Source organism: Rhyacophila brunnea, unplaced genomic scaffold, assembly GCF_057557595.1.
Source record: "Rhyacophila brunnea isolate RB1 unplaced genomic scaffold, BYU_Rbru_1.0 scaffold_177, whole genome shotgun sequence".
NCBI classification, from domain to species: domain Eukaryota; kingdom Metazoa; phylum Arthropoda; class Insecta; order Trichoptera; family Rhyacophilidae; genus Rhyacophila; species Rhyacophila brunnea.
The window spans coordinates 110,490-254,668 of record NW_028232834.1 but is presented as its reverse complement, the minus strand read 5'-3'; the positions used below and the strand labels follow the sequence as shown (position 1 = coordinate 254,668).

General features: G+C 25.0%; 1 non-coding gene and 2 pseudogenes across 1 annotated transcript; all 3 read right to left on the bottom strand.

Moving 5' to 3' along the window:
* Nucleotides 1-37,521: 37,521 nt before the first annotated feature.
* Nucleotides 37,522-87,564, bottom strand: LOC147073503 (uncharacterized; annotated as a pseudogene).
* A 6,752-nt stretch (nucleotides 87,565-94,316) lies between these two features.
* On the bottom strand, nucleotides 94,317-95,261 carry LOC147073502 (putative 26S proteasome regulatory subunit 10B pseudogene; annotated as a pseudogene).
* A 35,870-nt stretch (nucleotides 95,262-131,131) lies between these two features.
* On the bottom strand, nucleotides 131,132-131,202 carry TRNAQ-UUG (transfer RNA glutamine (anticodon UUG)). Its single transcript has one exon. It is a non-coding gene; the product is annotated as a tRNA-Gln (tRNA).
* Between the last annotated feature and the right edge of the window lie 12,977 nt (nucleotides 131,203-144,179).

The window sequence follows — 144,179 nt, the reverse complement described above, 5'->3', positions numbered from 1 at the left end:
ATTTTTTTTAAATATATACCAATTTATCAGCTACTTGTCTGATTCTTAAAAAATTTTGCACAGAATAAATATTTATTTTTGACCTTAAAAATAATGGGTCACAAAAACTATAAATTAATGTAGAAGAATTTTTGACTGTATATCTGTTGATAATAGTTGTAAAATATACAAAAGTTGACAAGATGAGCAAAAAAATTGTATGAATCAGAGATTAAATTTCACAAAATCCATAAAGCATTTACCTTTATTTCCGCAAAAAAAAATATACAAAAAATCATCATTTATCATTATTAAAATTTGATATATATAAAAAATGCTTGGAGATAAATAAATTTTGTTTCTTATATAATTTTAGTTTTAATATATATTGAATTTTTTTGCTTAGGAATACGATAAAATAAATTTTTTAAATGTAAAAAAAAATTATTCATGTCAAAAAAAAAGTGCGATATTTTATTGTGAATAATGCTAAATTTGTATGAATCATTTGCAGTATAAAATGCCTATATATACCAGAAAAATATATTTAATAGATAACGAAAAAAAAACAATTTTTTTTTCTAGAAAACATAAAAATAAACTACTTCTGTCTGTATCAATATTCATTATCAATTTCTTTAGACTTTTTATATTGCCATTAGAAATTTGTATAGTAGAAAGATCATATTCATACGATATAATGTATTATACTTTTAATCCTATTCAGCAGACGCATAAAATTTTTTTTTAGTAAAAGGGTAAATTAGAACAAAAGAAAAGTAAAAATATATTGCAGTTTGTGATAAATTTGCAAGATGTGTAGATCTAAATTTTCGTTCTAAAATCTCACGATTATGATGTCTTTATTTTTTTAATTAACGAATTTATCATAAAATAAAGCATATTTACCTAAAAAAAAGGTTCAAAAAATGTTCAAGTGTTGTAAAAGAAAAACATTTATACACGCAAACCAACATATGAATTTTTATTTCATACAATTGAAAATAATCATTTATTAAAAAACACAATATGCAAAAAATTGGGAAAATGCTGCCATAGAACGTACCTTAATAATTGCCTTACTTTTAGAAACAAACCAAAAAATGTAAAAATATTATTTTCTTATGATTCATGTAGAAATCTTCACCGTAAAAAAATAAGCCTTTGACTTTTTTAAAATATTCATGCGCTGGGAAATATACACAAAATATAGCGAATAGTTTAATTATTCAGAATTATTTTTTTTATATAATTTTGCATTTATATGTTCTTTTTTGTTTATGAGAAAACATAGGCTTTTTGTAAAAATCTGCTGCTACTTTTTTAGAATCTATAAAACTTAAGTTAGCTATATATGTACAGTTATCTACTGAATTTAGCTTTTTATAGCATTTATTTCTGGTATCTATTGGATTTAACACGTAAGCAGATTTTCAATTTGTTCTTAGACCACACATCTATAATCCGTATTTTGTTGATCATTTACCAAACCATGACTGAATAGAAAGTTATGCGTTTAATATTGTTATTTTCCATCTAAAGTAATTTACATAGTAAAAAAACAAAAATTCTAAAATTCAAAACTATGCAAGTATAAAATTTAATTTTAGCCGTATCCATCCGCAAAAATTTGCTTTTTCCCGAAAATTTCAGGTGAATCACATGATAACTGTAATTAATATATAGGATATAGATCAAAATTGCATAGATATAAAAGAAAAAATAAGATTCATTAATCGCAAACTAAACTTAAAGATCCAATTTAATTAAAAATAATAATAAAAGTCCCGTAATATGCTATTATATTAGAAGTATGTTTAATTGAATTACATTTACATAATAGAATATTAACCAAATATTTAAAACATGTAACGAACGATAATAAATAATTAAATTGGATATGTTTAATCGCTATTGGTGTATATTCCAAGCATAAAGTTTAAGGTGTAATTTCTAACAAAAAATTACAGGAAATTATATCTAATACATGCTTCAACTTCTTCAATATCTCGGTTTTTGTATAAATCCGTAATCACCCCAATCGTAAATAGCAAATATGATTTTTTTAGCCCTTTTAAAACGAGCGGGCAAAAGAAACCATATGTAAGAAAACGACAATTTTAATAAAAATCTTTTAATTATATATTATCTCTGCGTTTTATAATTCATATTATCAAAAATAGGACAATAATTTTCTTTGTGTTGTTTTGTATTAGTACCCCTTGCTTTATTCTGGCCAAGTTCCCTTCAAGTGTATATATATACCCTTTTTATGTAATCAACAAAGCAATTATATATATTTAGGTCGTGTATTCCGCAAAATTATTTTTAACCAAACTAAATCGCATCCAATGTGTAACAAATATCGGAATCTTCGTGCACATATTTCTTAAAAATCTTGATTAAAGTGCTTTATTTTTCAAATGACACATATAGCGGAATCATTATCCCGACACCGCTTATTAACCATTCAAAGAACTTAAAAACTAACTAAACGATGTTTTCTGTGATACTTGCGCTTTGAGAGCTTTGTCACATCCTCTTCTACAACAAATAATGATTCACCAATTCCCTAAAATATTTTAATGTCTATCTTTTATGCTAGTACATAGATAAAAACAGAACTTTATTACACTGATTGTTATCGATGTGGCTAGTATCGACAGTATAAGCATATTTTAGATTTTAGAAATTGAGAAATTTTGATCTGCTAGCATCACATCTGACGTCAATATACAACTGAAAGACTCGAATTATCTCATATGCTATAAATTAGGATGGTATAGTAACAGTGTATCATAAATATATCCGAAAGAACCAGAAGTCATGAACCAGATAGAGGAATAGAAAAAAACCTTGAGATTTCGAAAAACCAATGAATTCATACGCCTCGAAATGAGGATATGTATTTAAGAATTATTCGGAGAGGAAAAGATAGCCGAAAATATAAATACACTGTGCGAACGATAAATCAAGTAAGTTTTGCACGAATACTGAAACTTAAAAAATAACAGATAATATAGTCATTAAAAAATACTATACTACCACATGTATAATTAGGACGTTTGCCAATGGAGTTTTTGCAAATATCTTGAAGCATGCTACTAGAAGGGTTTCTTACAGATAAAACCAAAAGCGTATAATTTTGAGGAAGATCTTGCAAAATAAATTAAGTACGAAAAAGGTTGTATTCTCGACAGACTTTCACAGTGTCTGAATTGTGTTCATTTGCACTTTTTAATACCTTCCATGATTTGATCCGATAGAACAACTTTTTCACATAATTGAATCACCCGTTTCTTTTGTTCTTTATTTTTCAAATACATTTAATGATTCCACATCTATCGGCATCCTTCAGTCACGCATTTTCAAGGATTCAAAAAATACAAATGCACTAAATCGATTTTGGGGTGACTAGTGAATCAAAAGCGATTTAGATTTAATTTTAATTTCTTGATTATTTGTGTCTTTGACAAGAAATCGAAAAAATTACAATTTAACCTTTTTTTTGGTTATTATATCTGTGTAATTATAGATGCATTTAATATTCTTCTTAAATGATATATTTTTTGTATATGGCATAAAACCTTATAAATACTATTTTTTTATTAATCCTTAACAATCTAACCCTTTTTGCACGATGGAATTATAAGCATTTGTGCCACAGAATATTGATCTTACAGTTTTATTCTGTAATTATCATTATTTTATCTACGTATTTTTTATAAAAGTTTTTAATAAGTATTAAATTCAAAATATAAAATATCTTATAAGTACAAATTTGCTAATTTATTTTTAATTTTTCGTATAAAATATGTTCAATTCTATCATAGCATAGTACCCAATATAAATTACTACAGCCATTAAAAAAGAATTTTAGATATGAAAATAATAGCTAAATCATTCCAGTTAGTCTGGAAAAAAAATAAAAAAGCATAGTTTATGCAAAGAATAAAACTAAGTACGTATAAATTTATATTTACAGTCAATAAGTTCAAATTTATTTGTTTTTTTTATTTTATTAGTTCATTCACAGTAAAAGTAAACTGATGAGCCAAAGAAAAATCTATTTATATGTGCACCTTATCATAAGTCCGAATATTTAGTTATCCTCTACGCATTTATACATAAAATTAAAGATCAAGTATTAGCATTTCTTGCTAAAATATTCTTTGGGTGTATTTTAAATCATATATAAAATTTATATATTATAAGATTGATCATATGTTATGAAACTATCTATTTCACTTAAAATTTGAGCACAATAATATAATAAATGATAAACAATGGAATACAAATTCTTAAAGATCGAAATAAAATAAGGAATTTATTCATTCAATATCATTGAAAGAAAATAACTTTAATAACTGGGTGAACAAGGCATAATATTTTGAAATATTATAAAGCATCTTATAAATAAAAAAGTCAAGATAAGTCTAAAGCATTTAACTTATTACTAAAGAAACTAGAAAATCATTGAAAAATTTAATAGTATAAAACAAGCAAATTTGTTAATTAGAGAGTGAATTTTTTTAAAATACCCTTCTTAAATAGTGTATTAAAAAAGTAATAAATTGCTAAAATCATTTTAAATTTTTTTTATAAAATAAATCATCTTTTCTTCTGTAGCAATCGTGATCAAAATATTCAAATTTTGATAAAAAATGCTTGAATTTTATCCTTGAAAGCATACAATTTATAAAGTAAAGATTTTGTCGTGACCTAGAAGAGAAAGTATAACTTTAAATATAAAAACAACTATTCTCTGGCTTTAAAATCCAAACAAACTAAATTTGGTATTTGAAATCTAAGCCTCTTATTTAGCAATATGTTCTAAAAGTATATAAACATTATATATTGGGACTTTTATCTTCTAAATCATTACATCAAATCATTCTTTTTGATTTTTGTTAAGTATATCTAACTGTAATATCTCGTATTCTTGTTTTTACATCCATTTAATTAAAATTTTATTAACGTCACCTAACCATGAAACGAAAATTTGGCTTTTTTAGGTATAAATTTATAAAATAATAATAAAAAAATTGTAGAATTATGAAAATATTAGCTGGAAACTAATCAAACAAATTATGATTTATATAGATATCTATTTTATTTATTAGGAAAACATATATAATACGTCTGCGCTATTTAATATTCATTTATCATGTTTTAAGCTAATTTTTATATAATTGGCTATGTATTTTATATAAATAAAACAAAAATATATACGAATTCATAAATACGGTAATTATCGTATTATTAAGATCCTTCAGGAAGTATGATGTGTTTAATTTTTAGTATACTAAAGACAAGTGGATAATATTGATCTCTCACCATGTGGATTTCTAAGAATTATGAATTAGAAATTAATTAAAGGATCGAATGTTTTTATCTGTATATTTTTGTATACTTACTATATTTTATAATTCATATACTTTTTTGAATTATTAAACCAATGGACGATCTGATTTTTAAAAATAGTTTAAAGATGTGTGTTAGATAGGAAAATATGATCTATTATCAAATGAATAACCCCTTATTTAAAAATACATAACTCGAACGTATAATACGTCTTAAATGTGATTTGATAGTTAAAAAATACCATAAGTCGTATATTAAAGTTTAAGGAATAATAAATTAAGCATGAGCATAGCACATATTATAGGATAGAGGAATATACTTGAGCAAAAACGTCTTAAGAAAAGAAAGTGGATTTTAGACAATCGTAAAGATGATAAGTGGGAAGAAATAATGTCAAATATGTTCTATGGAGCAATCTAAGTTTTTCAGACAACTATAAAAAGCTAAAATTCAAATTATCCATAAATTAAAAAATATTTCAAAGACTTGTGACCTAAGTTTTAAGAGCAACGTACTCTGGATTTATTTGGTTTACTCAAAACGAGCTTTACCCGCAAGGGCGGGCTGTCGAAACTCGAATCTGAAGCCATAAAAAGTTTGTATTCCGAATATATAATTATGTTTGCTGCATAAGACGCCAAAAAGGTTTACAAACGTTGAATGGACCTGCTTCGTTAAGAAACAGTATGGGTAAATGTAGAGTGGTGATAGCATAATTAACCCGAGTGAAAAGTAGAATTAATCTCATCACCTGCTCATGTCAATTACCGCCTAGTAAAACACGCCTAATCTACGTAGTTAAAACTAGTAACAAGAAGCTTGAAAGATCACATGCAGGGGAGCATTAATTTCTAAAGTACATTGCTAATTCCCTAAAAAGAAGACTTATACGGGCAGCAAATAAATACAAAATATAATATAATATTCTGCTTTACAAAAAGCCGGTTTTATGATTCTATATGAGTAAATCATCATTGGTTCAAAGATGTGATTCAATCATTTAGTAATAATTAAAAATTGATTAGTCTTCCTCCGTAAAATGCCAATTAACGTTCTTTAATTTTTTATTTCTACTCAAGTGAATTTTGTTGGTTTAATGATTTTTCGTCTTGACTCATATTTGAAATAATTTTTTTCTGTTCTCTTATATTGATATTTTAAATCTTTTAATTGCATAAAATTCTTTAGGAATGATTTTTTTTGTATTCAAAATCCTTGTATATCTATGCATATTTGTATTATAAATTCTTTTTATTAGATAAAGATCGTAATTGGACCTTCTTGGTATCTAAACCAACATATTAGCATAATTGTGCACGATAAAGTCTAAGATCATAATAAATTGAATCAATTTTTTTTCGTTTTTCCGGAGTATATTTTATTACATAAGGAATTATTCGTTAATTTTAAACAGGATTATATGAATTTAAATGGTCTTTTGATAATTTTCTTGCTGAATCCAAAAAATCTTACCTATTTTCAATAAGTTGGCATATTTTAATTTTATAATAAGAATTATGACTAATTTCTAATTTTAAATTTTTGAATTTTGTGAATCGGCTTGTTCTTATTGGTGAAAATAATAAACACATACAAAACATATTAATTTTATAACAGATTAAAGAAATCATTTTTTTCATTGGATATATGTATACAGCAACAACTTAAACTTTAATGATATTGAGTTGGCTAATTTAGAAGGGATATTTAGTAAACAATAATATTTTATACGAGATAAGATATGAATAACTTTGATAGTGAAAAGTATAAAAAGTATTACAAGACATTTATTGTGTCTAAGTAGACATTTAACAACATCTTAGACGATTTATTGCCTTTATTAATATAATTTCAAATCCTATACAATAATTATGAACATGAAAAATAGAAAATAGAAAAATAGAAAAAATACAGTTCGATAGAATTAATCATTCTTCATTTAAATATTTTAAGTAAAGTTTGTAAAGTATGAATTATATTCTAGTAAAAATAAAACCAAGTATATTCATATATAAATTGTAATAGGAAAATAGTCTAAAAATCAAAAAAAAAATATCATTGAATTGTATGTTCATTAGATAAAAAAAGGATATCAAGGAGTTTTCTGACTTTGGTCAAGTATTTTAGTTTCTATAAATTGTGATCAAATTTAACCATTTATTTGATTTACTCTGGTATGCTAAACTATCAACAGATAAACGAATTAAAACTTATTATGAAAAAGACATTGACTCGATATTTTTAAAAACCGATAGGCTTTTTCAAAAAAAATAGCAAAAAAAGAAGTCTTTCAAATGTGATTATCAAATTTCCATCAATAATAATAAGCAAGAAGTGGTATATTTGGGCTATAAATTACGGCGCGTTAGAAAAAATCTTTACTAGGATTTAAAATTTACAATAATTAGTAGAGTAACAAGCCTATCTAGCAAATAAAGATTTTGTTATTTTACACAACCTTTATTTTGGATTTTATACATATATTGTTTCTATGGTTTGAATTTTTCGGTTGATGCAAATTTTAAACAACTATAATGTCATATAAATATACTAACTGATTTTTTTTAATTTTAGTTATATATTTTTAATCCAATACATATGGTTATTTAATTTAAAATACATATATCGTGTGTTAGTTAACTAAAATATACTCCATTTAATTTAAGTCTTTGAAAATTCGTTTAAATTGCATATCCAAAAAAAAAATAAACTTTATCTTGTGTAAATTCTAATAGAAAGGTTTTATAAGGTTAATTATATGATTTGGTAAAATATATTTGTAAAATTCGTAGTTTTATGCAGAAAGTTATTTTTTTTGAACAAAAAATATATAAAAAAAATAGATTCCATCTTCTTATTTTAAATTCGCGATAAAAATAACAATTAAGCAATAAGGCATTAATAAAATATAATTTTCGATTGAACGGCTTAAAAAGTCTTTTAAATAAAAAAATGAATTTCTTTGTGTTTATATCCTGTTTATCATATATAAATTTTAAATTTGGTTTACTGGCAAAAAGTAGCCCATTTGTGTTAATTTCTGGCTGATGTAAAAAGGTGTGTTCATAGTTTGTATTACAAGAGATATTTATGTTACTTTATTAAAAATCTAATAAAACCCTTTTTATATTTTGTATTTATTATAGTCTCTTAACCTTTCATTATCTTTTCAATGAGTTTAGAAATTCTATTACATTGCAAAAATTCCCATAAATTTTTATTTAATCTTACTAGTGCATATATAGCCTTTATTAGAGAAAGTAGATCATTTATGTGAATTTCATGATTATGTATATCAATTGATTCACAGTTTCTAAGCTTAGAAAATTCAAAGTTATTTACTTTTGATAACTTTTTTTCGAGCCTAATATTTGTTTTTATGCATAATACATCGATATTATTTGAAATGAACATGATATCGCTTATAATATAATTTAAAAAAAAAACTTTGAGAAATTTCGGCTCGGAAGCTGTTAAATCAGAGAGTTGATTTTTGATATTCTGCAATTCCTGAACTAAGAACTTTAATCGATTCAAAATCGGGTCTATTGAAGATCGAAAACATCTAGAACACAACAATATCTTCGTATCTGCCTTAGGATTTGCAAATCCACATGAGTTTATCAATTTTAAAAAACCGCATGTACACTTAAACATTGACTTATCGATTTTTACTTTTCTAATAGAAGCATGAATACCATATAAATTATTTGCAAAATTGATAAGAGCTTGTATTGGAATATTTTTGCATCTTAAATCATTCATTCCTTGCAAGTGTAGCAGAGAATTTACCAAAAAATTATTATCTGGCACCCTAGAATCAGATATTTGTACTTTTAAGCAGAAAGGATTTATAAATGTTGTTCCATAGACATGCATGGCTTGCGATATATATGATGTTAGCTTGGATAAATAATTAGATGCGTTTAGAAAAATCTTATAATTTTGTGATAAATTTTTGCTTAAAGTTTCCAATAAAAATCTCAAGCCAGTGAAATCTTTATTAGAAATTATTAACTTCAGTTCACTATGATGAAGTTTCTGTATTTCAATCAAATCATTTTCAATTAGCATAAAAGTTTCATTCATACTCCATATATCGTGTTGAGCTAGCTCGTCTGATCTGTCTCTAAAATAACCAAACATATAATTATCTCTAAAAAACATGGATTGCTCAATAAATTCGTTCTCTATTGATTTCCTTTCTCTTGGTGATGGTTTTAGGTATATTATTGAAAACAATTCTTTTTCTACCGTTCGATTTATCGGATACCCTTTCATCGCCTTTAAAACATAGTCACATATGTTATGATGCGCTTTTTGAACACAATAAAGCTCCACTTCGTGATTAAATTTATACCTTAAGTTGTTAATAATCATAAATATATGATTATTTTCGCTTCCATATAAATTTGAACTGGTTAAACCCTTTTCAATTGGCCACATATATGACCCAAAAAGATAAATTGGTATCAGATAAATAAATTTCATTTCAAAGGGGATTTAGATCAATTTTATAATTCTGAAAATTTGAATTTACTTGAATGATCAAATTGATTTTATTATAAGGTTAATGTGATCACAAGATGTAAAAGGAAATATTTTAAATAATTTTTATGCGATAATTTATATTTTCATCCATCAAAACTTGAAATGGGTGGTAATAAAATACCATAAGTCATATATTAAGGAGTTGGTAATGCCAAATGAAGTAGGAGCATGCGCACAAATGACAGGATTGAGGAAGACACTTGAATAAATAAGTCTTGAGAGAAGAAGATGCATCGAAGAAGATTGTAAAGACAATTAATTGAAAAATGCATCAGCCAAATATGTTTATCTAGCAAACTAGAGGTTTGCTTGAAGAACTATAAAAAGATAAAAATCAAATTAACCTCTATTATTTTATTAAGGGTTAATTTTTGATTTGACTTTTATTTTTTCACAAACAGATTGTGTGATACAATTCTTGGTGCAAACTTCATCGATACTTTTTACCATCTATTCCTCTGCCATATCCTCATCGATGTCCCTTCTTCTCACAAGACTTATCAGTTCAAGTCTCTTGATCAATCCTACGGTATAAAAATAACCCATATATGATAATATATTAAAAATAAGAAGCTAAGAAAATATGATATATTTAACAAAGTAATACATTTAATTTATAAGGCAGATTCCGAATAATTCCATAAGTCATAACGGGGGTAGTGTAGCCACAAATCTCCATGACTCTTATATTATAAAGTTAGAAATACCAGCTGAAACAGAGCTGATGCATAAAAAACAATTGTTTCTTTAAAACGATATTAATTGGTCACGAAAAAATAAAATACATCGAGGAAGATTCTTGAAATGATGAGACTGACACAGCTATTGAGTAAGCATTTTCAATTAGCAATCCAAAGTTGCTCAAAACAAATTTAAATATCTAAAATATTAATCTAATCTAATTCATAAATAAATATATGATAGTATTATGTCTAAAAAATATATTAAAATTTTTTAATAAAAAATAACCAAAAAAATATTATCAAAAATGATGAATGAAATATATATAAAATACTTTTTAGAATTTTTATATATATCTCTTTTTTCATGCTACTATTGTAAAAAAATATGTGTAAACTCGTAGAATTCTGTATTATAAATCTTCTACAGGGGTCTTTATTAGAAAGTTTTATAGATAGAAATTATCTTATTATATATTACATGACTATAATAAATCTTGAAATTATTTTATTCTTATATGCATGATAGTTCCAAAATCACAATTTTGTATTTATTTTTTTAACCAAAAGTTTTTTCTTCTTTAATTTTTATTAATAATCTTTATATTACAAACAACATTGTGGAATAATATATGATAATTTGTTGAATATATATATTTGTTGATTAGTTTATAAAACTAAGTAATTAAAGTAGAAAAAACTATAATCCTGAAAATTATGTGTAATCCTTATGAAGCCCGTTGGAGCTAAATTTTTTTCTGTGATGCTATAAATTGTGTGGAAATACAACAATCATCGCTATACACTTGAATAAAAATGAACTTTCGAAATATTTATTTATGCTGATTTACGTGTATTTTTATATCATTATAGATTTTAATCAGCAATTAAAACCAATTAAATATGGTTTGAATAATTATACGACGAGAAAATAACCCATTTGCATTGCAGAAGTGTATATCTATGGCCAATAACATAGACCACAGGTTTGATTATGTATGAAAATTTCAGTTTCAGTATTATTATTATATGCAGCAGTTGCGGTATAATGTTTGTTTTTTATTTAATTATTAGATAATAAATCTATTAGCGGTTGCAAAAACGATAAAAATCATGTATTTTTATAGATTTAGACCCTTAAATACACATATTCTTCATATTTTTTTATATGATGAATTAGTGACAAAGTATTATCTTAATAAACAAAGTTTTAGTTATAATCGTACACTAGGTACTCATTGCAGCGAAAAACTTAAGGAAAATATCAGGAATAAAAGAATATTATTCACAGGGGATCGAGTATCCATAGGATTAAAACTTTAAATAACTATGATTCAGCCTAGAGGTGAAAATCAAATAGATAAAATAATTTTAGATTATGTCTCTAATGTTTAGGATATCGCAAATAAAACGCGAAAAGTATATAGTAGTTAAATAATATGAAAAAATTAGAAAATGCATTTTAAAACAAGGAAGTAAAGACACAGAGCAATATTGACAGCCCGGAAAAGTATTCCCAAAGACTAAGAAAATATTTGTGTGTATATGAATCCTAATATTATATTTTTAAATAATATTAAAAAAAACAGTATAGTCGATAATAAAAAACATTAGGCTCGAAATATTGATACTCATAATAAAATTATTTGGATGACAAAATAAATTTTAAATGCTCTAATAAACTCTTTTTGATTCATCAATTATATGTTTTTTAAAAATCAAAAGGAGTAAATCTTTTTTTTGAAAAAGATTGAATTTAATCAATATTCTTTATTTTCTGAATGAATTTTATCCGTAAAAGAAATATAGTATCACATTTAAACTAAACATACTAGAAGCATATATATTTTACATAATAATACTACTGTATTTTCTACCGTGTACCACATATTAAAATTCCAAAGAATTACTTTGTATATAATGTATTGATAATCCGCAAAAAAGTATGGACACTTTTTATTATTGTTATGAAACATTATTTATGTATATTCATATGTTTTACCATTTACTTATTTCAAATTACAATCTCATGGTGGATTATACGTCATTATATCATTTTATCATGAAAAAAATATTTCCCAGTCCTCAGAGACATTGATAAGTTATAACAAATTTGCTTGTTTCAAATTTTTAAGATTATGCCTTACTTTTTTGATATAATGAAATTGTATGATTGCGCATCAATATAATATAATTGTATTTAGACGCTGTTACTTAATCCTTATACTATATTTTGATTTTTTACACCATATTCATAACACGAGTTTACGATTAGTTTAAATATACATAGATAGTAAATTTATATTAATATGCTATATATATCTGGCAACTAAATTTAAAAAAGCAAACTTAAATATATTATCTGATCTGAATGCTTCAAATACATCTATTATTATAAGTTATTTTAAATAAAACTTATTCTAACATTAAATTTTCTATTTTTGCATTTATTTCTGTATTTTAGTTATAAGAGAAGCTGAAAATTTTTCTTAAGTTTATTTGAATCTGTTTGAATGTTTTTTTTTTCGGGGTTAGTAAAAAGGAAACTAACATGAGAAGATAAGGCACTAATCAGATCAGCAAAATTACAACAAAAAAGTACGAATTATGCATATTAATTATTGTGGTAAATTGTCATTTTAGATTTTTAAATCAATTCCTGCATAGCTTTTAAGCTGGCATGCTATAAAGACCATATAAAGAGTGTATGTGAGTAAACCAATCAAATTCGGGGCATAGAGTAAAATAGTTATACTAAAAGCATATATCAGTATAAACTAACATAGTAATTTATTAACATTATTTAAAACATTGGATTATGCAGTACAGGTATATAAAAGAAATCTATTTATGTAATTTAAATCTCGTCTATATTTTAATTTTCGCTATATGACTGATTTAAAAAAAATAAAAACATATAAATATATTTTAGACAGTAAGAATGTAAATTATTTTAATCTTAAAGTTCGATTGTACAATATTTATCTATGTTTTTTTGTACGAACGTGTTTTTATTTTTTATCTAAAAAGACATGTTTACAATATATTTTTATAATTCTAAAACCATATAGTTTTATTTCTGGTGTGTAGATAAATTAAGTTACTGTTATCTGTAAAAAGATGCTGATCAACAATGCAATTTTCAAAGTTCAATTTTGGTGAATTTGTATACCCTAAATATCACAAAAACCGCAAAAAATAGAATGTAGATTTTATCATAAAAAACGGAAACTCGCGGAATGAAAATAAATAAAATTTTAAGTATAACACATAAAAAAACACTCTATTTTTTTACATACTTTTTTGTATAAAAACCATAGCTAGAAATTGCAAAACTATACAAATTATTAATTTTAAAATTTAATGTTTAACTTCTAGAATCGATAAACTAATAAAATAAGTTCTCGTATCAGATATTAAATATTTTAAAATTCGGCATACACAAACTATTTAGACTCTGATGGCCTAGCCAAATTACCAAAGTTTATTTTACAAAATAATTAGACAATTATAATATAATGTTCTAATTTTACATAAATCACTGCATTTATGCACAAAAATTACTATCCTATTTCATTTTTACTACAAAAAGAAATTATTTTGCTAAGCTTTCTGGTTTAAATATAATAATATAAAAGCTTATTTTTCAGAAAGGTGTTAATAAGCAATAAAAATACATACCAAATACTATATAACTATGGCTTAATTACACACCTAAAATCCATTTCTAATTTTTACTTAATTTTCGGAAGAAACTTAAATATTATGTTCCTTAAGTGCTACTATGACAGTATTAAAACAAAATCGCTAAATTTCTAAAAAATACCTTTGAGAATTAACCAATAAAGTCTTGATTTTTGATATGTATTGATCCTTATTTTGTGTTTTTTAAGTGACTAATAGGGGAACCAATACTTCGAAATAATTTATAATTGTTTGATTTTTTGGTGTTTTATCATAGTTTCTCTTCTTTAAAAAGTGTCTTTTTATATATAAAATCAAAAACAACGCTCGTACAACTAATCAACCGTTATATTTTATATCCAGTAGTTAAAATATATTGAAAGACTTGCTCCATTGTTGTGGATTTTTATTCTTACAAGATCTTCTCGTTTATAATTTGCAAAAGGATAATTCATCTAATATCCAGAATTAAAAATCAAGAATTATTGCGTGCATTTTCTATGAAATGCTATTGGAGTTCAATAAAAAATTTATTTATTTTTTACATTTGCGAAGATTATCAATGGCTAAAAAGCAAAATAGAAAAGCTAAAAACCCTTTTTATAATTTTAATCACAACATAGATAGAGTTTTGCTTTTTCGACGAAACTTTTAACGATTAAATATGAAAATTAAATATTTAGAAAAAAAATATGATGATAAATTACTGATTCAATCAAAGTTTATCTGTTTAAGATATGAGCGTGATATGATATACACGAAAACCATAATTTCCACCAAAAATAATTTAATAAAGATAAACAAAGTTCCTGAGCATTCAAAGAAATAAGGGCTATATAAAACAATTTCAATATGATAATTTGAAAGACAAAAGGCTTAGAAAGCAGATTAATTAGAAATTTGATGTAAGAATTCAAAATTACTTTTAATGAAATAGCGATCTATAAATTTCTACAAAAAATATTAAAAAATAGTGATATTTTTTACATTCTTATGAATAGCTAATATACAGGTTCTTTAAAGAAAAAGAGGTAATTCAATATATTCTAAACCATACCCATCATATTTTTTCATCCGTAAAAAAATGATTTAATTTAGATATTATGACAACTTACCAAATTTCAAAAAACTAGCCTTCGATCGATCAATAAAATGGTTTTATAACTACGTATTAACACAAAAATTTGAACTAACTTAACTTTTTCACAATATATTGATTTGATATAAAGGTGGGTATATTATAGAGATACACAAATAAACATGAATGAGAAGATTCAGCTGGCTATTATACGCTTATATTGGCCGAGAAAATGTATTAATATAAAATAAAATTTAAACTAGCATGAATTTATAGGATTGTATGTTCTGTTTGAACTTTTATGGCTTTTCTTATTAAAAATAGTTAAAAAATAAAAAAATCCTATTCATAAATAGAAGAGTATTTATGAAATTAATTTTTAAATCGTTTATAAATTACAATGAAATCCTATATAAGCGAAATTTGGATATATAAACATATTTTGATTCAGTAAAATTGTAAATAGATTTTTATATAAAAAAGTATGCTTTAAATAAATTATCTGGCGTATTTTTTTATGCTCTAAGGATATAAAAATTATATTGACGAGGTCGATTAAGAATCGAAAGGTGTAGATATAAGAGCTATATTATAAATATAATTTTAATATTAAAATTAATTATGAATCAAAATTTGCTTTAGTTTCAATATCTTCAAAATATTCTACAGCATTATCAATAGCATATAAAATATCATCAATAGCATCTTCTTTATTCCAATTCAACGCTAAGAATGAAACAAGGTTATTATCTTCAAGCAACTGAATTATCTTTTCATTAAAAAGTTTATACTTATTGTTATTATCTCTTAAAAAACTCGATAGTCTACTATCAGGAAACAAAAAGATACTATTCTTGGAAAACTCATCATCGGTTATCTGATCTTCTTCACTAAGTAAATCCAATTTCGTAATAACATTTACATGTGGAATATTGAATCGCATCATACTGAGCATGCCTGTTAAACACCCGGAAATATACTTTGCTGTGTCCATTATAAATTGAGCCTCTATCAGATAAATAATAGCACATTTGAAGTAACGCTGAAAATAGTTAATTATTTCTAACATTTCATCGCTATGTGTAAATAATTCTATTTGGCCAGGACAATCGATAATCAAATATGAATCTGTGTGTATTACATTTTGTAGCTCCTCAACCTCTTCTATATTATCAATAAATTCTCTCAAGGCATATACCAGACCTCCGTTCGGGCCGTAGTCAAGTTCTTCCATCACCTCTGCGACAGTTATGTATTCGGTGATATCGATCTCGTAATTTGTTTTTTGTGCTGGGTCCAAATTAACACGAGTAAAATTTCTGTTTGAAAGCTGTCCATGTTCGTGTAAATTTCGTGTAAATGTACTTTTTCCTGTTCCTGCTGGTCCGAATACAAAAAGTGCAGGAGCCATTAATTGAACGGCTTAGAAATACCAACTAAAACATAAATAACAATAATAATATGATTTAATAAAAAAATATTAAGTTTAAAGCCTATCCTTAAAGATATAAGTCTCTATTCTATAGTGATTCTACTAGAGTTGGATTTTAAAGTCAAATGTATTGAATGTAATAATAAATGACATTCTTTTAAATCGTTAATTTTAATTTCCTGGATTTTTTGTTTAAGTCTAAATGTAAAATTGTTTAATATTGAGTCATTTAACTTATTTCTATGCCGATTCTTTGCAGCGTACCAAATATTATAACATATAATTTAGTGTATGAAAAGCCTATTTGAAAGATGATAACGCGCAAAAACAGTTAATCCATGGAAGAACTGGTTATTATTATATCGCATTATCAATGATATACCATCGAACCATTCTATAATGCACTTTTGTGGAGATAAAAAGAAGTTAGACTACTTCTAATTAATATAGAATAAATCGATATATTCAAGATATCAATTTTGCCAATGCATTCTTTACTATCACCTTTTGAAACGGATCATTGTATGACGTTTCTTGGAATTTTACCATGTATATACAGATATATTATTAATGATAAACCAATTATCCAACAAATTCGGCAAATTATAAAAACATATGATATCTATTTATTTTTTTATTATAATAATAATACCAGTATTTGCAAAAAAAGTAAGAAAAAACTTTAAAAGGTGTATTAGCAAATTCCAGTTTATTTTATTCTTATACGAATCAATATAAGCAGATACAAACACTTAAGTATTTCTAATCTGGTTCTGTATGTGTATTGGATTTGAATACATGTTTTACTTGGGTAAAAAATACCTAAAAATATACTGGCTTTGAAAAAAAGAGTTGTTTATAAAATAGTGGTATAAACAGGCTTTTCTATGACCGATTCTTGCATAAATACACATAAAATATAATCTATACTTCTTGTAATAGCTAGAATACAGAATAAAACTATACCCTACAGATACTTTAATTCTCATAGACTTCAAAAGTTCAATAAAAAACATGTGTCCGTAAGCTTTTTATTTTAGATTCCTATAAAGTTTACTTGTTCTGTAATTACTCTAAGCAAAGAATATATAAAATATTCGAATATTTATCGTTCATCATGATAAAATACGAATTCTCTTCAAAGTTTAAAATTTTTTATAGAATAAAGGTTTTATTTTCTTTAGATCGGTACAGTAATTGTAATCTTAATCAAATTGTTTCTTTTATGCATTTTTCTTTTTTTTATTTTTAAAGCGTATTAAAGCTACAAGATGAATAAATAAATTTCATAGAATATCCACTGTTTTCTTTTCAGTGCAAAAATTATATTTTGCTAACACAACTCCTTTATGTATAGATATGCTTGCTTGCATCAAAGATCTACAAAACGTTATGATGAATTATAGAGTATTTTATCGCCAGAATTTTTGTGTTTCGGGAATTTATATATTCATCGTTTATATCGAATTCTATTTGATATTAATATACAAAATATATTAAACAGTATTTTTTCAGCAAAAAACATTAAAATAAAATTATCGAATCTTATATTAATGTAAATATTTTTTGATAAGAAATAAAAATATATATTAGAAGATCTTATTTAAAAAAAAAACACGATAGTCTGTATATTTTTTTAGTTCTAGAGTTTTTTAGGCTCATTCTCTAAAAATGACGCATATACCATTTCAATATTTCTATAAAAAAATATAGTATCGAATTCTTGATAAAACTACAAATATTTTACATTAATCAATCCTAGAAAATTATTTTTTTATCTAGGTAATTTTAGAATTGCTCTACACTTTTCTATAAATTAGGTCAAATTTTATAATGCCGATAAATACATCTTCATAAAAGAATAGACACAAATAAGTACAAAATGTTGTTGTTTTATATGTTAGAGCATTAATTTGGTAAATTCGAACAATTTACCTGTTTGGTAATAAAAATGATGACATTTATAATTCCATATTTATAATAAAATTTATTTGGAGATCTGCATTTTTTAATTCAAAGATTGCGGCTGCTTTATAATATTTTATAGAAAAACCACCAAAATTATAGTTTTCTTATGAAAAAAAGGCTTTTTGGTAGCCTAGTCTTTTCCTATCACAATTATTTTTTAAGACGCGCCAGTAGGAAATCAATTATATTATATATTATAAAATCATCACTTTCTATATTATATATGATAAAATCCTCACTTTCTATATTATATATGATCTAACCTTCATTTTCTATATTATATATGATAAAATCTTCATTTTCTATATTATAAAGGATTTAATGGAAATTTGACTTTCAAAATATTATGAAATTTTCTAAATGGTTATAAAAGCCCACTAAAATTCAAATCATTGTATTTTTATTACAAGAAATATATTAAAAACTAGGTTAAATTTTATTTTATAAAGCTAGTGTATTTACATTTTTTTTTATTAGAGTCTAAATTCACGGAATTTTATATCTTATTTTTGCATCACTGATTTTATATGTTCAATCTAAAGTTTCACTGTAAATTCCAAAAGACTAATTCGAATATTAAAGGAAAAAGTATGCATTTTTAGTTTTAAATTTAGACTAAATGTTATCTAAACTATTCAAATTCCATTAGTTTCATATTAAAAATATTTTATTATGCTGTTTTTTAGGATCAAATTTTTTTTGCGCATAATAGCGATAAAAAAGTTTCAACATTCTAGAAACTGCATATTACTACAAAATATAGTCGTTGTCTTTATAAGCGTATTTCAGAAATTTATATTTATAAAATAAAAAACATGATGTGTAATGTCGGGAAAATCTTATGTTTATTAAAGCTAATGATATAACGCATTTTGACAAATTAATTATTTTTAAGCCCAATATAAAAAAAAATCCGTACACACACAGAACAATAAATAATGGGAAATTTATTCGCGGAAATAACATAAGATACAAGAATAAAATCCCTGTAAAACTTACAAACGACGACCTTATATCATTATATATATAAAAAGAAGAACTTTATTATTCACATAGAAATTGATGTGACTAGTATTACTAACAGAACACAGTTGAATGCGAAAAATTCTGAAAGTATGATCTGCTAGCATGTGAGCTGTCATAAATATACAAGTCAAATACAAAATTATCTTATATGTTATAACTTGGGATGATGTGGTAACAAAATATAATGAAAAGGATTTAAAAAACTCTAAGTAACAAACCAGATTGAGGCATATATACGAACCTTGATATTGAGAAAACCCTTGAATTAATGTGTCTTTAACGCAGGAGAGATGCAGAAGAAGACTTTAGAGAGAATAAAATTGCCTAAAGTATTAATACGCTGAGTGCACGAAGATCAGGAAGGTTGTGCTTGAGAACAAAAACTAAAATTAACACGAGGTATTTAACCCTAAAATTAAAAATCCATAAATTATATGATCGGTCTGATAAAAAAAACGTCTTAACAGGGTATGATCAATATAAGGCCTAGTAACACTTTAATTTTTTCAATGTGTAATTTGCAGAACTATGCATTAAATAGAATAAGAAAATGCAATAACAAAATTGCAAACTAACTTAAAAAAGCATATAGCATTCACAAAGTCTTTATAAATAAAATTGTTGAATTGCCACGATGATAAGTAATATTTCACATAAATTTCAAAAGAAGATACAAAATTGTGTTTTATGGGAATCGAAACATGTTTTTTGAGAATTTTCACAGTCCGCATTGTCAAGAGGTATATAAAATGTATTTCAACTAGAAATATGATTTCTTTAAATATTTTGCAATGGATATACAAATACGCACTGAAAAGTAGTAAGATATGTATTTATGCTCTAAAGAAACTTCAACTTAATATGATAAAATAAAATTATAGGTCATGCTGTTCAATAAAGTTTTAAAAACGAATTAGTAGAGATAAAGGCGGATATTAAAATAAAAACATTTTTATATATTGCATGATCGATCATATTTTTTTTCTATAATAAAAAGAAAAACTTATGAACACACATGTAATTAGAAAAAACATGGAAGGTAAATCGCGTAACTTTATAAAAAAAGGCTAGGAAAGTGTATTTCACTGAGCAGTAACTCACCCAATTGATAAATGCAGAACATGAATCTAAAGTACTTATAAAATGTTACAAAATGATCACAGAATACAAAAACACATATACTTTCAATTCACAGATGAAGCATATGCAAAAATAGTAATATTGTGAAAAAATCTTAATTAATAAACCGTTGAAGTAAAGTTTGTAAAAATATAAAGTTTATGCATTTATGAGAAAATCTATTCATAGATCAATCAAAAGTTTTGCTTTAAAAATTTAATTCCAAAATAATAAACTGGTCCATAGATAAATATTTATTAAAAGTTTTTTTTCAGGATTTGCAAAAATTTGAAATTATTTTAACATTAAAATGATTTGATATGGTTACATCAATTATTTTTGGCTTTTTTAACACATATCATAAAATGTTACTATAAGAGCATCTGGTTTAACATCAAATGAGGCCAACATTAAAACTATAGAAAGGAAAAAAACACTTGAATTAACCGTCTATGTAGAAGAGGGGTATATAAGAGTTAGAATAGAAGAATAGAAGGTTAAAAATATCGATTGAATGTGCTTACGGTATTATCAGCAAGTCTTCTTGAAAAAGGAAAAATCTTATATTTAACACAAAAATATAGTCAATAAATTATATTTTACTTTTTAAAGTCTATTAAATGATATTTTTCTTCGCTCCCATCTTTTTTTATATCAAGGACAATAGTATCTACATATAAAATCATCGACTAAATAGAAAGAGTTTAATCATCGAAAGATATAAATGCTTCAAAGTATGCTCATTATGTTTTATATTATTCCAATATGATTTATATACAAAATATACTTGAATTCCGATTATGAGCATCAAATTTCGAAATATAATTTATAATAAATACTATTTTGTAATTTTGTATTCTTAAGTTCATTAACATGGCTAGTAGAAATATAAATTGCGTTTTTTCCATAAAAAGACAATATGATTCATGCACAATTAGATTTTTGACTAGAAAGCAATCTTATATTCTTATTCTATAATTTGAATTGATCCAATAAATTTTACCGAATGCGTTCTCCAATATGCATGGATTCCTATGCTTTAAAAATAAATTAATCACAATGATATATTTATTTAGCTGTCTTAAATTTATAACTATTTGAAATAATGCTTATACTGAAAAATTTATGACTAGAGTGTATATTTCTTTTTATGTTATTATATCTAACATGTATTTGTTATTTAAATTTTCAATAAACATTTTACCATTATCTTTGTTATTTACTTCAGCTGCGATAGTTTTTACCAAAATATTTGTTTTTTAAATATATTTTAACTTTTAATTTGTTTAAATAAGCTTAATTTACTGACAACAATTTGAACAAGAAATACCCTCTGTGTTATACTAAGAACAGAAAAGTTCCTGATTGATCTGTTATTCTGAATTTTTCTTAGTTTTGAATCGTTGAATGTAAAGTGGGCAGTGATATTCTAAAAAACTTCAGTCGTTTATTCATTACATGATAATATGAATTTTTAACCGTATATAAAATTTAGAACTATATATATAAAATATATATGATCTCAAAATCTTAGCTTGACCGGTTTTTTTACCGTGAAAAAAAATAATGATTCTTTAATGGTTAGATTTTGTTAAAAATAGCAAAGGAATGATTTCGCTTCTTTAGTATGATATGAAAATGTTAATTCATACAAAATTTGCTTTTAGTGAATTAGAAATATCTTTGAATACTAACAAATATAAAAAAACCACGTCCATTGTAGTTTAAACCTTTTATGGTCAGGAGAATCTCAAGTTTTGTAATGGTATTTATATAAAACATAATAAAAAAATAAAAAACCATATAATAACAGTCTATTATAGTGGAAATTTTTTATAGCCTAATGTATCTAGGGTTTTGCAATGAAGTATATATAAAATAGAACAAAGAAAGAAAAAGCAAATAAAAAACCTAAACTATTGATCACATCTTTAATATGAAAACAATTTAATTTTTCATGAATACATTGTATCTTAATTATTATAAACCACGAATTTTGTTATATTTGAGCAAATTTTTATCCGACCAATATCGTGGCTAAGATAAAATTTATCTTTTTTCAATTCAACTTTTTAATTTTTTTGGCTAAAAGTGGGTGATTTAATTTATTCAGATCTATAAATCAGAAAAAAAGAAAACCAATATATTGAAAATACTCTTACAGTGTCAATAAATTAATTTGAATTTAAGAATGTAATTTTATCGATTTAAGTACCTTCAAAGGTTTTTAATTAATTTATAAATCCTTGTTATATGTAAAAACTCCCATAAATTTTTGTTTTGATATAGTCGGCAATTTATGTATCTTATCAAGAATATTAGATTTTTGGTTGAACAGCTGTCTAAACTTCGGTCCATGTTTATAAGTTTCTCATATGTTGTAAATATTTCTTCGCGAACTTCCTCTAAATTCTTTTCAAACTGGTGCCAGGTTTTTTCGAAAGTAATCTCCATAAAATTTATCATAAATCCAATGTCACTTAGAATTGGAATAATAAAGAAAGAATTTATAAAATCAGACCCTTTTTGTTTAATTTCTATGAATTGTGCATGTAAATTATGCGATTGTTCTATAAGTAATTCTATCTTATCCAAAAAACGTTTTGTTTCATTTTCAAAACATCTTATGCAAAGTGAATCGGTAGAATAGGCAGTTTTATATATTTCCACACATATATTCGTTGATGAATCATAAGTAAATTGGCAATTGAACATTGTTTTATTTTGAATAGCTTTATCAAATGTCTCACTTATCTCATACAAAACATTTGCAAAGTTTTTAAGTAAATGAAATGGTATCTCACTATATCTAATATCGTTTATTCCTTCCAGATGTTCCAAAGCATTAGCCAAATAATTATTCTCCTTTGAATTATGCCTAATAGAACCAACTGATAGATCGAAGGGATCTATAAATGATGTATTATATTCTTGCATGGTTTCTGTTGCGAATAAAGTAAGATCGGATAAAAAACGCGAAGTATAAAGCAGTATTATATAGTTTTGAGATAATCGATTGCTTAAAGACTCAAAAAATGGCACTAAATCATTGAAAGTTCTATCAGAAATAATCTTGTCTAAGGATTCAATATTCACTAGATCCTCTTGTTTCAAATTTTCTTCAATATATATAAAAATTTCATCAATATTCTCGGAACTATTTTCAATTAGCACATCGCTTTTTATTTGGAAATGATCGAATAAGTATTTTTGTGTAAAATCCATTAATTTTTCAATAAAATCTGCTTTTATCCATTTTTTATCCCGTGGTTTAGCGACTTCATTTATTAAATCAAAAATGACTTCCTTTACTGTTAGATACCCAGGATCGGTTTTAATTTTTGTTAAAACATAAGTGCACATGTTATGGTGCGATTTTCGAGCAGAATAGAGAAGCATTTCATGTGAAAACTCACGTCTTATCTTGTAAATAGATACAAATGCATTTTCGTGGATTATTATATTATCATTTGGATCAAATGAGTTTTCCGATGGAAGCAATGTATTTGCCGTTATAATAAATAGTATGATCATTAATTCTTTCATATTCAAGACTCAATAAAATAAGTGTGGAAAGGTAAGTTAGTACCACAATAACATTTAACATATAAAGATAATTTAGATAATGTACCATTTCTGGTTTTTTGCCATTTTAATGTTCGAGTAATACCTAATTGGAAATTAAAACAAAGAATATATGGTTTTTATTTTAAAATATGTTTTCTGTGACAGTGTCTAAAACTTAGATACTAAATTACATATCTTAATTTTAAAAGATCATTAAAAATTAAATTGTTAGAAATATATTTTAGAAGCTAAAAAAAGGTATTTTGCGACAAAAGAGCTTTCAATTATTTTTATTAAATAAGTGTATTATTTTATGAATATTTTGAGCTTCGAAATTTATAATTCTACTTAAAAATAAAATCTTCAAAAATGGAAAAATATACTGATCAAAAAAGACATTTATAATATATAAATGCAGATATGGCTAATTAAATTATAATTTCGAGATTACCCCGAAAACAATTTTTTATTAATTCTAAAAATATAAATATAGGGAAATAAAGATGAATAGAATTTTATGTAAATATACCATTAATATTACTTCTATTTGTCGTTTGTTTTTTATTTTAAGGGAATATAGACGCGATGAAGCTTTAAAACAACTCGACGTAAAAAATTAGTTTTTATAGAATTAATGATCGAAAGTCGAATTTAAAAGAAAATTTTCATAATAAATTTATTATTTGAAAGCAAATGAAATAATAAAAATCTTCAGCCGATCTTATTAATCTGTAATTTAAAAGCTAAAAAAGCTTATTTATTAGTTTTGGGATGTATAATTGCTTCTGAATTGTGCATTAAGATATATTAATAATAACCAAATATTTTTACAACTTTTTTTAGTATGTAATTTATAATTATTTCTATTTTAGGACTATTTTGAGGATTCTATTTTCTATAAATGCATATAAAAGCTTAATTTTGTTTTTGAATAATAAATAATTCTATCATATTAACATTATGTTGTGATATTCTGAAATGGCAAAAAAACTGCAAATAAATTAGTATAAATACTCTTTTAAATTATTTAATCACTGAAAATACGATCAAGAGTCTAGTCGTTTGTTTAAATTTTATAATATAAATAAATCAAAACATATTTTTTAAAGAAAAAAATCATAAAAATCTAATTTCAAAATAAAAACTAAATCTGACAATAGATACAAAGCAAGGAAATTCAGATAGTGAAAAGATTTCAAGTTCAAAATGAATATTAAATACATGGGTTTAAACTATCCGATTTTGTAAAATATAAAAATATTTAAGGGGATCAAATATAATTTAAAAATTAATGAAGCAATTTATATAAAACAAATGAATTAAAAATCACAGAAATATTTGCTGCAAACTTATATAATAAGGTTAACAAAATTAATTTCAAAAACCAAAAACATGCTTATGATTGATATTATACCATCTATAAGCTAGAATAATTTCAGAACCTATCTATGATATTTTTTATGCATAAAAACAGAAATATGATAATTTTTAAAATATATTTTTAGTTTCTAATGCAGTTTAGCAGTCGATCAAATTTTTTATTCGCGTTATCATGTGCGTATTAAATAAGCCAAATTTTTTTAGGCGAAAACTTTTTATAAAAAAAAAATTTTACTTATGGTGTTTATTGTCATATACAGTCACTTAAAGATGCATCTTTTCAACTTTAAATAATTAAAAACACACTAAAGTATTGTAGATTCATTTTTGTCTAGGATTGCAGTTATTTCATGTATAAATTATTTATCGAGGTGCACTCGGGAAATTTATGATATTTATAACATTTATTTAGTAGAATAACGCTTTTATATTTCAATTTTGCTATTTACAAGTTTTTATCCCGAGATTCCTTATATTTATACACTTTAGGAATTCACATAAATACGTTCGATTTTATTGTTTCATTTCAGTATTCTGTCATCTATCACAAATTTTACATTCCATTAGCAACAAAAATATAGATATTACAAATTTAGAATAAGCGCAGCAATAAATACGGGTAATAAATTCTTAAAAAGATAAAATTATATTTTATATTAGACGAAAAAGGAATGATTTAGGTATCACTACTATCTATTATAAATAAGAATACTGATTTTTTCTAGGTTATAATTATATTATAAATATAGACAGATTTTTCTGCTGACTTTTAAATAGTTACAGATACATTAAATCATAATTTTTTTTTATAATTCATCGTTTTTTCTGTTTTTATATTTGTTTAAGTTTCTTCTTATTACAATTTCGATTTTTTTTGATGAAGACAGCCCATTAATAATATTTCATTCACCTTAATGCTTTTTTTTAAACTATATTCGGTTCCATCTCTTTCACTTGCTCTGCTTATTTCAAATATGTCAGTATAAGTTCCTTAAGGGATTATATTATTTATAATTTAAAATCAATTTGACTTTAAATTTCCGCTGTATGTTGTATATTTTTTTTAAGAAATAAATTCATTGAAAAATATTGAGAGAAAATTCTTCATGGTAATATTTTACAGTATCGGCATATTCTATATATTTTCATAAAACAGAACCCGCGTTCATCTTGCAGACACACTCTGTAAAAAAAAGGTTTTAGAAACAGTTAAATTATTCTAAAATCGTATTTTTTACAATTTTAAACTGTAATACAAAATTCATTATGCAAGAATAAGTATACATGGATCAATTCAAATTTTATTTATTCGAAGATAAGAATGTCCCTTTGGTCCATCTAACTAATAATCTAATATTTCGTGTTAATTATTGATCCGTAAATTTAGACTTCTTTACTTTTCATTATGATTATTACCGAATATTTTATAAATAAATGTAATATTTGAAGTTTTTGATTTAATATTCCATACTTTTTTGTGCTAAACATGCGAAATCAATTATTTCGTGTTCTTTTTTTTAAAAAAATATAAGCTGTTTTTAAATAATACGAATAAATTGCGCTTGAAATATTGAATCTAGCTTTTTAATTACTAAAATTATGCTGATTTTTGATTTAAATATAATTTAAACAGTTTTTATAATTTCTAAATTTTTTTCATTACGAAATCGGAGGTAGTTGTAAATATTTTTACGCATTTTAGTTTTTTATTAGTTTATCTTAAGCGAATAATATTTCTCTCACTAGAAGTTTTAGGGTAGCTAATAGCATGAAAATGCATGAATAGTACAATAAAGAAATAAATTAGACTAAAATTCGGTTGTTTTATATACATGAATGCATATCATAGTTTTATACCAAATCAAAACTGCACCAGTTTTACTATAATTTCTTGCATGTAACCATAAAAATTATCATGACTCTTAAAAATATTCTAAGCATCTATCATATGCTATTTTTTAATTTAAAGGTATTTACTATAACTTATTAATTCGGATATTCTGATTTTTGTGATATAGATCTTCTTTTTATAAAGTTTCTATGGTTTTTTTTTGCTAAATCATAATAATTTAAAGAATAAAATCACAAAACTTAATTATATCAATAAAATTTATTTTTAAGCTAAAAATACGCGTTTAGTTCATTAAACTTTTGATTTGTATATTCATTCATAGTCTATTAATATTTAATTAATTTTGCATCAAGAAACTGTCATGAAAAATTATGAAGAACGTGATCGAAGATAATCAAAGATGATTTGTAGCTTATTTAAGAAGCATAAAGGTAGAGATCAATTTTAATTCTAAGAATATTATGATTAAAATACTTATTGTAGAGATTTTTACATGAAGTTATATCTCCTAACATTCAGTCATTATATAACATAAAAAAATTATGACGTTGTGCATACTAAGACATTATTGGTTTTTATGTGAACAAATACCATTGTCTAAAAAAATTATATTGCATTAATAAAGCAAGAATCTGCCATTTATGGCTCATATTAACGATTTGTTGATTTAAAAGGCATTTTAATTTATGAAAATGTACTTATGGTTTTTATATTATTTTAGATCCGACATTTATTGGTTGTTTTTCTGTTATATATATATGAATAGATCATAATATTATGAAATGACTAAAAGACTTGCATTTTATTTATAAACCATGCCCCTTACACTGAAATAAATATATTTTCATAAAGATGTGCGTATAATTAAATTAGTTTAAGTAACAGTTTAAGATTATTTCATATGAAATTTTCAATATATACTAATAAATTGGGCATACATAGTTGTTTCATAATATAAGGATCAAAAACAAGACATAGAACAGCATAAAATATATTCAGGGTGCAAAATTTTGTATTTTAAATGTCCTTAAATCATATAAAAAAGCCAATAGGATAAAGTTTAACCAAAATAAGCATTTTAATTCTAAGTTGAAAATCCCATCATACCAATAATGGATTCAAATGTTTCCATGGATTCACGAATAGAGAAATTTTTTAGCATCACATTAATAAAAATGTTAAAAGTCCAGATTTTAATCAATACAGTTGGTCTATAAAACAGTTTCTGTTGCATTCATTGCAACTGAACTGCATTAATTACCCATTTTATTATATAATTCCAATAATTTACGCAATAAAATATGTCGGGTTGATGAAAGCTTCAAACAAATCTATCCTAATTTTATATTTCCAAAATATAATTTATCATGATTAATTGTATATTGTAAATGTTTTTTTGTATTATCTTGTTTAGATAACTTGAAAATCTCAAATTTATAATTTATTAGTGCTCATATATATCTTTTGGTTTGCTTATTTTTTTATCCATACATATACTAAAGTTTTTAATATTCATTATAAGAAATCAAGGCTATTTACGACCAAAAAAATAATAATTAAACTGTTTTAATTATGTATAAAACCGTAATTTAGTGATATAATCATTAATAAGTATTTAAGTATATTTTTTTTATGTGTATTTTTACTTTTTCGTTTTTTTGCACTCATCAGATCGTTAGTATAAATTATAAAAAACAGTCACTTAATATTATTCCCAAAATTTTTTGTTGCATCTTAATTTTTCTTTTATGTTTAAAATAAATCTTAGATGTTTTAAATGCTACGAAATAGTTACTTTCGAGATGAAAAATATACATTAGATTAGCAAATAGATAAGCATTAATCATTTTACTTATTAAAAACACATTAAAAAACATAAACGATCCAATTTACTTTTTGAGCTGGCTATATTTAATAAAAAATACATAATAAAAAAAAAATTTGATAAAAAATTAATCATGATAAATATTATTTATTTAAGTCTTTACATGCCATCATGATTAAAAGTAATCATAAATTTGATGAATGAATATTGAAAACAGATACGTCAAAAAAATAAATTATATTATGATGTATGAAGTTTAATTAAATAATAAAAATCCGTAGTAAATTTGTCATATTTCTAAGGTAAAAATTATGTAATATACCCTCAAAGAGTTAATTCCACAATTTTGATATCATAACATACAAGATGTTCAATTTTTAAAGCCAAACCCTGAGTTTACGCTCTATTATTTTATCTTTAATTTTTTCAATGAATATTATGACAGAAAACTACCTTGAATTCACATCTTTTTAAAATACTTATCAATTTTGAATGAGATGAGCATGTAAATCTCTTTTATTTGAGTAAAAATTTTTTAATCGCTTTAACGCACTATCTCTATGCTTTTTTTATTTTAGAAAATTCATTAAAATACCTGGAATATATAGAAAATTTATTAACTTAGAATTCGTTAGTCTATTTAAACGTTCAAAAATATGGGTTCTGTTCATTCGCCTACCGGAAAAGTAAGATCAATAAATTCTACTGTTCAAAAGGATAAGTTTAATTTTTTTTTAATATGAGTTTTCTATTTTCATCATATCGTAAATAAATAAAGAACCACCAAATATTTCTCTCATCACTCTTTAAATCAAGTATTTTTAGAAAGCTTTTATGATTCATTACAACTTTGTTATATTTTTATTTTAAGTTTCATCCATAAAAAAGTTGCTTGTGTCCACCCATTCCCGGTTTTTGTATAGAGAATATCTTATTATATCCATTTTAATGTCTTTTAATTGCACAAGTCTGTTTAATGATGCTAAAATAGCAAGTTTTTTTTATTTTTTTGTATTATATATTCGCCGTCATTTGATGTAGGCACGTTTGCCTGCTGCTGCATCACCTTGTCAAATTATTATAATACTTACGCCACCCACCATACAGCGGATCAAACTTCCCAAAGAAAAATCATATTTATGTAAGGAATATCTTTCGTGTGTATAAGTTTCTCTAATTAAAAATGCAAATCTATGAAATAATCATGATTGAAATATTGCCAAATTTTTTAGTTTTTTTCATATTTCAGGTAGCGGTACAATTTATATCTAAGAACTATATTTTTACTTATAATATATACCTTTTTGAGGCACCATATTTTCATATATCTTCATTAACGTTATTGCTGGTGTTTCCATCATGCATCCTTGTAAATTTAGTGTATTTGATCGGTGAAAACCCTGTTACGATTTTAAGTCTGATAAAACTCAAAATAACCCATAAATATAAGGTATAAAATGCGCTTTTAATGGAAATTTAACTTTTTTGTATAATTATTATTACTATGCAGTATGTACCATTACCAGAAGCTATGATATATGTGAGATTTTAAAAATATTTATACGATACGTTGGATTTGATCATTTAAAGTGCTTTCTAATAATATTTTAGATTATATATATTATTTCAATAATATAAATACCGATATTTGCAGAAAATAAGAAGGCAACTATATCCTATATATATTGATAACTGTAATAATAGTCCTACCGTATCCCCTCTGTGCTTGCAAGAAGGGTAGAGGAACATTTTGGATGTTAAAGAGTAAATTAAAAGGACTTTATGGCGTTAATTTTTATTAAACAAAATTCTTAGATAACTTTGACGAAAAATTATAAGATTTGCTATTAAATTAAATAAGATAAACATTAAAGAAAAGTAATTTCCTGTGTTTATCCGTTTATTCGAATTTTAAATGTAATTTTATACTATATAACACTTATTTCTCCATGATACAACTTTTTTAAGATACACCGTTGCTGTTCTTCTTAACTTATAGATATTTTATTTTAAATTGTTGTTTTGAAACATCAGCAATTTCTAAATTAAATTTATTAGAATAAGATTCTTATTAATTACATCACATCCTTATTTTTTATCTTTAATTCCTAAAATAAGAATAAAATAAAATCTATATGATATAGAATAAGTTTGATTATATGAGAATAGAAGAGAAAACGTTTATATTTGACAGTTAGATTACCTCTTAAAATATTTTAAAAATACACAGTACAATAATAAAGATTATATCAATGCCAAAAATACCCCACAGAATCATGGAATAATACAATCATTAATAAAAAATCCCATTCAACACCTCTTCGTAGATCATTTTCAGAGAATGGTATTAAAAATACAAAGAAAAAATTGTTAAAATCCTTATTTTCATTTCCCCTATATATGGATACATTGAAATTATCACGAGTGCAAACGCATCATAACCCGAATACTTCTTTTAAAATGGTGCATTTATATCGGTTTTATCATTTATTTCAGTTGAAAAGCTATCAAATTTGTTTTGTGTGAATGTGTCATTTTATCCACAAAATAACAAGGTTTTACTTGAAAATGTAAATAACCCAGTAGTTCTTGGTTCTCATATTTTTTGCTCCAAGTCAAGGATCAAATTATCGAAATTTTTAATGAATTTATTTTTTATTGACGTAATAGTATATTTTTTGCTATTTGATCTCATTACGTCATCATTTTTTTTTTCGCCACGCTTAATAGTACCATAATGTGTAACGTTAGACATTATAGTCATATACTTTTTAACAGCTCAAATTAGATGCTATCAGTAGGAAAGCGCTATTTGATGTAATGATAATTAAATATGATAACCTCCATAAATATATATTGCATTAGAATGAAAATATTTGATCTTTTCGAAAAAAAAGTTCCTTCTTGTAAATTTAATGTATCGTCTTTCTATTTAAGACCACCTTTTTCCCACTGACGCATTATTTTTATGGCTCACGATTTTTAATGCATGCATATTTTTAATTTTTCTATTGTGGATTTTCATTATTTCAAGCATTTGTACATTTTTAGAGTCTAGAATATTGTTTTATAATTTTTTTCACTTTACCAGCGATTTATTTTAAAACAGATATATCGACTGTTGAAGAAAGGTTGATTTTTAAACGTATTTTTTCAAAATTTCGCTAATTTTTTGCCGCAATAATATAAAAATAATGTACCGAATTTACATATTGACTATATTAAATCAAAATACCGGATGTTAAAATCATTTAGTGGGTTATATTTTTCGATTCATTTTGATTGACCCATAGATACTTTCCTGATTATATTAGATCAAATTTATACTTTTAAATAATAATTTTAGCTCTTCTTCGTGTTTTATTTTCTTTTTTATATATTTCATTTAAATTATTAATCTTAAAAAATGATATTTTCAATCTGTGTTTCAACACTTCGCAATTTTGGTGAAGCATATGTAATAAAGTTATTTCTATCAATGAATAATGATTTTTCAGCGTATTTCTTTACAATATAAACATACATGTCAAAGTAACATATAAAGGCTGTTATACTTCAATCCATCAAACTAATCCTATTTGTGTTTTATTTGGTGCCCTAGTATAGAATATTCAATGATGATATCACAATTTAAAAATTAAATATGCTAGTTTTTTTTGGTAACAAGATATTATATATAGAATATGTATGGTTAATAGATAATTTGTCTGTGTTTAGGATTAAAAATTGGTACTATTCTTGTACATAGTATTGTTACGCGTTATATTATGATAAATAAACATTTTTTATATTATTCATACAAGTTTTTCTATTACTAGGTCTCTTAGTCGCTGAACTGGAAAGAAAAACAGTTTGAGACACTGACATGATATATTAAAAAAATCCAATTATTAAGAAAAAAATTTCATAGATCTAGAATAATTAAAGTCACGATAAATTACGCAATAAAACCATAAATTTTTATTTATTTATGGGATAATTTAAATTATACTTATTTTTTTAAGGTTCAGGCAAAAATTCTGTGCGCTATTTTTAACGACTTATCTGATACTTTTATACCTCATAATATTTACAATATTTTTTCAATCATCATGGTCTTTTCCGATTCATTAGTTTAGGTGTCTTGCTCAATTTTATTGTTTTCGCGTATACTTCTGCTTCTGTTAGCATTCCTAACTCGTTATAAATGAAATATTGGTATTTCTTAGATAAGAGATGTTTCATTTGCTGATGTTAATTTTTTCTTAAGTTCCAATTTCCAGCATTAGCAGGACAATCGGTAATTGTTACCCTTATTTCTATGAATGCGATCAATTTATTTTTATCTTAGACAAAGTTATTTAGTCGATCATAGATTATTTTATATCCGTTTTTATTTTATTATACATTTTTAGCTTTACCGGTTCGTTTTCTTTTAATTCTTGACTTTATGATTTCTAATATTCTTTGCCTTTTAGAAATTAATTTTTTTCACGAGCATAAAGTGTATACATCTTGCCGCTTTGTTACGTCTCCTGTGTGACATGGTCAAGAATTATTTAAACATAGTTGCTAGATTATCTACTGTTTTTATGCTTAAATGCGATGTTGACGGTTTCATTTTTGCCTAACGAATTTATTTCCATGCCCCATGAAACAATATTTTGCTCTTACTTTTGAATTGTTATTTTCTGATTATAAACTTTTTTAAAGATCGCTGTGTCAACTATTGGGTTGTTGTGTACGCTGAAAGGTTTTTGATAAAGCTGTTTATCTTTTATCTTGCACATTAAACTTTCTTTTCATCTTTACTCAATGATTCTAGTCATATATTTTCTAGATGATATTTCGTTCTTAGATATTCGTCTTTTCTTATAAGCAGGAAAGGTTTTTCTCTTCCATTTAATATCTGCCTTTTCTTGTGAAACTCCTGTATCACAGATAAGAATCTTATTAAACCGGTAAAGCATTTTTTCTGATAAAAATAAAATATTGGACAGCTTTTCTCGTAGAAAATAGCCTCTCTTTATTTTCGGGTTTTAAATATGATGATTTATACACCATGTAAACTACATATTTGATGAGTATTTTAAAAAAGTCTTTCCGTTTCGTTTTTAGCACTAAATATAGAATTATATCTGAAATAACATGTAAAATATATATTTCAAATAAAATTTCTATATTTTTTTATGAAAATATTAGCCCCATCTGAAAAACCATAGACTAATACGATCATCAATTTTATATGCAAATATAAATATAATTTAATCTAATGATAAGTTATATAGATAAAAATTTCGTTCTTCCTGAAACATTGATCACATTTTAAATTAGCATATAAAATATACACGGAAAACAAATTTTACTAAATGGTTATGAGAAATTATACATGTTATGAAATACACTATTTTAATCATGCTATTCTATATATTATATGCATTATTGTTAAAAAGACAGAATATATATTACTGAACTAATTATTTTTTTGAAATGGGCTGTTTTATATCATTATACTAGCTTATATTGAAATTCAAATATTAAAAAAGTACAAATCTAAAATTTTATTTAAGTGACCTAATCTATTTTTTTAATTTTTTGTTGGCTCACAACGTTCTCTAAATTGCTTCTCAGTCAATTCAAGACTTTTGAGATATTTCAAAACATCTTTAAGGGGGACATTTTCTTCCCCAAAGTGACCAAATCGAATAACTTTTTTGTGGTAAATCATACGGACATACAGATTATCATGGATATTTTTATCATGTACATTAATTTCACCTTCACCAACCCCAAAATTACCTCTATCTTCATCTAAAACCTTTGGATTTTTTGTTTCCCATATTTCAAAAAATATTGCTGCTCCATATGAGGGGCGTTTGAATTCTTCTGCCCCAAGACCATTTAAAACCATTGAAACAGATAAGTCGTGTGCACTTATAAGGTATATGGTTGATTTATCTTTCAGAATTTCTTGCAGATCAGCAGCAAATCTACCAAATATTAGTTTTATAATGTCTGTATTCCTTACCGCAGCACGCATCTTTTCTTCCCAGGCAGAAAAAGACGTTTTGAGATATTCTTGAATGATATCGTCATTACAATTATATGCGTCACAGTATACATGTAGACCATTGCACATATTAGTTAAATAAATGTCAGCCATGTATTTGCCACCATAATGCGGTTCTTTCTTAAAATCTTCTTCATCCATTTTGGAAACGTCTTTATACTTAATTGCCAAGGGTTCACCCATGTTGTTAATGTAAAACGTACAATCGTTTGGAACAGCAAGGGAATCAATTTTTTCTTCAACAATTTTTACATTCTTAAATTTGTCGCCTTTTAATATGGAATGAAGAACACCATGTAAGCTTACTTTAGTGCGTAAGACTTCTGTTGAACGAGTTTTTAATCTTTCTTTATCTAGTTCATCGTATTGTTGTGCAATGTATGCACCAAGATCCACCATTTGTTTGTATCCTTTTAGGGTAAGATCGCCTTCGCTACATTTTTTGTCAGTGCATTGTGAAATTTCACCTTTATTCTCCTTGCATGTTTTACAAGTTTCGTTATTCCAATCTGTTTTGTCTATCTTGAAAGGGGTTCTGTCTCCATTTCTAAATATTACGATGGCTTTTTTTAGAATCATGTTGTCTTTTTGCGGTACTGATTCATATTCTTCATTACAATATTCAGATGCTTCTTTAAATTTAGGGTCTTCTTTAGGGATTATTTTTTTATCTGGATCCTTTTTTTCTGGCTCGGGTAGATTCCGATCTCTAAGATCATCTGGTGTTTTGTGCGGTGAGACCGGTGGTTTATTTTGTATAGATGGTATATTTTCAGATTCGATTTTTTCTTTTATATTTTCAAGAGAATCTGTGTCATCTAGCTGTTTTCGTTTTATACATATGCTTTCTTCTTCTTTTGGTTGATTATCATTGGCAACTTCAATAGGATCCTCAGGAATTGATATTGGTTTTTCATTTACGGTTACTTTTGGCTTGTTAATTACACTAGTGGGTAATTTATTATCATTAAAACTTGGAGGTCTTTCTTGAGCATGCTGATTTACAATCGGTGGTATATTGTTTTTATGTGTTTTCTCCGGGCCTCTATCTGCATTGTTTAATGATTCCTCGTTCTTTACATGTTCCTGTGGGCTCATATTAGTTTTCGGATAAGTCACTTGTTGTTCTGTCATTTCAACAGGCGCTTTTTTTGTTTCTTTAGCCTCTTTAGGGCGCTTTAAAACTGGATCTGTATCCACCTTAATTTTAACTGCGGGTTCACTGTGCTCGTTATCTCTACTATTAGGAGGAATATGATCGGTGTCTTGGTTATCATTGGAATATATTTTCTGTGTAAATTGTTCTTTTTCTATGATACGTTCTTCTTCTTCTTTATAATTGTTTACTGATGAATCCTTCAATTTGTCCTCCTTTGTCTCTTTTATAGGCTCTTCAGAATTTTCAGGCCTTATTATTTCTTTTTGATCATTTCGTCTAATATTTTCATCTGGTTGATATGTGGCCATTTCTTTTTCCGGCCCTGAGTTAACAGAAATATGAACATCATTATGGACGGGATCTTCTGTATAAATTCGATTATTTGGTAAACTAGTGGCCTCTGGTGGTTGGTCTGCATTCGAAATTATAGGCGGATCGTCCCAATGATCTACATCTTGTATATCAGAATCTCTTGGTCTACTTTTTTCGACAGGCGGATCTATCGGCTCTTCTTTACTATAAGGTCGAACTTGGTAATTACCATTTCCAGTTTCTTGATCTGATAGCTCAATATTTCTATCTTTGTTTGGTTTGGGTTCTAAATCTACTGGAGTCGAAGCATATATATTAGGTTCACCACTACTTTCCACATCCAATCGTTCTGTTGGCCTTCTTTCGCGCATATTTTCTGGTTCATTTACTGATGGATCTAATTTTTGTCCGTTGTTTTCTGTAAAATTATCATTATTTTTTCTTTTATATGTACGTGGTTTGTTCGGGTGATTATATCCCATGTTTTCAAATTCATCTATAAGGCGTTTGGTGTTTCCGTTTTCAACTGGAACACGACTGTGATAATGACCGGGGCCATGTATATCTATGGACACATCACCGCCAGATTTATCATTTTTATCATATAAATTATCAATTTTATTGGTTCGATCAATAAAGAACTTTTTTCTATAGTCTGGATCACTTTTTATTTTTCTTGTGCTATGCTCTTCGTTATCTTTTATTGTATCCTGACCTTTGTAATCAACAAAACCTTCGTTAAGGAAATTTCGAATAAAGCCAAAAAATAGAAATCCGAAATATATAAAGTTTGTAAATCTCGAGATCCTCATTGTTTTATATCTATAAATATCTATAAATCACCCTCTAATAGATTACTTCTTCTTTTTTCGGATGATAAAACAAATATGTGACCAAGTAAAGACGAAACTTATCAAATTATCAATACAAAGTTTCATGTCTTAATGATCATATCAGACATAAATTGATACGCATATTATTTTCTTTAATAGTTATGAGCATTTATTCGGTTATAGACTACGATGATTAATATCAATCCATATATTCTTTTATGTGCAATTTATATAAAATAAATAGAAAAAATTAAAGTTATTCTTTTGGTCTATATTTTTTTTTAGAGCCAAGACAATAAAATAATAAATTTGAGCAATATGATAAATTAATAGTTTTTGCACAAATATAAATTATTATAAAAAATTTGTATTTAAATTTTTACAATCAAATACACACCACAATATATTTTATAAAAAGGGGCTTAAAATGATTCAATTATATATGCTAATAATTAATTATATGATAAATTCACCTATAAGATTGGAATTTTAAATGGGTAAGTATATATTAATTTATATAGAATCATTTTATTACACTGAAAAAAATTGAATTACAATTCTTTTTTTTGTGGTATTTTGGTAGCCATAAAAAATTTGTATCACTCTTCTTTTAAAAATTTTGATTTTTATTTTATATGAAAACAAGCTTCTTGAACTCATCTCATTTATGAGAAGAAGAGCAGTTGATGAAGATGGATCTGGGGAAGAAATATAAAGATGCATCAAGAAGTTTCTTATTATTCCCAATGTGCTGACTACGTCTAAATAGATGGAATTAATAAAAAGAAACTTATCCTATTCAAATTTTTATACAGAAAAACGTCTACGAACTATATCAAAGGTTTAATAAAAGGTTTCCTCTATGAAAAACATGCTTATTTTTACCAAAGGTGCATAGGACTTATCAATAATTCAAATAAAAACATTTTGGCTTGGTTTTAAGAATATATCAGGCAAATAATGACTTTTTTATATCTTAAAAGTCTACTGTGATGTTAGTATTTTCTCACATATATAGCCAATACTAACATTCCTTCTCTCTAATTATAATTATGTAGATACTGAAAATCTTTATAATCTGCGAAGTTTTAAAAAATTTCATATGCTTCTCCCGATAGAATGTATCTTTAATGATGTATTACTAATTATTTAAACCTATATTTTAAAGGGTATATTATTCTGTAGCCCTTTTATTGCCACTATATATTGGCATCATAGTGAAGTAACAATATATATCTGTTTTTTCTATTAATAGTCTGCTTTGGAGCTTTATATACATTCTTGAAAAGCTTTCATAATAATTAATGTGCAAAAATTATTGAAAACTTTTTTTTAAAAATAATTAAAATTCACGATGTGAAAGTGTATTTTATTAGCTTCCAATCAGATCAAACACATATAATTTTCTCACTCTTCACTTATTATACAAATAAATAATTCATAAAATTTACTAAACTATTGAGAAAATAGATAAATTTGTAAAAGATTTCAGCGAAATTCTGAAGTTCGTGATTCGATGTATAAAAAAAATAATAATACATTGTGTATGGGTCTCTATATAATTTATTTTGTTTATGGGTTAATTTTAGATTTTACATTTATATTTTCCATGGATTGTATCATATAATTCGAGTAGCAAACTTTATCAATGTTTTTTTATTACATCTTCCTCTGGTATATCCTCATCGATACCCCTTCTTCACTCAAGACTTATCAGTTCAAGAGTCTTTCTCAATCATATTCTTTTCATTTATGACTCGATATCGTTTAATATTGGTCTCTATATATATTCAATTAATAATAAGTGTAATTTATATGATTTTAAGTTTTAAAAATCACAAAACCAAATTTATGTGCTTAAAACCATGAGTATTTTATAGATGATCTGCAATATCATTGTAAGATTTTTAGAAAAAATACGAATTTTTATATTTATCATATGGAAATACCTGTAAAATTCAAACTATTAGTTCGAACTCAGAGGTTTCGTAAAAAATTATATATATAACTATGTATGCGATTAATGACGAAGGAAATATTTTTATACAATTTTTACGTGTTTTTAAAAAAATAAAAATAGACTTTTTATAATCCTATGCTATATAAAATTTACCTTCGTTATTTTGCTAATGCTATAGAACATGCAAAATATAAACAATTTTTGAATAATCTTTAAGTTTTTGTTTTTGAAGCATATAAATTGAAATCCAACATAGCTACTATCTCAATTTAAATATAAATTCTATGAGGATAACTCAAGATCCATAATATACAATATACGCGCCTTGTAGTATCATCCTATAAAAAATGGGCTTTGAATGGCAGGATAAGCTTTTAAAAGTCTAGTTTGCGTCATTCTAATACTAATTTTTTAATCGACTTTGCACTAGCCTAAAATAAAATTCGATAACCCCATATCTTTGCGGGATAGATAAAATGTAGAAATTATGAAGTTTAAAAATAAAATTTTGAAAAATAATTTTATTCGAGATAGAATAGGATTAAATAAGCATAAATATAACCTAAATCATAGATTAATCTATAGTTTTTAATGGTTGAAGAAGAAAAGCGTGCAATGAGATGAAAATAAACCATTTAAGATTTTATAAATTCTATTTTAAAATTCTATATTTATGAATTTTTAAAACTTATTTAAAATGTATCCATACAGATGTTTTAGTGTCTCTGATCACCTATAATAATAAATAACATTTAGTCGAATAAGTTTTTTTATATAATCTTTTAATTTTCCAGTCGCAATTGAATAAATATTGAAATTTATTTCTACATTTTCACAACATCTGAAAATTTAAGTGCACTGACATCCTTTACTTTAAGGGAATTTTCTACATGTACTTTACTGTATTCTTTCATATTACACTTATCTTTCATATCTTCATTTGATATAATTAAAATTTTGAAATAGTCAATTAGTTTTTTCAATGGTATATCTGCGTCTTTATGTATTGTTGTTTCGCACATTTGATCATTAAAGATAATTCTTGCATATTTATTTTTATATGGATCCGAATTTTTATTTATTGCTTGGGGCTCTTCCGAATCAGTATCTTCCCAAATTTCTATAAATATCGCACTTGCGTATGGTGGATGTCGAGTAATTTTAGTCCCCAATCCAGCCAAAATAATGGCTAATGAAGAATCATGAACACTTATTATATCGATATTATTATCGTTCACAAAAATTGCAAGTAGATCATTTGCGAATCTTCCGAATACGATTTCTAAAACATTATCGGTGCGAAGAAGATTTGTCGATTGATATTTCCATAATTCAAAAGAGGTTACTATGTATTCTAATATTAGCTCATCAGTGCAATCTAATATTTCACAGTTTAACGGAATTTTATTGCAAAAATGTGTGAGGTATGTATCGGCAATTCTTTGAGGGGGTAAATCTTTCAGGTTCTCTAAATATTTATCTTTTTCTATAACAGATTTAAAAATATCATTCCCGGATCTTTCCATTAGATTATTAACAAACATACAGTTCTTAGGAACAAGTAACGAATCTTCATTTGCAGGGGGTATGAGAACATTCTCAAGTATTTCTTTGTTTAGAAGCCCCTTAACCACACCAAGAAGACTAACCTGTGTTCGCTTCACTTCAGTGCATCGTAATCCAACTTTTGAAAAATTTAGCTCATCATAATTTTTTTTTATAAAATTTCCTAGTGTTATCATTTGCTTAAAACCTTTCATCGATAAATCACCTTCATTGCATTTGACAGGATAGCATTCTGAAATTTTGTTGTCGTCGGTTTTACACGACATGCAGTCTTCATCCTTCCATTTACTTTCTTTCATTATCAAAGGTGATCTATCTCCGTGCCTATGAACCACAACAAGTTTTTTTAATTTCATGTTTTTGTTTTTTTGATCGAACCTTTTATATGAGCTCTGGCAATAATCACTGTAGTCTTGTAATTTCTCATTCGATGCGTCTATAATTTTCTCTTTGTCCATAGTTTCTTCTTGTATCTTTTCACCAATTGCATGTGGACTTTCTGCTGCAATGAGTAGTATTAATAAAATTTGCATTGATGGCATTGTATATTTTTCTGCCTATTTGGTCCCTTTTTTTTATTTATATCAAATTGAAACATATATCATAATTTCTCTTCTTTTGAATACATGGTTTCATATTAATTATTTTATGATATATGCTTGTCATTATTTTAGAATTATATATCACTTTTAAAAATACATAAAAAAATCGACCAGGGCTAGTACAAACAAAGAGATATGTATTATAATGAATAAATTTTAGCTAAATTCATACACATCTTCTACAAATATGCAATCACGTATTTAAAACTGAATACGACAATTATATGATGAAATCTTATATCATTGATATGAAATACAAAATTATGACAAAAACTTATAAATTCATCCTTATGATGAAAAATTACCGGAAAGTATTATAATTTAATTAAAAAGACATACCATAAATAATTTTATATTTGTCATATACCTTTATATTGGAATAAATTTTTTATGTTTTACAATTGGCCAACGTATCATCACGGTTTTCGTGATATTATATTTTAAACCTAATGAATTATGTGTTTTGGTTGATCTAATATTGTTAAATAGCAAAATAACAATAATTTACCACTATTTTTATAATTAAATGCCTTAACAATATTTTATTGCATGGAATAATCTATTTATGCTTAACAATTCGCTTTAATCATACGTATTCATCTGAATCTTTTAGTTTTAGTGAAAAAGTAATATTTTTATAAATAGAATATTAGAAAGATTTATATACTATACCATAAAATATCTAGACATCATGTTAATTTCTTTCTGGTAAATAGATTTTTATTTAAAACTTTAACCTTTTAAAAACTTGAATTTAAAACACTAGTTGTGTTTTAAGTGCCTAAAATCTTCTAAATTAATTTCATTTGAGTCTGTTTTGGAATTATTTCCATCAAATTGCAAAGTAACATTATTTATAACCACCGTGAGTAAATGGGACGGAATATCAAACGATAGGTCACATTTGTATTTTTAGCATATGTAACCATACGATAAATTTATTATGCGAATATATTATTACTTTTCATGCATTATTTATCTAAATTATCAATCAATATTAAAGAAAATGATTTTTTAGGCATAATTGTTTTTTTTGTCGCTAATTTAATTTTTATAATATTTCCAAATGCATCATGATTTAAATACTATGCATAATATATCTTTTTATCTCTATATAAATTCTTAATATTCTATTGATTCTCCTGTAAACTATTAATTCAAGATCTTCAACCAATGAAAGACACATAAATGATTTTAATGTGACGAAATAAAAGGAAATTAATTTTAGTATCATATTTGGTTTTTTAGGCTTAAAGTTAGTGGATCATTGTGATTATTCTAATAAATTTAAATTTGCTATCTATAAACTGTTTCGAAGTGTCGAAAAATATGCATATAAACTGTTTGTTGAACTTTCTCGGTAAATAAAAAATTTTAATTCAAAGAATTTATATTATGGGGTGTAAGAAATTAAAAATCGTTCTTTTTTTAGTGAAAATTTAAAAACGAATGTCGATTCTCCACAAAATTAATTTAAATTTACACTGTCAAATTATCAAAAATATAATGATAACATTAAAATGGTATTTTATTAGCAACAAATTTGATAATGCACTAAAAATAATAAATAAAATGTGAATAAGAATTCAAACAAAAATATATGTACCAGTTTTATTTTTGAATCAATAATAATATATAGAAAACTCAAATAATTTATATTCAATATCTTTTACATTCAACTTTGTTTAAAAGCCCCCATATTTTCTTCTGAATAAAACCATCAACTTCGTATACTTCATAAAAAAATAAAGTGTGTAAAATATTGTAAAACATATAAAAATTTCTATCATAAATTGATTTTTTTTAGAAATATATGACCTTACGTTTTTTATTAAAAATTCAATTTAATTCAAATGCGACGACCTGTGTTATATATATGTCTTTGATTCTTATATTAAAATAATTTTATATATAACTCTTGCCAAATACTAACTTATAAGGTTAAAATATTATCTAGTATTATTCTTGTGTTTTTTAGATAGTAAAGGAAAACCGAATTGGAGTCTAGATTTTCGAAATTCAAAAAAATCCTTGGAACTAACGATAATATTTTTTTGGCTGCTTAAACGGTGTGTATTTTTATAGTAATAATTTAAATATATTTATCCTTTAATTTCTTATCACATATACAGACAGCGTGAATGATACTCTTCATACTATAATTATTATCTCAGTGGATGAAAAAAAGGCAAAATGCATTTTAGGCGGATTAAAATTTTAGCCATGGAAGATGCTGTCAATTTCTCCTGTCCAAAAATTTGCTATCAATAATCAATCTGCATATCAAAACCATTATAATAATAAAGTAGTAAAATGATAAGAAAATTCACAGTACAGCCTATAAATCACCCGGATCTTCAAAATATTATTTTTCACCTTTTTTCATTGGAATACAGCAATAAATATAGATTTTATTTCGTTTTGCACCGGCTTTTATTGGATTTTTATTGTGAAATTGATTATTAATTTTATCAAGGATATTAAATTGACAAATTCAAGAAGATTGTCATAAAACATAGATTTTACAGTATTTGACTTTTTTTTATTGTGTTTTATTATATTTATATTTGTACATTAATGGTTTTTTTTATGCGTGAAAATCGGTCATCTGAATAAACTGATGCACTTAATACCATGTGTATAAATCAATTGTACTATAAAAATGTATTATTTATTATTGATATAAGATTTAAGATTCCTTCGATGCATATTTTTTTTAAAATACCATTGTTTTTAATTTCTTTGATTGTGTTTCATATATATTTAATGTATACAAAAAATAATACTATCCTAAATACTTTGACTTTAGGGCTCTCGTTATCATAAAAATGCGTGATCAGAGATCGAAATAAATTCAATCAATTTTTTTTAATAAATATGCGATCTGTGCATGGATTAAATGTATTCATAATCCAGTTCATTGGTTTTTGTATTTTAGAATTAGGAGATTAATTTGATCATATTTTTTATTCTAAAAACGTTTAAGTGTATATTTACCGATTTTATTCGCACATATATACTATTAATTTGATTGATACCTTAGAATTCGGACTTTCTAGTGGTTTTCAAATGTCTAATTTTGTATTAAGATTATTGAATGACCTTTAAAGAAGTCTCATATGTTTAAAAGGAGGAATTAGAAACATTGTGGAATTTGAATCAATTCATCGTAAGATATAATTTATTCAGTGCATGTTTTCTGAAAACAACTAATGCAAATATGCTAATTTTCCAGAAACTCAAGAAAAAAAATTGATAAATGAACGTAGGTTAGCGTCATTTTTCAAGGCAATCATGGTAAATACACAAAGTATCTTCATATAATGCTCGAAATTAATCCTAAATTATATTTAAATATCAGTTAAAATAACACTGATCATAACTATAAAACTAAATGGCTTAGTAAATAAAATTGCTGCGTCACGAAAGACTATTTGCATTTTTTGAAGTAACTTTTAAAATAAAATTAAACAATCGAAAATAAATTTATTTTTTTATTCATGGTTTTTTGAATTAAGTAAATACGAGCCAAAAAAAATGATTAAACAATGAAACAATTATAGTATTTGTTTGTTATATTTATATTAATCACACAATAAATATATGTAAAAAATCATAGTTTGAATTTTCTATAAAATTTTTATTAATATAAACGCGTATGAATTTTTACCAATCACTAGGCTAAATGACCATTTCTCAAAATATAAATCAAAAAATATCGCTAAAATAATATTTAATATAAGTGAACAGTTTCCTGTTATCTAAAAGTATTTATACATATATAAACTTAAATTAAAAATTATAATAATTATTGGATAATTTCACAATTCTAGATTTCATTTGTGTATTTTTTGATGCCTTAAAAATTAATAATTTTAGGAAATTCTAAAATTATCTAACAAATTCAAAGTATGATAGAATAAAATTTTACGAATAACCATGAAAATTTTATGTACTTTAATTATATACTTTTTTTTATATTTTAAATTTAATCTTAATCACACAAATTGTTTATTATGGGTGCGCTTCTTTGTTGAATGCTAAATTTTGTTAGTAAAAACCTATAGTTCGCTTAAAGAGCTGATTATAAAAATAATTAATATAAATAAATAAAAATTTGCAATCTTTCTTTTGAATTTTATCTGTTCAAGCGTTTTGAATCTAAGTTTTTTATCTCAACCCAATAGTTTTGTACATGATTCTGTTTCCGTTGAGATTAAATAATTTTTAATATGCAGTTTTTAAGGAACTAGATATCACAGACCAGGAGGAAGCATATATTCGCACCTTGGGATTAAGAAAAATCCTTGAATATATAAGTCTCGAAAGAAGGTGGGGTATTGAAGAAGACTTTGGAGAGGAGAAGATAGCCGAATGTATAAATACGCTGTGCGTTAAGAGTATCGAGCTAGCTGGCCTGAGAACAAAAACTAAAATTACGAAATTAAATATGGCCCATAAATAAAATTATATATATGCAGCTTATAATGTTTAAATGCTACGCCATTTCATGTTTTATTGTTCTTGCTCCGCATTTTTAAATATGTGTGAGCTCGTAAGCCAATAAATATTATTTTATAGATTTTTTAGACGATTTTATTATCAGTAGTTAGTGCTTTTAAAACCTGAATTCTAGTAGCTAGCAAGTAATTATGTTTTTGATCTTTAACAAAAAAATCACAAATTGATAGAAATATGTGAAACCCAAATGATTAGGTATAAAATACTACGATTAACACGATATTAAATTTTTTTTATCGGTTTTTGAATTTTTCTGTTGATATATTTGTAATTCAAAAATTCTTGCCCAGATTTTTATATTATTATCAAGCTAATTTCCGAGTTTGTATGACAGGGCTTTTAGAACAAGTAATAATAGAATTAAAATACTTCAATGGTACAAATATCCTGTAATAGGGTGAAAAGTATTCGTGGTAATATATACCGAGTGAATCTTAATCTTAATTTTAGATATTTAAAATGTAATATTGGAAACTACTTAATAGTACTATCTTTTGGCTATAATAATTAAATAATGACATTGGTAATCAGCGTCTATAAATAAGATGTTTGTATGTTTTATGCCAACTGAACGCTAATTATTATAAATAATATGTGTTTAAGTTGGAAATCACATTAAATTTCGCTCAAACATTTTGACTTTTATGCATAATAATTTTTAAAATAATAAGAAACTTAACAAAAATATCGTAATTTTGTAGTTTTGAACACTATTCTTATTTCATATATATTACAGTTAATTTTCAATAAATAGGAATTTAAATAGATAATATTTAAGATTTAACCATAAAAAATTTAAATTACCATACAAGATTGAAAAATATTTAATTATGTGTCGAAAAAAATGCTTTGGTCTATTTAAAAAAAATCATGGTCGATACACAATATTTTTTATTTATTATATAATTCACAATGTTGTCGATGTTATTTTTTTATAATTTTTTTGGTTGTTTTCTGCAATAATGTTTAATTTTATTCATTTATTGATGAAAGTGATTTCTTTTACACTTTATCTTGTTTTTCTTCGTTAAGAAAGTTATCTTCCGCCGTTTCACTAAAATTTTTGATGACAGGCGACCAGCCATTGAAGTTGGGTGACTCAACACAGGTTATAACAGGTACTTTATACACATTTGTATATTAATTCTTTTAGTCTACTTTTCTTTTTATTTTCTTTTATGTAAATTATACATAAATAATTATTTTTCTTGCTGCATAGTGTCGCTCAAATTATTAAAAAGAAATAAAAAAAATACAATATACTTACAAACTACTCAAGAACAAAAAAAAAGTTATCTGGCCTCCTTTATTAATTACAATAATTATACCGATAAATATGATTTTGTGATGTCTGTTATCAGTCGATCTATTTATATGATATGGAAATAAATGTGATTTTATTGATTAATTGACAAACCAATTAAGCTACCTACTTTTATCGTACGATTCATAATTTCTCTCAATATTATATTTACCAATAACCTGCAATGTATGTAAAATATATGTTTTGGAATTCCAATAAAAAAACTCGTATTTATGTTATTTTTTACATCAAAGAAGCGCAAAAATAGGGATACACCAAAAACAATTAAAATACCAAGTCTTAATTGTATGTCTGTTGATTTAGATACAGATGGATCAGAGAGCAAGTTAGAAATTTCGAGTGAAATTTCCGAACTAAGGCGTTATAAACCATTTAAAAACGCTGATGAACGTACTGGTAAAGAGCCTTCCGCACAGAAAATAATATTGAATGAGCAATATTATAAGAATGCAACATTCTTCTCACAGTTCAACACCACCTTTTCTTTCCTAGGGCCATTATGTTATCTTCATTTTGATAAAGGACCATGCCTCTGCAAGAATTTCGATTCTTCTCCAAAGGTTAAAACCCTTAAAAGTTTATTTGAAAGTTTACCACGGTCTCCACGTACTTTTAATAATTCGAGTAAGGTTTTTTTGGATCTTAATCCGAATGTAAAAACATTGATACAAATGTTTGAAGGAAAATTAAAAACTGGTAAATAAACGAATTAATTTAATCGACAACATATTTCATCTTGTTTTATTGATAAAATTTCTATTAGAAGACACGAATTTAATAAATATAATATATCATACATTATAAACGATGCTATTTACTATAAAAAATAATGCATCTCTACTTGGTAAAGCATTTGCCATTTACAACTGTATTTCATCGTGGAATTTAATTTAAAGTTCTGGCTTAAATAAAAAAATAAAACTGATCTTGTAATATGAAAATATTATGGCACGTGATAAACCAATTATTCAACAGAATATTTTGTTTGAATGATAACGTTTTATTAAAATTATTCCATCTTTTAAAATTTGTGGTTTATGTAATTAAAAGAAAATTTGATGATTTAAGTCGCTCATAATCATAAAAATAAAATTTAGTAGACGAATAGACACTAAACTTTATCATTTGCAGATTCTTTAAATTTGTGAAGAGTAAAGAAATTCTAGACGAATGTCTTATATATCTACTCGCATATTGTTCTTATTAGAAAGTTCGCCCATGGCTATTAGGAAAATTTGCATATCTGATGCTGTCCCAGGCTTGATTATTCACATTTCCTCTAACATCTTGCACTGCATATATTAGGCCGTTTTGCCACGGGATAGTCGATATGAAGTGGAGATGTGATTCTATCTATATTCCGTCGCTAGTTACTTATGCTAATATCACCAAGAAGCACTTACCCATATATTTGCCAAACATACAGGGTTCGTTCGATTTTCGGGGCAAGTTTCAGGTTCTTACAGAGCAACCATCAAAAAATTATTCTTGTCAGTCTTGTTATGGCTTTTCTTCTAGTTATGACAGACCACCTACTTGCGGGTATTTCTCTTTTGAGTAAATTCATATGCATTCGGGTATTGCGCTGCGGTTGAAGCACAGGCTCCTATATAAAGATTTTCTAAATCAACTGGACCACTGAAACCCCTTTATAAAATGAAAACATTTTTGTTAAGAATAATAAATCATAAAAAATTATATGAAAATTTAAGAAGGTCAAAATGTTCAGTGTTCAATCTAAATATAGAAAAATATTAAATCGATTTACAAACATACAAGATTTTATTATTTATTATTATCATAAAATCATTTGTAAAATATCATATTAGAAATTAGAAACGTGGCAGATGATTCTATTATTTAAATAATTTACATAATTGCACAAAACGCAGGCGGATTCGATTTTTATAGCCAATAAAACTACCATGAAATTTCTTTATGTTCTATGATTATTTGCATATGAATTTTTATAGTTCAATATTTTCAGAATATTTTAGATGCTTTGCTTTAAAAATATTTCATAAAAACCCAGGAAATAGGCATTGATGAATTTTTTTTACAACTTTCTTCAACCATGTCCCACTTCTTTTTTTTATTCATATGATATAATTTTAGATTAATCTTTTTATTTTCCGGCACCGAATTTCTAAAATATATCACACAACAGATTTTTTCACGCTATACTGGTAGCTCATATATTTGATAATTTTACGATATATTATATTGGAAAATACTATATATATAATAGATGAAATAAATCGTTTTTTCGTAATAAAAAAAGTTTAATATAGAAATAAAATGTATACAAGATGTTTTTAACCAAAAACATCAATTTTGGTATTTTTCCGGCACTTTCTGACAGTTTAATTTCTAAGAATACAGGCTAGCAAAATATAATATAATTGATAGTTATGATTACCATATCCTTTTTGAGCTTCGTGGCTAGAAGGAAAATATACATGCTTTGGAAAATGATGTAAAAAATCGCCTATCTGGTAGTTATATGCATAAAAATACATGCAAGAAACTTTTAGTGATAAATAGCGTATAGTAGAACCTATTTATAGACTAGATAAAATTATATTTAGCCATATACTTAATTTTATGCGTGGGTGAATTGAATTATAAGCGTTTTATATCTTTGAAGCAGAAATTTACATTTCTAATTAGAATATATTTAATTTATAGTTCTTCCACCTGATTAATTTTACAATAGTCTTCTCTTATAAACTAAATAATTCAAGTTCACCTACAATTCTATCATGAAATTAGCTATAAAAAATAATATATAAACGTCAGAATTCACCATTTTTATCAAATATAATTGTGTTTTTATAGGAAAAGCGGAAAATAAAATTCTGGATTTAAAAAACCACTGTAAAGCCACATTGACCGCAAAAAAATTATTTATTGATTCTTTACCATCAAGCTATCGTAACCTTTACAAATCTTACTCATCCTAATGTGCAATTTATACATTTGGGGAAAAAACGCGCTTTTCTCTAATTTTTGTATAAAAACTGTGATTGTTCTAAATTTAATGAAAAATTGTATCGAAGTAGACATATAGATTGGAAATTCAATTTTCATATGCCTCCTAATAGTTGATTAATTGATAATTAAGTATACTATAAATGTCTTTAATAATTAAAGACGAATAAAATAAATATGAGAATTACGTATATTATTTATTTTATTTAAGGGTTAATTTTAGATTTGACTTTTCTAGTTTCTCAAACAGATAGTCTGATGCATTCCTTAGAGCAAACTTTATCACTACTTTATACATTATCATCCTCGGCTATATCCCAAGGGATGCCTTTCTTCTCTCAATACTTATCAGTTCAAGCGTCTTTTTCAATAGAAATTATGTAAATGATCATTCTCATCCATAAGATTGATCAAAACCGAAGTAAAAGAATTCATAAAACATTTGCTGAATTTGTCGTTGGTAGTTTACATGAATGAAAAAAATGTGGAAATTAATTAACAATTATTCATAATTATACAAGAAGCTTAAAATATTAACTATGAAAATTTACAGAACATTTACCATATTTGTCGTTAGCAAATTAGATGAATGAACTAATATGGAAATGAATAAAAAATTATTCGTATATATATTTGGGGTGCTTCAAAATTGTAACTATGAAAATTTACAGAACATTTACCATATTTGTCATTAGCAAATATGATGAATGGACAAATACGTTAATTAAAAAAAAAATATTCACATATATTTAAGATGCTTCATAATCGTAAATATGAAAATTAAATACATACTTACAGCGTTTATTTTTGGTATAAATCAGTCTGCTGTAAAATATAATACGGAATCTAATACAGATGAAAATATATTTCACAGTATAGTAAATGCTCGGGGTCTTTTGATACATGATATTGGAATTTATTATATTTCCACGTTGTATCATAATCTTTGCCAGGATTTCCGCACAAAGATAAAAAATAACAAAAAAATGAAGCGTAAATTGTTGTTAATTTCCAAATTACATGCCCCTCCACCACAAAAAAATAGCATAGTACGAAAATTTATCCAACTTTCTGAGACCATTCGAAAACAAAACATTAAACATAATTTTAAAGATGAACAGAAAGATTTAACTGCACATGATTCTCATATAATAAATAATTTGTTTGTCAGTATGGATAAATATATAGAGGCTGAAATCAATCATCATCGAGAAAGAATTGAAAATATTTTAAGTAAAAATGATATAAATGATATGAAAGAATTTTTTTGGGGAATACGAAATAAAGAACCAAAAATCAAGGTAATAATCTGCCATACCTATGGATTTTTGTCAGAACTTACCTATTTTATTGGAAAAATAATGAAAGATAATAATACATCGTTTCTAAATCCATTTGATATCTCTCTAAGAAGTACGGAGCCTACACCACCTAGAAATAATTATTTATCAAATGCAATAGTTCATTTAAGAAGTTCTGGTATTTTTAAATGCGAATGTATTCCATTTGAATCTCTTTTAAAATTTACCGATTTCTTATATCAAATTTATGATTTCTATGGTCCTTTTAAAAATGAATCGACAAACAAAAAGATTACTCCATGTGAAAAACCTGAATGTGATACAGAGCCGAATGACACTATGAAAAACAAAGATAAAAGTTCGGAACAAAATTTTTGCATTGAAAGTCTTGAAAAGTTTACAAACTCAATATTACACAACACGTGTTTACTCGTACTAGAATCCACTTCTCTTCGTGTACAACTACTCAAATTACCTAAAACTACATGTGAATGTATAAAACTATCTTTTTGTAAAAATGTCATGGATGATATACAATTAGTGGCCTTACTAATCGAAACAATGGCTAAGACGTTAACTTCATCACCTGATATGATTTTGCCGGAAATAGAAAAATCATCAGTTGATTCCGAATTTAAAAATGTCATGGATGATATAAAAGTGATTGGCTTTCTAATCGAAGTAATATTTAAGAGGCTAACTTCATCACCTGAAATGATTTTGCGGGAAATAGAAAAATCTTCAGTTGATTCCGATTTAAAAAATAAACAGGATGATATACAGGTGGTAAGCTTATTAATCGAAGCAATGAAAAAGAGGCTAACTTCAATATCTGATATGATTTTGCCGGAAATTAAAAAATCATCAGTAAATTCCGATCTTAAAAATGAGTTGAATCATATACGGGTGGTTGCCTTACTAATCGAAGTAATATATAAGAGGCTCACTTCAATTACTGAATTAATTATGCCGGAAATCGAAAAATCATCAGTAAATTCCACATTTAAAAATTTAATGGATGATATACAAAAGGTTATTTCACTAATCAACGCTTTATCTAAGAGGCTAACTTCAATACCTGATATGATTTTGCCGGAAATCGAAAAATCATCGGTAACTTTCGATTTTAAAAATGTGTGGAATGATATACAAGAGGTTATTGCACTAATCAAAGATATATCTCTGATTCTTAATATGCCTGAATTGATTTTGCCGGAAATCAAAAAATTATCAGTAAATTCCGAATTTAAAAATGCCATGGATGATATAGAAGTTGTGAGTTTACTAATCGAAGTTATGGCTAAGAGGTTAACTTCATCACCTGAATTGATTTTGCCGGAAATCGAAATATCATCAGTTGATGACGATAAAAGATCGAATAAAGAATGTAATGAACCTTCTATGCTTTTAGATAAGAAAAATAAAATAAGTAAGCTTTATTGTCGTCAACTGCATCAAATAATAAATATTTGGGAATACTTTCTTGCCGTGAGAATCGGCGATTTATTAAAATTAAAGAAAAACAACTAGAGACTGACAGGAAAAGAGAATTAAAAAAATAAACAATTAGAACTTTCTTTAAAAATTTTATTAGCTTCTTTATTCTAAATTATCTTTCGCTACATCAAAATGAATTAAATTTACTGGAATCAGCAAACACACGATTAATTTTTAATATAAGAATAATTTTTTTGATTTCCGCCTGAAAAATAATTCTTCTTATCTTGTTAATGTGCTGTAAACATTCTCCCCAAGCACAAATAAAAAAAATTTGCCAAACTTCTATTATTTTAAATATTGAGTACGGTTATTTTTAGTTTTTTTCTAATTTAAACTACATGTGTCTAGATTGCAAGAGGTTTAAGCTTACCGAAATCCAAAAAGGTATTATATAAAAGTGCAAATCAAATAATTGATGTAATTAGTATCTAAAAAAAATACAAAAATAACAGAAATCAGATTGAAGTTGCTGATGTTATTTTCCACGGGTGCTAAAAATAAATAAATTTTCTAGATGAGACGATTGTCAGAAGTTTAAAATTCATTTGCAGCAATTTTATAAGATATGTAATGACGTAAGAAGGCTTTACGACTACTACCTGGTAAAAAAAATATTTTGGGTTTTATACAATATTTAAAGATTTAAAGTCCTCATACACTTTTCTACCATAATAATTATCGAATTTATCATTTTAAAACTGTCAATTTTATCAATAAGGCATCATGTGGTATTGTTAATATTACTTTCATGATGTATATGTGTTTCTCGCGTATTTTTTTTCTGATACTGAAAACTTTAAATTTAAAATTTCTTTTATTATTTAAAGATATGCATTTTATTGCTAAAATATTCCAATATACCTTATTTGATGTTTTTTCAGTTTAATATGTTATTATCAATTATATGCGCACAAATATCGCGTAGATATAACTTTGAATTTGGTGTTAAAATCTTCAAATATACCTTATTTGATGTTTTTTAAGTTTAATATGTTATTATCAATTATATGCGCACAAATATCGCGTAGATATAACTTTGAATTTGGTGTTAAAATCTTCAAATATACCTTATTTGATGTTTTTCAAGTTTATTTTATTAATATAAATTTAATGCGCACAAATATCGCGTAGATATAACTTTAAATTTCGTGTTAAAATCTTCAAATATACCTTATTTGGTGTTTTTTCAGTTTAATATGTTATTATCAATTATATGCGCACAAATATCGCGTAGATATAACTTTGAATTTGGTGTTAAAATCTTCAAATATACCTTACTTGATGTTTTTTCAGTTTAATATGTTATTATCAATTATATGCGCACAAATATCGCGTAGAATAAAATTTTACGTTATTGAACTATCAAACTCAATGGAAATTTTATCATCAGCACATTTAGACTCGCAAAACTTATAGTCACCTCTTTTAAATTTATTTACGAATCACTCACATAGAAAACGAAAATCGATGCTAAAAAAATGTTGATGATAATTTTCACAATTAATTCTGGCACATGCTGTAATAAAATCTTGAATATCATATATAATATAAAACCTAGAAAGTAAATTTTAAATTCACCGGCGTTAGTTTAATACTAAAATGTCATGAATTTTTATTTCTACACTAAGTGAAATGAAAATGCTAGCTTTTAAGTCTAGATACTATAACTAATCGAATTTTTACAAGGAATAAAATGTGCTTTCTTTCTTGTATAGTTTATATATTTTTAGCATAATATGTTTCTTAGCTCACAAAACCAAATTAAGTTTGCCATTTTATGCTAATTTATAAAGTAAACATGCAGTAATTCATCTTATCAAAAAAAACTATAGTGACTTTAACACATAGGATCACACATTGAAGTAAATTTATATCGCTTTCGTCTTTTTTTTATGTTGGATCATCAGTATATAAATTAAGGTATTCTTTTATGCTGCTATTGATAAATAAAAGCCATTTATATGTTATGAAATAGATTTCAAAATATACACACGTAAAATAATCTGGATTGGTATTTACTTTGTGCAATAAAATTATTTTCAACACCCAGTAAAATAGATAATTCAATGCTGTTTAACACAAACACTGCTTTTTTATTTTATAAATTTTCCGTATATTGAAATAATGATATGAAAATTTTGAATGAACTGGGCGCTTAAAGAATCTGCAATGTCTTCAGTTTTCAATATTACTTCGTATTTGACTAACAATCTACAAGTATTAATATATATTTGGCATCATAACTTCTTATGTGTCAATTTTTAATTTTAAATATAGCAGAACATTGTAGTTTTTTTTATGTGCACCTGCTTTCGGCACAGAAAGTTGAATAAACCATTATAATTTCTAAAATAAATACAATTATTATGTTTAAAAGTGAGAACTGCGTTCCGTTGAATTAAAACTAATTGGTCAGGCTTAGGTCAGCGAGTATACTGCTTGAATTTAATCAGGAACATTTAGCAAAATATATGTACTTTTTGGTATTTTTGCAGACAATTAATCTGAAATAAAGCATACAATGTAAGTTTTAACTGATTTTGTTTCCTAAATATTTAAAATAAAAAAAATAAATTCGTAATACTTATAGTATGAGAATTGAAGTTTGATTTTTTATATTTAATAATTTTCATTATAGATATATTGTATTTCAGTTAAGGGATTTTTAGTTATAGAAAGGTTTTTTTGTGTGAAGAGAATGGAATTGCATATATAAAATGATCTTCATATTTCTCATGAATTTATAACAAGAATATTTTGAAGATTATCTATATTTCGATTTAAAGGATGCTATTTACCACTCCAATATATGATAGTGTCCTATACTATAACATAAGTTTGTATTTATAATTTTTTTCAGACAGATCAGATAAATATAGGAACAAACTCACAAAAAAGTCATATTTTTTGAATTTATCAGATATAATCCCTAGATAAATGTGGTTTCTGTTTGTGTTAACTTGCTTAAAATTTATAGGTTTTTGTGAACTCTATTATATTTTGTATGTATTTTTGTGTTATTACAAGTTTTTAAGTTTTTTTTTATAGGACAGTAATATATTATTCTAGTTACATGTTTCTATAACGCTTACACATAACATAAATAAAATTAAGCATAAGCTGAAACCAATAACATTTTAATTCATTTTGAACAGAAAATAATATTGCAAAATCGAATCACTTCTTTTAAAAAAAGACGAAAAAAATATTCTCATATTTAAAAACAATTTTTTTTTAGTCCATGAATTTCATTTTCATTTATTCTATGTATGTAATATATTATATACCTAGATGATCTAAATTATATATCTGTATATAAATGGTGCGAGTAAAATTTTTTTATTCCCACAATAAATTTCATCTACTGCTCAATTAAGATAGTAATCTCTGTAAAAATACATCCAATAAAATAAATTAAAAACCACAAACCAATTTAAATATTTTAAAATATTCATCATATTTACCCATGTTCGGACAAAATATACGTTTAAATATAGGTTTAAAATAAGATATAAGCTTTAAATATTGAAAACATATATCTAGATCTATACTTTTTGCCCCTAAAGTATTATTATAGCTATTATTATAACTTAAAGAACATCAGCCATAATATTAAATATTTTTACTGGGTTGACACTGTAATCATCTATATAGCAGAATATGATAGAAACTAAATTTAAACGTTCGCGGTTACACTGACTAACATTTTATTTGAATTGCAACCCTGTACGGATGTCTCATTAACCTTTTAATTAATCGTGCATGATTTTGCGCCGATTTAAAAACTTACATTTGTCCAAAATAGATTTTTTTTTTACAGTATATATACTGTAAGATCTCTTTTGCACATTGCATTATACATGATGACACCAAAAAAAATATATTGTTTTTTTATCTCGACCCTTTACACAAATGGTAATTTACATTTCTAAATGTTTATTTTTATTTATTTACATTAAATTTCTAAATTATATTATTTAGTCTTTTATTAATAAGTGCTGTATTATTTCATTAAAAAAACATTGGAAATAAAAACTATTTAAAGTAGCATTTGTTAAAAGGTGATGACCTCGGAACCATTATGAAATTGAACGGTAACATGGGTCTGCCTTAGAGAAAGGCGGCAAAGAGAGTCACCGTAACCAAGCGCCCTAACCCTATTGAATGTGATTTGAGTCATTAATTGTGACATCGACATGAAGAAGATCGAAGTGGAGGAAAAGCAGCTGTTTTTATGGAACACAGCGTCTAAGCAAATAATGGAATTTTTTGGGGAAAGAAAAATTTTGAATAGGGAGAGTTCCGAAATAGTTGAACTGCTAAAGAAGGAGAATTAGTAAGCCGAGTTTGAGGAGTAGAGAACCACAAAGGTGAAGTGAAGAAAAAGTTGATCGAGCTGAAGAATATTTTAGTGGAAGAATGGGAAAAGAGAAATTATAGTGAGAAGAAAAGATTATGGAATTCAAGAGATAAGGAGTGTTATGCATGTGGGCACATGGGCCATATCGATTGATTTTGTCCGATGAGAGTGAATAAAAAAAATTGTTTGTTTTATTTTTGCTTTAATTTTTAAATTATAAGATAAAAAGGTTTTAGATAAATAAGAATATAGTGAAGATAACCGGAATAGAAGTAACTAAAACACGTAATTGAGGCTTATGGTCAGTGGAACGGAATCTGTCTGTTTTTGCAAAAGAGGACGAAAAATTGAATATGTAATCTAGAAAAGTTGATAAAAATACGCCAAGATGCAAAATTTAAAGAATCAAAAGACAAGTGATTCCTCAGGCGTTGAAAAATGCGATGGAGATTCACTTGAACACTTTGGAAGAAATAGGAGTAATAAGACGATAAAATTCAGTGTGAAGAGTCTAGTGAGAAGTATAGAAAAACTGGACTGCGGCATAAGGTTTGTATGATATTAGAACAGTCTAAATGATTAAGTAAATCAAGGTGTGTACGTGTCGAAAATATAAAGGGACGTGATAGGAGCAACAAATGGATCATAGGAAATTATAAAGAATCTTTCTACTTTATAGAGGTGGAAGAAAATGACAAAAAATAGTGAATTCTAATTTTTCTGGCGCATATACAGATGGAATTCAATGCCGTGGGCTTGAAGAACATGACACAAATATTACATATGTTACTACTAAAAGAAAAGAAGAGTTGAAAGGGGTCGGAGGTGAAAGCTACATGAAAGATGTGTTGATATATGCAGAAACACTTGGAAAACATGACTTTCCTGTAGATCAGCGCTGACAAGCTTGAAAAAAGTCTAATGAAAGAAAATAGTAGGAAATTGCAATTTAGGAAAAGAGAAGTAGAATTACTGGGCGTAAAAATAAATTGAGAAACACAAAAGCCTTCAGATTTAAAACGCAGCGAAGCAATTGAATACCTAAAACCGACGAAGAGAAAGATACTAGAAGGTTTTTTGGTATAGCTAAATGATTTAGAAGCTTTATTCCAGGGTTAATAGACGCGGTAAGTAGATTAACGGATTCTATGCATGGTGGCAAAAAGAAATGAATATGGACTGATACATTATTAATATACAAAAAACTATAAAAATGTCCGACATAATATACCAGATGATAGTAAAAGGTTTATTTATAAAAACAGACGCGAGTGATACAGAACTGAGTGCTGTCCTTGTGCAGGAAATGAATGGTAAGCTTGTGACATATGATCATGCAAGTAAAAAAACTTACAACGGCGGAGAAAAGATACTGAAAAGGCGAAAAATATATACTAGCAGTTTTCTGTAGAATTTCGAAATTATAATACGAGCTTAAAGGTAGTTCATTTGAAATACACGCAGACCACAAGGCTTTAGAAAATATTAGGATAAAAGTGTAATATATAAAGTTAGAATAAATAGGTGGATTGAAAGAATTCAACATTAAGACTATCAGTAATATATAGGAAACCAGAAGAGATTACAGGGGCTGATGCATTTAGCTGAATTTACAAAAATGAAAACGCGGAGAACACATAAAAAGTAGAGAAATATATAAAAAAAATCCAAGTCAAAGTTGAGAAGAATACAGTCGAAGAATTTGGCAAAATATCTTAGATGAAGTATAACGGTAAGAGTAAAGAAATACCGGAGTTAAAAGGAAGGAAAGAGAAGGTGTTCTTAGCTCATAAAATGGTTGTTCAAAATAGATTAGTACCAACCTCATACGAAATCCAACGAAGATATTATTGGCCAGGAATAAAATAATTTATAGAAAAATACACTACAATTGTGTCAAAAGTGTATAGTTTATAATAGGAAGCTCACAGGTATATGTGATTACGTCGAATCTAAATGGGTTATGAAAAAATCCGCAGTGGAATTCATTCAGATAAGAGAAGAAGGAATTTATATCATGAATAGCTTTATTTACTTTACGAGTACTAGATTCGCTGAGATAATTAAGACAAAATCTGTGTCGGAAATTGTGAGAGTTCTAGAAGCGTAAGTATTAAGAACGTTCCGGTTGAATTGATATTGGCGTAGATTTTAAACGAAGAGTTAAAGGATTTTTGCAGAACATTCAATGAAAGACATAGTAAAACAGTAGAATCACACTGGAGTAATGGAAGAGTTGAAAGAATAATCAGGACAATAAGAGAGAGATTAGCGAAATATAAAATAGGTGACCAGGAACAAAGACTAAGGAAGGTGATATCAGGTTATAAAAACTGTTACATATTGCAATTAAGTCCGCGTCAGGGGATGTAAGATCGAAAGAAATAGACAAGAACTGAATAAATCAAAATAGTAAATACCCCTCATACGCGAGAAGGTCTAAAGCACGATACAGATTGAATTTTAACGAGCAGAACAGCGTTTATATAGCCAAACGAGAAAATTTAAAAAAATAATGTAGAAAAAGGCGTAAAAGAATGGTTTTTAGAAAGGCAAAGATTGCAGAAAAATATGGAGGCGATACATATTTAGTGAAAAATGAAGATACAAACTACTGAGAAAACGGCATTACGACTTGAAAAAAATTTGACGGAAAAAAAATGATTGAAGATAATAAGGCTATTCCCAAAGACGGAAGGATCTCAAAATAGGATGCACTCGAAACCCCTATGAAATATATCGGTAAAACTTGCTTTTCTTTTATTTACTTTATATTTAAGTTTGATTTTATAACTGTTTATTAAGCAGCTAATGTGAGATTGTTTCAAATATTTTTTTTGACACAAAAGCCAGCGTTAAATCTCAAATTGAAACAGTAGATTTACAGTCTCCTTATATAATGTAAAACCAATGTTTGTGTAGCAAAAGATTCGATACTTATACAAGCAATATTTTTGTGAAATGATGAATATATATCCAATTAAGAAATAAAATTGCAGATTGAATTCACTAAAACCTTTTTATAATCGGTCTGTTTATTTTCTTTAGGCCTTTTTTTATAAAATAAAAAGTAAATATCTTCGTGATCTTAAATTATATAATTTTATAATAGTCGAGAGACATTTTTGCTTTTTTATCTGACAAATTTTGGCTGAAACATCTTCTGATACGATTATACGGATTTTAATTATGTTATCTGTCGGTATGGAACAAATGAAATGCATTTATTTTAATATATGCTGGATAATTTATATTGAAAATGTAATCATATCCCACATATACATTCAAACCTGTTTATGAAACATTATACTGATTTATATTTTAAAAAAATATACACGAAAGAGACAGTCTTATAATATTAATACCATAAAAATTAAAAATAATAAACTTGCCGAAACATGCACAGCATTACAGTGGATCTAAATATTAAGACTTGATAAAAGCTCTTTTATTACATTTTTTACAAGAACATATAGTTCAAAGACGTTTAAAAAAGAGAACATAAAATAATGAAAAGTTGGACTATTAATGTGGTGTTTTTTTGCACTCAATTAATATTTAATTATAAAATAGAAAAAAAGCCACATAATAAATATGTTAATGTGTTTTTTTCGTATACATCAATCTATAGTTTTTTATATAAATTTTTGATTTTTTTATAATATTTATTGGTTAAATTATCGATAGATTTATGCAATTACGCAACATTTTTTCATTCGGAATTCATACTTTTTATGCTTGATGTTATAACTTCAAAAGGAAAGATATTTTTCAGTGCATACATTTAATAATTACATTTAAAAATCTTTAAAATTTTGTGGAATACTCAACTAAAAAAATTCTAAATTAATGCGCATATATTTAAATTATTACAAAAAATTATTACTGCAAGCTAGTAGATAGAACCTTAAGCTGTAACTTATATTTGCATAATCAAAAAAAAAGGTATTTTTAAGTATTGATATCAAGAAGCAACTGGTATAATTTTAATGCTATGAATATGTATATTTTTTTTATAAATAATATGTAGTTATATCAAAGAACAATTCAATACGTCGGTTATTTAAAACACTCAAATTAATACGTTCTTATTTCAATGGTTAATTACCTCCGGAAAAGGCTTTTTTATTAAAAAAAATATTTTCGATATTTTTCTACTACCTTAAGATGCAGCTTTTTAGTCTGATTCATAGTTTGAGAAAGTTTTGCAAAATTATAAAAAAAAATCAAGCTAATACAACCTTGATAGAGATTTTATGTTTAGAATGTGATTTAATGTTTCATTTCTTAAATTTCTACAGATAAAACTTGTTTATTAATAATAGATCATAAAAAAATTTTTTTTTTATTCGTGACAATATAGGAACTGTATATAAATTATAAATAAAAACTAGATATCAAGATAAATCTACTCTTGCAAACACAAAATTGATGTGAAATGAATGATAAAATAAAATTTAAGCATTTAAAAGGTACAAAAGCATGTATCAAAACATATCATAAACATTTATGGTTGATAGTTTGGAAATGAAAGTATTATAAATGTTTATTAATTTATACTTTTGTTTCAAGATAGCTTAATCAACCCTTACTAAAGTTATTTCTAATATATAATTTATTACTTACATAAATATAAAATGTTAAAGAATCCAAATTATACAATTTGATTTTACCATTTTATGTTTTTCTAATGATTTCATAAATTTTACTGTATACATATTTATAAAAGAAAAAAAGACTTGTATCTTTTTTTAACTACATATAAATCGAAACATCTTTTTATTTTAAGGAATTAATCACTTGATTATTTAGTAATTATATGCAATTTAAAATAAAAGAGATTTATAAATCGAATGGCGGATTATGTTCACACAGCACATTATTTTTTTTAAAATTTTTAGTTCAATATTATATGATATAGAGAAAGTAAAATATTAACTAAAAGCACGCTTTGTCTATCTATACATAAAAGTGCCTACAGTTACTTTGCATATACAAGTTTGTGATTTTTAAAAATAGATATGATATTTATGTCTTAGTACATTTACAAGTATGAATTTTTTGAAGTAATTAAAAAATATAAAATCAATTACTTTATTACTAAAATCACTTTAAATAAAATTTCGAATAATATTTTGTAAATTATTTTTTTGTGAATTTTGCATCTTTGATTAATTATTCAGGTTTCTCTGGTATATTAATACGTATCATTTAGAAATAAAGTATAATTCGAAGTATCTATTTCTGTATCAATAAAATCTTAACTTCAAAAATTAAAGAAGAAAGATCCAAAAGATAATTATAGCTGTAAAATCTATAAAGCGACATGTTTTTTACATTTTATAGATATAAAACTGCATTTTTCTTTCAACAGAGTTAAGAATTGCTTGATTTTTATAAATATGCGTCGTTATAATATCTTATTACAACTTTTAAATATATTTTTTTCTTCGTGGTAATTATTAACAGCATTTTCTTGTCAAAAAGTTATCAGCCATACGTTTTCATAGCCAGCATTTTACAATTAAAACAACATTTTACATTCTTAGTGAAACTTTATGGCAGAGAGGTAATATATTTTCTATTTTTTCCTTGGCATTTATTGCGTTTTCACAAAAATCGTTTTAAAATATTGCTTAAACAATATAACTAATTCATACCTAATATGCAGAAAACCCTAATTTTTTTGTAAAAAACTAAAAAAATTATGTTCTTTTTAGAATCTAGAATGGAAATCTATTACTAAGATATAAAGATTCGTATTTATTGTGCTGATCATAGCTGTAACTGTTCGATTTATAATAAATCTGCATTTTAAACACTAGCCTTTGATAAAAACAATTTTTTGTTCTTGATATTGAAACTTTAAGACGTTAAAATAGAAAATATACATAAAAAAATTTAAGAAAATTCATTTCACAAATCCTTTTAGCTATATATTGATGAATTTTTCTTGATAATTGTGTCGTAAGTTTTATTCAAGTAAATAGAATTATTAACCGTAAATTTTCCACTTGGTGAGCTTCAGATAAAAATTAAATATTTTGTACGAAATCATTGTGAATTTTACAATATTAATCGATATCTTATATTTTTAAAATATATATTATATTGCAGAGATTTAGCCACAGGACTTTTTCTAATTGCTTTTTTTCCCATTATTCAAAATGAAAAGATTAAAAATATGTTTACTTCGGCTATATTTGCCTATTAACACGATGTTCAGAATTTATTACTCAAAATTCATATCTCCTAACACATATAAAGGCAATGAAACCCATTTTTTTCTGCGACTTTTACTTAAATTCAGGTAACTTTTATCATAAAACATAGAATTTCTTTGCGTATTCTTAACTTTATAATTATTCAGAGACTACAATATATTATTGTAAAAAAGTCGTAAATTATTAAACTTTATATCTTATTTGGTGCGAGAAATTGTAATTAAAAAATAATTTCAATGTGTACGTTTTTTTTAATATAACATCAAAGTATTCCTATAAATTTACTAAAATCTCTAGTAAATACCTAAATTATATATAGTTTAAAAAAATTACATAGAGGACAGAAAATAATGGATCATTTTCTGATTTGAAAATAAAAAATATATTAAAATCTCAGAGAAATTACTTGTAAATTGCTTTTATATGTACAAATTTTAGTGATTTTCTATTGCACACTAAACTATGTCAAAGGTATTAAGATAAAAAAATAATACTTTGACGATATATAAATCTGTTCGGATAAAATTTCATATCTATTTTTCATGACATTGTATGCTTATAGCGCTTTTCTATGTAAGGATCATAATTTTGTTCATTCTTGTTGTATCTCAGAGAAATTCTTTGTTCATTCCTATTTTAGCGGCAAGCAACAGGTCATATTTCTATTAAATTTTATTTTAGTAATGATATAGAAACGTTAAACGAATAAAGAATGAACGGCATAAGATAAATATCCTTTAAAGATTTTAAACATATAAACCATATTTATTTGTAAACTTTTCATCGAAAATAATGTACAATTTTTTTATATATGTAGGATTATATAATATTAGCTATAAAGCAATAAAAAAGGAGCATGAGTTTTTTAAGAAAAATTTATACGCAGGGATAAAGATTATTATTAAAAAGTAAATACATCGAAAAATAATCGTCTCACATAAAATAATTTTGATGCAATATTTAAACATATATTTTTATATTCAATTGAATTTTTTGGGCATTAAAACTAGTGCAGGAATAGAAAGAATACATTGTATTAGGCTATGAATATTAAAACATGGTTAGATGACTATTTTGAATTTAATTGTAACCAATCTGATGAGAGAATTAACAATAATGGTTTAAGTTAAAAAAAAATTATTATAAACAATAGGAAAATCGGCATATTATGAATTAAATGAACTATAAAGGATAAGAACAAAACTTTCCCTTCGTTTTTACAGAATTTGCGAATTTTTCAAAATTTTTTTGTTAAAATCTGTTGTGTAGTACCTCTTCTAACTACCCTTTCAAAAATAAAAATAAGGAAAAATTTACTTAAAATAATGAATTTAATGCTAAAAATTACATTTGCTTATTTAAATAAACCATATATGCATATTAAATACTAAATTGATTATTTTTTATTTTTTCGTTTAATAATATAAAACCATACAGTATACGATAGTAAATTTGCTTTTTTGATTACGGTATTTTTAAAAAGAAATAAGTGCTTTAATACTTCTGTATAATAAATCAGAAAAGGTAATTGATCTTATATATGACAATGCACTAAACACTCTGGTAATTTAGTCTCACATCGCGACAGCAAGAATAAGCTGAAAGAGAGAATAACGTACGTGTAAGTGCTTAAAAACTATTTTAAGAAGAAAAATTAGTTGGATAGACAAAAAACGGGAGCAATTAAAGTGTGTGATTTATATCAGGTGTGTAAGAGAATAGCGGCGAATGTGTTGAAGAAATTATTTGCGAATTTAGTAGGTAAATGAGGTTAAGCAAAGAGGAAATTTTAGATCGCATGGTAGGGGGATCATGTTAGAAAATAAGGGGTAAGAAGCACTCTCTTAAACATCTTATAAGTTGAAAGATCTATTGGAGAACTTAGTCAAGATGAAGACAAGAAAATCTGAAGAGGTTTATAAAAATGTTTTATTGATGTAAAAATTCGCTAAATTGCAAGATTTTTTGTTGTCAAAAAAATGAAACAGGACTCTAATATTTCAAAAAAAAAAAATTTAAAAATAGACATGTAACACCATATGATAGAAGTTAATTCTATGCATGACAATTTATAATTTGCAATCTGAGAACATTTAATATATAATTTATTGGGTGGAAAGATCTGAGTTAAATTTTTTAGACTTAAAAATGTAAAATTCATCCAGAAAAAAGCATAGCTGTGAATAGAAAATTTCGTTTTATATTTTATCAATGTGTGAACGCAAAAAAGAATTCATCTCGAAAAATAAGCTTGAGGATGACAAGAAGAACTATGAATAGAAGCAAAAATCTAATTAGATCCATTGAAAAACAAAATTAGTGATATAACTTGGAAGTAATTTGTCTTACCTAATGATCTTATCGATAAAGTCGCATATTTATTAAAGACTATAGCACGAATTATCATGAAAACACAAATATTTAAATATTTAAAGTTTAGATTTTAGAAGCCTTTAATTGCATATAAAAATAAGCAAATTTTATATTCGATGCACATGAAATAAATGTGAAATCACTTTGAAACTAGGTTTGTGAAATTCCCAGGGATCTTACAAAGAGATACGTCTGCGGTTTTGAAATAATTAAAGGGAAATCCTTCAGGATAAAATGAATGATATCATTTTTTATTCAAAAACAATAGAAGAGCATAAACTTTATAATATTTAGAGCTCGGAATAATAAGAAATATATAAAATTAATGTTAATGAAATATAGATTTCTAGAGCGCAAACTGAATAAAGCTTCTAAGTGTAAAAATACACGGAAAGGAAATTAAATCACAAGAAGAAAACGAAGAAATGTAAAATATGCAACACAAAATTCATAATACATAAAAGGCTGTATATGGGACTTGCAATATAATTCTATGCATTTATTGCAAATTTTTAATATAAAAAATGCACTCATAAAAGTAATAAGAAGCGTAAAAAACATTAAATGGATGGAATAAATAAATAAAGGATGTGCATTCAAACATAATTTAGAAATTGCAGACATATAACGGTTATACTTAGATGATTGTGTTAAAGCTTTTTTTGCTAAAACAGATGCATCTAACACTGAAATCAATGCAGTTTTACAGACTTGTTTTAATGGTATAAAGTAACATCGAGCATTTAATAAATCGCCAAAACCTTCAAAGACATGATATAACATCACATCTGGGAATTTTTTTGGTTTTTGTGTAATTAGTAAGTTTGTACAAAGATAAAAAAAGAAGAATGAACTTACTAACAGATCTTAAAGGATTAGAGACTGTAAAAAGTGACTAAATTTATTCACAGAAACTAGATGAGAAAATTGAGTGAATTAAAGAATATTATTATATTACAGAATATAATAAGCCAGTTAAATTACAAGAGGCGAGTGCATTGCGTAGAACATAAAGAAAAATCAAGAATCAGAATTTTATATCAAATTAAAATAAAATTACATATAGATAAATCACAAAAACGAATTAAACTATATATAAAAAAGGGTATTAATACATTAAATGAAGCGAAAAAACCCCTAAATAAGTAAAGAAGGAATAGGGCGAACAATTTATTCAAATTTCGATTAGATAAAATTTGCCATGTTATATATACGTTGGAAATGTTACTATTTTGGACCGAAATCAAAAAAATGGTAAAAAGCGCCATAAAGCGATGTTAAAGGTGCTATGTAGGCAATAGAAAAATATGAAACCTGCGCAGTATGTTGAAAAATATAATGAAAAATTAAGTTTAAAATTCATATTTAATTTTCAATTAAAAGGGAAAATACATACTTTTTTGAATCGATATATAATATAAAATGCATTTCCTATTGTATTTAATTATAAAAAAAAATGAGATTAATTCAGAAAAAAGGCTTGTGGTGCGCAATACAGATTTTAGAAATACTGATAAAAATTTTATTGTTCATTATTTATATTTTTTTACATATAAAAGGGGATTTATAATCATCGAATAGGGTAACCCCCCTCCAGATTAATGGAAGGATTTAGAGAAAAATTAAAAAAAAATGAATTATGTGGAAAACACAGTCTAATCAAGAATAAAAGCTGAAATATATGATCAATGCTAAGATTACGCTTTATACACATCAATACGTGTACACTATATACAGAATATAGCAACGAGGAAAACAGTATAATATCCAAAAAGCCGATTCAATGCTGATAAAGCAGTAGAAGGAAAAAAGAAAAAAATATTTAAATAAGTAAAGAAACAATCAAAAGTAAATGGTAACCATTGGAGAAAAAAATATGGATAGAGATATGATAAGAACAAATATTTCGAAGATTATAAAAAAGAAAAATTTAAAAGCCAATTACTAGGAACTATGTAGCATTTTACGGGATTTGACGGCCTGTGGGAATTTTATGAGTGGCAATAGATCTCAAAATATATAAATAAAATACCAGAATATATAAAATTATTTACTTAAAATATCAGTTGTAGAATTAAAAAACTATTTAAAAAATTCAAATTTAATTGCTCGAGAAAATAAGAAGGAAATATATAATCAAGAAATACGCAGAAAAAAATAACTCAGACATAAGTTGATTTAGAAAAATAGGCGAATAGAATTTTAAAAGTGTTTGTAAATTCTACTTTCGCGTTTGAATCAGAACAGTAGAATTAAACTACTTAAAACGGATTTAAATGTATTTTAACTTTTATTTGTCCTCAAGACACATATCTCATCAATGAAAGAAAAAAAATTTTCGAAAAATTAAATATATTCTCCCCTGAATGAAATGTAAATATTAATAGTCCTAGAATATAATTGGCACAATTTGATTGTTTAAAAGTGTTTTAGAATTAATTAATTTATATTAAAAATCAACTTACTACTGTTAAAATGATATTAAATATACTGTATTCTATTTAAGTCAAAATTCCTCCTAGTTTAGCTTGTTTTCATATACAATATATCATAATATACTATCTTTTGGTTTTGATCAACTCGTATTCTAAAAATACATTTACAGAATCCAAAATGGCTAGTTTTTCTCTTTATTTACACGGCGATATATCAATATTATTTGATATATGATTGAAATTTCCTTTTCATAATAATCCACATTTTTTAGTTTGCTGACAAAAATTTTAATTTTAAATTAAAAATAAAAAGAAATATAAGCAACCAATTTATTTTTTATTCATACGCAATCTTGTTTTAAGTTCGAAAAATGTCAGACTTATATAGTTTCATGTTATTTTTTCATATAAAAAGATGTTTTTTGTTTACTAAAAACTCAAAATACGATATCCAACATAAATTACTTTAAAAGTATTATCAAAATTTAAATTTCGAAAACAATATAGTGAGGCTATTAGGTTTTCATATTTTCTCATCAAACTTACGTTTGTTTCGTGTAGAACGTAATCGTTTTTTGGCTTTTTATGATGATATTTTTTGGAGAAAATCGAATAAAAAATATTTTAGAAGGAAGTGTGTTTAAAAAACCATTTTATAGGTATAAATACAAGATATATGCGGATGGTTTACACATCTTAATCATTCAAATTGTTTTTTGTCATTTATTAGTTGGAAAGCTTTTTTTACTGGCAAATGTGATAAATTAATCTTGTAATTTTAAAAATATTTTTCATATTTTTATTTAATGGCAATTATTGGTCTAAATTACAGAGTAGTACTAATTCAATTCTAGTATATTGCATTTATTATTAAATTTTGTAAATTTGTTTTTTTACTTTGAATATTTCTAATTATTCTTTATTTTATCTATCATGTAAACTTTTGAAAATACATATGGTGCGCGCACGTGCGATTTTATTTTCGGTGAGCAGAATCACTAATGTTCTCATTCATTTGTTTTCTTATCCCCCCCATTTTTTCCCTCCTTTTTAAAACATAATATGCACCATGTTAATAGCCAAATTGAGTTTAACAGAAAAAATGCTAAATTTTAGCTGTCTTTTCTCTATGTTTTATTCGTTATTTTAGCTAAAAATTTTTTAATTTAATAAACAAATAAGAAATAATCATTTTGATCAATGGAATCCGTTTTATTTATTATTTTCATGTTTGTCACTTATATTTCTATCAATGATCTTTTCATACTTAGTGAATTTTTATAGAGTAATAAAGATATACAATTTTGACATATATAATTCTATAGAATTTTAATGATATTTATGTTTATACCATTTTCATAGAAAAAAAATATTGATAATTTTCGCATATTTTAATAAAAATATGTAAACCTCCTGTTAAAGCTCAGAAACTATAAATATAATTATAATAAAAAATATAGATTTTAAATTAGGGTGATACACCTGTAGTAATTTTGAGTAATAAATTACCTATAATAAACCAGACTATATTGTTGGTAGTTTTATCAATGAAAGAAGAGAAAAAATCTATTGTAAGAATAATAAATCATAAAATATTATAAGTAAATTTAAGAGGGTTAAAATGTATAGTGTCTAATTAAAATAATGGGAAAATATTGAATAATTTTAAAACCATACAACATTTACATTTCATCAAATTATTTGCATTATATCATCATTAGAAATTTAAAACATGGCCGTAGATTATATTTTTTAGATAATTTCACACAAATCCATGACGACTATTTTTTTAAACCAATAAAGTAAAGTTCAAATTTAATGAACATGAAATTTTGTAATTTTTTCTAATTGTTTGCACATAATTTTTTCGTTGTTCTATACTTCAACATATTTTAGACTATTTAATTTATATATTTTGTCATTAAAGTGCAATAAAAACTATTGATGTGGTTTATATAAAACCTCTTTCCATTCACCCCCGCTTCTTAAATTATATATTAAATAATTTAATTTTAGACTTCATCTTATTATTTTCCGGCACCTAGTGTGAACAATTTTATCCACAACGTTTTTTTCACGCCATACTGTTGATTTGCGGTATCTTACAACTTTTTTTAGTTTATTATATTAAAAACACTTTATATATGTACACGAAAGGCGATTAAATCATTTTTGTAATAAAAATAAGTTAAATTTTGCAATAAAACTAGAACAAATTATTTTTAAAATATTTCAATTATGAAATAATCTATTTTTGTATTTTTTACTGGCACCTCCTATCAGTTGAAAAACTAAAAATACAGAGCAGTATAATATATTTTAAAAAGAAAGTTACGATTTTTAATCTATTTTTGAACTTCATGACTGCAAAAAAAATATAAATGCTTATAAAAATTATAAAAAAATCACCTATTTGGTAATTATATGTAAAAAGATACATATATAAGAATCAAAGTGATAAAAATCATAATGTTGAACCTAGTTATAGCATAGCCAAAATTATATTTAGCGGGTATTAGCCATTAACTTAATTTTTTTGTAGTTTATTGAAATTTAAGCTACTTATGATTGTTCAAGCAGAACTTTATATTACCAATTATAATATATTTAACCGGTAGGTCTTTCTATTTGATCAATTTTATATCATCTTCGCTTAAAACTGAATAATTCAAGTTCAACTTAATATTTTTGTGGAATCCGTCATAAGGATAATTAACAAACGTCAAAATTTACTATTTTTATCGAATATAATTATTATTTCTGGGAAAATGAACAATAAAAGAAATTATGTATTTTAAAAAATACTGATAAGTCACATTTACCATAAAAAAATATTTATTAATTCTTTACAATCAATCTTTCACGACCTACAGGATTCTTACTTGCCCTGCTGTGCTATTTTCACATTTATGAATATATTTTACTTTTCTGAATTTTTGCTTAAAAACTAAGATTGCTTTAATTTGTAAATAAAATAGCATCGAAGTAGAGGTTTAGATTACAAATTCAATTTCGAACCTCCTAATAGTTGATTAATTTATAATTAAGTATACTGTAAATGTCTTTAATAATTTAAAACGAATTAAATAAATATGGAAATGTAATAAATGATTTTTAATATTTATTAAGTCGATCAAAATTGTAATCATGATAATTCATTATATACTTACAACATTTATTTTTGGAATTAATCTGTTTGTAGTGAAAGAAGAACAAGAATCTAACAGCGAAGAAAACATATTCGAAAGTGTAGTCAATGCGCGTGTTCTTTTGATCCAGGAAATAGATAGTTTTCATTCTTCCACTGTTTATCATAATCTCTGCCAATATGTTCACGTGAAAATAGAAAATAATACAGAATATTCGGCAATGAAAGAAGTATTGACGTTTATTGCCAAATCAAAAGACTCACCGAAATCAATAACGAGCATAAAACGAAACTTCATTCGGCTTTCTGCTTCCATTAGACAAAATAACATCAGAAACCTTTTTAGAAATAAACAGAATGAATTGGCTGTACACGACTCTAATGAACTAAATAACATGTTCCAGGATCTAGAAAAATATATAGAGACTGAAGTAAATGGGCATAAAGAAAAAATAGATGAAATCATCAGAAAAAATGATGTTGAAGATCTAGAAGCTTTTTTTTCAATATTGCGCAATAAAGAATCGAAAATTTCAACATTGTCGGTTTTTACTTCCAGTTTTTTATCAAAACTTACCATTTTTATTGGAGAAATGATGAAAGCTCATGATACACCGTTTCTAAGACCATTTAATATTTCTTTAAGAAGTACAGAGCTTACACCACCCGAAAACAACTATTTATCAAATGCAATAGTTTATTTAAGAAGTTCGGTAGTTTTGGAATGTGGATTTTTACCATTTGCATCGCTTATAAAATTTACTGATATGTTATATCAAACTTCAATAGATTTCGATAATAATTTTAAAAATGGAATTTCTGACGAAAATATTTATGTATGCGAAAAAATTAAATGCAATATAACATCGAACTCCTGCATCAAAAATAGTGACAAACGTTGCAACCAAACTATTTGCATCAAAAGCTATAAATCCAAAACAAAACTTTTATTTAAAAGCATAGATTTACTTATTAATCAATCTATTTGCCTTAAAAATCAGCTAGCCGATTATATTCTTACCGAATGTGAATGTATAGTTTTTCCTTTTTTAATTCCCGTATGGACGGATATAAGATTTGTTAATTTACTTATCAAAACATCTCTTGATAAGGTATATTCGTCACTTGATGCAATTTTTGGGGAAATTGAAAAAATATTTGAAGATTCTGATAAAAGATCAGATATAGATAGAGATGAACTTACCAAGTGTATGGATGCGATACTAAATTTGGGCAAAGAATTTAACCATCAACTACAGCAAATGAAAAATATTTGGGAGTTTTTTCATACGGAAAGAATATCGACATTAATTTTCAAATTAAAAGAGAAAACTGCTATAGAATAACTGGAAAGGTTTCTATAATCTTAATAATAAATTGGGTTTGAATTTTATTAATAGGATTTTTTACACGCATAAAAATTTTATATGATATTACACCTCGGCGAAGCTTTCATTTCTAAAAATGGAATGTTAGAGTGAGTTATTCTTGGTAAACTTAACCAATAACTTTATAATATGCTTTGTACATTCGCGAACAACCCATTAACCCGATCTATTAAAATAAAAGTGATTTCTTAAGCTCGCAAACAGGTATAAATACCATTAAGATGTTGTATGGAAATTCCACATCTTAAAAAAATTATAATTATATACATCCAACTGAAATAGTTTTAAGCAAGTATATATTCCAAAAATAAAAATATAAATGGCGCTTCTGGATCAAGGTATTTATCTACGCAGTATTGCAAAACTATAACGCAAACTATGTGCAAGAACCAAATCAATCCGGATCGTCTTAATTTATTGGGGTTCGATTTTTCTTAAATACGTTAATGAGGGAGTTTGATAAGATTTTAAAAAAATATGCAGCAAGCTTTTTATGAATATGCAAACTAAGTACGTGGTTAATCATAAATGATTAAAATACTAATATATTAAGCCTTGTAATATTAAAGACTGTTAAATCTTACGAAATAATAAGTTTAAGATGTAAAGCTATAGATTTTACCCTTAATTACATTATTTGACAAGAAAAATATACTTTTCAAGTTTTTGCTAGTGAATCTAATATTTTTTTGAACTCGGATAAGCGCTTTTCAGCTATAAAATGGAAGATCTAGGAAATTTTCGATAGTTCGAAGATTTAATTTCGCGATTTAGTATTGTTTTATATCTTAAAATATGGCTTTGGTTTATTTTTTGTCGATTTCATATAAAATTAAATTCTGCCGAATGCCATTTTATTGTAAGGCTATGCAAAAATAGTTATTAATTCAAGGGAATCTTAGTATAAATTATGTTATTTTGTCATTTTACAATTATAAAACGTAAATGTAAACTCTAAATTGGAATACAAACGCTCAAATAATAAATTATCGTCGATTAATCTTATTTTTTTTTATTATTTTTTAATATATATAATAATACAATAAATATATTTTTTTTATAATTAGAAACCTAAAAATTAAATCTTAGATTTAACTCGAAATAGTTTAAAATTGAAATATGTGATATTATATAATTTTACAAAAAATCATGCAAATTTCGGTTTTAAGTCTTGGATCGTAATCTTCAATCAATCTGCAAGCTATATTCCTTTTTGTTCTATCTATCTTCTTGTGAATAAAATATCTTATCATTTCACGAAATAATAATATGCATAGCTATTTTATTTTAGTTTATTAATGTAAATTAATAATACCCATTTGAATTTATTTTTGATATATTTTCTGTTGCATGAACTTATCTCATTGATATTGCCATGATCAAATTATGTATTTACAGAATAGATAAACGGTTTTTTTATTCTTTTTTTCGAATTAAAGCTTTGTAGTTCATGCACGTAGTATATACGGGAATTACATAAAAACTGTTATAAAGAAATGTGATTTTTTTTGTTCAAAAAAATCATCTTATCATTCAAAGTGTAAGGTGAATATAACAGCAGTATATCGAATATGGATAGAAAATAAGTTGATTTGAAGTATTATTTCTGATAAAGAACCTTTAAAATATAAAAGCCCACGATCATACATACAATTCTTGATATTTCACATGTAGCTTAAATTTTTATAAAACTGCATAAAAAAATAAATTGGTTCGATTTTTTATTTCTATTGAACATCATTATAAACTTTTGGCTTTATTTTTGTATTGGGCACCTGATAATCGCCCAGAAAGACGATAAAACGAATCAGAGTGACAAAAATGAATCGAAATGTTATATAAAATTACAGGAAAGCATGTTGTTATTGTTAAATACACAACTTATGCAAGGTTGCGTATGTATTAACATGTCTGTGATATGCGCGCGTTATGCATAATGAAGTGGCCAGGTTGGGTAATCAATTTGTAAGCAAAAAAAGCAAAAGAGAACTATTTTAATTGCCAAAAAGATACTATATAACATGGAAAATGTATTATGATAATAATTATGGCCTTCTAAGCAGATTTAAAATCGTAAAAATTTTTTTAAGTTTATTACAATTCATTTTCGGGTCTGAAAAAATCTAAAGCAATCGAAAAGAAGCGAATAATATGTTCATGTGTATAAAAATCATCATATTTTCGAAAAGATATTTAATTAAATAAAAAGGCACTGTTATAGCGAATTAAAATCTATAAAAAAGAGACTGTGATATACAAAACCTAGATATATGAAAGATTTCTAAATCTATAGGTCTATAAATTAAGAATATTTTTTATGAATAAAGTCTGATAGGAGACAATATTATTGGATAAAAATAGACTACTCTTTTGGATTCGATCACATATAGTCTACAATAATGAGACAATATTTTTCAAATTGTCTTCACATTCTAAAAGCAAAAATATCTGTAGTGATCACGTTTCGAATTATATGGTTCAGTGACTTTTTCTAAATTTTTGCATGTTTAGATCATAAGGATAGAAAATTATCTTCCGAAAATCATATCATCTAAGTTTAACATTAAAATAGATCATAAAACTTTGAAGTATAAAAAAGTAATTTTTTTTCAATTTTGCAATAAATCAATAAATTATAATCTAAATCGTAAATCTAAAAATATTTATTTTTAAATAATATAAGGATAAAATATTTTCTAGCGTCCACAAACTTGTTGTTTGCGTCAATGACACCTAAAAAATGTCATAACGTTATATTTGGCATATTTTAGACATTAATTATATGATTTACAATACTCAAATGGTCAAGTTAACATATTTAGTTATTGCCGCAATAATTTTTCATAAAACCTCTGATTCGATAAGAATATTTGTTTAAGTGAACCGAACTCTATGATTTTTCTAAAATTTATAAAAACTAAATCATCGAAACATTTTATCGACATACACGCGTTGTTTAAACAGAAATATGCGTGTCATTTTGGGTATTGTATGGTGTTACAAATTTTTATGTCTAAAATTACTCCATTTTTCAATTACCAGTATTTTTGTAAAATGTCAATTTCATCATTTTATATTAATACAATAAATTTTTTTAAATTTTATGAATTATCTTTATATATTATAATTACAAATCAAGTAAATTACTCGAAAAAAATAGCTACTGAGGCACACCGCAACGTCTTCTTCACATTTTATAACGTAATTTATTTTTCTAGCTTTTTAATTCTTATACGCACGGTTTTTTGCTGCTCTTAAAGTCTCTTATCTGATTTGCAGTACTTATTTTTTTATAATACATTTTTCTACTTTTGCTAATATGTTTTGTATCTTTTAAATTAATTTGCACAAGATAGCACACAACAAAAAAGGTTTTTTTTTCTTGTTTTTTGGTTCAATAAAATACACAGTATAATTTTTTTTCTAACTGTATATGGTGATCAGATGTAGCATTTTAGGATCGACTATCTGTTTGTAAGAACCCTTCTTTATAGTTATTTTATTCATTAATTGACAAAATCTTAGAACGAATGCTTTTTAAAAAGGCTCCTACCCTGTTTTTAACATTTATTTGAATTGTTTGCTGGTTTTTTTTGTATATTAATAAAGCATCAAAGAGAATATCTCGTGTGTTATTCTCATAAATACAAAAATGTTACTTCAATTATTGTAATACATCAAATGTATACATGTATTTAATTACAATGAAATTTTTAGTCTATTAAAAATAATAAAATTTTGGGATTTTAAGGATTAAAGGACCCTAAACACAAAATAATTTTGCAAAAATATAATACTGGTGTATTGAAGGTTATAAGACAAACTATAAATATTCCTACAGACACGGTAAATACCTATCTTGATTGTAAATTTTATTAAACTTATTGATGTTTTTTTAAATTTCTGATCATAAATATACATCAAATTATAACCAAATACACGTTTTGATGCAGAAACAGCATAAAATCACGTGTTTTTTTCGATAAATTTTTATAAAAAAATAAATAAAAAAGTTGTTTTGACTGCGCATAAATACCACATTAATGTTTTTAATATATAATAAATATGAAAAGATCAGAAAAACAATACGGTAAAATAAAATGGAAAATACACAATATAACCATGTATTCGATCCTTAAAACTTTATCAAAAGCTATGTTTTCAAGATTGAACAAAAATAATATTTATAAGGCGTTTATAGATGTAATTAATATAAATTATTGATAATATAGACAGTTAAAGGGGTTTTATTGTGAACTTAATATTATTTTAGACAGTAACTAAAAATAATATAAATTATTTATAATAAATGTACATTTATCACATAGAATTTATTTTAAAGTTTTCTTTTATCTTTTTGTTTGTTAAGATCAAATACTTGTTGTATCTATCATTAATTTGTTTTAAGATTTATCAACACTATTGTAATATAAATTCTAAATTTATGATATTGTAATCCAATAAATATTCCAAAAATAATAAAAAAACTTTCAAAATGTAAATATAAAATTAAAAACAAGAGGTTTAATAACGCAGCTATAAGCAGGTGTGAATTATTTTCCTTATATAAAGAAAATACCGTTTTATCATTCTCTACGAGCTAGTGGATAAACCATATAGTAAATGTGTAAAAAATATAAGAAATACATAAATGCGATTATCAAAGAAATATAAATGTGCTGTATATAATAACTAGCAGAATCCGGTAAAAATAGAGTAACTATATTTTTTATAATTTATTGGCTCAAAATATCATGTAGAATTGTGAAATTATAGAAATATTTGCCAAAATACCAATATTAAATATTCTAGTTAATGAATTCTTTTAGTATTAGTAAATTATTTTTCTAAAGAGACATTTTTCAAAAAAAATATTGGCATTATTTCCGTTACATGAAAATATTTTTTTATTGCGTTCAAAGTTCTGTAAAAGATGTAATTAGTAAATTAAAAATTATCTACCTTAGAATTATATTCCAAGTTTTAAGATGTCTTTTGGGATAGCAAATTTCGATGTTTTATGAACGTTATATTTTTTATTTCTTTAATCCGACAGTTAGAAATTGCTTTATTTCTTACATTTAAATTATATTGTTATATTTTGTTATGTATAAGATGTATTTTTTTATCACTTTTGAATTTTATTCTCGATTTTTTTGAACATATTTAACAAATACACCTTGCTGCAAAACTCGTATGAATCTTTTAAAATATAATTGGTAAATAAAACGAAAAAAGAAAATGAAACTAAATTTGCGTAACATATTCAAAAAAAAATAAAAATAAGAAAAATATTCAAGCACATAAAATAACTGGTAGGTTATCAAGATATAATAAGATAATATCATATTTTTTCTGTATTAAAAATGATTTCTGCACTAAAGCTTTTGCAATGAAATATCAAAGTTACTGCATAAATAAATAGATTTCTATCATGAACGATAAAAAGAGCTAAAAACGGTGTATTTTTGTATTTTATTTTTAAATTTGTCTTTAAAAAATCGATATTACTCTATTCAAATTCTTCTTAAAATAAATACCAAAACTTCAATTTTTTTTAGAATTAGATCGCAAGTTAATTCTTTATATTTTTAAATAATCCTGCTCTTAGTCATCAATAATAATTAGAAAGAATTATAAGAAGAATTAAGAAAAGGTACATTTTTCTCATAGTATAACAAATTTGCGATTAGACTTTTTGATCTATATATGATTTTTTGTATTTTTAAACTAAAACCACGGACTATTTCACGATTTACGATATTTTGATCATAAAAATCATTAAGATAACTGTGCCTAATGACATATTCTAGGACTAATTTTAAAAGACATTAAATTTGAAAAAAAACAATCTATGCTATATTTCACGTTAAAGTAGAAGCTACAAAATATATTTATTTGTTTATAGATTTGATATTGACTCGTCTATTTGGATTTTTTTACTAGTTTTTTTGTATTTTTCAATTTAACAAAAAATGTTTTTTTTCTCGAAATAGAATTTTTAGCCCACCTACATAATTCGTACATGTAAACTAATTTAACAATAATAATACCATATTAAAACATAAACAATACTAAATTTAAGCATGATTTACTGCACAAGTAAGGATAAAACATACGTTGTTCGGGAAAAAAATACCTCCCGGGATTTTCTTCGGCACAACATATCTATATACACACTTTATTTTTATAACCGAGTTTTTTGCTTGCAATACTCGATATAATTCACTCTTTTATAATAAAGAACTCAAAAACTCAACATATTTTATATGCTCTGCGAATAACCATCTGCCAAACCAAGTTTCTAAATATACATTGTTAATTACAGATCTACTTGCATCTACTATAAGAAAGCGAGGAATTTCAAAAGACTTGTGCATTTTCTTGCCATTAAAACAATATATTTTTCCCATTATATTTGCTTTTTTTATTTCCTTTCGTCTTACTTATAAATAAATATGTAGAAAATCTTTTCCTGATAATAAATTAATGAAGTGCATTTTTTGAATAATTTTCAACTGAGTTTCGATTTTTTTTATTCCTATAGATAATTAACCATTTATATCATAAAATTTAGCTTTTAAGTCATGAATAATTAAATTTAAGAGTCTTAATATTAAAATGCATATATCATATATATTTTTAGATTATAGCCACATTTACAATAATAATTGAATATAACCTTATAAACATATTATATGAATTAAAGTCAAAAAACCAAACTCTTTTAACTACGGCTTGCTCATTAAAAGTTTTGCAAGCATAAGATGCGTGTATATTTAAGTCCAAACAAATTTATAACGATATTCTTAGTATTACTTGTGCTTATATTATAAGTGAAGAATATTTAGAAATGTAAATTTCATAATATCTAATTGATACTTTCAAATCACTTTTATAATTTTTCAATTAAAGATATATAAAATACTTAAACCGACTTTTTTTCCCCATTATCTACAGAAAAGTATCGAAAAAAAAATAACTTTATCTGCAAAAATATGGCATTAAATCACGATGGGTGATATTTATAATATAAATAAAAGAAGACATCAATAGATGTAAAATCATTAAAACTTATGATTTTGCGAGCCTTTAAGTCTTTCTCTGTTATAATTCTGCTTATTCAGATAAATTTGTATTATTGGTCGAAAATAAAATAATTATGCCGAGGCTGCAATAAATTTTTCTAATATTGGAATAAACGTTATTAAATATTAAATTTCTAATCTTATTTTTCCACTAAAAGAAAAATAACCCAAAATAATAGGCACTTCTTTTAATTTGTGATCTAATTGTGATTTTCGACCAATAAGAATTTATTTTTAAAAAAACGCAATACCAGGACTCATAAATTACCCAAGTAGAGCCGCTCAAAAATAAATAGAATTTGTTTTTTTATATGATAATTGGTACAAAGAAGAAAGTAAATTATAGTTGTTTCCGGATCTAAATAATTCGGTGATATTCTATATAAAAGCCATAAGGTCCAACATAATTGGAAATTAAATTTGTGAATATAAAATGCCTATTGCATTTTTTTACTGAATTTATATTTTGAGGCAAAAACTTGATATTTAGATGATGTTTTCTTTCTTAGATAAATAATCAAGCTTGCTATTGTTATATTTCAATGGAAATTTCTTTTATTTTTGTTTGAAGCAACAAGACCCCCGCATAAATAATTTAATCATTATGAAGGCATTACAAACATTTCAAAAGGATAATATAATTCATTAAAAAAAGGGTCTTTTATCGCATTTTTTATAAATACTATCAAGTTAACTAATGATTTTTACACTTTTTAATGAACAAAAAAAAATATTTTTTTAAACAGTTTATACATACATGATATTAGCTCTAAAGCAATAAAAAAAGATACATAGGCGGGTTTTTAATATATATTTGGGGCCTAGGATGAAAATTATAAAAAATATTTATATAGATGAAAAATAAATGCCCAGCAAGCATAAATATGTAAATTATATTATTAAAATGATAATGAGCGCATTTTATAAAATTTCCTTGTTTATCAGTTGTAAAAACAACCACTTAAACTACAAGTGACTCAATCGTTTTTCTTTTCTTTGTAGTATCTTTAAGAATATGAAGGAATAGAAAAGCGGGTTTTATGGTTGCATAAATTTTGAATCTTAGTTACATAATGATTTTTTAAAAAATTTGTAGTTAGTGATATCAGAGAGTTATCATCTTAATACAAACTTCAAGATCTAATCATTAATTCAAACCTAGCTTGAAATAGACACATTTAAAGCATAAGCAATTTTATAGTGGTAAGACACATTCAAATTTTTCCCCTTAGTATTGATTTTGCGATTAATCATCTTTTAATTGCAAAAAAGAAAAAAAAGTGAAGAAATAATTTCGAATATATCAATATTTTTTTTGTATTATATTATAATTTTCGAAATTTACTTACTTATAAATTCTTTTTATTCAGTCGTATCAAAATACCCAATATGCGCCATAAATATCGCATTTTTTGTTTTACTGTACTTTTATAATAAATTTATCTTTTATATTTTTTCGCTGTTAAAATCTGAAGAAAAATAATGAAATTATCATTATATTTCTTTCGTTGACCATATGAAAAATCAAAATGATAATTTCAATGTTATATATTGTAGAAACGAAAATGCGAGAAGTAATAGTATTTAATCTTGAAAGAAACTGTAAAAAACCTGAATAGTTACTAAAAATTACAAAAATCATTATATATTTTAATTTAAAAAGTACTTGTATGTTCTAAATTAGTTCATAGATCAGTAGAGCTGGATTAAACTACTAAAAACTGATTGAGTATACATTCGGACTAATATATTACCATGGACATTCATCTTTTTGATTTAATATTGCTTGGCTAATGATGCTTATAATTTACCATGTGCATCATTCTAATACCAGAAAAAATTCATAAATTATTTAGAAAAAAAAAGTATCCTCCATGAACAACGCGTAAATGTCAATACAACTCATATATTGTATGTATTATTTTATTATATATGTTAGTTTTCTAAATCAATTATGCTGCAAATTGATATTAAATTGTGTAAATTCTCCGTAATGTAAATCGTGTGATTTAAATTCTTCTAAAAATGTATGTGTATACTGATTTTAATTATTATATTTCTGTAAATCTTGAGTTTTTTCTATTATAATTTCAACAAATACATGTATATGATCCAAAAAAGGATTATATTGCGTTTTTTCCCTCACAAATACCAATATTATTGGTATAAGAGAGTTATTTTCTTATGTTTCTTGTCGTTTTTCATTCTCTTGGTTTTTAATAAACATTTTAATTATAAAATATATGCACCGAAGATTGTAACCTGCACCAAATGAGCCATTTTTGGAGAAAACCTTGACAAATGTTTAAAATTTAATGCGATTTATATATTTTAAGCATGTTTAATTGCCTAGAACATCACAAAATCACACTGTTTGTAACAAAAAAAATTGTGAAACACAATCTAAACATTGAACTAAATTATTTTGAATAATATTTTTTACCATCTGTTCATTTTATAATATCTAAAAAGGTGTATATCACTTGTTCTAAACCCGCAATGTTCGTTTAAATTATCAAAAGACTTATTTTTTCTTTTACTGTCGTTATTTTAAACAAACAATGGAATAATGAATATATTTAACATTATTTTTTTTATAGAACGACGTTTTCGGTATAGATGTAATATATATGAATTATTTTCAAAAAAAATTAAAGTCCTATTGGATCTTGGCAGATCGATATTCCCAATGAAAAAATCAATCTTATTTATTTTCAATGTTTATTGATTAATCTAAATTATGGATTATACTTAGCAATGGATAAATAAAAAAACGACCACTAAATATCTAACAGCACGAATAAATTACAATAAATATGGTTTGCATTCTAACTAATCCTTGGCTTCTGTGGTTATTATTATTTTAATATAATAGTCCATTCAATATAAATTTATTCAATTAAGTAGTATAAATTTATTAAAACATACTGAAAAGGCGATTAAATAATATTGTTATTGCACAATTTAAAGATAAAATAACTCATACTTAAAAAAATTCATATTATTTAGAAAAATAAAAAACTCTGAATTGGCAGAAAAAATTATAAGGCTTGATGTTCAAAAAATAATATGTATTAAAGGCAGCACCCTCAATTTATAATCAAAAAATGTATTGCTATTTTAGATTTATCTAATATTGATCAGATTAATTTACTACTCTAAGTATCTGGTTGTGCATGAAGATTTCATAAAAAAGAAATTATAGTTTAAAGTTGATGGGAGTTTTTCTGCTAATTAGCTTTAGTATGAATTAGAAGTGTTGCCATATGTTTAACTTTTATGATTTTGGCTTTATAAATATAAAATAATAATTTCTAATAACTCTAATATTAGAAAATTACAATTAATTAATTAATAAAACGATAAAAGTTATAAAAAAATAAAAAAGACATAATTTTAGTGAAGGATTGCATAGTATCGTAAAAAGTGGCATTTTTGGTTTTTCTGTGTACTAGGACCAGAATCTAGTATAATTTTATTATCAATTTTTTATCTAGTAAGTTTCCGCTATTATTTAAAAAATGCTATGTATAAGCGTAAAGTGCATATAAGATGACTTTGTCGAGTGAGCAAACAAAATATTTATAATTATAATCGGATAATATCTTATTTTTTCCATTTTCATTTTTCAAGATTATTAATTCTTTGTATGCCGATTATTATGATGCTTTTTATTCTTGTTATATTATATGGAAAGGAAAGGTGTTATTGAATGCTTTATTATCTAACGTGTATTTTTTATACCCATTACCTAATGGTATTTTACTAGTTTTAACATTATACGTAAAGAAAAACTTTAATCTAACACAAATATATTTTTTATGTAAATATACAGTAACTGATCTTAAGTTTTAACGCGGAATTCCGCGACCAATAATAACTTTTTTGAAAAATATAATATAAAACATTAGTTGTTTACTAAAAAACATTTAGTGTTATTCTTTTTTCTACTTTATACTCTCTTAATCAACGTATAAAGTTGCAATTATACGTACTTTAAAGTTTTTATGTTCTATTTGTTATTTTACATCCCTGTATGATTTTCTAACCTTGTGATTTTATTTTTTTGTCTTTATAGATGAGATATCTTTGGTGTTAAAATTATAAAAAAAATAAAAATAATTTTATTTTATTTGCATTTTTTACTCTAATTATATATTATTAGTGCCTTTTGGAATGCAATGAATTTTGTTTTGAGCCATTTAAAGTGCTTGATATTTTATGCATCCTAAGCTTAAATCTTTATACACAAGAATGTTGTAATTTTATTATATTTTCCATCATTGTATCACTTATATGATGATCATTTTTAAAAACTTATTATGTACGTTTTAGCAAACCTATATAATATTTTCTGATTATCTGGTAAATCATTGTGTTCTTTCCTTATGTCCTTGAAATTTAGCTTTCTTTTAAAAATTTAGATTTTTCTGTAAAATTTGAATTCTTATACTTCCATTATTTTTAAATTTTGTATCGAATTACAGCCTGTAAAAAGCCTTTATATCTCGCTGATTTCCCCTCTTGAAATCGGGATGTCTTTCGACTTTTTTTTGTTCTTTGTTACTGATTACTCAAGTTTATCTCCATTAATGGTCATTATAATAATTTCATGGTTAAGAACCCAGAAATACTTTTTATTTGTATGATAATTTTGTTATTCTCATTTTATTTTCCTATACATAGTATAATTGATTTCGGCAAAACAATCCTTATCTATATGGTTAAATATATCCTTTATCTTTACGTCACCTTTATAACCTACTAGTTCTAGACTTTTTAGTAATCAGTTACTTTAAGTATACGACTCGATTAGTTTGTAAATATGATTTCATTTGGATATCTTTTACCAATCCAATTCATTTTGCTACATATGCTTTAATATTGGTCTAAAACTTTGTTTTATGATGCTCGAATGTTAGCAAAGGAAATTTTCTCTGTTTTTCGCTTTCTATCTACTTACATTATCTATCCTGGTTGCACCGGTTTATATTAGGGTAATCATTTCTTCTTATTTCGTATGTGAAAGTATGAATATATCACTAGAAAATTTCATTTCCGTTATATTCTCGTATCGAGTTTTATCTCTGCATATCTAATTTCCAATATATCTTGTATCAGTATTCCCTGGATTTTCTTTGTTGAGGCCTTTTAGAGATAAAATGTAATAAAAGCCATTTTATTATTAAAGAGGATAATAGAAAATGTAAATATGACATCATATGATACTAACATATTAAAAACTTAAATATTTGTAATGGTTTTTAAGAAAATAATAAAAACATAAATATCTTTAAGGTTTTTTTACGAAAATATAAAGAACTTGAATATTTGTAATGGTTTTTTTAATAAATATTATTTAATAGAAAAATATTAAGAACTTGGTTATCTGTAAAAGTTTTATACTAAAATATTAAAAACTTGAATATTTGTAAAGATTTTTTTGCAAAAATATTAAGAATTTGAATATTTATAAAGTTTTTTACGGCAAAATTAAGAAAGTGAATATTTGTAAAGTTTTTACGGTAAGATATTAAGAACGTGAATATTTGTAAGATTTTTTACGGCAAAATATTAAGAAAGTGAATATTTGTAAAGTTTTTACGGTAAGATATTAAGAACGTGAATATTTGTAAGATTTTTTACGGCAAAATATTAAGAAAGTGAATATTTGTAAGATTTTTTGCGGCAAAATATTAGAAAGCGAATATTTGTAAAGTTTTTACGGTAATATATTAAGAACTTGAATATTTGTAAAGGTTTTTTTTACAAAAATATTATTTCGTATAAAAATATTAAGAACGTGGATATTTGTAAAGGGTTTTTTATGACAAAAATTATATATTTAATATTGGGTGATGTTTATTAAATAGAATAGTCTATCATGGTATTCAAAACATTTTATGGTGATAATAATAGGCTAATTGAAAGGTGAAAATATATAGAGTTGAATATTGGTAGATTATTATTTGAACATGAGTACTATTACGGTATTTTAAAGTATAATAATATTGTGGATTTGAATAGCAGTAGAGGTTTATTAGAAAGAGAAAATATGAGAATGAATAGACATAAGCAAAGTATTTAAAACATTAAAGTTTCCGATTTCATCACATCCATCAATGACTTTTCTTCTAAAATCAATTTTTCCTACTCGATGAATTTCAAGTTCCTTTGCACTCAAATTCTTTTCCTGTTCGCTGCTTCGAATAAATCCAGAAACATCCGAAACGATTTCTTTTTTATCCTCTTTATCTTCATTTTTTATTTTCAGATTATCAGCCCAAGTTTTTTTATTCATATTAACTAACATTCTTTCTTCTAGTAATCCTTTTTGATATTTTATTCTAAGACCATAATAGTTCCTTCCCAGTCCATGCAAAATAGAAACCACGGCTGGTCTTTGTTGATAACCTAAATTTCCAGTTACTTGTCTTGGCTCAACACCAGTTACTAAAAACTGATTACCTATTAGTCTAAAGGCGCTCATTACAACCATTCCCTTAACACTCTGTATTGGGTCTATAACAACAGCCACAGCTCTTTTATTAAGCTTTTCAAACGTGTCTTGCGTACTCATATCAGTATTACTTAACCAGCACCCAAACCCAGGATGTGAATGGTACCATCCAACCACATCTTCTCGCTTGTTTACTATATGAAGTGCTTCTGTCATCATTGTTTGATAAACAGGATCGACCGACTCTACAGTTACACCTGTACCAGTTTGTGGCATTGCATAAACATCATTGATTGAGATTGTGAAGGCATCAATATGTTCTCCAAGAAGGAGGCCCATGACTTCGAGTGGAACACCTGCTCGACCGTGGCGAAGCATCTTTAGAAGTGCGAGTGGACTTATTTGTAATGTTTCACCAGAATCCGGAAGTATCTCGTTAGGATCTAATTTTGAGAAGTCGATCATTTTTAAGAGGGCATAAATATATATTAAGACATATCTTGAAAGCTCTCTCAATGGGCTGCATCTATTAAATTCAAATTATAATATCTAATAGAAAAATTTTGTGCATAAATAAAATTACGTAAATTCTAGTTCTATAATACATCCTAAGAATTTTTTAGTGTCAAGTTTAAATAACCTGGATAATATGTTCACTAAAAGAATCTTCTAAATAATTTACTTAGTAAGTGAATTTTAGAATTGAAATTCTATATTTTTTCTTCAATCTTAGCTTGATTGATTTCACGCAGACTCATCATAAATATACTCTTGGCTATATCCACTTCTCTTCAAGTCAAATAAAATAATCTAATTATTAGTAATCAAACAGAAGTTGGAGTATTAACAAAAAAATACAGCACAGAAAAAAATTATTCATAGAAAAATTTAACAATAGTTCAATTTACATGGTGATTTTTATAAAAAATACAAAGAACAGACAATGGTAAAACGAATAGATTATAAATTAATTATTTTGTAGTATGTACGATGTAAAAAAATATCCATATGGTACAAATTATTTAAAAAAAAAATATATATGTTAAATTTAACCAGAATTTTTTTTTATGCAAAATAAAAAAAACATAGTGCATCATAGGATTTTGGATTGGAGTCTTTCGTTGCAATGAACTTTTAATAAGAAATATTTGGCTTTTTGAAACAAATTTTTTAATTCTTTCATAAACTTATGTCTTTCTGAATTTGATAAATTATTTGATCTAATATAATAAAATTTATGTTAAATCAGATTAAGCTCAAATTATAAATTTATTAATTATATCTAACAGTATACAGCACAATATTATGCTGAAATCTGTTAGGCCATTGAAGTATGTATCAATAATCGTCTATATGGATTAATTTTTCAATATTTTTAGAATGAAATTAGTTATAGAGTATTAAACTATTATGGCTATAATAAAAACACATTTTTGACCATGTAAATCATTTTTTAAGTTATGAAGTATAATTGTATCAACTCGGCTGTTATTTTAGTTCTTCTATAAGCCATAAATACCGGTTAAATTGCAGAAATAAACAAAAGATGCAATAACTCTGCAATAAGCTAAGAAAAACAGCGTAAAGGATCACTGGGTTCGGTTATTTTACAATCATTTCCAGAATGGCATTTTTATACGCACATTCTATAATACGATTACGGTGAATAATAGAAAAATTTTAGAAATAGATGATATATAAGAAAATATTTAAAGTTAATATTTTTATTACCCTGCATAAATTATTCTAGAACCCCTCAAATATCACGACACAAAATTAATTTTAGCTGAATTTAAATATATTGAGACTATTTGAAGATAAAATTGAAAAAATACAGAAAAGGTTGTTATAAATGATAATTTTAGATTGAATTTTTGTGTATTATTGACGTTTTTCATATCAGTTTAATTATTATTTTTTACCACCTAATGATAAATATCATAACAAAACATTTATTTGTGTTATTGATTAAGTTTTGATTAGATTAGCGGCATTATTACGCTAATATGGTCACTGTTATGGGGAAACATACCATACACCAAGTTAGCTTTTATTGGTTAAACTTGTGGTAGAGAACCAAGTCAAGTTGTTTCTGATCACAAAAATCAAGTGTATATTTAAAAACAAGTGCTTAAGTTTACTGTTAGTCTACCTGGCACTGTTTGATGTATTCCTGCAGTAAAGCGGCATTAATTACAGATATGTAATTTATGAAATTCCTTGTTTGAAGATATATCATGCCTTCATCATTTAAATTTAAAATTAATGAACGAATATTTACATTACTAAACATCGCTACGTAGAATTTTAAGTTTTAGATGTGTTATTGTACATATATTTCTATATAAATCGAATTTATATATTACTTTTTCTTTTATTTTAGATAATGAAACAGGTATATGCGCAGAATACCATATAATTCTTTATAATAAGCTTAGTAAGATGGAGCTAGAAATCATGTCTTCGTGTCGAATTATTTTTGATTTTATTGACTCATGATAATATTCTCTTTTTTTTCAACATTATTTTTTTCTTCGATCATCTAATCTTTTTTTATATTAACAACTTAACATTTTTCTCACACAGAAAAAAAATTTATGTGTATACACTCAACCTTTATAAATATTATCCCAATTTATTTTTATTTATCTGTGTGGAATATTATATTATAAACAATGAAAAGTTTTAGAAAAAAACTATAATTCATTTTGTAAAGATCTTTTTTATTTCGATACACGGGTTTTTTTTGTATCATAAAATAGTTTATTGTGTCTCTTTCGAGTTGACTTTGTGATTAGATATATCTCTTGATTTATGTTTTTATGAATATATTTAATGCAATGAACCTTTATTTATATATATAAAAATTATTTAAGGCTATTCAATTCTAAAACTCTAGGCTGACAGCAACAAAAATAAAATAATAGCGTTAATATACTTTAACTGTGATATATTGATAAAAAGGATATTTTCTATTTAATATTATGTTTTTCATATAATTTTTGAATTAAAGCTCTTTCATTATTTATATGTGAAAACAATACTGCGTCATAAGTTGTAACAAAATATCTCTAGCAAATAACGTTGATATCTCATTATCATTTCAAAATAAATTTATCTATACTATATAGGTTTTTTAGTTTATTTTTAGAACACTGCAGCTCATTTTAATTGTGGTAGCAGATTAGATTGTGCTTATAAGGCGAAAATAATTTTTTTTTTAACTAAAAAAGTCAAAAAAATATATTAAAACACAATTTCTCAAATCTTATACGCATTCATCCAATTTTTTTTATCAAAGGTTTTTATGTGATCTTACTTCAACACGATATAAATCAATTTACGAATAATTTTAACGTTACATAGCCCCTAAAAAATTAAAAAAGCACAACATATATATTTTCAAAATTGGTGCTTACATAAAGATGCATCGAATTAGTACTTTTTGCTATCAGAACATTTTTAAAATGAATTTAAATTGTTATTATATCTAAACTGCTATAAAATATGTCTTTATATTACCTTTATGTATCTTCATTTTGTCATAGATTATAATTTTAAAGGTTTTTAATATAAAGAAGTCATTATATAGATATAATTTTTGTTTTAGAAATATTTTCATTTATTATGATGCAATGTTTGTTCATAATGGATTTCATATGTTTTTAGTAATTTATATAAATGTCTCAAAATAAATTTTTATGAAATATTAATGCTTAAAATAAATAATGCATTCAATTTTTTTATTATTATAAAGTCATGTGTTAATAAAAAAAATATTAATCTCGAGAAAACAAAAAACAGGTATTTTGGTTAATTTTATTATATCAAATTCAATCATTTAAAGTACAATGCAAAAGTATAATATCAACCTATAATTCTGATCATACAAATTGTATGAGTTGAACGTGATTGGTATATTTTTAAAGTATTTTATTTATAAATGAACACACTATAATACAATAAAAGGTAATAAATCTGATTTATGAATTTAATTAGCATTAAAAAATTTCAAATCCGAATAATTATATAAACGAAAAACAATATTTATATCATATAGTGAAACAGATAAATTTAGATGAATATTTTTTTGATTTTATGATTAGATATAACCGATTTTGTATTTCTTATCTGATATTTTTTGTGTATTTTAGATTTTTTGATAAATTTGCTATTTTTCATCACGTTTCTTTCAAATTATTGTAGAATTTGAATATAAATTACGTAAAAGCATATGTATTCCGATCTTCCATAAAAGTTGAGGTTCATGAAAGAATTATAATGTATTAATACTATTAAAATATAAGGGTCTCAACCTTTAATAAAACTTGAGGTTTATGAAAGAAATATGGCGTAATAATAGTATTAAAATATAACGGTTCCTTTGTCGGTAATAGTGAAGTTTTATGAAAGAAATATGGCGTAATAATAGTATTAAAATATAACGGTTCCTTTGTCAATAAGAGTGAAGTTTTATGAAAGAAATATGGCGTAATAATAGTATAAAAATACAACGGTTCCTTTGTCAATAAGAGTGAAGTTTTATGAAAGAAATATGGCGTAATAATAGTATTAGAACATATAGCTTTTACCAAGAGTGTGTTTTTAACCTATTTAATTTTTTTTTTAGATAAAGTGATTTGGAATTTTTTTAAGCGTATAGATGCAAATGATTGTAATTCAGACCCAAATTTGCAATAAAAAAACATGTGGATGCATACGATAGATGATTACTATGCGCTGTTTTCTTGTAGTTTTAAATATATTTGTTATTATCTTGGTTTTTTATCACCAAAATCTTGCAAGTGATTTTTTTTATATTAAAACGGATAGACCTTACTTTCTTTAGGATAATTCTTGCATTGAAGGTATTTATATCAATATTAAAACATTTTCAATGGTATAATATTTTGCTTAATCTCTTTCGCACTTGTGTGTCAAAGATAATATGTCTTATGATAAATCACAAACTAGATAAATTTCTTGTACATTTATTTTCCATCTACTAATTGTAGATTTAGCCTAGATATTTACTAATATACAGATTAGAGCATAAAAATCACCTTTTTAGTGGTATAACTTCGGAATGGGATAATAGCATACCTTGATTCTTAAATAAAAAGGGTTCAAAATCTCTTCTTTTATTTACAAATAAATATTACCATAAAAAAACAATAATTTATAAATTTCACAATAATAAAAAAATATTAAACTATTTTATTTGCACATAATTTGTTTTCCAAAATAAACTGTAAAAAAATCGAACATTCAACAATACTCAAATAAATTTATACAGCAATATTAAAATAAGCGGATTTTTAAAAAAAATTTAGCACAGTTATATATGCTGATTTAAAATCAATTAAATAAAAAAAATCAGTGCTTGTAAATGAATTTTAGTATTTAAAACTAATCAAATGAAATATCTGCTGTTTTAATGGCTTGCGATCGTTTTTTTAAAAAAAATCAATTTATAAATTTTGAATATATTTCTTATAATAAATTCTATATTTGACACGTCAAGAACACTTTAAAAATATAAGCAATCTTATACATGTAGATTAGAACCAATCAAATTAACGAAATAAGATAGTTGTTTTAATAATATTCCAAATATGCCAAAAAAAATGATTTTTTATTAAGATTTTGATTTTTTATATATGATTCTGATTTTGTGTACATAGATTTCGATTTTGTACTTATAGATTTTGATTTTGTACATATGGATTTTGATTTTGTGCATATAGATTAGAGTCAATCAATTAAAATTAAAAAGTTGTTTGAAAAGAAATAAATTAAAAAAAAACACTTTATATAATAAGATTTAGTTCTTATTATTCACAAAGATATGAATCAATCAAATCACAGTTCAAAAAAAAGTAAGTTTCACATTTGATTCAACAGAAGATAATCAAACATATCAAATAAAAGCAGTGACCAATGAAATATAAGTGTGCCGTGATCGTTCTCCTTTACACAAATATATACTCCTAAACAGAACAGAAAGAAAAAAATGATCAAAATGAGTGAGCCCCTTCATATGAATCCGGGTGTTTGGCCGACTTTATCGAAGCATCTCCAGAATATTTTTTCAGACAGTGATGTAATAAAAAGAATAGAGCAGACAGTATTGTCTAATGAGACGTATACGGTTGTTTTTGTTGCATCCGTACACTATTATACCCAAACAGTGTCGCGGTTTTCATTATTAAGAAGAAAAAAGCATGTCGATAATGTTTGTAAAGAGATGGAATATATTGTTCATCAAGACAATTATCGAGAAAAGATTTCTGTAATGGAGATGTGTTTTAGAGATCAGTATACGTTGTTTGCGGCTGTTGTTTTGATTATTACGAAAGTTTTGTATGATAAAGTTCCGTCGAATCTTTTTTTTGCGCGTGTATGGAAAGTTGGTGTTGTTTCTCTTAATCGGATTGAGCTATTTGTCTTGGATGTTTTAGAGTATAATGTTGTTATTAGTCGGAAGATTGTTGAGAGTGTTCTTTTGCTGATTTTTGGGGAAAGTGGATCTAAAAGAAGGCAAAATATTGGTGTATTGGAGTATTTTTATGGTTTTTTGAAGGGGGGATTTCCATGTTGTAGGTTAGAAAGATAATTTGCAAAAAAATGAATAAGATATAAAAACTTTGAGTGTTTAGTTATACTAAGTTATTTATCTTGTCCATTTTTTATATTGGCCATATTTTATATATATCATATTTTCCATTTTTTATATTCGCACCTTTGATCATTTTTTATATTGACTATTTTTTAATTTTATACAGAGAAAAATTTGGATTTTTTTATTAAAACTATTTGTATCCATTAATAGCAAAATATATCTTTTATTTATAAAAAATTGATCCTTTATTTATATTTACAAATTTATGATTTATTTATGGATTTATAAATTTATGATTTATTTATGGGTGAAATTTATTTTTATCTATTTAGACGTGGTCTTCATATTGGGAATATTGCAAAACACCTTGGAGTATCTTCCCCTGATCTATCTTCATCAACTGCTTTATTTCTCTCAAAAGAGATGAGTTCAAGTCTATTGCGAACATATTTAGTAATATTAATCTTTTATTTATATTTATAAAAAATTGACCCTTTATTTATTATCTTTCAAATTTATATTATTTATGTACTTATAAATTCTTTATTCACGTCCACATAAAATTTTAATAATTATGCTCGGTTTTTATTTTTATTTACCTTTTTTTATATTCCATTTTAGATTCAAGTTTTTTGGTCTCGGCAATTTTCCTTACAGCCTTAACAAAATCGTCTTTTACTACGTAATCTCTTTCGTCCCTGATAGCAAGCATCCCCGCCTCAGTACAAACGTTTCTCAGATCAGCGCCATTAAATCCAACACTAAGTCTTACCATAAGATCCATCAATGCATCATCAAAGTCCATACAACTAGTTTTCATTTTTCTGGTATATATTCCCAAAATTTCTTTTCTGCCCGCATCATTCGGTAATCCTATTTCGATTTTTCTGTCGAGTCTTCCGGGTCTCAAAAGTGCTTCATCGAGAATATCAGGTCTGTTTGTAGCCATAATAATTTTGACAGCTTCGTTTGATGAAAATCCGTCCATCTGTGCCAATAATTCCATCAATGTTCTTTGAACCTCTCTGTCTGACGAGCTGCTGTCACTGCTTCTTTTGCCGCCAATAGCATCTATCTCATCCATGAACATTATGCAAGGTTGATTTTCTCTTGCATAACTAAACATCTCTCGAATGCATCTAGCACTTTCACCAATATATTTTTCAATAATGGAACTAGAAACTATACTCAAAAAATTTACATTGAGGGATTGCGCTATTGCCCTCGCTAATAGAGTTTTTCCTGTTCCTGGAGGCCCATAAAGCAAAACACCTTTAGGAGGAGTAATTCCAACCCTAGCAAATATTTGTGGATTCATTAAACTTAACTTTATTACTTCTTGGAAATCTCTTATTTCTGTTGATAACCCACCAATATCGGAAAATGAAACTTTGCCTGGATCTTGGGCTGACATTTTGTAAATCGTTGGATTGACTTCTGGTGGAAGAAGACGAACAATAGTCAGGGTTAGTGTATCTAAAGTTACTCGACATCCTATACACGAGGTTAGCAATTTAGTTGATGAATGTTTCATTGAAATCTTCGGTACATCGTCTGTGTCAATATCATTGTCTCCAGAATACGTCGGTCGGTTGTAAGTAATCTCTTCTAGCTTATGAAGTTCTTCAAGCACAGTCTTTTTGATTCCAACTACATAACGGGGCCCATTCGATGCTTTCACTATAAACTTCTCTGGCGCTATTTGTTGAAGTATCTCTGCCACCATCTGACCTACTAGTCCAAGAGCTCTCACATTGTCTTCGCTCATATCATATGCTTTTGTTAGGCGACGTAACTCTTCACGCGTCTCTCGAAGTGAAACACTCGCTTTCGTATGTGCCGTAAGTGATGCAATATATGATTGAAGGGCTGCCTGATTGTTACTCATTCTTATTTTCTATGGGTACAATAAATTCACACATTTATGAATAAAATTATTTATGTATAGGTTTGTCCTAGCTATCTTTTTCGAAAATAAATTCACTCACTTTTACCCTCAATTATTGTTGAATTATTTCTATCTTAGTGCTCTTTTTCAAATAATAAAATAACTCATTTTTACCCTCAATTATTGTATTATTTCTATCTTAGTGCTCTTTTTCAAATAATAAAATAACTCATTTTTACCCTCAATTATTGTATTATTTCTATCTTAGTGCTCTTTTTCAAATAATAAAATAACTCATTTTTACCCTCAATTATTGTATTATTTCTATCTTAGTGCTCTTTTTCAAATAATAAAATAACTCATTTTTACCCTCTTTTATTGTATTATTTATATCTTAGTGATCTTTTTCAACATCTTAAATTCACCAATCTTTACCCTCTATTATTTCCATCTTAGTGCTATTTTTAAACATATAAAATCGACACATTTTTACCCTGTATTATTTCCATCTTAGTGCTCTTTTTCAACATCTTAAATTCACTAATTTTTACCCTTAATTATTGTATTATTTCTATCTGAGTGCTCTTTTTCAAATAATAAAATAACTCATTTTTATCCTCTTTTATTGTATTATTTATATCTTAGTGATCTTTTTCAACATCTTAAATTAACTCATTTTTTCCCTGTATTATTTCCATCTTAGTGCTCTTTTTCAGCATCATAAATTCACTCATTTTCTACACTGTATTATTTATTTTTTACTGCACTTTTTTAACATTTCAAATTCACTCATTTTTTACTCAGCTTTTTTGTATTATTTCTATCTTAGTGCTCTTTTTCAAATAATAAATTCGCCAATCTTTACCCTGTATTATTTCTATATTAGTGCTATTTTTCAGCAATATAAATTCACTCATTTTTTACACTGTATTATTTTTATCTTAGTGCTCTTTTTCAACATCTTAAATTCACTCATTTTTACCCTCTTTTATTGTATTATTTCCATCTTAGTGCTATTTTTAAACATATAAAATTCACTCATTTTTACCCTTAATTATTGTATTATTTCTATCTTAGTGCTCATTTTCAAATAATAAATTAACTCATTTTTTACCCTGTATTATTTCTATATTAGTGCTATTTTTCAGCAATATAAATTCACTCATTTTTACCCTCTTTTATTGTATTATTTCTATCTTAGTGCTCTTTTTCAAATAATTAAATAACTCATTTTTACCCTCTTTTATTGTATTATTTCTATCTTAGTGCTCTTTTTCAAATAATTAAATAACTCATTTTTTCTCTGTATTATTTCCATCTATGTGCTATTTTTCAGCATCATAAATCCACTCATTTTTTTACTCTGTATTATTTCCATCTTAGTGCTCTTTTTTAACAACTTAAATTCACTCATCTTTTATTCAGTAATTTTTTACTCTGGCCTCATAAAATTGATATTTTTCATATTAATAAATTTTCATCGATAATTTTATTATTTTGTAGATAAAGCAAAAAAAAATGGGATTGGAGTGTTTTAATCTATTTTAAAATAAAAAATAAGTTTAATTTTTTGCTTTTACGATCTTAAAATTTTGATATAAGATTAATATTTCATAAAATAAGTCTCTGATATCGAGTTTTTGAACAAAAAACCCAGCATAAAAATATATCAGAAATAAGCACGAAACTTGATACTTTACCCTATTATATTTAGACATCAAACACAAAAATAACATAGATCCGACAATTATGACCATAATAACCATTAAGTAAAATACATTTTTTTCATTTGTAACTAAAAAGGGTTCTTTTCATACAAAAAAACCTTTATAAAAATAAATCTTAATGTGTTTTATTTTGTATTTTTCTAATTATATTAGGATCTATTGAGTCTTTTCTATCTAAAATTAAATTAAATAAAAATATTAGCAAGATATATTTTTTTGGCAAATACCTCAACTAACTTATCCTAATCTTAACTAACTTATTGATGGAACGTCTTTTTTTAAGATCAAATGAAACTTAAAATGTGCTGAACTAATATGTGCTAGACTAATAAATCATCATTTATTTTTTTATGTACATTTTTATATTATTATAGCAGTAAATGCCCTTAATCGTATTTTAGAATACGATTTTATTTTAAGGGGGAAATTTAATAAATACACATATAAGAAAGGTATTAGAATATGAAATAAGAGCGCATTAATCGTACTTGAAAATACGATTTTATTTTAAGGGGGAAATCAAATAAATATACATATAAGAAAAGCATTAGAATATGAAATAAGAGCGCATTAATCGTATTTTCAAATAATATTTTTTATAAGAAGAAAACGAAATAAATACACATATAAGATAAATATTAGATTTTAAAATAAAAGAACCAAGTCCCAATTTAATATGATATGATGGATGTATAAATTTAATTAAAAATAATAAAAGAGTAATTTTTCGATGTTTATAGCTATTTGGATGGATGAAAAATAATTTATATAAAAATTTGTTGAATATAATTTTATCTAATTATGCTATTTACACCCGAATAGTAATAAAAATTCAAAAAAAAAATAGAAAATAAAATCAGCTTTTTTCGACACTAACTATCATCTATAACACCAAAAGAAAGGAATTAATCTTAAAAGGGGAAAAATTTGACAGCTTCGTATTCTAAGGCTTTTGTAACATAACTGACATGATATAATTTTTTTTTAATATAAATAATATCAAAAAATATTTTATGGCTCGAATTTTTTTAATTTGTAGAATAACTAAACCCTTGGTATAATGATTTAAGAATTAAAATTCACATAAGTTTTGTATGTAATCAATTAAAATAGCCAAATCGCTAATTTTTTTGATGCTCGCTCGATATGGGAGTGATAATGATTGATATTATACTGGAGGATACACAAACGACAGAAAAATCAGAATCAATATTTCATTATATGCTGGAACATGTTAATTAGATAACGATTATTTGAATCATAGTATTAATTATTTATCTATAATAATACACCTTGAATGAAACCAGTTGATTATATGTGGTATAAACACACCACTGTACATCACATCAACTCCTTATTCTTCGCATATTAAGTTTGTATATATTTTTTTTCTGAATTACCGTCTAATAATACACACAAATATTTACTTATACTGACAGCAAATAATTAATTATATCATTCTGCAAACTTGTGAAGGTAAAAAAAATATGGCGTGGGTTAGGAAGGGGGAAAATGGGTCCTAAGAGAAGAGCACATGAAGTTAAAAAAAGTTGCACAATAAAATATAAGATAAAAGCACCATTTATGAAGACAAATTAAGTCAATTGATAAAATCGGATTTTTAAAATATCAAAATTTTTTATCTTTAAAAGTGTGCTCATTATATTATTTTAAAACTAAATGGAAAATATTATTTTTTGTAATATTTCTATTCTTGAAGAATATTACTATGCAAAAAAAATTATAAGATGTATTCATTGGGAATCACAACTAAATTTGCTTTTATTACATATTTTTGGAAAACACAATTTAATTTGCTTTTATTTATATTTTTTCGATGAGCTGATTGAACACATTTAATATTTCAGAACATCATATGATTAAAACATAAAAAAATATGTAATTTTTTTTTAATTCTTTATATATAGAATAAATATGAATAAAAAAATAAAATTATATATATTATACTAATTTTAAGATTTCAAATTATATTTAACGCCGCAACTACTATTAAAAATAGCTGGAACGCGGATATTTCTTTCATAAATTTGTGAATTTTATTTTTTTGCAGTCTTAGGCTAATAAAATTTCCAAAATAAGTCTCTTAATATGTAGAAAGGAACTTTACTGTATTCTTAAACTTTATATTATGCCAAAAATGTTGTTTTTTAAATTTTTATTGTTTTTAAGCGCTAATTTTTGATTGATTATATATTTACCCCAAAAAAAAAATATAGGTAATATCAAAAATTCGTACAAAATTGTTAAGCATCTGAAATCCAATGACTGCAATTCAAGCAGAAATATTAAAAGTCTCTCACATAATGCAAACAGATATTAATCATATGATATTTTAGATGCATAAAAATTTAATTATAATACAGGTTAAATGCAGTGAGTGCGATCAACATTAAAGATCTTAGCAAAAATAGAAACTCTAAAGTTAAATACACATACTTGTACAAAATATAAATTTTTTAATGGAATAAGACATATTTTCCGAAGAAATTGGTATTTGTTTTAAACATGCTTTAAGTGTGTTCATTAATTGTGCTAAAGCGATATATGCCACAAAAAGGGGATTTCAAATGGTCCATCAAGAATTATTAACAGACTACTGATCCAGTTAATGACAAATTAAGACTCGTGATCAGAAAGAAAAGGGTATAAGATAATATAGTTCATTAAGATAATTTTTTTTATTAAAGTTATTGTCACATTACTTGTCCATCTTGAATTTGATCAAATGTTGAACTTAATTAATTTATATAAGATACATTTCTTTCGTTATTTTTAGTTTAAAATAAAATTATTTATTTCTTTTTCAATTATTTATTGCGCAAAATCTATGAACTAATAGGTATTGATAAGAGTAGAGGTATCGAAGAAGATTTAAGGGAAAAGGATATAGCCAACTGTAAGGTATTATGTACCCATAAAAAATTAATCACGTTATGCATGTAAAGAAAATCAAACTTTAAGATTATAAAATCAACATAAAATAAAATAAAGATATTACTTTATTTTAAGGCATTTTATAGATATATATAAATACCTTGTTTACAAAGTTATTATATAGGAATAAAAATCTCGGACGAAAAGTAAAAGCATAAATACAAGCTCTAACACTTCGCAAGACACTTGAACACATCTAATTTGAAATAAGAAGATCAGCAAATGAAGATAGATTAGAAGAAGGTGGTAAAAGATTTATCAAGGAGTTTATCAATGTTCTCAATAGACTGATCACGTCTAAATATATAAAAAGAAACCTAAATTATAAATAAAAAATTATAAAATTTATTTTCTTATCCAATTTATATTATAAATAATCAATAAGAACATCAAAAAAATAATTATGTTATTATAAATTTGATATTGGCTTCTTTTTCGTGCTAATTTATTTCAGTGGAATAAATACTAGAATCTAAATGATCATCATAGAAAAATGTTATAGATTATGCATATATTCTAAAGGAATCACATATCCGTCTTTACATTTTTACTTGTTTAATTCTTGAAAAAAAGATATGAAAAATGTCTCAACAGCTAAAATTTTAAATAATATGACGATTTCATCTGAACAATTTAGTTTTACATAATCAGAATCTTACTTTTTTGCAATTTATTTCATAGGAAATTTGGTGTTTTTATACCAGTAGAAGTAATAAGAGTATATTGGTAGAAAAAAATCTGATAGATAAATCCATTTAAGTAATGGGTACATTATTGTATTTAAAGATTGCCACAAGATAAAACGATTTTCATTGCTTTTTTAATGATAAATTTTTGACTTCAATTTGGAAAAAATATAAAAGTTTTATAAAATTAATAGACTGTTTGTTAAATTATCGATATTATTCACAATCAGTACTTTAAGAAAAATTTATAAAATATACTATATAAATAAATAAAAATCATCATTAAATTAAACATTTAACTAAAGTTTTTTGGAAAGATTATAGCTTACAAGCCATTATTTTTTATCACTTAGATTATTATATATTGCTTATATTCAAATTTTTTGGGATAAGCATAGCGAGTAGCTGTTTTATTAAATAGTAAAAATCCAGAAATTTTCAAAAATGACATTCTATGCATTTAAGGTCTAATATTTCATTATTGCAGCATAATACTTTAGATTGCTTTATATTACATGTTTGCTTTATACCATTTTAAAGCGCATCCTCCCTACAGTCTTTCTCAGCACATCTTTTACGCTAAAAGCTTATACATTCAACTGTTTTTCTCAATACTATTGTTTGTGCATATGCTTCCGTTGAAATTAATAACCCCTTAATATAGGATTTATCGCTTTTTATGATAAAATTTTACTTCAGCTTACTGTCTCTAATTTAATGATAATACTTCTATGAGGATTGTGTAACTATGTTAATAACTAATAAGTTTATTTTTTATTTATGGGCTAAATTTATAGTTGTAATAAAGTTTTTGTTCTCGCGCACAGCTTGCTTGATCATGTGTGCGCACAGAGTATTTATACTTTCGGCTACCTTCTCCTTTCTAAAGTCTTCTTATTAAGTAATATATCTAGATTTTATTTAAGGCGTAGTTACATCTTTTACTCCTTTTCAACCAAGTAAATCTTTTAATAGCTCTTCATAAAAGACCAACTATATTTACTGTGCATTAAATAATCATTTTGAATTAAAAATTATGTGCGCATTAAATAATTATTTTGATTATATTTGTGGTTTGGTTTAACCTTTTACTATTTTTCAACATGGATTAAATTTAGATGACTTCACTTAAAAGAATATATTTAACCTTCTTTCAATTGCAATTTATATGAATAGAAGTAATAAAGTAGTTTTAAACTGTATTGCTTTCTTAGATCAATAAAAATAGATACTAAAATACTACGTTCTTCAAAATCTAATTTTCGCAATATGGTAGTTAAATAATCAAAGAAAGTAGAGAAGAAGGCTTTTTTATTAAAAAAAAAATCAGTTTTATTCAAATATAACTTTTTCAAAAAAAAAGGTATACACGAATATCAAATTTTATTTTTTGCACTCTTTTTGCCACCGAATAAATAAATTAAAAATCTACCAATAATTCCAGGTTGTTTAATCACAACATCTTTAACTTTTTTAATGTTCTCATATCTTCTAATAGCCCCAATCATTTCATTATTAAAAATCTTACCATTCAAAAGCGTAATAATTTTTATATAATTTTCTTCATTTTGTAGCTCAATATTAATCCAATTTTGTCCACTATCAGTTATACGCATTTCATTTTTAAAATTACTCTTTGAAGATAATCTGCTTATTTTATTATTGCCAATATTTTGTGAAGATGAAATATCACTTTTAATCAATTCTTTATTTATCGCATATTTGACACTATCAAGTGTTTTTCCAGACGAAAATCCAAAAACTGTGAGACAATTGGAACCCGTTGGATCTGATGTTCTTTCTGAAATATTCGTGCGGGTTTCTAGATCATCGTATAGTGTTGCTGTTGGTATTTGAAAATCTTTCTTCGCTATTGGACGTTGAATAGGCTGTGATTGTACTTTTCTTGTAAAAAGACTCGGATAATCATTTCTATTCATGGGGCTCCTTTTTTTCAAGAATCTATAAAATCTTTTGTTCAAATCAAAAAAAAATAATCTACAAATCGATTTCTATGATTTTTGAGATACGAAATTATAAAATTTGTTTGGCTTTAAATTTTAATTCGGAAAAAAGTGCCTTTGGTTGTGTTTAATCGGAATTTCAAGAATTTAAAAAAGTCTTTCATCCAGGAAAAGAAAATTATTTGTAAAATTTTGATAAACGTAATTTTTTAGGGAAAATATAAGCCGATATTTTAAAAAATAAAAAAATTGCTCATATATATAGCAAAATAATAATTATATTTTTTTACGGGTAAATAAATATATTTAATTGGCACTGTAATGACTTGGGATGGGGTGGTTACAAAATTCAATAAAAAATATCTTGAGGAGTTAAAAATCCCGCACGAAGTAGAAGCAATCATGTATGCTCTCTCACTCCGCAAGACACTTGAACTCAATAATTTGATAGAAGAAGAACAGTTGATGATGATAGATCAGGTTAAGATGTATCAAGGAGCTATGCAATATTCCCAATGAGCTGACTACGTCTTATAGATGTAATTGATAAAAAGACCCATAAATAAATAAAAAATAATACTGAAGGCATAAAAATACCAGATGGATTAGAAGCAATCATACTGGCTCTAACACTTTCCAAGAGACTTAAAATCATGTCGTTGATAGAATATAACCAAGGTAAGGTTTCAAAGGATGCATTAAGGTGGGGTGAAATATTCCTAATGACCGGTATACATCACAATAATAAAATTTATTAAATTAGGTAAAACTTAGCCCATAAATAAATAATATATTTCGAAGGCATCGATTTATTTTGTGTGTTTTAATATTCAATGTATAATTTTGCCACCATAATTTACAATTCAAAATAAAAAGTATAGATACTTTGATTAGTCATTTGTTTCATGAAGTTTATATTTTTTTGTGACTTTTCTATACAGTCGAATTAAATCAACTTTCCAGATTTTAATTTTTTTAATATAGATGATCCACGTGTCTAATTAGATCAATTTATCTGTTATAGCGTAATTCAAAGGATTTTTAAAAATTCTCAAGAGTCAAATTATATCAACTTTTCAGATTTAACTTTTTTTTGATATTTTTTTTAGATTGACCATATTATTTCTGAATATCAAATTATCGGATATTAATTTTTTAATAATGTTATCTACTGAATCTAATTTTATCAACTTATCAAGATCTACAGTTTTTTAGAAAGGTTTGTTTTAGATCATTCTTTGAATCGAATTGTATAACCATATCTGATTTTGCTGTTTTTTTATTTATTGGTTTTACGTTATTGTATTCATCATATTGTATTCACTTTGTAGCATTAACGTCTAACATATAAAAAAATTTATTCTGAATTAAATTTTTATTTATTTCGCATAAGAAAAAACGTACGTTATTTAAAAAACATTGAGTCTAATAAATTTTTTTTTTCAAAAAATATAAAAATGATATAGCTTATATATTTCATCATATTATTTTTCATTTCGTTGGTAAACTAATTTTATTAATAAATAGCAAACGGTTTAAACTTCAACATGCAACAAACAGGCATCATTACCCTTTTCTTTTGAAATAAAAGTTAAAATTTTTGGCTAGAACTTAGATTTTATTGTATTATGAACCTAACTTCTTGTTCATTTAGATGATTAAAAAAATTTGCCTACGATCTAACAATTTTAAATTTCAATTTTTTAATGTGGCATTTTAAATTTAATTTTTAATTTTTTCGCCGACTGTCATATTATTTATATTCGCAAGGCGTATAATATTGTATATTTTGAAATAAAAAGGCAAATTCATCAATGATAAATTTTAATGAAATATTTTTATAAATTTAGATTTTATATTTTGAAGTGGTAAATATAGGTTAAACAAACTATTAATATATCATTATATTCGCTTTTCATAGATAAACCAGTTTAATATCATATATTTCGCTTGTTTGGGTTTGTATAACATTTCCCTTCATAATATAATCATTTTTTAAGGATGCTGTAATATTAGTTTAATCTTGAATTATTATATTCAGCTGATTTTTTATATAAATAAAACGAATTTCCACGGCATTATAAATCAAGATTTTCTGTGATCAATAAAATGTGAAATAGAGTAGGTGAAATAAATATTGATATGAAAAAAATATGGAATATGCAGTCTTTTTTATATTTCCGATATAAATCATGTATGTGTTACTACGCGAATTTGAGAATGTAAATGGTTAATTTATAGAATAGTCACTTATGGTACTGTAAAATACCAAGAACATGAATTTTAATGTTAATAAAAATTAAAAGAAGTATCTTAAATTGATCATACATCTGGAATAAAATATTAAAAAAATAAATAGGCTTAATATAATCACTTCAATTGAGCCAATGTCATGTATAACATCCTTATATTATTAGCTTGACTTTTACAACTTTCATAATTAACCACAGATATTAGATATAATTAGTAGTAGTTTGTCTCAAAACAAAGCCTCTTTATTATTTTAGACTAGACTCCCAAAAATAAAATTAAATAAATTTTTAAATCAGTTTTTTTACAAAGTTCGTGTAATTATGCCTATTATTGGTGATTATCACATTAGTTTCAAATTCAAATAAAAAAATTACAACCCTTTTAAATTGCATTAAAACAATTTCTCATAAAAAATATTTTTTTTATTCAACTAATCCCCAAAAAAACCTTTGAAATATATTTAAAAAACCTATATGTCTTACTGAATGATTTGAACCATATAAATTTATAAATGTTGTACATGTGGCATTTTAAGAACAAAACCGCATCTTTATATATTAATATTACATATTTTAAACCTTCAACAGTTAATTTGAGAAAATGATATGATTTCGTAGTAAAAAAATATCTACTTAAATTGTGTGCTCCTGAGTAAATATTTATTTTTGTCCTCTGTATCGCATTAAATTATAGTTTAAATATACAAAACCTCCAAAAGGACATTTTAATTTTTAAAAAAAAAGATGTAAAATTATATGTTGCATAATCATAATTCAATACACTTATAAATTTGTATTTTCGCATTACAAATTAAATTTTTTGTCTTGTAAATATTTGTGATGAAGATATATAGTATATGAATTATATCAGATATATTTTCGTATTTTATATATCCTTTATTGTTGCTAATATTCATGATGAAAATGTTATGATAAGGGATCAAATAGAACAACCTCATAGAGAAATGAAGAGCTACATTCTCAATTTATTCCCATTGGGAATTTATTTTTATTTATGGATTAAATCATGCTAAATCTGCATTTTTTGGCTATGATGTAATTTTCCAAGTTGGAATATCACACGACTCCTTATTAAACCCCTGTAAACTTCCTTCGATATATTCTAATCACAAATTTCTATCTAATAAATTATATCAGTTCAAGTATCTTTCGAATTATGTGAGCCTTCATGCATGATTCTGCTTCGTCTGGGATTTTAGACATCTTAAAATATCTTTTATGGAATTTTGTAACCACTCACCGTCTAATTGATAGTAAGAATTGTCTTTATGTCATCAATTATTTAAACAAATTCTAAACTTTATAAGCATTGCTATAAGTTCCAAATTATAGAATCAAATAAACTTTACTTTTTTCGATATCAGATTTCCTTTACTCGGTTTTTACCGATATTGACACTTTAATTTTGTTATTATCTAATATGTAAATTATACTATGAAAACTGTGTTTTTTAATGAAAATTTAATAATGAGTGTTTTTATTTAATCAATATTCCATATTATCTAATTCTATAATAAGAAAAACACCCTAAAATAGTGATTAATTTTAATTATTTAATGGTTTATTTAAATATAAAAAAACCATATACGAACTTAAAAATAATATATAGTTCATCAACAGATATTGAAAACCCTTTTTTATGATAATAGGTTTTATAATTTTAAAAATCGTGGTTTTCGGCTGTCTTACATGAAATAAAATAATCATATTATCAAAACATTATTTTTTCAGATATTCAAACTTATTTTTCATAAATAGGAAGCATTCTTTGCTTCTGAAGACTTTCTAAACTTATATACTTGTAGTTATAAACGGTTTCCTATGTGAAACGTATATGTTTTTATTATATACATTCACCATACCAAGTTCTTTATTTTGGATATTCTAGAAATTACAAATATCACTATGCTATTGACGAAATAAAATTATATGCGTAAAAAAAAAGTCTGATGACATCAATTATAATTTCAAATTAAATACAAACGTTGCCCCCCCAGTTTTTAAACTAAAAATTATTAAAAATTCTTATTTATTTTTATTAAACTATAGTTGAGTTTTAATTCTGGTTTTTTGCAAATAAAAAAATACAAAATGTATTTATAAAACGTCTGCGATTAATTTTCTTTATTCGAAACGGATCAAAAGAGGTAAATAATACGTTTCTATTTTGTTAAAAACGACTAATTTTTTTTATATTGCCAATCAAAATATTTCAATAAGCTCAAAAAGAATTCATAGAATTCTTTTTTTTAGCGGATTTATGGAAATTTTGCCCTTTATTGTAAATGACAACTGAATATAAAATTGAAATCAACGAAATAAGTCCTTTGGTAATTATTGACAAAATAAAACATATATGCAGCAAAGAAATAGCAAAATTTGATGGTATTTTAAGCTATAGCACACTAAAAATGATTGGAAGTTATTTACTGGCAATATTTCTCGTTATATTCGGCCTTTTTCTATTTTCTTGCGAACTCATAAATCTTAATCATTTCAAATACATTAGAAATGTGCTTACTCAAGATTTAGCACTTGTATTGATATTAAATTGTAATATAATAGCGATACTCATGTATTTATTGTTAAATGCTATAATTTTTCCGTCATTGTTCTTAAAATTCAAGAAAAAAGAACCCCTTGAAGCTTGCCAATTTATGATACTTGGTTCTATAATTTTTCTAAATGGTATTTGGAATGCTATTTTTGCTTGTATTTTTCCAGATAGCATTATTAGACTTATCCTAGATTACTACGAAATAACAACATTAAATTCATAAAATAAATATTTATATTCGCTTTTATACTTATATACAAAAATTTTGTTTAACATTTTACACAAAAATGATCCAATTTATTGGGTGTTTTTTAATTACATTTTTGTTATTTTACCAGAAAAATTCCACTTGTTTTTTTAGGCCTAATATATCAACACCGGATATCTTTAATTGCTCAAAGCCAAAAAAATCATGTACCAATTCTATAAACAGATTTCGTTTTATTTTCACCCCTTCCTATTTTAATGGTTTAAATCGATAAAATTAAGAATAAAGGATATAAATTTAACTAATACATTGATTTATAATAAAGGCTCTGTAATTAGAAAATTAATTATCACTAAATTCAAGTTTACATTAAATTATGAGCGAACCTAGATAACCTGATTATATTCCCTAGTATCGGAATATGATGAGATTTGGATAAACCATATGTCTAATTTTTTAAATTTAGTTCGGGATGTAAATTCAAAGATATTCAGAGCTGATAATTTCTGGGAAATTTCTCAAGATTGTATAGCTACATTGTTGAAAAATACAATCTCATATAGAAGTAGTCTTTGTTTTTTTAAGATATATGAACTCTAAGAATCCGCAAATTATAATCATTAAACTATAAATCAATTTTATCTCAATTTAAGATATAAAAATTATTATATCACTGGGTGAAAAGTAATGTAATCAAAAAACCTGTAGAGAAGGGGAATATCCTTAGAAGTTTTTTGGCTCTAAATTCGTTGAAATAAAAAACCTTTTATATATCAATGTATGATCTAAAAGGCAATAAACATATATACACAAAAAAAACCATTTTGTGGCTTTAATTAAATAAAAAAACATATTTAGCTGTAAATTTTTTATAAAGCCTTTGACTACAACCAAAGTATTCTATCTTTTTTTTTAATTATACAATATAAATTTCTCTAAATAACTAAAAGATTTAATTGTTTTTTTGATCATTAACATTCAAGGAAACTGTAATTTAAATATAAATATAACAACATTGGTTTCAAACTACAAAATTTAAACATTAATAGACAAATATCAAATTTTAAATTCCCAATAAATTTATGTTTTGATTTACGCATGCATTTTTAATATTTGATGCAAAAAATATTTACTCTGATCATTAAAAATTATTAGAATTTAAAGTTTGCAATACCTAACATAATAGATTACTAAAGGTAACGCTGCAATATTTTTTTAAGCTTCACGAATTATAAATACAGAAAATACCACTAAAATCATAAATAAAATAATAAAAATCTTGTACATAAATAATAAATGCATGGAAGAGCATGAAGAATATTTAAATTATTAAAAAAATGGATTTTTAGTATTAAAGTATTATCTGTATTTTTATGCGAGCACCACTATATGTCAAGTGATAGCAAAAATAAAGGACGAGGAAGGTTTTACATTGCTATATTTAGATGTTATGCTGCAAAATATGAAATTATCTTAAAGGTCAAAAACGTAGTAACGAATATAATTGCGCGAAAAATGAAAATTGGCACATATTGAAATATATCAATATGATTTTTATTCTGTGACTACGTTTATTTATTAATTTTAAATACTTTATAATATTTATAATATTATTTTCAATAAAATGCCAAAAATCCGGTTTTATGTTTCTTTATGGAATTGTCCCATCATTTTAATTCTGGTTTTTGGCAAATTCTGGCTTAAATTCTAATATTCTGTATTTTTTTTTTCTTGTTTAGAAATCTATCGAAATTACAGACATTTTATGAATGTATAAAATCAAAATTTAGAATAGAATGTAAACAGAAAACATTTTTTTATAGAAGAAATTTTTTCGAAGGTCATTTTGAATGTGTAATATAATATTGGCAACAAAAAAACCACATAATTTAGTCAAACGAATATATTCCTCTTTTTAACTTCAAAAGGGCATTAAAAAAATGTCTTGTTAATTTTAGATTTTTTTTTTGCATCATTTTTATTTTTATCATGTAAGTCGTTATTCAAAAAAATAGGCTTCTGCTAACCAAAGTTATTTAAAGTGTGAAAAATCATTAATTATAAGAAATATATACTATCATAAATATTTTATAAAACCGTAAAGATAAATAAATAAAAGATATATGCACTTATAAGCTACTATGTGGAAAAATATTTTAAGTATGATCTATTTATATTTAGAAGTATCTTGAATGTTTTATTCTATTTTAAAACTATCAATACCGTACGAAAATATTATTTTATTTTTTGAAAGAAGATTCGATGAGTTTTGCTACCTTTTTTCAGCTCAAAATTACATTTGGAGATTTTGTGTGGATAGTTTGATGCTAAAAACGAAAACTTTTGTCTGCCGTGGATAATTTATGCAAAAAAATATTTATTGCATATGATTTTTATTCATATTGCATTAATAAAAATATTTCTCTTGACTTACTCGCTATATTAGAGTATGTAAAAAATAGCGTATCTAAATACAAAAATATAATTGACAATTATTGAATAATGCGTAAAAATATTAGAATCATTACCATGAATAAAGAAGCTTTGTTTGAATCGGATACTGTCAATTCATAATAAATTTATTTTAAGCAAAATGGCAAATACGAGAAATTAAAGCCCTTTAATATTGTATGTAATTTATTTTTCAGTTTTAGAAATATTGATTAAACGACATGAAATTTTTTTATTGCATTTATATATTTTTGATGATCATGTTCGATTTTATTTTACAGGCTGCTGAAATATATGAATCTGTAACAGAGATTTAAATAGGATTCATCAAAAAAATTTGTAAGTTTGTGTTCTAAAAAGGAACTAATCATGTCGAAAACAGATTTAGGTATAAGTCTAATTTCTATAAATGTGTTTTTTTAGATTTATCAGCCACTTTTATTAATTAGATTTAGCCTGGGACGATCAGTGATAATTGTTGGCAAAGAAAAAAATTTATAATGTTTATTAACTTAAAATAAATTCACGAAATTTCTACAAAAATTCAAAAAAGCATTATAAAAATTAAAAAATAAAATTCAATACAATACAATGAATATCTTGGATATTTGTTTTTTATTTTCAAAAAAAAATTGAACTATATCTCATAGTTGGAAGCATTGTAGTCATTATAATTTTTGGGCCGATAAGAATACAAAAATTAGTAGAATATTTGTTTTATGCTTAATTATTCGTTTACAATGTCCTCTTTTGAATTTCAGAGAAATTATTTTTAGATATAAGGTATTAAAATTTAAAAATGATTTATAATGTTCATTATTTTATCATTTGCTTAAAACTGGTCTAAATGGTAAGAACAACTAGTGTTTCTCATACCCTACTTCACAATATATTATAACTAGAATAGCATACCGTGTATATAACACTATTGTTTTTTATGCAAATATACACACATTATTTTTGAATATATGAATAGAAATATCGTTTCCATATATTTTTATTATATTAAACAAGTTGTAGACAATTGTTTATTTCCATTTTATTAATTATTGTTTAATAAAAATCCATAAGCAGGCTAGGCTTTTTTTTTTCTAGAAAACAATTAAAATAAAATTTTATGTTTTGAAGCCTATAAAATCTATCTTCTATATACAAAAAGAAAATATGCAATTGCTTTAGGATGATTTAAGACCTTATAAAAAAAATATTGTCATCTAGCGTAAAATAATTAATGGTTACTTTGATCAATCACAAATAATAGATTGCAATTAAAAAAATATAAAAACGAAAATACAGGAAAAAATAAAATTTTATTTTGTAAAAATTTTACACTGATTACTGTGGGTGATAAATAACAATTAAGAATTCTTGTAAATTTTAATATTAGTGTTTCATATTTGTTTATTTTTGTGAAAATAAAAAAGCATTAGATATAAAAAAATTCATTTGTATTTTATATATTTATAAGCTATATTCCAAATGATAAATAAAAATGGTTTAATATTGTGGTTTTATAATAAAGGTGACATCACATGTTCTTCGATATATATATATATATTAAGACCGATTATTTTATCTATATTAATGGAATAGTTTTTTTTGTGGAACTCTCTACTGATTATTTGTTGGGGTATTTGTATTTTATTTACAACGTTTGCATAATTAATGTCCTTTATTTCTGGTCATTTATAAAAATACAAAAATATTTATATACAGGGTAAGTGTTTATACTGATTTTTAAATTTATTTGACATAAATTTTTTTAGTATAGGATGAAAATTAGTGCCTTTTGTGTTAATTACATTGTTGTTACCCTTTATAATCATCAGCACTTTTTTCACATTGCGGTCTATTATAATATTATAAATTATATAAGTTAAAGTTTCGAATGTTTGAAATAGGGCTTTTAGTATATTTTAAAGACAATGTCAAGAATTTTTTTTATGTTTTAAAAATTAAAAATTCCTCGATTTTATTAGCAGCGAAATTTTGGTGCACTAGCCAATATTTCGTGTTAAAATATATTGGTTCTTTCGGTAAAAAAAATAAAATATTTTAAATATATAAATCAAAATTTCAAACATCACAAAAACAGCAGAGAATCTACTTTAACAGCTTTACAAGTTGTTATTTGCGTAATAATATATAGTGACATTATTTAAAAATTGTTTTCTCTTATATTGTATTTTTCTTTAACGAAATTATTATGTCTCTAATAGATAAATTTTGATTATATAGATGTTTTTTTTAGTTATAAATCATCGATTTTAAAATTATTTTTAGTAACCAACTGTGATATATCGTAAAACTTATTTCAAGCATTCAAAAATTCTTTTATGTGTAAAAAATATACAGCTCTAAATAATTTACTAAAATGTGTATCCTCAAATTTTAATATAATTAAAAGGGTTTGATCTAAAAAATTCTTTTTTTGTGTTAAATCGAATTAATTTTATAAAATACAAGCAAAAATATTTCATTAAATGTGTATCTTCTGTATCAGGCATCGAAGCGAATCGTTTCTGAGATGAGTAATTCACATTATGAAATTTTTACTTTAATTTACAGCTTTATACAGCAGAAATTGTTTTATTTGTTGAACACACTAAAATACGCATAAAACCTTTTTTGCCCTTTATTTTTTCATATAATATATTAAAGGGTTTTTTGTGTCTTTTTTACGTTCTGCGGCATATATTAAGAAAAAATAAAGTGTTTTCAATGTTTTTTTACATAAGACTATGCTGCACTATTATATGGAGTATCACATTTCGTAGTACTATGTTTTTATATCGGAAGGTAAAATTTTGTGTTAATCTTTAATACAGAATAAGTTTTATGAATCGAACATGTAACATATTTACATGTACATAGTATGATAAATTAATGTGAAAAAAGCAAAATATATAAATACACATACATTTTATTTGTCACTTTTGAATTCAGCCCATACTAGAGGTTAGACAATTATATGTGTATAGCTCTTTTGATTGCGAATTTCCTATGAATTACCTTGATACAAATTTATGTCATATTCTCATGTTTATACTTACAAAAAAAAATATAGAACCTTTTTTCGTGGTTTTAATCGATTTCAAGATGTCTAATCATCTTTCATTGGTTTCTAAAGCTTCATTATGATTAATAGTATGATTTATTTCACTTAATGCAAATATACTATTTTTTTACTGTATCTCTTGGACTAGAATCCATACTTTACGGTATTCGATCTATAAATATAAAGGAAACAACTTAAAATTCTGTTTAATTTAAATTATTGTGCTCTGCAGATATCGATTGAATATATAAACATTTTGCGATCTAAAAAATGTTTTACTGGGATCGATCTATGTGTATAAAAAATCGCTTTTATTCTATTTTGCACTATACTCCTCTAAATTCAAGAAAAAAATAAAATTAATATGCATATTTATTTATGATATAGATTATCAAGGGTTCAAAAAATTAAACTTATACATGTAGCAAAATCTTACAGTCGGCCAGAGTAAGAACAGATATGAAGTCAATTTATACTTTATGGCATCTTTGTACATCTTAATGTACATAGCGGATGAATTTTTTTTATTCATAAAATAATTTTAATGCTTGTTTCAATTTTAAAGGTAAATGTAGTTGGATTTAAAGCTTAAGTGATTAGAAATAGGCAAAAAATTAGGAAGTTAATTTTTTTTTAATTTTATCATAAATGAAGAAATTCTTTCTGTGTGTAGAAACTCCCAAGCCTTTTTAATTTTATCAAGTTTATTCTCAACCGCTAAAGCAAGTTCTAGCAAAGAATCTACACATCTAGAGATTCTCTTCTTTTCTGAATATTTTTGGATAGCTTGTTCATCAAGAGGCTCGATAAATATAAAATCCAGGCATGAACTTGTATTTTCCCACAAGGTATCTAATAATGAGGATAGGAATCGTGCATCACTCCAAACAGGAATAAGAAAAGAAAAACTCAAAGATCTAGATTCTTTCAATATTAAATCTGAAATTTCATCTTTTATGAGATCGCATTTTCTTTTAATAAAATTAATTTCTTGAAATAATTGCTTGGTTCTATATTTAAAACATCCAATGCAGTATTTTTTATTTTTACGCTCGTTCATATTTTCTAAAGAATCGGTAAAATAAGTTTCTTGAATTTTTTCTAGACATACGTACATATGCTTTGATTTAATATTTATTTCAAAGGACTTGTAGAAGCTTTCTTGGGATTTGTAAAGGATATTTGAAAAATGTATTAGCCAAGAAATCAATCTTCTGCTGCATCCCATGACTACTCTTCTTTCTAAATGAATTAAGGCATTTGATATATAATTATCTTGTGCTAGAACACAGCCATCATTTCCAAGCAAAAGATTAAAAGGATCAATGAACGGTGTATTATGAATTTTCATTATCTCGGTCACAAATTTAGTTAGCTCAGATAAGAAATTTGATGTGAAAACGGCCAATCGAAAATTAGTTGATTTTTTAAAACTTAATTCTTTGAAAAAAAGAAACAGTTCATGATGATCTTTTTTCAAAATAATTTTATCAAGGGGTTCATGGCGTGAGCTTGTTTCAACATTCATATATTCTTCTAGTTCTTCAAATGTCTTTTCTATTGATTTAGAATCATGGATTTTTAGTTCATCCCATTTACTTTGAAAATTATTAAGCATATATTCTTCGCCAATTTTTTTTGATAATTGAATAAACTTCTGTTTTATTGTATCTTTGCTTTCTGGTGGAGGTGTATAATATCTTATTGTGATTATGACGCTATTCATTAATTCGTCATCATCATATCCATCAAGGTGTTTACAGACATACTGAAAAAGAGAATGATGAATATAAGATAAATTATAAAGCTCGATTTCTTTAAGATAATTTACGCGTACATTTACTATTTCTTCAAAAATATCTCTAGTAAACTCAGGCTCTAAATTATTGTTCTCTAAATGGTTTTCTTTTAAAAAACCATATAATTCAAAAATAAATACAACTAAAATATAACACTTTTTTATCATTTATTAATGTAAACGTAGATTTCGATATTTTAACGACTTTTACATGATTAGGGTAAATCTAGTTTAATTAACCTCTAAATTTTTAATAATTGTTTCTTCCTAATTAACTTAGCAAAAGTAAATTTGAAAATTTTTTTGTGGGAAATATTAGATCATAAAAGGGCTTTTTTTGCATTAATGTTCTTCAAAATAATATAGAATTCGTTTTTGGCTATCAAACATGAAATTATATTCACAAAATGCCATAAGTCGTATATTAAGGGGATTAGGATAGCGACAAATAATAGAAACAAACGAATAAATTGTATAAAAAAGTCGAAAAATATGTTTGTAAACTGAAAAAGTATGAATTAAAGCCGTAGATATGTTTAAATTATAACAGGTATTAACCAAATTTGCCCTATAAAGAAAATTATTAGTTTTACTTGAAAAAAAATATATAGTTAATTAAATAACACATAATAAAAGATTGAATTATATTTTAATATTTTTTAAATACCTATGTATTTATATCGCTGAAGACCGGAAATTTACTTAAAAGTAATATTTCTTATCATAAAAGGATAATTTAGCTATAAAATAATTGCGACTTGGATAAATTAATGAGTGAAGGGGATATCAAATAGATACCGGTGTCTGATAGATAGAAACAATAGGGTTAGAAAACGAATTGTTTATGGAAGAAATTAAGCTGGTAACAGATGAACACCTTGATCCAAGGAGTCAAATTATGCTAAATACGCAATGACAAAAAAGTATAGCATTCGTATTTAGAGGCTTTACTTGCATTAAATTATATTAACTTGAATATCTTTTTCCATAAAAATCTATAGTGCGATTTATTATGTTTTCTCTATAAATATCAAGATATAAGAATAGAAATTCTGTTTTTATTAATTATTTTCATTTGATAGCCTCGTCCAGGTGTTCTCGAGTTTGTTGCTATTTTCTTCGTTTTTCATTCTACAAAAGAATTTTCCGATCACTCTAAATATACTTTTAGTGCCGACCAGTATTTTACTAGAAATAAAATATTAAATAGGTTGTTTGCTGGGAAAATCAGTCGATAGTGTGATAATATATAGTTCTGGATAAAGTTATTTTTTTACGTATTATACACTATTGCTTTATTTTCCTTAATACAGGACAATAATGGAATATGTTCATTATTTACACATAATTTTATATTTATTGTATGTTCGAAATTTTCAAATAATTTTTTTAATTTTAGCATCAAAAAATATGAGTGTTCCAACTTATACGAGAAATAGAAATATATATCTATGAAAATATAATTTAAAATGATAGCATCGTTTATTTGAAACATATTTATTTTAAATTTCTGAAATAGACTATAACAATTTTTAAACGAGTATTACTGCAAAAAAAATGTTTTTGGTATTTAAAAATCAGATATAAACTTAAGTTTATTGCTTTCTTGCTGTTTCTAAACATGAGCCTACTTCGTATGCACAAATATCATGATAATAAGGTTATTTTCATCACAAGTAGAGTTTCATATAATTATTATATGATTCTGATTGGCGTATAGGTTTATAAATAGATTCAAGGTAAAATACAAATATTCTTGATCCGTCCTAATTTTTACTAGAATTTTCTTATTTTATCACTTCAGATATAGAGCTCAAATTTTATTGACCTCTATAAAAATTTTAATATTCTCCTTATAGCGTGAGTTTCTAAATCTTTAGCAACACACGAATCATAATTAATAAATTATCAAAAATAAAAAAAGGTATAATGATATAAAATAAGAATCAGAAAATATTTAATTTTATTCGTGGAATAAGTTTTGAAGCTCATCTATTTCCTTTGGCTTTGGCGTAGTTATCTGATGGAGTATATCTTAGAAAAAATTGTTATTTATAAAATTTCAACTTTTAATTCAGCAACAAAAAATCATCATTCAGCAGCAAAAAGCCGCCATTTTTTCATTAACCATTAATCTGGATTGAATCCATCCTACGCAATGCCGATTTATTATATGTGAATATATCTAAGTCTTTTTAATATATCTATCGACATTTTCTCTGATCTATTCTCATCAGCTGCCCATTTTCTCAGAAATTATATATGTTCAAGTGTATTTATAAGAAGATTAAAACATCTATTTGACATTGAATATAAGAAAACCATAATTTTTCACTGTATACTGATAATAAAAATACAAAAAAAATGAAAAAATTATAAATATCATTATATCAAAATTATAATTTGAATCATAATAACTATTAATATTATTTTAAAGCTTAAACCCCGATTTAAATTTAAAAAAAATCTTTTAATATGATATATATAAATTTTTTAAATTTCAAAATGAACCATACATTATAATCAGAATTATTATTACTATAGCCGAGAATTTCAATCCTAAAACTGAAAATATTAATTATAATTGCAAAATAATCTTATAATTTTCGCCCGAAAAAAACTTAAAAACATTTCATACAATAGTTATATTGAATTATTTATGGATGCTGTATAGATGTTGTTTTTTGGAAGAAAAAATTTATAATATCGAAATTTCCAGAACTTTTAGATTTTTTGTGTATAATTGATTTTTGTAACTAAGCTAATAACAGCGTCTGTATTCTAATACAAAAAATATATTTGGTGGTAGAATAATATACATATCCATTTAAACAGATTGCACATATCAATGAATAATTGGAATATGTTTTTGAAATTGAGATTTTTAATTTAAATTATTCTAGATGGCTTTTCAATACAGTCTAAATAATTTATTTTCATCATATAAAAAAAATTGCACTGTTATAATAATTTATAAACCATTAATTTTCCATCAATAAAAATATTCAAAAAAAAAACATGTGGTTCAAAAATACTTCAATGTAAAACTAATGCTAAAAATGACATGAATATAAACAATATCTTTTTATACGCCATAAGCATCATTAATTTAGAGGCCAATAATTTATTTCTATATATATGTAGCATATTCAATAATTTCGCAGTTTCCGATACAATTTAAATTATTAATTTTTTAAAAAAAAATATGAAAAAGTATATTTATTGGCCAATTTTTGCAAATAAAATATTCACTTTCCCTTTTTTAAGCTTAGTTCAAGAGTTTTCTATGCAGAAATTTTATAAATACTTATAACTATCTCCTCTTTTCAAGGCTACTTAATTCAAGAGTTTTCCAAAGTCATATATTTTAAAGGCGAATATTGGTGTATTAAAAAAATTATATGATATGCCCGTTATTTATTCTTTTACATTAAGTAACTTGCATATAGATTTATATTTACCATAATTCGTATATTTAGGGATTAGGAATGCCAAATGGAGCGTAATCGGAAGCATACGCACAAACAATAGGATTGAGGAAGACACTTGAACAAATAATTTATGAGAGAAGAGGATGCATTGAGAAATATTGTAAAAATGATCAGGTGGAAAGAAGTATAAGTGAAATATATTCTATAGTGCACTCTAAATTTTTCTTTAACCACTATAAAAAGCTAAAAATCAAATTAACGCATAAATTAAAATCAATATAGATTTATATTTAGAAAATTACATGATATAAAAATATGAACGCAAGACCCTCGAACTTATCTTATTGAGAGAAGAAGAGCATTTGATGAAGATAGATCAGGGGAAGGTGTCGAAAGATGTATCAAGGGGCTGTGCAATGTTCACAATGGCCTGACTAGGACCAAATATATAATTGATAAAGGGGAACTTAAAGCATAAATAAAAAATAAAGTTAAAAATAATAATATATTTTATTCATATACATTCAGGAAAGCATATTATATATTAAAATTTATAGCGTAAGGATTATCCAGATTTAAATTGGTTAATATATGCATCTAAGAATTTTCTATTTATAATTATACTTGTTTTAGTTGTATAATCCATAAATACATTTTAAAAATGATTTAATTCAATTCAATTTTTATATACTAAGTGAAAAATACTTTAGAAATTTCGACACAATAATTTACATACTTACAATAATTATTCTTATAAAATAATATATAGGTGTTAACGAACAAAAACCCAATTATTTTTTGAGGATAATAAAAAACCGTAAAATACTTGTTTTAACCCCAAAATTAACAAATACATTAATTATTAAATAAGTACTCGTATTTGATTCTGGATTATTGTAAATTAAAATAATTTTTGCCTATAGATGATAAACCACAAGAAAACCATATTCATTTTTACGCCTAAAAGTAATCTTAAAAAACTAAAACTGTGATTTTTACCATTATCTGACTTTTTCTAGAAAGAAATAATTATATAATTAATTCTGTTATTGTAATTCCAGCCCTCTAGAATTCAAATTTTTAGTAAAAAAGTTCTGTTAGTATAATATAATCATTTGTTTGAATTATATTCATTTGTTTATCATCTTGTAGCAAGACGAAATTTTCTCATACCTTTTCTTTAACAAATATAGCACCCAATAAAAATATGAAAATTTCCAGAATTTATCATTTTAATTAGTGTTTTGTAAAATCACGTATTATTTATTAATAATTTTTGGTTTCAAGGGTCTTTATATTATATTAGATTGCTTAATATATTTAAAAAACAGCAGTAACTACAATTACTTTTATAAAAATATGGCATGTCTAAATATTTATATTTGTTCACGCACATCAGAACCTTTATAGTATTTTTAGAACAATTACCCTTCGAAAATATTAGAAGCCATCATTAATATACTAAAAAATAGAGAATGTCTGAAATGCGTATTTGTTCACTATGGTGATATTAGGAAATATTACATTTAGAAAAATATCATGCGAAACAAGCTAAATTAGATGTTTCCATTTATAAATGGAATTATTAAAACGGTGTGTATTTTTCCCTATCATAAAATATGCTTCTTTATAATATATTCATCAAACAAAAAAAAATATTTTTTGTGTTTACAAACGCATTTTACCCGAGCCTTTGCTGTATCACTTAATAATTTAAACAGCAAGGATCGATGATTTAGGCTATCATCTCTTTTTTCTTGATTTTTTATAACTTCTATCAACCATTTCGAAGATTCATTATAATGATACATGCATGTTGTATTTTCATGAGCATTTGATGCCAAAAATTAATAGCTATTGGTACTAAAAGAATTTCAGGTATGGTTATAATTTATTTGAGAATCTTAACAAGGCCTATAATCTCTTTATTTGATTCGTCTGGAATCTTTAGATATTAAACTCGAAGTTGAAATCTAATTCCCAGATATTTCTGTCTATACATAATAAGCGGAATTTCTACCTAAAATTTATTTTTTATACTTTTGAAATTTTCCCGTATAAACATGTGAACTTATATAAATGAATAAATAACTGTTATAATTTATACTTGAAATTTCGTTATCTGGAAATCTAATTTTTTTTAATAATGTATGGTGCTGTTTAAATTTACGATTATTTTATATTCTCACTTTTTTTCAATATAAGAGGTTTTAAGCCACAGAGGGATATATTTCTTCTGAACTAAATTGATAAAAAAAACCTTTGAATAATTATTTATAGAAGAAAATGCAGTAGCGAACAAACATTTTTGGTAATTGTCGACATAATATTAAATAAATCTTTTTAATTGGAACTTTTATAAATTATAATATTCAAATACAAATCTGAATCAGCCTAAAACTTAATATTAAAAGCTTTTTTGTTTATAAAATACAATATTTTTTTATGGATCGTAAATATTCGATATAAAAGTGAACATCACATAGGCCTACATTTAAAAAAAATCAAACCCAAAATTTACTGGAAATTATTAATTAATTAAGGAAGGAAGAAAAAACATTATTATTTTTTATAGGGTAAAAGAAAGATGAAAGGTTAATCCAAAACAAAAATTAAATAATTTCCACATGGATTCTTTAGATTGCATTTGTTAAGAATCATTCTTTGTAGATAGAAAATTATCTGCCAGGATATGCACAAAAAGATCACAAGTATCCATTATAAATATATTAAAATTAATTTAACATAAATTTGGACATAAACTAATTTTTTTATTGTTTGTTATACTCCGTTAATCCAGAATATGCACCAAAAGCAATACCACTCAAAACAGGCGTAGAATTAGATCTTCCCATGACAACACCTGTCAATGCTCCACTCACTACACTATTCCACGGACACTTTTTATTTCTAACAGTTTCTATCAAACACTCAGTGGACGAGTAAATAAGTCCAACTTTTGCAAATGTAACTCCTCTATTGTGCATTCTTTTAAGAAAATGACTTGTTTTTGATTCATTGTTGGTTTTATCGCCGGTAAATATGCCTACCATTGAACCAAAAATGTAGCCTTGTATGCCTGTTGTAATTGTTTTTATGACACATGGTTTTATTTGTTCGAATGTGTCTTTGATATCGTTTTTATTGAACATTCTTTTTTGGTAGGTTAAATTTTTAATTTGGGTTGTGAAATGGTTTTAGAAGTGTGAATTAAATTGTGTATGACTAAATTAATTTTGGGTGAATTTATTCCATAAAATGTATGATGTCGTCACAAAACACAAGAGTCTTATATTAAGCACTGATAAATCTAAATCAAGCAGGAGAATACGCACAAACAAGGGGTTTATAAAACACATGGACTATAAAGTCTTGAAAGGAAAAGATTTATTTGAGAAATTTGATGAACTATTGAATAAATTGCTCTAAAAAGTAAACTAAAGTTTTACGCGAACAATGGTAAAAAACCAAATAAACCCATAAATAAATAATTGTACTATCCAATTTTTTTTGCGCGTAAAACCACAACTTGTTTGTTTTTTTTAACTATTTAGTATATATTTTGTGAAATCTTTAAGTTAGTCTCACAAAGCAATCAAAGACTACATCCCATGAAATTACATTTCCTTGGTTATAGTCTTTTATAGTGTAAATCCATAAATAAAGTTATTTTATAATATTTTAGCGTATCAGTTCTATTATCATCATACTTCCATCCCATAATTTTATATGTATTTCTTAAATATTTATTTTATTGATAAGAAACTATATTTCATCTTGTTTTTATTTTTGAAATAAAAATATGGAATATTTTAAAATAAATATACAAAAAGAAATATTTAAAAGAACTTGAAGTAACTAACAAGATTTAGGCATATAAACAAACCTTGGGATTGTGAAAAACTCTTAAATTAATAAGTCTTGAACGGAGGAGACGCACTGATCAAAGCTTCAGATAAGAGAAGATAGCCGAAAGTAGTAATACGCTGTGCGCAAGAGAGATCAAGCGATTCGTACATGGGAACGTAAAGTAAAATTATAACGAATAATTTAGCCATATAATAGAATAAATATTCAAAATATTTTTATAATTGGAAACAATTTTTATTTATTTATTGTTATAGTTCCTTTTATCAATTCAGACGTGGTTAGACTATTGTAAATATTGAACAACACCTTGATACATCTTTTGAACCTTTCCCTGATCTATCTTCATCAACTGCTCTTCGTCTCTCAAATGAGATGAGTACAAGTGTCTTGTGAAGTGTGAGAGCTTGCACTTTGGCTTCTACTTCTGCCGGGATTTTCAACACCTTAACATTTATAATATGGTATAAATTATTTATTTATTTATAAGCCTATGTTAAAAAATGTAACATTAAATTGCGAAATAATCCTTTTGTGGAATATTTGATGCATCACTTATTACAATGGACATATTTTAAAAGTTATTCTAGTTTTTTATCAATTTTGTTTATTTTAAAGCATGTATTTTTATGCAAAAGTAACTTATTTTAATATTTATGGTATATAGAAGTTGTTATTTTTCCTATTGGGCAGATTACGTGTCAATAGTTATTTTTTATTTATGGGCTATAATTATAGTCGTAATTTTAGTTTTTGTTGTCAGGCACAGATTTCTTAATGCTCTGTACGCACAGTGTCTTTATACTTTCGGCTATCTACTCTCTAAAGTCTTCTTCAATACCGATTACGTGTCAATACACATAATTAATAAAAAGAAACTTAGCCCACAAATAAAAAATAATTAATATTTATGGTACTTTGATGATGTAAAAATTTGCTTTATATTAAGAAGCTGGGAATTTAAACTCAAACATATGCATAAACAATAGAATTGACAAATACAATTGATTTAGTTTTTCTTTATAAGAGAAGATTCTGGATGATCGTCTTGAAGTAGGTATGAATATGGATATATCAGGCATTTATACAAACTACGGGATTGAGGAAAACCCTTTAACTAATAAGTCTTTTAAAGAGGTGCGATATCGAAGAACATACAAGAGAAGAGGATGCAGTCAAGAGTATGCATATTGTGAGTTCAAGAAAAACCAATCACGCTATGCTTGAAGAGAAAATCTAAAATTACAATACCGAATGAGACACATTATAAAGACATATAAAATTAAATTTCGTTGAGTTATGGGTTACATCAAAACAAGCCTCGCTTTTTCAAAAATATACCGGTATCAAGAAAGGAATTCAATTATTAAAAATAAATTAAATAATTAAAATACAGTGGCATAGATGTTTTTGTCATTTATATTTATTATGTTATACAAAAAAAATTGACAATCAAGATCTTATATTCAATATTTTATGTGGTACAAATTTATTTCGAGAAACACCAGCCTTTTTAGATGAAAGTATAAGTGCAAATATTATTAGTAAAATATATTTTATTGTTTAAAGCGAAGTAACTTTATTCATATTTTATATTCATTCAAAGAATAAACATTTTGGCAAGTAAAAAATTTTGTTTCATTTACTTATTTGTAAAAATACTAATTCTAAAAACATATCAATGAAAACATTACGGTACTAATATTTTTCAAGTATTAATAAACAGATTTTTTAATTTACAGTTTAACCTAGGCCAACCAGTAAAAATAGACATATTAAATATGCTAGAATGAAAATAATTCCGCCACACAATGGTATAATTATTATTCCCAAAGTAGAAAACACTGGAATATATTTCCAAATAAATATCAATATATGCAAAATAAGCCATTTTGAGATATTCTATGTTAAATAAATAAAGTATCGATTCATATATGGCCCTCTTGCACAAGAAGATCTAGAATTCACGGTAAATAAAAACCAAATTGTTGACTAATTTATGGCCCTATCACAAAACCGATCTATAAATTAAAAAGAGCTAGAAGTACCAACTATTAGGAAGGATTATAAAATAGTGATTCTATATGAGGACCATACACTAGATCACGTTACTGTTAAATTAAGTGCCAGAATGTAGTCCGTTAAAAAAAGAGACTCTATTTCATATATATATAAAAAGATAACACCAAAAGCACAGATATAAAATAACAATGAAAATAAAAAGTATGGTCATATTTAAGTTTTACTTCATGTATTTTTTGAATTTTACAACACCACGATTTAGTAGGATAGGCCGACTAGTGCGCCCAATAAGCCATGTCGGTCGATCAAGCGCCAAACGTCTCCGAAAATGGACGAGGCCAATAAAAAAACGGGTTGATATTGCCAGTCTTGCAAACACCGCAAGCCTTGTTTCAGATACGATGCATATTGCACAAACAGTAAAAGAGATGACAGATAATAATCAGCAAGAAGTTACCGAAAGACCACGAAATAAAACTAAAAAAAGATATGCGGATAGAATGAAAAATAAAACAGGTTCTGATGTGGTGGAAAATAAAGATATGGGTGTTATGAGCGACAGTCCCGTTATGCGATCTAAACGAGGCGGATCCGGTGATATAACGAACGGATTCGATGAAAGTTTTGAAGGTAATTGGACAACTGGATTTAGTGCTCAATTTTCTAACGAAGAGCCATTCTTGAAGCGAATTAACGAATCCATACTTTTTGATCCAGAAAAGAATGTGCAACATAAGAAAAAAGAGTTAGAAGATTTCCAGGATATAGAATATGAAACTATTCGAAATGATTTAAAAAACCACTTAAGTTCCCTTTTCTTGGCGAATACAGATACTTATATTGATATAAATGCACCAGAAAACGCTCAAACAGCCCTTGGAAAGGTTAATGAAAGATTGGGACTAGCATCGACTGAGTTTGTTTCTTCGTTAGCCGATATGTATCTCGAAATTATTATGTCGCTCGATAAGTTTATGTATGTATCCATAGAGAATATGCACCGAAAAGCAGCTGAAAGTGATAACCTCATAAAAACGACGATTGATAAAATGTTTAGGGATTGTATATTGTATATAGAAAAAATAGTATCGGATAATAATCACAGAAATGAGGATAAGACATGGGACAATGACGATATACTTAAAAATCGAATGGAAATAGTTTATTCTAAAATGATGATGCAGCTTGAAAATATTATTATGAAAAGAGGGGATGGGTTTACGGATATAGGTTTTAAAGATGATTTTGATGGACTTGATGAGCTTAAAAAAATGCTGATTACTAGTGAGATTGAGTATATTATAAATGAGGCAGTAAAGAAGGTGGAAAGTATTACATTGAATGAAGTTAAATATGATCGAGATGTTGTTGATGCACTTCATGATCGTACTCTTATGAAAAGTGGTAAAGTTTCGGAGGATATTGCAGATTTGACGGCCACATTTATATTTTCGGTTTATGATGCCTTGGATTAATTGATCTCTATGGTAAATTAAAAAATAGTTACTTGTTTATTTTTTAAGCTTTGGATATTATATTTAAAATTATAAAGAGATATTATCTAAATCATTGCAAAATTTTCGATCTTTTATCACAATAGTTTTGGCTAAAAATCTTGTTCTAATGATGTATATATGTGTTTTCAAAAAAATGGATGATTCGTATTCGCGGTAAACCTATAATTGCCATTGACTTAAATTTTCAGTAAATCTATAGAATAACAAATTAGTTGTTAAATAGTTAAAAACAGTAAAATATCGAATTTATAATTGAGTCGGCATAAATCTTTAATACAAGAAAATTGTTTGTATGACAAGAAGATAAATCCAGCTCCTAATAAAAGCAATATATTTAGATAATTTCGTAAATCACAAAAGAAAAAAACATCAATAGAGCCAAATAGCTCGTAATTATAAGTTTAAATTTAAAAAACACAGAAGTAAAACCAGCAACAAAAAAAAAGGGTGTCTAGTCAAATATATATTATTACAATTATATTTGTGCCTTAATGGAATGAAAAATTGAATACATTATATAAATGTACAAGTTGGATTCAGTTTTTCTAAATTTGCAAAATCTATGAAATGAAGGAAATACCCTTTTCTCGTAAAAAAGCCTTTGTCGAAATATTTGAGAAAGTCTATATAATCATCTTGATTATACCGATCAAAAAATAAGAAATTCAAAATGAATATATAATTAAAATACTCCATATTTTTAAAATAATTACCTTGATTGTAATAATATTACAAATAAGTAGTATATAATGGATGTTAAAAGTACCAGATTCGTATATAATTCATATTATTTTATGGATCACAACAATTAATTCCGCAATAGCAGATGTCTGAAGTCTAAGGTTCTTTCTCCAGTTATAAAGCATCTGAAAAAAAACAATTTTTAGTTTATTTTCTAAAATAATATACTAACTAATAATAAAATCCCAAGCACTCACAATTATACTATAAGAAAGAACAGTCCCATGTTTAAAAAAATAATGCATATGATCTCTTTCTATTCTGTTATTCTGTATGATACTTCTTAGGACATAAGATACGAAAGAATTTATGATAAAATAAACCATTTCAAATGGTATGTGTAATAAATAAACGACTTTAATATATTTGTGCCTATCTTCTTCGAATAGAAGCTATATCACATAAATAATGTAAACGATAATAGTTATAAAAAGATGATTTATACTGGTAAGTTCGATTTGACAATATTTACGATACATAACAATTTTATCTTTATAATACCTAAACACAGTACTTTTAATTTGAATAACATATTTTATTTATTTATTCTGTTATGTTTTTTTTGTTGGATTTAATGCCCTGATAGCCAGCATTTCAATCCAAAACTGAATTTTGTTTGTTTCGTAACCGTATACATAACATAATGTTGTTATTGCCCAGATAATAACAGAAATATTGTATAAGATAATTTTAAAATAAGATTTCACGTGCTTCTTTGTCTAAACAAATCTTAGTTTATCATTAATATTGCAGAAATCTTATCAATATCAAAAATAATATTATAAAGACCTTAAAATATTTTCTAAAATTTTCTTTAATTTATTAGAATTTCATTTATGAGAAGGCAAATAATATCAAAAATCTTAATTTGTGTTATATTATAAATAGAATTTCATGATGTAAGAAATAGAACAATAATATCTAATTAGAGTTCATCTCTTGTATATATCAGCAAACTATTATAATGATGATATTATGGATAAAATTGGAGATAACGTATAAAATTGTAGAGAGGTCTAAATTAAAACTTTATTTTACGGATGATGGTGTTCAAAAATATTTTTTTTACCAAGTCATAATATATTAAATTTTTAAAAGAGTTTAAATAGTATATTAAAATGAAGTTATAGCAAAAAAATACAGACAATCAACTATCTTAACACAGGCGAAACGATAAATAAGGGTTCATCACAGAGATTTTCCTCAAAATTTATGTAAGTTTGTACATTAGAAAAACAAGAAAAAATATATTAAGACCATAAAAAATATGCAGATTTTCATTTCATATAAATAAAAAAAATTAAAACTATAAAAAATATGCAGGTTTTACTTTGCCAAAATAAAAAAAAATATTTAGATAAAAATATTTTATTTTATAAGCAGAATATATAACCAAGAAATTATATGTAGTTTTTTTTAAAGCCATATATAATACATATTTATCACATTAAAAAATTCACTAAAAAACTAGTAATTGTTTGCATCTTTTCTAAATAATTTTTGAAAACAAAATACTCTAGTTTACTAAAAAAAAGTAAAAATTATTGCGATAATTTAAAAAACCGGGATCAATTGATGAGGTTGACTTAACACGCGTAAAAAAAAAGAATAAAAAAATATTAAACCTCGATATACATTTTGTTATTGAAACGAATTATTAAAATGTTAAATTAAATATTGTAGCATAATATCCGTATAAAATAATCAAACATAATTTTATGGAATTTGAATAAAAAATGAAAGTATGTAAAAAACAGGCCTGGTTAGACAATGAAAATAAAAACCTCATATCTTATTCATAATAGCAAAATAAAAAAAACTGAACTGCCATTACGTCACAAAAAATAAAAAGTTATTATGAAAATTAGATGATGTTAGATTAATAAAATTTAATCACAATATAAAAAAAAAATTTAATTCTAATCCAATTTACTTTATTTATTAATGTTTTACTTATATTACTTTTACGAAGTTCGCTTTTAAATAATAGGAACCATAACTTAACTGCTGTATCTCTCTGTGGAGCTCCCCCAGCACTTCTTGTCACCGTTAATCACCGTGGATTGGGCCCTTTCTCGTAGGCGGCAGTCATTATGTGGAGGGAATTAGATTCTGTACACTGTTCATCGCTAAGAGTTACAAGCTACAACTACACTTACCTATATCCTTGCTGAACGGTGTGGGATCTTTTTCCATACTGGTGGCACAGTTCAACGGCTTACAAGCAAACTACTAGTTTTCATTGCGTGCAATGCGTTATAGTTTATCTTTTATTGTTCACTGGCCGCCCCCTTGAGTAATTTTCTTTAGAGTAAATCTTTTTTGAAATTGGTGGGGTGGGTGGAAGTGGAGCCCGCGACCCCTCACTGGGGTCCGACTTGTAAACCACTCAACCATAACACGCCCTCTAAATCATAATATAAAAATTATAATTAAAATAAAAAATTAGTATTATTAAAGCATTCAAATTTATTTACGGGTCAAAATAATTATTAGACGTCAAATTTCTTCAAAAAACTTTGGATTTTTTCTTTAGAAAGATTTGATACATCCTTCTTTCCCCTTGATCATCTTGAAACTCTTCTTCAATGCCCCATCTTATTTCAGAACTTATTGGTTTGGGTTTCTTCCGTAATACTATTGTTTGTGTGCAAGTTTCCGCTTCGGTTGGTATTCCGAACTTCTTAATATAAAGGTATGAAAAACAGTTATTATAAAATATATTTCAATTAAGATTCATGAGTATAGATATGACGTGTCTAAAGGTAATCGATCATTTTATGCATTAAAAAGGAATCTTATATTAATGCCAAAATTAACCAGTAATAAAAAGGACGATCAACATTAAATAAAAAATTCTGGAGTTTATTAAAATTTAAAAATAGTTAAATGTAAAAATACTATATGATAACTCTGGGAAGAACTAAAATAGATATTTATCTACACAACATCAACAACATCCAATTCATCACAAATATTTTCGACTTCGTCATCCAAATGTATAAAAGCTCCATTAAAAATAACACCTGTATACTTCGCATTATTAATCTGTTCATTTGCCAATTCTACAATTTTACGAATCTTATCATTTTTTTCCAGCTCAACAACAATACTTTTAGTTGCTGAACAATTAACTTTAACGCCAATAGTATTTTTATTCAAATTTGATTTAGTTTCTATTTCTGCTGTTTTTGAAGGTTCGGATCGACCAACAGTTTGAAAATGAAATTTACAACCGTTTGAATTGTCTTTTAAATAGGTAGTTGATTTTAATGTGCTGTATTTGCTAATATTCATGTTTCGGTATTTCAATTTACATTTTGGATCGTTCTTAAATAAATGTGTGTATAGTTTTTCAAATGTTTCTGTTTCGGCTTGGTTAAACGTTATTATTTTACCATTATCCATAATTTTTATTGAAATCGAATTGTTTGCAATCTTATCAGCTTTAGTATTTTTGGGTAATGTATTTTTAGCGGTGCTATTTTCACCTTTGCTATTGTTTTCGTTATTATTTTGTGATGCTTTTGTAACAATATTAAGTGGTTTATTAATTGGTTCTGGTTTCTTTATATTTGAAATTGGTGATTTGATCTTTGGAGGCGGCGCTATTCGTTTTGGATATGGATACACACTGGCATAGCTAGAAGAACCAGTATTTCCATTATAATCATGGCTACTTAAAGAATTTCTATACATGAAATTTCCTAAGATCGATTTTCTCTTGCTAGAAATATTCTCAAGATTGCTCAGAGTATCAGAATTCGGTAATATTTTAGCTTTGGATTTTACAGTTTTTGGTTTGAACTCTTCCCGAACTACTTTTATCATAAAATTATCACTTTCATTTTCTGTATTTTCATTTTTTATCGATACTATACTGATTCCATCGCTCTCGCTTTCACTTTCTTTTTTTGTCATTTGATACTTTTGATGGGCGAATTTAATTCTTGATTAGTAATTTTTGGTTTCATCTCGAAATTTGGTATGCCAATATTATTTTATTTATGTATTAATTTCTTATTTGACTTTTATATTTTTCAAACAGATCGTGTTACACAATCCTTGGACCAAAATTCATCAATACTTTTTATTATCTCTTCCTTTGCTATATCCTCATCGATAACCCTTCTTTTCTCAAAACTTATTAGTTCGTATGTCAATACAATAATTTTTATTATTGAACCACAAAATAATAAGGGAATTGGGCAAAATTTTCATCTCTGATCAGAGTATGTGATACGAATTAATGTTAATGCGAAAAAACAGGTTTCACCGAGGTTTGAACTCGGGTCGCAGGAGTCAAAGTCCTGAGTGATACCACTACACCATGAAACCATGACTTCGGGAGTATTATAATATAAAAATACGATACAAAATCAGAGTGACTTTATCTAAAAGGATGCATTTTTTATATAATGACAATATGAATTCAACACACTTCGCAAGATACTTGAACTCCTCTCAAATGAGAGGAGAAGAGCATTTGATGAAGATGGATCAGGGAAAAGTGTATCAAGGAGTTTTGTAATATTCCTTCGTAATGGGCTGAACACGTCTAAATTGATAAAAAGAAACTTAACCCAAAATAACTAAAATATTGAATTCATTAAAGTAAATACCAAAGGGATAGATAGCATACACATGTGGTAAACGAATCAGGTTAAATTTGAAAAAAAAAACATATTGAGTATACCACAAAAATTTCCCTAACCTGTTAAAAATATTTTTTATTTATGGGATAAGTTTCATTTATTCAATTCAATCTGTTTAGACCATAATGAAAAATTAATATATAAAGTTTTATAATATAATGATTACTAATCTAATTCAGATTTTGTATGTAAGGTTCTTCTAGCTATAAAATAAATCAGAAGTAAGCTAATTTGAAACATTTATATATTTTAAAACCCGTGTTTTAGATAAAGTTAAATCTATTTTTGTAAATTCACTATTACCCCATATGTAACCGTCAAATAATTCTTCTCCAATAGAATAAGTTTTCTTGCGTTTCTAGTAACTTTATAAGACTGTTTCTCTTTATATCAGGACTGTAATAAAAGATAACAAATGAAAGATTAAATTTAAGCTTTCAAAAAATAACCTGCTTACTATACAATAAACAGAAAAGTGAAAATATTTAGCACACTAATTATATAAATCAATATAGATTCGCCCTTATATGTATATTAAACCCCGAATAAAATGAATGAATCCAGCTAATAAAACAATAATAGTGCATAAAAGACAAATACATACAATTTATGTGAAATGTATTATTTCTTTAACCTCTACTTTTAATTTAAAAAATTTAGAAAAAGCTCGCATGTGATAAATTAAAGTCACATTCCGTAATTTAAATTTCAATTGTTATAGCAATCAGAAAAACAAATTTTTTTAGTTATTGAAAAAATAGTGTCTCTAGTTGTAGTATTAAGAAAACCGAATTGGCTAAAGCGTTATAAATGATGTTAAATGTGATTTTCTTTCTCTAATAAAAAAGGCTTTGAAATTAATGTTTCATAATCGATAAAAAATTTTATGTATCTTCAATAAACACGGAAAACCCAACAAAAGATTTAAATATCAAATGTAGCAAAAAGAGCCCTGATTTGACATTCTTTGAAAACCCGTTTTTTGCATGCAATAGATGTATTCAGACCATGATAAATTAGGCATAAAGATGTGCATAATAATTCATTTAACCCCCATTAGAAATTTTTTCTAAATACGGTTATTATAGCATTTTTATTATTTTAAAAAGTAAATATTTGTAATTATAAAAACATATGTATTCATATATTTTAAAAAAATCAAATCCATGAGATCTATTCAAAACAATATATATAATTTTTGAAATGAAAAAAATCATTAAAGGATTCTATTATAAAAAACTTTGCATAATTTGTAAAAGAAATACATTATTGTTTTATAAATTCATTTAAGCAACTATTGGTCTTAAATAGCGTCGAAAATTTCGATATATGTTTTTTGACAGTACTAAATGACATATAATTGTTCAAACATCAAAATAGCATTACTTTTATCCAAACTAAATTTGCTTATACGAAACGAACATTTGCAAAAGTGGTCAAAAGCAGGAAAAATTGACCTGAAAAGACACAATTCCAAAACATATATGTATATTAAATGTTTTTAAGATTAAATTATATAAATAAAAATGTAAAAATGTATCCAAAATAGGTGCTTCTATGCAAGAGCGCATTATTATATTTATAAAACATACTTCCACAATATATTAACAATTTACACCCATGTGTAGAGCACAGTTGCGGTATTTTTTTACAAGTATAAATTGTAGACAAAAAATGAATAATATTCTAATCTAATAAAATTATAAACGAAAGTCAAGAAATATATTACACCTTTGAATTAGTATTACACCACATATAACCCATATACTCCAGATTACAGAAATAATATAAGAATTTTGCTTTATTATGATCATGAATATTTTTTTATATCTTTTTTTGATTTATAAACATGTATAAATATAATTCTTATTAAATATTTCGATGTTTTAAATTCAAAATTAATAAGGGTTAATTTAAGAATTAAGGATTTCATTACCATTTACAAGCATCATTGATATCATATTATACCATATTTAAGTAGAAAATACCAAGAATTTTGAAGCCACATATAGTATTTTCATTGAAATGAAAAAAATAATCATGCACTAAAAATGCTTGAATTGCATAGCGTATCTTTTTATAAATCTACACACCGACTATTATAGAAAATTCAGTAGAATTTAAAGGTGCGATAAATTGCTGTTTACAAATTAAGTTAATTTTTTTTTATGAATTTGTGTTTTATTTTTAAATTAATAAATATGGTCTGGTTTATATTAATTTATTTTACAAAATAAAAAAAATATTATGATTGCTAATCAACACAAAATTATGATATAGACACTCTTAAACAAAGAATATCAGTTTTTGTATTTATCACTTTTTGCACCGCATGTTTATCCAATTAAACTATTATAAATGCTTCTCTTAAAAAGGCACCACCCATTCCAATACTTTAAAGATAGGGTATATTTTAGTATTTTGAAGATAGGGTATATTCTAGTATTTTGAAGATAGGGTTGATCATAATACTTTGAAGATGGGGTTGATTCCAGTATTTAAAAGATAGACTATATTCCAGTATTAAAGATAGGGTATATTCCAATATTATGAAGATACCGCCTATTCCAATATTTAAAGATAGCGTTGATTATAATATTTTAAAGATAGGTATATTCCAATATTATGAAGATACCGCCTATTCCAGTATTTTGAAGATAGCGTTGATTATAATACTTTGAAGATAGGGTCGATTCAATTTATTTATAGTGCGACAAAACTCATTTATAATAGGAAAATATAAAATTATCTCGATTTTAGCCTCTAAAATTATTCATTTTTATAAAGAATACTTGTCTTAAGTCATCAGTAATAAATCTAGTCAAGTTAAAATTATTTTCATACAAATCAAGAATATATAGCCAGATATTTTTGCAAATAATATAAAATTACTGTTTATTCGTTATCTTGTATTGTTTATTATTTTTGTGCATAAAATTTCAATTCTACCAATAATAAATTCATATTTTATATCTAAATAATAAAATTTCAAAATCCCTTAAAAACGATAAAAATATTTTTTATCCTTTATTTACGGCTATATATTATTTTATATATTCCTTACTCTATAGTAGAGTTTACGGATCTAGAAAGCATTTTTACAGACTTAGAATAAAAAACATTAAAGTTGTAGTAATAAAGATTTTGTATATGTTACATGTTTGACGACGTTGAGTTTGTATCTTTATATCAAATTAAAACTAATTGACTCAAAGTCTCGAACCTTTTTCGGGATCTATTAGCCTTTAAGAAACTCCACAATTTTAAATATTCTATGTACTTTTATAATTTGGGGTGTTTTTAAGACTTATTTAAATTTATTACAATTGGAATTTCGAAAAAATTAAATCAGATCACCAAAAAAAATTGTGTTAGATCTGCGATGAAAAATAGTCTAATAATAATTTAGAGATTTGTAACAAAAATCCATTTGTTTTATAAAAAAAGAATGATTCGAAACTATCAATTTGAAAATTTATGCAATTATCTAGTTTCTTTATAATAAACCAAGGTTTTTCATATGCCTATATCCACATACTCGGAAGCTTTATATCTGTGGAATTCAAAAATATATATTAGAAAAAGAAAGTGATTTATCAGCTATGATAAAATTAAGATCAATAGAATGATATGGTTTGGATGATGGATTTTTATTTATAAAACAGTGTTATTTCTTAGTAAAATTTACATGACATTTAACCAAAAGTTAATAGTACCATGGAGAAGACTATATCATATAGGTCATTTAGATGGGAAAAATATATTATAATATATGATAAAAAGCAATAAATACAAACTTGATGATTATATATTTAGAATTCGAGGTGCCAACTGAAGCATATTCACAAGCAATAGGATTGAAATAATTTTTTTTGAAAGGGGACTGTGTACATATAAATTTTTACATATAGTGTGAATATAATAAATATTTATTAAATCTGCTTATTTACCAAATGAATGTTTTAGTTGAACAAACGTAAAAAATATATTAAGGAGTTAAAAATCCCGGACTAAGTAGAATAATACATTCAAGCTCTCACACTCTGCAAGACACTTGTACTCATCTCATTTGAAAGAAAAAGAGTAATGGATGGAAAAAAATCAGGGGAAGGTGTCAAAAGATGAATCAAGCAGCTGTGCAATATTCCCAATGGGCTGACTACATCTTAATAGATGTAATTGATAAAAAGAAACTCAACCCATAAATAAAACATAAAGTTTCAATAGTTGAACAAATTTAAATAGGGAAAAATCAAATTTAAGTCCGTAAAAAACAATATCCGATTGAAATATCACATATTCTTTCGCGTCCAAACTCGGGAAGAAAATTTAGAATCTAGAATTAGAAAACCATTCAGCGCAAATTATTTTGTAGAAATTCGGAAAAATTATTGGAGACGAACAATTATTAGTTGAAATAAAAGCGATGTTTTTTTGAATCCAGTAATATAAATATTATTTCGAAAAGCCAAAGCAATAAATTAAATAAATTTTATCACAATAAAGCGCTAAATAAATTTATTATTGTGATACTGTGAATTTATTGAATCAAGTAGTGTGGATGCTCCGTAATCTACTGAAATTATTATACACTTCACCACTAAAATTCATATAAATGCAAAAAAGCACATCAAATATATATCTGGTATGTATTTTATTGATAAAAGATTAAATGTAAATGTAGTTTTTTTTTTCTTCATCTATGCATCTAATTTATAATATATAACAAACTTTCCACAATTAAACAAATAATTCATTTTCTATTAAACCAAAAACTTTCTTGGATGCACCATATAAAATTTATTAGTTCAAGGTTTTTAATATCCATGATTGTCATGATATGGTTCCTTTTGGTGAGTATATAGAAAATTTTGCAATAAAAGTTATAACAAATTAAAATTTACGCAATCACCTCTAAGCCACGTTTATATAAATGAACAGCGAAGTGAAAAACAGACAAATAAATACGAATGTGGTGTATAGTAGCTAAAAAACCCCAAAGTGTAGTTGTGCAATCGAAAGATTTTACAATATAAATAGTTAACTATAAATAAACTACCTTACATACAATTAACCTAGATATTTGCTGATTATTTTGTTATGAACAGTTATAGTTCTATCAAATCAGTGAATAAAATATTCTTTTTCTACAGTATTAGCGCATCATTTTAAATACAAATAAAAACAGTTTTATGCTGAATAAATATGCATATTACTTAAAATTGTCTAAAGCGATTGAAACTCTGCACTGTTGATTTTCATAGACGGTATTCAGACATTTCCATATAAATATCTGGCACAAAGTGACCTTTTATATTAGAAATATAATATTAAAACATTATATTTTCTTGATGCTATTAGGACCTTCAAAAAAGATTCACAAGAAAATAGTAACCAGGAATTTGTCTATCACGTTATAATTATTCAAATATCGAACAGTCCTCGCCCTTAAAAATATAAACAAACATGCATTCGAATGAATAATTGTACTTTAACTCTTTTTAGTGACAATTTTACGTCTATTTTAATTACTGGTTCGGAACTTAACTAATTCAATATATTCTTACCAAAATACAAAGCCCTCTCTTTTATGGTACCTGTATGCTGATTAAACTCACATTTAAAAATTCATTTGAGCGAAAAGAGGGCATTTAAATGCAAAATAAGAATTCATTGGCCAAATAAATAATTTCTTAAAGCGTTAAGAATAAAAAAGGTAAAAAAAAGTATAAAATTTCACATTAAGATTGTGTGTATTTTATAGTTAACATTTATATACTCTTTGATATGATTTAATGGAGCTAGTAAGATGATTTTCACCAAATTTTTATTAATTAGAATAAAATAATATGTGAACTCTTTTTATAATTTTTTAGCCTTAAATTGAAATTAATATTTTATCAACCTGAACTTTTTTAACCAGTAAGGTATAAAATAAAATAACAACAGAATATAATATGCTTTGATTTCTGAAAATCAGTACATTATATATCGTGATTAAAAATATTAAATTTTTTAAGATCTTGTGTAGCTATTAATCCAGTTTTTTGTATACATATGTGATATATTTTCTTATACTTCACAATTTTAGTCGATTGATGCAAAAATTCAAAAATAAAATATTGAATGAAACATTTATTATATTCACAAAATCGAAAATATACTTATATGCTAATGATATTCTTAAGTAAATAAACAAAGATAATAAGATCCCTTTACTATATCAATAATAATTATCTACGAATTATATGGTTATCTAATGTATTTCGAAGTTTTGTAATTTTTATGAGACATGCAATTAGTAGCAAGTTCGATATGGCCCAAACACAAAATATATCGTAATATCCTCTTTTTTTATCTATAAAATACAGTTTGGTGCAAGTACAAAATCTTTTTAATAGATTTCTTACCTAATATTGAAAAAAATTTATTTGCAGGATTTTACGTCAAGTATCAAACTTACAACAACTGAAGCCTACCAGCTATTTTATTCAAAATTTAGTCAGTATTCATTGCTGATGATAACGTATAAAAATTCATTTCGACAGCAATGATAATAATAAATTGATATATCACACATAATCAATTCGCAAAACATTACATTTTCCCAGCATAGATACGATAAAACATAAAATAAATTCAGAAAATGTGTATTATTATTCTTTATTTAACTCATTGTAATTATTGGAATTTTCATAAAAATGGCAGGATTATATCTTGAAATATTCATAATACAACTTTTTCTATTTCTATATTTTTAAATAATTTTATGTAGTCTATTAAAATAATTCATATATTATTTCTAAGAATTTTAAAGGTTTTTTCAATTAAAAATACAATATTGTATCAAAAAAATTATGAAACTACTAAGGAATATTTTGTGCCATTTTAAATTTAAGTTTTCCAATTAAAAATATTTTTTATATATCGAACCATGACATTATATTGCCATGTAAATATCCAATCTAAAAAGTGAATCTCGAGGAATGAATTCGAATTTGACTAATAATGGATAGATCAATTTTAACATCACAAAAAGGAATTTTAAGCTTTAATTTACATCAAATATAGTAAAATAAAACCTTTCCCTACTTTTTTAGAACTAAATCGGGTACATAAAAGTTATTATTCAGGGGATTGGCATTCCAGTTATATTTTTACATTCTAATATGAGTTTATAGCAACTTCTATGGCTAAAATTGTAATTTTACTTATTATCTGATTTAAATACATAAAAAAAAATTGAAAAGCATTTTTTTATGCAAGATATAAAACAAAAAACCACTTATATTCAAATAAATTCCGCTAAGTGAGACTTCATTATATAAATTTAACATCAAATTCATTTTAATTACTTTCTTTCATATTAATTTGAATTTGATTATGATGAAGTGTTATTTTCAAACGAAAAGCGTGCTCTATTCGTTTTTCTATTTCTAAGAAAAAACCTATTATATGTGAAAATCTGCAAATAATAACTTTTACAAGTCAACTAAACTAATAATATTATTTGAAACTATAAAAAATTTTATCGAATGATAAAATGTATGCTATCAGCAAACACTTTCTTAGCCAAGTATATAACATAATATAAAAATATGCTAAATAAATAGATCCGCAATACAGTATATTATAAGAGTAAAAAAAAATGAGCAAGCGATTTTCCAACTTTTAATGCATTTATTGTCAAGTTACAAAAATTTATAAATCATAGATATCATTTACAAAATAATACAAGAAATTATGCAGTAAAAAGAACACTAAGCCTTCTTAAACTTTTTTTTTAAGAATAAATATAATAGAATAATATAATCTACATATTTTGTGAAAAATGTGAAAATTTCGTAAGATTTAGATACAGTCTATGAATCAATTTTATGGGTCATAGAACCTTTTGTTTTAGTTAAAATAATGTATCTGTATATTAAAAAATAATTTGTATGTTTTTAATTGTGTTATGCTATAAAATAAATTGTATGGAGACGATAATACCAGCCGACTCACTTTTTTTTGTGTTGATTATAATGCTTGTAGAATTAATGGATAAAATTTTCGAATTGTGGAGGTATAAGATATGATACGATCTTTTTAATGATTATTGACAAATACTATAAAAAAAATCTTTAAATTTTTGAGTCCAGCTGGGTTTATAATCATTATATCAAGCAATCGACACAATATATCAATCCAACATAGCTAAATTGGATAGTGAAAAATTATAATGTAAACCATTTCTTTGGAATTGCAAATAAAGAATAACTCGTTAATTAAAGATTATCTAGATTTTTTTACATTTAAAATTTTTGTAGACTCTAATTTTTACAATTATTTTAAAAAAGTAATATCGATATACCATTCTGTAATGACTTGGGATGTAGAGGTTACAAAATCCCATAAAAAAATATGTTAAGGAGTTAAAAACCCCATACAAAGTAGAAGAAAGAATGCAAGTACTCACACTCCGCAAGACACTTGAATTCATCACATTTGAGAGAATAACAGCAGTTGATGAAGATAAATCAGTAAAGATAACATAAGATGCACCAAGAGTTGTGCAATATTCCCAATGGACTGACCACGTCTAAATAGATAAAATTAATAAAAAGAAACTTAACCCATAAATAAATCATAAAAGCCTTAAACAAATATTATATTCAAACTAACTAGGTTATCTGTAAACTAATAAATAATTGGAAGATTATAAAGCATATTTGTATTTATAAAACGTTAAATATGATACATATTTACTTACTTAGTATTGAAATTTCCTATAAATTTTTTTCAATCATAAATATATAAAAAAAATCAACTGTTGAGATTCGACCATCTTAATCAGCACACTGCGTCATAAAATATTCTAAATATGTAAATAATGGCTTTAAATACTTTCACTTGCGTTCAGGAACACATTAAACTTGATTCTGTGCCATAGTAAACTGTATTTTTGTAGCCGAAATCTTTTTTTATTTGTGGGGTATCTATTAGTGCTTACTGCATTGCTTTTAGATACGCAACATTAATTAATCTTTGTAGAATTCACATTTCCTTTTTGTGAAAAGAATTCGAATCCCCTGTATTATAATTGAAGATTCTATATCGAATGTTCGCATCATTCAACTATAGCCATGGAGGCTAAAATATATATCTCTATAATATTTTTATCACATTATCAAGTAGAATAACCAAATTTGGTGATTTTTATTAGAAAAAATAGCTGTAAGATTTTAAAAAAACACAAAAAAATATATTATTACATGCTTTGATTAATTTTAATCTATGTGATCAAATATAAACAATATTATAATTTGCATGTATATTTTTTTTATGGGACTAAGATTTATACAATAACAATGTTATATAAAAAAAACATAATTTTATGAATTAAAAATGCATAAATCATATAACGAAATTATAAAAAAAACAATAATATTTATTACCTATGAATTTTTATTCTTGATATAATAAGATTTATATATAAAAATGTGATATTTTGTGATAACATCAGCGGAATGGAGGATATAAAAGAATTTCATAAATCAAGACTTCATTTTTGTCAATACATGGATATATAATACTCTGAAATCATATAAAAAGACTTTTTTTAACACGGCTTGATGTGATATGATTCAAAACTATGTAAAAACATGAAGATTTTTTGCCTATATTCGTTAGAATCATGATATATCAGAATAGTATGAAAAAATTGTTCTTTTATTTTGGCAATGTGATTTATACTTAACCATTTTTAATAGAAGAGTTGTAATGTTTTTTAACTTTGAAGGTAGGATCTAAACTATACAAATTTATTAAAATAAATAAGAATTTTATTAATTAATTCTAATGAGAACTTCAAATATAATAGAAAGATAATAAATATATTAAAAAAAAACAACTACTTTCATTTTTTGTAATTTAGTAAGCAAAACTTATTATCAATTTTATAAATTATCATGGGGCTTTAAAGATATAAACAAAATGGATGAATTATTAATAAGAAACTTTATAATAGAACAAGGCTGGTATGTTATTTTTTTGGTGCGAATATTTAAGCATTACATTTTATCATTAAAAATCATATTATGTCAATTTTGGATTTAAAAAATATTTAAATATGTACTCATAATAAATACATAATGAAAAAAAGATAATCAGTTATTTTTTTATGAATTGAGGCTTGTATATAGCTTTACTTTTTATAAATTTCAGACATAAATGGCAAAAGATATTTTTTTAACCATATAAATTTGTTATGTTTGTTGCAAATACACTTATTTTATTAATCAAGCCTTCGCGTAAATTCAATGTTTTAATTTAAAATTTATAATACAATTTTTTTACCAGATTCTTATTTACGGAATATTATTAACTCTGCAAGAAGAAATATATTTTTTTGGAAGAAAAAAACATTTTTTTTAATAAATATTCAGTTTTACTGCGATTTATTTATATTTCAATTCTGAGTTTATAATATAATCTTGCATTGAAATTTTGCGTTCCGAAGTTTTTACATATAATTTAATTCTACATACGGATATTTTTTATAGTTGATACCAAGATAGAAGCTTTTGCTGCTTATTTATAAAAATATGCACAATTTTTGTTGTTGATATATACATGCTGAAGATAAACAAAGCATTAATAATACGATTATTTAATTGTGTTATTTTAGTCATGTATTTCATATTTCTTGATCCTTTTACAATATCAATAAAAATAAAGAGCTATTTTGTATCATTCCAACAAAATAAATCTGTAAGTGCAAAAATTTATGATTGCGCATAACAAAATAAAAGAGACACAAAAAGAAAATACAAAATTTCCTCGTATAAACCACAGGAGCAATGTTAATTGTAATTAAAGTGCATAAATTAGACATTAAATTCTAAAAAAGTAAAGCCAGATTATGTTTTAATGCTTAAATAAAATTTTGAATTTTCAAAAGACCAAAATAAACACGTAATTTAAATGATGATAATCAAAAAAAGTACAGATTTATAGATTTTATTTATCAATGACGTATCTGATTTTCTCTTCACTTTAATTTTTCTATATCTTATAATTTTTAGATCTGTCAAATTATGAATAAAAAAGAAGTGATCATGCTATAAATACTCTATTTTACCTTTTTAAGCTAAATTAAAGAAAATTCAAAAAATTTATGCAAAAAAAAAGCATTTATATTGAAATTACATGTTTGTAGAACTTTAAAAAAACACAAAAATGTTTAATAAATTATTTGCAAGTAATTTTGTTTTAAAACACAATTTTAAAAGCAGAAAAAAACATAAACTAGATAAATTTATATATTTAGTTTTTTCAATTTCAAATACATCAGAATTATTGTTTTTAAGAATCGAAAATCTTTTACATTTTTTTGAATAGACAATTTCACATGGCAATATCTTATATTTATTTCATATGAATACATACGGCTTTTTTTTGGAACAAAAAGTCTAAATATCTCTCAATTTTTTTATAAAGGTCTTGGCCTTGGCTCTTATTCTATTGAAAGAATACAGCTCTAACGATTAATAAAAAAGAAATAGATATTATATATAATTGCAAAGCTCAAAAGATTGATCGAGTCAATTTAAAAATATAATTGTAAATAAAAAACCTTTGAAAAATGTATTTATATTGCTAAAAATTTACAAAATAAATATTATAATAATCAAAAACCACGGGAACAAGATATTTTATGATTTTTTTATATTTAAGAGCAACCAATAGATCAATACAGCATGTATATTTTTTTAGCCTTTCGATGAAGTTACAAATCACTATGTATTGATATTTAATCGAAAAAACACATATTATTAACATTAGAAGCATTGAATATATCTTAAAATGTTTTAAAAGAGATTTATGCTGCTTTACTTATTTTTTTAAGTGAGAATAATAATGTTTATACCATTGCTACCTTTAAAGACAATTGAGAAAAAGTGCAGAGGTCAATTTTTTTGCCATATAAAATACAATTCTTAATTACTAAAAGGTTTTTCACCTGAGCCAATAAATTTAAGAAGCATGGTAAATTTTGTTACAATTTTTACAAAAATATTTTTGATTTTAGATGGATGTTATTTTTTATATGCAAGTATTATAGTGTCATATTCAATCAGGTATATTTTTAAAGGAGTTATATAAAAAATATATTCTGAACAACTAAAAAATTAAAAAAAAACATATGGATCATAGAAAAGATATTTTCCCGTATATAGAAGACAAAACGCTTCTTATTTATGGATTTATGATAATTATCTACTTTTTAATTTCATGTTATATAAAAATTTATATTTTATATTGAAGTGTAAGTAAAAATTTCCCCTAAAAAGATTTAATGAAGGATATATTAAATGCATTTCAAAATTATAGTTGCACAAATAGCATTTTATTTTTCGATGTATTAATGCCAATATATATTTTTTATATATTTGAAAATTTATAAAGTCACAAATAAGACTATCTCAACTTACAATGCATAAAATATAACGTTTAAAAAAACTTTGAATCAACAATTTTTTTTAAAGAAATTTGTGTCAAGCCAAATATATTCTAAAAAATATACCCCCGATACAATACAAACAGCATTATCATTTTTGGTCATGTTAAATAATATATAGGTAAAATCAAAGCCGAAGACTTACACCCAATTTTTTC